The sequence below is a fragment of the Bidens hawaiensis genome, unplaced genomic scaffold (genome assembly GCF_021521415.1).
Source record: "Bidens hawaiensis isolate Kalapana, Puna unplaced genomic scaffold, B.hawaiensis_p1.1 tig00002343_1, whole genome shotgun sequence".
NCBI classification, from domain to species: domain Eukaryota; kingdom Viridiplantae; phylum Streptophyta; class Magnoliopsida; order Asterales; family Asteraceae; genus Bidens; species Bidens hawaiensis.
The window spans coordinates 1,373,494-1,517,672 of NW_027491127.1; the positions used below are offsets into that span (position 1 = coordinate 1,373,494).

A 144,179-nucleotide genomic window follows, 5' to 3' on the forward strand; every position below is an offset into this window, starting at 1 on the left:
ACCGAATTGTTGGTTAATCACATTCATTCAACCATAACCGTCGGTTTTGTTCGGTTGTATTCAGTTTTCAATTATGTTTCGATTTGCTCACCCCAATAACCTAATTCTGAAAAGCCTTACCAATTAACGACCTAATTCCGAAAAGCGCGCCTTAATTACCAATTTAACGCCCATAACCAATGAAATTTAAATAAAAGTATCGATATTTCTTTTCGTATTGGATATACTTTTTATTTTAGACATCATACCCATCACTTTGAAAACCAAACTTTAAAATATATAAGATATTATTCCCTAAGTATGGATAGAGAGTGGAGTGTTCTTAATGCTTGTACAGCTAGGCCTTTTGTCATTTTGCATGGCATGATTGTTTCACAATGCAATGCAAACGTACGTATACAAATTAATTATTTAATGTCATATCCAAATGCTTTTGTAAGTGTGTGTATTTTTCATTTTTTTTAAAATACATTTTATATTAGTAATAGTTGAAGCCCCCACATATATTATTATTGGGAAACCATATATAACCATAGCTTTAGTTTGTCAATATGGAAATCAAAACCTTTTAGATTGAGGGTCACAATAACTTTATAATTTATTTTAACTATTGAATTAACGGCAACTAAAATAATCAAACTAAAAAAACATGACCGACATTATTATTCCTATTATCTTCCTTTTTTTATAATCATCATAATCCTGTTAACTAACAAGATCAGATAAATAATAACTTGCACTGATTCATTAATTCTCAGTAGACGTCGCGTTTAAACGTTGTATATCCCTGTATTTTTATATATAAAAAAAAACTATATTATATTAAAGGGGCATGCATGTCTGCGTTTTTATATAAGCCAAATTAAAAAGGTTTCATTATTGAAGAGAGACAAATGCAAAATAATACAAACAAATCATGAAAAAATAAAAATAGACGTTATCGCTTTGCCTTAAAGTTATTCCATTATGAATTCACACGAAGATGGATGTCCAAACCATCCAGGCAAGACTTTCGAAGATGAAAATGTCATATATTTCGGCCTACATGATATGGTCACAAAATCAATTATGGGGAATATCACATCTTGATAGAAATTATATTGAAAGCATATATAATTTATAATATTTTGTATTTGATATGTTATACAGAATACAAGTATTATAAATTATATAATTTACTATTACACGAGTATTTAAATCATTTTACTCATTTATTAGATGCTACAAGATCATTTATTCTGTTAACATTACTTAAAGTGCCATAACCATTATTGTATTTTTGACAAACACTTGCAAAATTCTCTTAATAATACGCATAATGAAGAAACTCTAAGTGACCCCGGCAGATTACGGATAATCTTAGGGTTAAGTAGATTTTTCCCACGAGGGTTAGGTCCGGCAAAGATGGTTATTCTTCTTGACCTGCAAAATAGACACCGTTAGCTCGTCACTGAGAAGGGGGAGGTTCCTCCTTGTGACCACCCTCCGGCGTGAGAATCAGACTAGATTGCTCTGAATATAAGTGTATATTGAGAGAAATGGCTAGAGAAGATAAGATAAGATAAGATAAGATAAGATGATACCGTTCCAAGGTGTTGGAGTATTTATAGCCGAAGGTAGGTTTCCAAGCAGGTACGACCAGCTGTATAATATTCCTTTTCCACCAACTACGGGCTATGTACGTGCCACGATGGGAGTTGGTGGGTAGGCAGCGGCTGATAGTGACATGGCCGGCTGTATACTATTCATTTTCCACCAACTACGGGCTATGTACGTGCCACGATGGGAGTTGGTGGGTAGGCAGCGGCTGATAGTGACATTTTGTACTAGAGCGTGCTCCTCCTCGTACTATTGTCGGTGAGTTGTCACCCTGTGATTGGTTTATGGGCTGCTTTGGTCAGATCTTGTCTATTTTGTCCATACCTTGGCAGGTATAGTACAAAAGATCTTCCAGAAGCGTACGGACTGGCTCTTTTGGGCGGGAATATTCTCTCCTTGCTCATTCCTTCTTCAGGTGACATTGTTGAAGTATGAGTTAGTGCCTTATGCGTGTAGCCTTACCGTTAGTGCGGGTAGCCTTCCTTCTTGGCTTGTACCCATAGCTGCGGGAACAGGCAGGGTACTGTACCAAGGGAGGCTTTCCTGCGGGAACAGCTGGCTTACTGCGTATAAGGTCTTCATCTCTCTGAGCATGGTGGGTCCTGCGGGACTAGTTAGTCTTTGCGCAGACGTACCTCTTCAAGGTGTGTCTTGCGGGTCCAACTGGGCTTTGCGGGGACCTACCTCTTCAAGTCCCCCCAGTCATTGTTCTTCTCATGAATTGTTAATGAGGTGAACTTTTGGACTTTAAGCAAGGGGTTTTAAAGAGGTTTTTGTTTCTTAAGGTTTTCCGTGGGGATTCTTCCCGCGGTATTCCTAATGTCACTTGCAGAAATTCCCGACTTTTCTGCCTGATCTTTGGTTATGATGCGGGTAGGTGTTTAACCTCTTCGCAAGTCGGGAGCGTTGAATTTCACTTGTATAGACTCTTCACGAGGTTTTGGTAGTTTTGGACATAGTGATCAGTTATGTTAAACTACCAATTCCACCTTGAAGTTTCAAACAATCTAGTTCTCAACGTTCCCGCCATGCGAAGGTGTTTTCCCTTTCCGCAAGCATGGCCCATAAGATCCTTCTTGGCTTCAATTCCCTGCAAGTGCTAAGTATGTGAAGGGTTTCGCCTTGACACTGTACCCGCACTTGTCTTATGGTTTTTTGCTTCCCAAGGTAAGGGGGTATATTCCCTCTTATTTTTGAATCTTTTTGAAATTCGAAGAGTTGGTGAAAGGATAAGAACAGTCCAAACTATTGAAGTGACGTTGGCGTCTCTTGACGGTTTCTTCTGACGGTTTCAGGACGTGCAGGAAGTTATGGCGACGTGACAGTATATGGTCATTCCGGACGCTTTTTCAGGCGCGTGGGCGCGAGTTTTCGGGCGCGTGGGCGCGATTTTTACGGCACGCGTCCCTTCGACAGCTGTTGTCAGCCTGCTTTTTCCACGTGTCGCCGTTTCATTGCACCTGCGCTTTCTCTCTCCTCCGCATTAAATTCATCGCATTCATTGCGATGAGTATATAAAGGGGGGAGAGGGTGCATCTCAATTCACACCTTCACTTCACTCTTCTTCTTCTAAGCGATTTCCGGCGAATACTATAACTTTTCCGTCGTGCATTCTCCTGAAATCGTTCTCTTTCAAACCTAAAAAATGTCTTCTATTCATGATCCTGAGGTTACTGTCGAGGAATCCGATGTATACCCCGAGAACCCGACGTCCATGTTTGACAAGAACGATAAGAGTACTGCTGGTGAGTGCCAGTGTACTCTTTCTGTCGACTTGTATCACTACATCGTCAAGAAGTTCATGCTCGAGCCCTACGAGCCTGAGTTTCTAGAGCCCCACCAGACGGTGTATGATGCCCCCAAGGGTAAGATAGGGGATTATGCCTCATTCTTCATATATGGGAATCTCAGATTCCCATTAACGAAGTTCATATACCGTGTTTTGGAGAAACACGGTGTACACTTGACGGAGGTGCACCCGATGGCGATCGCTAAGGTTCGCCATTTTGAATGGGTGTGCCTCATTCTAGGCGTCGAGCCCCGCGTCGACCGTCTGATGACCTTCTACTCCTGGAGGTGCATCCAGGGTTGGTATACCTTGGTCACTCGGATCAAGGGTTTGAAGATCTGCGCTACCGAGCGTAGTCTTCGGACTTGGAAGCGGGAGTTTTTCTACATCTCCGCTCGCGTCGTCCCCATTGCGATGACGTTCAAGAAAGGGAGGGCGCTCCCTAGCCTTCACGCCTCCAATTACCAAGAGGCGGAATGGTTCGCCAAGATCTCCCAGATCCAGACTCCGGTTTACCGCTTTGCGGAGTCTGGGATGGTGATGCTTGGGATGAGCCGGGTATGAAAGGATGCCGGTTCTGAGACTCCGCAAGTACCCATCATCCTCGAATACGGTTTGAACTCTACTCCTTACGGTATGCTCCGTCTTATGTGCTGATTTAGGGTTTTTCTTCTAACTGTTTTTCTTTTTATTTCAAAGGGGAACAACTTGCAATCGCTCCTGTATCCGCGGGAGACTGGTGGTCCCGCCCAGCTGGGTACTCGCGATCTTGACGAGAACGAGTTGCCCATCTTGGAGCAGACGGCGGATAGATTTGTGAAGGTTTACCCGCCGGGCCACGAGATTTTGAGCGCCACGCGGCCAGGTAAGTGATTTTTTAATCCTCGCCCTCTTCAGGCTCAAACTTCTGCTGGAGTTCCTCTAATTTTATCATCTTCTGATGAGGGATCCGCAGATGGGCCTTTCTTTATGAGGAAGAAGAAAGTTGCCGACGTGAAGGGCAAGGCGAAGGTTACCTCCGTCGTCGACCTGGGAAATCAGTCTGATTCCGAGAATGAAAGCGAGGAGGCGGCGGGGGACCTTGGTGGTGGGGAGACCATTGTCTCGGAGGCTGGGACGGCTGTCACCTCCGACCAGCCAAGCGTTGTGCCGGTGATTGGCGTGAAGAGGCCAGTTCCACCGGGTTCGTCTCCGCCCGTCAAAACTTTCAAGATAAAGAAAACCCGTAAGTATACTGTTTACCTTTTCCGCATTTCTTTCCGCCATTGTTTTTAATATTTTGTTGTCTTCACGCAGGAGTGGATGCATCCGCATTCCAGAGCGGTGCAGGAGGAAGCGGTTTTAGACCCACGACGATAGGTTTGGTCAACCTATCCGAGGCGATGACCTAGGCGACTGCGCCTGTTTCCTGCGACGATAGGTTTGGTCAACCTATACCGTTGAGTCAACTGTTCCAGTAATGACGTTATCTCCGCCGGCCGTCAGTGCTATTTTTACTGCATCCTTCATTGAGCCGGCGGTGATTTTTTCTGCAAGCTCCGCAGCAGCGGCCACGGTTGTGAGTTCATCTCCAATGAGTTCACCTCCATGGTCTTTACCACGGTGGCTTCTACCATGCCTCCTCCGGCGCCAGCGACTACCCCGTCGATGGCCGGTTCTTCAGGTATGTCCAGGGTTGGGACTTCTAGCCAATCTTTGCCTCCTTCCCATCTCCTTGACCTCTTGGATGGATATCCCTTAGGTTCGGGTGATGGGTGTGGCGGCTACCGGCCTGTTATCGACCCTACAGGTGCGTGGGGTTATCTTGGCCTATTAATTATTTTTATCATTTTTTCCTAACTGTTTATTGTTTCTGCAGTCTCGGATTCCAATGAGGTGTATGCTCCGCGGTGGAATATCCGCCGGGGGACTAACCTCCGGACGGCTGCTGATTGCGTTGACTGGGCGCGTCATGCCGCCCCAAGCGGTGCGTTGGGGGAGGCCATGGCTAGCTACCAAGAGGGTAGGCTAACCAATGAGCTCCGTATCCTCCTTGCCCGAATGCAGCCACGCGTCGAGTTACTCTGTTGTGAAAACGACAAGTTAAAGACTGCGCGTGGCCTGGAAGTGGTTCAGGCGCGAGCGATGCGGGAGTAGAATAAGAGGCTTGCTGCCATTGCTGCAGAGAAGGAGAAGGCCTTCAAGGACCTTGAGGTCGAAGTCCAGGCCAGGCATGAGGCCCGTTCCAAGGCTACCCAAGCTGTTAACGAACAACTTAGGTTGGCCAAGGAAACTGCGCGTAATGCGACCGAGAGGGCCACCAAAGCTGAAGCCATTGCTGAGCCTCTGCGCGCCGAGAATGAGGATCTTAAAGCTAAACTAGAGAAGCTTCAGCAGGCTCATGATGCTTTGGCCTTAGAAGACGCCAAGAAGCTCCAAGAGCTCCTGGATCAGAGGGGTATGCTTGATCGCACTGAGCGTAAGCTTAAGGGCGTTGAAGAGGCTGCGGCTAAGGATGTGTTGCTTTCCAACCTCAACAAAAATGAAGCCGAACGCACCCGCGATCAAGCTCAAACTGCCCTTCAGGAGGCTCTGGCAAATAAGGAGTGGCTTCTGAGAGAAGCGTTGCCTCAGGTACGCATAGCTTCACAATTTCTTTACGCTTTTCTTTATACTTAGAAAAAGTTTTGATATATATATATATATATATATATATATATATATATATATTTGTAGGTTGTGCATCGGATCTTCGCGAACACATCTTATGACGATGCCATGAGTGCAGCCCTCAACGCTTCTCATAAGGATGGGGAAAAGGCTGGTTTCCTGCTTGGTCTAAGGTTTGTTGAGAAGGGCATCCCGCCTTCCAACTTCCCTCTACACGACGTGGACACTGAAGCTGCTTACGACCAAGCAGTGAACCAGTATGCTGCCTTCCCGCATCCGGTGGTGGAGAAGGTGAACGAGATTGCTGCTGCTGATGACGGGCTAGCTGTTCTCAAGGCTTTCCTTGAACCGCTGCAGCCAACTGATGGTGCGGGTTCAAGCAGGTTTGGAGGGAGTGGTCCTGAAGCGTGAACCTTGAGATCCCTTCCAACCGTTAGGATAGATTTATATTTTTGTAGGCGGGTAGATACCTAGTCATTCTTGTAATGTTTGAATTTTTATGAAATATAAATGTTTTGTTAACGCCTTGCCTTGTAAACATTATATGTTATGCTCATGCATATTTCAGTTTAAATTAGCAATTTCCTAAGTGTTTTGAATAAGTTAACATTTTGACGCGTGATTGATAATAGGCTAATGTTCAGTTTCCGCTATCATGATTGTGCGGGTAGGACCGTCACTTTCACTTAGCAGGATGACCAAACTTCACCTATATCTGATCGGCGTGAAGGTTTTCCTCATCTTTCCCTTAGAAATTTTCTACCGTTTTTTGTGTTTATGCGGGTTTTGCCGCTTTCCACACGCAATGACTTACTTCCTCCTCACTTATTTATGCGGTGAATACCGGCATATCAGTGTGGTCAGTTCATAAGTATAAAGGTAAGGCTATCAACACAATGTGATAAGGAAAATCATTTCCATTAGAAGTGGCTCTAGGCCTTTTCTTTACAAGTTTGGAATTGATCTACATGTAACATCTGCGTAATTGAGCTCCATTCCATGTTCTTGGGATGGGGGTGCCATCGAGCCTTTCGAGCCGGTATGCGCCCTTTCCCAAAGCTTCTTTAATAAATGTATGGCCCTTCCCAGACCGGGGCCAGCTTTCCTGGGCGCTCTTGGTTCGAAGCCTCGTTGTTACGCAGTATGTAGTCTCTGACATTGAAGTTGCAGAGTTTTACCCGCGTGTTGTAGTACTTTTGCATTTGTCGCTTGTAGTTCTCTTCACGCGCTGCGGCTAAGTCTCTGCGTTCCTCGGTTAGCATAAGGTCTAACCGTCTTTCCGCATCATTGTCTTCTGGTTGAGTTATGACTCTTGGTGAGGGTAGACCAATCTCGACTGGAACCATGGCTTCAGTGCCATAGGTAAGGCTGAACGGGGTTTCACCCGTGCTTGCCTTTTTTAGCGTTCTGTTTTCCCAAAGGACATGTGGAACTTCGTCCACCCAGCCAGATCTATGCTCCAAGAGTCTTTTCTTTATGCCATCGACGATGCTCTTGTTTGCTCTTTCCACCTCACCATTACCCTGCGGGTGTGCCACTGAGGTAAAGGTGTGGGTGATTTGAAGTTCTTTCAGCCACTTTTGTAGCTTCTGGTCAGCAAATTTGGCGCCGTTATCGCTCACCAAATTCTGTGGAAGTCCAAAACGACAAATAATAAATTCCCAAATAAATTTTTTGATATGTTTTGCGGTTGTTTGGGCTAAGGGTTTTGCTTCTATCCACTTGGTGAAGTAGTCGATGGCTACCACTAGGAACTGGACGTTCCCAGCTGCTGTTGGAAATGGGCCTGTCACATCGATGGCCCGCTTCTGAAATGGCCATGAAGAAGTGATTGGAACAAGTTCATTCTTTGGGCGATGCGTGTTGGGTGCGTAGAGCTGGCAAGATCTACATTTTCTGATGTAGGCCAGCGCATCCGTATGCATCCCCGGCCAAAAGTATCCCGCGTTATTTAGCTTAGTTACAACTGCGTGTGGACCTGTGTGTACTCCACAGATGCCTTCGTGTACTTCCCTTAAGAGGTAGTCGGCATCTTGGTCGTCCACGCATCTGAGGAGTGGGCCAAGAAAGTTACGCCTGTAAAGTATGTCATCAACAAGTTGATAGTTCAGTGATTTACAGCGTATCTTTCTTGCATGCGTCTTCGACTCTGGTAATATACCCGCTGCAAGGTAATTTATGATTGGTGTCATCCATGTTTCCGTGCCGGTTTGGATGACACAAATTTCCTTGTGCGGGACTGATGGTGCTCCAAGAAGTTCAACGCGGATGTCCTTTCCCAAGTGGGTGAAGGCTAACGATGCAAGCTTGCTTAACGCATCCGCAGATTTGTTTTCGCTTCGCTTGATGTGCATGACTTTACAATCGTTGAAATTGCGCATAAGGGTTTTTGCTTGTGCGAGGTACAGGGCCATTGTGTCGTTCACAGCCGTGTATGTCCCGTTTATTTGGTTTGCTACTAACATGGAATCCACGTGGGCTTCCAAGTTTTTCACTCCCATCTTACGCGCAATTCTCAACCCGGCCAAGAATTCTTCGTACTCCGCTTCGTTATTCGTACTTGGAAAATCCAGTCGAATAGCGTAAGTGTACTCTTGGCCCGCTAGGTTAGTTAGTTTCAACCCTGCGCCTGAACCCTTGTTGTTGGCTGCTCCATCAGTATAGAGTCGCCAGACATCCTCAATGTCCTGTGCTGGAGAGGGTTGAGCCTCTTCCTGGCACTCTTTTACCCGCGAAGCGGGACTTCTGCAATAAAGTCGGCCAAGACCTGGCCTTTTATGGCTGGTCTTGGCTTGTACTTTATTGCGTATTCTCCCAATTCTATTGCCCATTTGGCTAGGCGTCCTGACAACTCGGGTTTGCCTAGAACGTTTGCAAGTTTGAAGTTGGTGAGAATGGTGATTGGGTGACCCTGGAAATATCGTCTTAGCCTGCGTGAAGCCTGTACAAGCGCCAAGACTAATTTTTCCAGGGTAGAGTACCGGGTTTCTACGTCTGTTAAGACGCGGCTAACATAGTAGATGGGCATCTGGATGCATTTTCGTTCTACTAGTAGGACTGCCCCGGTTGCTCTGTCTGTGGCGGAGAGGTATATGATTAACTCCTCCCCCGCTTCTGGTGCTGTGAGCGTTGGGAGTTCGATCAAGCGTGACCGAATCTCTTGAAAGGTTGCTTCCGCTTCTGGTGTCCAGCGGAAGTGCGTTTTCTTTAAACAATTTCTCAATGTTGACACGAATGGGAACGACCTATCCGCATGGTTCGCCAAAAAGCGGTTAAGTGCGACTAGTCGTCCATTCAGTGTCTGAGCTTGTTTGATGGTAGTAGGTGATTCCATTTTGATAATGGCTTTGACCTTTTCAGAGTTCTCTCTGAAGCCATCTTTGGTAACGATGACTCCTAAGAACTTCCCTTCTTCCATCCTAAAAGAACACTTGCTCGGGTTGAGCTTCATGTTTATCTTTCTGAGCGTGTTGAAAGTTTCCTCGATGTCTTTCAACATTGCTTCTGGCTCAAGGCTTTTGATGACCAAGTCATCCATGTAAACTTCCAAGTTCCTCCCAATTTGGGCATGAAACTCTTTGTCCATCAGGCGTTGGTATGTGGACCCGGCATTCTTAAGTCCGAATGGCATCATTTGATAACAAAACGTGCCATCGGGCGTCCGAAATGCGGTTTTGTCCTGATCGTCAACGGCCATGTGGATTTGACGGTATCCCTTATACGCATCAAGGAAGCATTTAAGGCGAAACGGTGCTAACGAATCTACCTTAAGGTCAATTTCGGGTAACGGGTAACAATCCTTGGGGCATGCTTTGTTTAGGTCTTTAAAATCTATGCACATGCGCCATTGTTTGTTAGATTTTGGTACCATGACGGGATTTGCAACCCATGTTTGATATTTACTAACGCGTACGATGCCTGCGTCAAGGAGTTCCTTGACTTGGGTTCTACACGCGTTAGCCTGTTCCGCACCCATTACTCGACGCTTTTGTATGACCGGCGTAAGAGCCGGGTCACATTTGAGCTTATGCTCCGCCTTACTTCGGGGTACACCAGTCATGTCAGCTGGTGTCCACGCGAAGATGTCAGCGTTTTTTTGCAATAAGCGTTTGAGTAAGGTGCGTGTGGGATCAGTAACTGTCGGGCCAATGGTGACAGCCTGGTCAGGGTATTTGCCATTGAAGGCCCATTCTTCTGGCTCGGTAATGGTTGGTTTAGCCATCTTTGGTTTGGGTTTAGATGAGACAGATGCGATGCATACCTGGGGAATACCCGTGATTATCGCGACACCCTCAGCTGTTGGCCACCCCATCATGCCGTGGACTGAAGACACAACGGCATTAAATCTTGACATCCCATCTCTCCCGAAGAGAATGTCGTATGTGTGGTGTGACTTCCTCATTACGACGAAGTCCGCGTCTTCTGTGCGGGAGTGTTTCCCGTCCGTGAGAGTGACGGGGAAAGATAGGATACCCAAGGGGGTGTTTGTGCTGCCATCGAACCCTTCCATCGAGGCGTAGACCGTTTCCAGGCGTTCTTTGTCTTCGTCGTCTAGCTTGTCGAAGAACTGCCTGTACATGACTGTTGACGAAGCGCCGTTATCAGCAAGAGTGCGGGAAGTGATGTAGTGCCCCAGCTGGCTTTTGATAACTATAGGGCCTTCTTTGTTGGGCCCTCCTGGCACACGCGGGAAGCGCACTTCAGCTTCCTTCCACGCACATAGTTCTGTCGTTCGTTGTTTTCTTCCTCTGACGTTGCCATGAACCATGTGGATGCTGATGTCGACGGGCTTTCGTCCGTTGCCCTTGTACCGATTGTCATTTCTCCCTCCGTTCTTGATTGACGCTACGAGGTGTGTAAGTTTTCCATCTTTGACGAATGTTTCGACAATATCCTTCAAAGACGTACACTCCTCTGTGGTGTGGCCTTTTGTCCCGTGGAAGTCACAGGACTTGCTCTGATCAGCGTTGTGACGCTGCCGGATTATTGGAGCCTTTGGCCACGGGAGTTTCTCGGTGGCAAATATCTCGGTGACGCTTTTGGTGAGTGGCGTCCATCTTGGATTCCGGTTTGACGAGTGCGTGTTGTCCCTTCCGCCTAAGAGAGGGCGAGAATTGGATGAGGTGTCAAAGTTTATCCTTGACTGCCAAATACCAAGCTTCCTCTTCTTATTTTGTCGGGCGGTACGAACGTTATTTTCTCGTGTCCTCTGCGTGTAGAGGTTTGTGCTCTGGGGAAGATTTCTACCCAGTTGCTTCTACGTCTCGGCAAAGCGTTTGGCTGCCGTCATGATGGCATCCCACGTGGGTGGCATGCCATCTTTACCTGTCAAAGTGCGGATAAGCTCTGGGTACTCGGCGCCCTGGATGAAAGCGGCGCGAACAAGATCTTCATTTATGGTGCCCAGACTCAACTTCTTTGAGTTGAAGCGAGTGATGAAGTCTAGCAAAGATTCATCCTCCTCTCTAACGCAGTTGAGGATCGTCCACTGCTCTTCAGTATATTTTCTTTGTTGACTGAAGTGCTGGCTGAACTTGTGCTGGAAGTCAGCCCAATCATAGATGTGGTGGATTGGTAGACGATCAAACCACGCTCTGGCTGCTCCGACGAGCGTCATCTGGAACATGTAACACCACGTGGGTTCCGTCCAGTTGCTGACGGTTGCTCCCGCTATGAACCTGTTCAAGTGACCGTCCGGTTCAGATATGCCATAATAAGTGCCGTTGTTGGACATCTGTTTGGCACTCTTCGGGGCAATTGCTTCCGCAATGTCCCTTGCAAACTTGGACGTTCCAGCATTTGCAACAGTTGGTCTGAAAGTTTTGGAGAAGTCACGTGGGTTTCCCCCCGCGCTCTTTGGCTTGAAAGTTTCCCCAAAATTTCTTTTTGAGCGGAAGTCTACTTCTTTACGCTTCCCTTTCGCCTTATGGCGAGGGTTTGCGTCACTGTCAGATTTTTCCCAATCATCATCCGAATACTCGCAATCATTGCTCATGTTGAGCTGTTGTCGAGTGCTTCCGAATTCGTCATTAGCCTGTTGGAGTGAACGTAAACGTTCATCCAACTCAGCTTGGAATTCTTTCTGACGTGCTTCCGCCCAAGCTTTAACTTGATCCAGTGTTTGGCGGGGAAGCCTCGTCTGTTGCTTCTCTACCTGGGTATCAATGAATCCCAGGGGATTGTTTACTACACTTGCCCCGACTTGGGTAGCCGGAGTAGTGTTCGTAAAAATCGTGTATTCGCCGGTATTCCCCCCAGTAGCTGGGGTTGTGGTTACCAGAGTTTCTTGGTCACTCAGTGGCCTTGGCATCGGAGTAACCTTAACCATCTTTCCAGAAGTTTGAAAAAACTGAGAAAAAGAATTAGTTCTAGCTTAATGCACGGATGGCGCCAATGAAGAAACACTAAGTGACCCCGGCAGATTACGGATAATCTTAGGGTTAAGTAGATGTTTCCCACGAGGGTTAGGTCCGGCAAAGATGGTTATTCTTCTTGACCTGCAAAATAGACACCGTGAGCTCGTCACTGAGAAGGGGGAGGTTCCTCCTTGTGGACACCCTCCGGCGTGAGAATCAGACTAGATTGCTCTGAATATAAGTGTATATTGAGAGAAATGGCTAGAGAAAATAAGATAAGATAAGATGATACCGTTCCAAGGTGTTGGAGTATTTATAGCCGAAGGTAGGTTTCCAAGCAGGTAAGGCCAGCTGTATAATATTCCTTTTCCACCAACTACGGGCTATGTACGTGCCACGATGGGAGTTGGTGGGTAGGCAGCGGCTGATAGTGACATGGCCGGCTGTATACTATTCCTTTTCCACCAACTACGGGCTATGTACGTGCCACGATGGGAGTTGGTGGGTAGGCAGCGGCTGATAGTGACATGGCCGGCTGTATACTATTCCTTTTCCACCAACTACGGGCTATGTACGTGCCACGATGGGAGTTGGTGGGTAGGCAGCGGCTGATAGTGACATTTTGTACTAGAGCGTGCTCCTCCTCGTACTATTGTCGGTGAGCTGTCACCCTGTGATTGGTTCATGGGCTGCTTTGGTCAGATCTTGTCTATTTTGTCCATACCTTGGCAGGTATAGTACAAAAGATCTTCCAGAAGCGTACGGACTGGCTCTTTTGGGCGGGAATATTCCCGCCTTGCTCATTCCTTCTTCAGGTGACATTGTTGAAGTATGAGTTAGTGCCTTATGCGTGTAGCCTTACCGTTAGTGCGGGTAGCCTTCCTTCTTTGCTTGTACCCATAGCTGCGGGAACAGGCAGGGTACTGTACCAAGGGAGGCTTTCCTGCGGGAACAACTGGCTTACTGCATATAAGGTCTTCATCTCTCTGAGCATGGTGGGTCCTGCGGGACCAGTTAGTCTTTGCGCAGACGTACCTCTTCAAGGTGTGTCTTGCGGGTCCAACTGGGCTTTGCGGGGACCTACCTCTTCACATAATATATATACAATTCATATCATACTCATGATCTACATACTATGTTGCATTACATGCTTATTATCCCCTAATACCTTGATATAATTTGTCGATCACATCACAAATCACATGATTGAACATGCATTAGGGTTTTCCGCACTGAATAAGTCGGCATTTGAAGCACTGGGATCGTGAAGAGACATCGGTGATGGAGGAGGCAAAGGTCGACGCGGATATTCCATTACATATCCATGATTAGCATAACCTTCATTTCCATTTCCATACCCGTGATTTGAAAATCCTAAAGCACCATAATCTTGATTATAATAACTCTGATTATACACGGGCATTGTGTATATGTAAGGGTTATGTCTGTAATATTCAAATTTATTTATCACATCCGCATTTTTACCCTCATTGGTACCACCACCACCACCATCAGCACCGTCTGTTTTTGCCTCATCATTTGACTTCTTTTTCTCACTCTCAATAGTTGCGACCTTTGCCTCGTCATTTTTCTTTTTATCTTCTCCTCCATTACTGTCTACGGATTTTTCTATATCATTTTTCTTTTTATCATCATCATTGTTGTCGCCGTCTTTCTTACTTTTACCATCACCTTCGTCAACCTTCTTTGCAACGGTTTTCTCGCCATCCTTAGGTTCTTCTTTTTTACCCTTGTCTTCTTCTTTGGGAGGGACAATGTCGACATTTCGCTTTAGCTTGTCTTTTAAATACGGTATAAGTTCTTTCACATTCATGGTTCCTTTCACCGTGACCAAGTTCTTGTTAGCATCTGGTTTAACGGTTGCCACCCCTGTCCACAATAAACAAAACATACAAGATTAAAGCAATAACCACTAATGCATAAAACTAATCGTCTTTATACTTTGTTGGTTGAAACTTTGAACTATTAGGGCTATTTGACAATCTTGTATTGAATCACTAAAAGATCTGATTGATTAAGAAGTGTCATCTGAATCATCTGGCATATCTCTAAAATATAACCATTAAAAAACTCCATTAACTATTAAGAGTTGTCTTTTTAGTGTACCCAATACATTCTACCTCTCACCGATTCAGCGATAGCCTCTTAATAAAATCATCAAGAAGCTATCAAATAGCTCGACAACCTCTTTTACAAGAAAGAATACCATGCATAAATTGATAAGTATTTTCATATGAATTGGTATGATAAAGATGTTTATACTAGAATTTAAGTATACTACCTAATACATCATGGACTAACTTTTAGTAATTTAGAGTTATATATTTTGATTAAACATAATATATATTAAATTATTAAACAAGAATATATGGAGAGGTTTGAGTGGTTAGTAACATATTGGACGTATGTATCCATCTAAATCAAATTTTTGTACTTTAGCTTTGATAATGTAATTTTAATGTAAATCTTTTTATAATTATATAAAACGATAATTATTTAATAATTTGATGGGAATTTCGTAATCAACTCACCATCAATCTTTGAGATGATTCGTTTAATTTTCTGTGCGCAGCCATCACAATGTAATGGAATCTTCAACACCACAGTAGTCGATTGAGGCTAAATAATCACCATGGAAATAAATAAAATTAAATTAAATAAAAAAAAAACATAAAAATTGTAGTAACAATGAACTAATGCATGGTACCTCTTTGGGTTTATCATTTGATTTTGCCTCCGGTGGCTTCTCATCATCTTTCTTCTTACCTTCATCTTCCTTTTTGGGTTTTGGAGATAAAATTTCGACCTTCTTCTTCGTCTTGAACTCGACCCGCTCCTTGATATGAACCGGATCTACCTTCCCGGTTATTGTCAACTTGTTGTTAACAGAATCGGCTTTTACAGTTTTCACACCTACACATATAGAGATATGATGGTTAGTTGCACCATATATGTATATACATATGGATGGGTGTTTGGGATTGCTTATTTTAGGAAACTTATGACTTATAACTTAATGAAAAAGTTAAAAAGATGTTTTTGATTGTTTTATACGTGAGGGGATAAGTTGATAAGTTACATATTGTAACTTATAACTTATCCCCAAAATAAGTTATAACGAGGTAAAAATAAGGAATCCCAAACACCCAATGTTCAATACTCAATCTGATCCATATTTACTACCTTCAATATATTGTATAGATTTCTTGATCTTTTTGGCACATCCGGCACAATGCAAGTCAAGCTTTAGGACGATAGTGATCGGCCCCTCGTCAACTTTCTTCGTGTTATCAGCATCAACGATCTTCTTTTCGTCGCCTTCTTTTTTTGCGTCGACGTCTTTCTGTAATAAAGTTTGTAGCAAGTAAACATTAAAAAAAACAATAAGACTAAAAACAAAGGGAATGGAGTGGAAGGAACTAACCTCACCCATTTGAGTTGAGTGCTTGATAATAATTTTTGAGGGTAGAGAAAATTGGAACTAAAAACTTTAGGGATTTTAGGCAAATGTAGACATTTATAGGGGAGTTGGATGTGGGTTGTGGGAGTCCTATCCTCACCCAACTTGGCACCTTGTGAAAGTTCTATCCTATACACATAACACATATAATATGATATTAACCACTTAATATAGATTCCCTAAATAATATAAAAGGTATGAAACATGCCTAATGGTTTAAACTTTTGTATATATAGTATGTAAGAAGAATTGCTATATACTTTAACAAATATAGTGTATATTTCTTGGTAAATGTTTATTCAAGAAATAAAAATAAAAAAAACAGTAAGTGTCTAGTGAAGCCAACACATAGAGAATATATATTGGCCCACGGCATCATTTTAAATGTAGTTAGTAATTTTCATGTAACTTGCATATAATTAACATGTTATGTGACCTAATATTGTTCTTTTGTAAAATGTACTAACAAGACACATAGTTCTGAACGAACATGTACAAAGATACAAGACGGGAATCAAACGTATCATTATCTTTTGTGGTACACGTGATAAAGAGTATACCAAAAGATTTAAAACTTTAAATTAGTTGGCTACTGTGAGGTTACATTAGGAACAATTATATACAGAATATGTTTTCATATATGATGATGAGCAATCATGTCAGACTATGTTGAACTAACTCCACTTTGTGAAATGGGTTGAGAGTGTTTTAGGTTAAGATCAACAATTCAGCACGTCAACAAAAAAATGTAGCCTCATAAAAATTAAGACATGATATTAATTTATTAAAAATAATATTAAGATAACATGACATTAGTTTAAGAATATAAAATATAATATTAAAGAAGACAAAACAAGATATAGTATGCAAATACATTATGTGTGCATGTATGTATGTATGAATGATGTTCTTAGTACATGAGATAAAACATGTGGGGATTTTTAATTTCCTCGCACAAAGTTGTAAAGGAGCTTTAACTAATTCAGTCAAACCCAGAATAGGGAGGCAAATTATAATATTTATTTGATTTAATTAATCAAATCTTTTTATAAGAAAATACTTGATTACCTAACAGCTGTCTAGGAGTATTTAAGAAGTTGGTTAAAGCTTTCTATTTTCAAGGGTCGTAGATTTGAATATTGTGATTGTTAATATGAAGTGTGTGATTAGAAGTAACTTAGAAGTGTATGAGTTGTCGTTACAATATAAATCTGTTGCTAACAGTGATGATACCAATATTGATAATTTGGTGTAAAATTTCAACGAAATCTGGTTGCGGGTAAAATTTACCGATGGTTCGCCTACAACTATTCAAGACATTTACTTTATGATTTATTGATGATGATGATGATGATAGTAGTAATAAAATCTAAACTCATAGGCCCGTAGAATGTAGATGTAATAAGGCTTGACTAATTAAATGGATAATTAAATAGATAACTAGAGGAGTTAATTACACGGATATCCCATGTGGTTTGCAAAGTTTTCACGTATCTTCCTTAATATTGAAAAATTATATGTATACTCCTTAACTTTTGCATACTCCCTGTGAGATCCACCTGATTTTTTTATTAATGATTTATGAATTTACTTTTTAATATTAAAGACAAAAAAGGCATTTCAAATGCACTTAAATGGACAAACTACTGGCCATTTATGATAGCGAGCACAACTGTTACCCAATTCAAAGTTTAGGAAGCATGCATACAACTTTTTAAAGTTAGAGAGCATATAGATCAAGACCACCAGATCACCGAATAGTTAAGACATGAGAACTAGTTTATCGAAGATACCGAAGAATACACATGATTGCAGTCCAGTGTATGCTACTAAGGTTTTTCATAAACTGGTAGATATTCAAGGGCAAAAATAGTGTTGCGACATAATAAAGAATCATCCATATGCACACTACAACTGTGTCACAATTATTGACACATACATATAGTTTTCTACAATGCATGCATTAACTTAGACCGTGTGATATATGTAATAGATCAAGCAGATGTTTATGTTGTGATAAACGAAGAATGTTGTCCGCAATGATAGTGGCAAATTAAAGACATATTAAATGGCCATTATATGATATATGCAAAGACATGTAGTTGTCTACGAGAACTGGATCTGTGCCTATTAGTGGCCAAATAAAGACAATTATAATTCAACATGTTCCAAGGCCACCTTGTATACAACAAGCCCAATAAACCGAGCTTGTCCATTACATATGAGGCCCAACAAACACCTAGTAGGCTAGTAGCAAATGTAGACATGTAGTATTATCAAACCCGAGCATTTTAGTAACTTAAATTGTTAAATAACATAGTTTATGATCAATGAATTCAACTTAAATACCCAGACGCCATGTTTATAAAATTATAATAATTAATATTATTTTTTTCTCACACACGTTTTTTCTGAGTTTACATGTAACGAGATTTCAACCTTTCTAGTTATTAGATGCTTCATGTCCGACTCAAAATCCTCTAGATGGAAACCTTAACAACAGGGTAAAACCGTCCCCCCGTCACATGTACTGACGACCTCCCCTAGAATAAGCAGCCAAGCTAGCATGAAGCCATAATGCCCGTGGTTGGTTGGTATGAATTAAATATTAACTTGAAATGTTGAATTAAATGGAAACTGCGTGGCAAAATATTCCTGACACGAGAATTATAAGGAAATTGAGTAGCAAAATTTCCCCGACACGAGAATTAAACTTCTAGAATAATTATGTCGATAACTATAGCAACTAGAAGCATGTAAGATGGATTAAGTGAGAGTTCGTTTTAAGCTTCTGAAAGACAACCATACTTGTAAATTTATCAAATTATTTATCACACATGGTTTTAGAGACTCTTTTTTACTTGTTAAGGCCCTAAAGTTTTAATGGATTTCTGAAGACGGCCATGCTCCTTATAAAATAATAAAAAAAGTATATTTACTTATATCATATAAAAAAAATAAACATTATGTTAATGGGTCGAGCCTGAGTCAAGTCAGGGTGGGTTCAAGCTCAAGCTTGAAATTAAACGAGATAATTCGGTTAAGCTTGAGTTTGATTTTAAAGTTAAACAAGCATAAGATCAAACCAACGAGCCAAGCCTGAGTTTGGTTCGATTACAAAAATGAGCCGACTCGTCTTAAACCGTTACAACTTTCAAATCATGTTTAGCTTTACCGTTAATCATCATAAACCCTAACTCATTTCATTTAGCTTTCTCTACTAAAATCACATACAATGCCTTGTAATAATCGTTAAATACGTGTTCAATCCGTCAATATTATTCATCAATTAGACCACAGGAGCTACAATTTGAATCAATTGATCCATAAACACACCGATTCGTAGAGAAATTGGTAATTATATTCCTTTATATCTCCATTAATATGTTCATACATGTTACGTCCATTGATTAATTGACCTAAATTGTTACTTATTGTTATTCAGAAATTAGCTTGCTTAATTAGCTGCTTGTAGTGATTAACTGATTAATGATTATACTCTTTGATGTTAGTACTTTTTATTTCAAACACTATATGCTCAGTCTTGTAATTTAGCAAATGCAGTTATTTCTAGGGCGCAAACGAACTGTTCGGCGGAAAGTTCATCTATATTTGTTTGTTTAATAAATGAACGAACATGAACAGAGGCTGTGTTCGTTCAATTGTGTTCGTGAACTTTCGATAATGTGTTCGTTTATGTTGGTTAATTTTTGTTTGTTTATGTTTGTTCATTAGAGGTTTTTATTATATTTTTTAATGACTTTTTAATCTTATCATACAGAATTAAGCAAAATATTAATTATAAGAAAAATATATACGAGTATTATGTGATTCGTTTATATATAAAATTAACATATAAATCATCGTTTTATAAATAATTTACTATAAAACGATTACAATAAAGTGGCAGGCAAACGGGCAACAAGCTGCGCCACAACCCCCTTTTGAATAGCAAAGCCAATCTTGCTAAAAACGAAGCTTTGGGACCTAGGAGCTGAAGAGGTTCCGTGTACGACACGCTGAACCCTACTCAAAAAATTCACAGGCTCTTGGGCCAGAAAACTAAAAAATTCACACGCTGAACCCTACTCAACAAGCTTAACATATGAATATGAATGTTAAAAAAACAACCAACAGAAACTTGGTATCCGGACCGAACCATTAACATTGACCATTCTCGGTTAGACAAATCAAATAAAACATTGTTTGTGTTCCTTTGTGTTTGTAAACCGCTCATGAACAAGTTCATTTTCTAATTGAGTGACACAAACAAGAAATTTTATTAGGTTAGGTACTTAGATGTTCTTGAAACCCTTGCTTGTCCGCTGTAAGCTTAACGAACAAACATGAACAAGGCCTTGTTTGGTTTGGTTCGGTTACTGCCATAGCTACTACTATGAATTATAGTTGTTGATTTGTCATTTGAACAATCATTGTGCTAGCATTTGGTAAACTATAACATAAGAAACTTTATGATATATAGAACTGGTAAACTTTAACAGAACAAACTTTGTTACATATATAACAACTTATTACAGATCTGGTAAACTTTAACATAACAAAGTAAGAAACTTTATTACATACAGAACAACTTATTACAGATCTGGTAAACTTTAACATAACAAATCTTATGATATATAGCACAACTTATTACAGTATCTGGTAACTTATTACAGCACAGATAGCACACAGCTTTATTCAGTTTACATACTACTTATATAACTAATTACTCGTCTGTCTGTATCCATGCTCTTGCACTTGCTTATTCTGTGCTCTTTAAGCACTTCCACAGTTCCCTATAACTTTTTATTGAACATATTCACCTTTATTCTGATAGATAGACAGACACAAACTTGCTTCTTTAATTGGGGGCATTTATGCCCACACAGCCAAGTCCCACAACAAAGAATGCAATTGCTTGCAGTAACAGGTAGATATACATGTGATCTTTCCCAAAGAGAAGGTCATAGCAAGCTACATATAGCAGGAACAAGCCCATCACTAACTCTGAGAAAAGAAGCCTGTTTATCATTTCAAACTATTAGCATTAAGCAATTATGCAAATGATAAAATATGTTAATTAGTCAATATAAGCAACATTTGTTGGCTAAATTACCTTTCGAAAACGCGTGATCTTGTTCTCTTTGGTTGCCTGTTATTGTTTCTCTGCTTTGTTGCATTCCCAAGTTTTTCAGTCACGACCCATTCGTTGACTCGGTTTGCTCCCAATAGTCCTATGATTGTTGCTTTGGATCGATGAAAAGACATGACGTTTTCAAACAGGATCCATAGTACAAGAAGGTGCAGTGACCTGTGTGAAAAAAAGATGTAACTTTAAATCGCTAATTATTGAGTTCTTTTATGGTTTAATTCTGTTTATTTTGGGATTTATTACCTTAGGGTGCAATATGAGTTCAAAAGGGTGATTGTTGCGGGGATGTATATTGCTATTGGTTTTGGAAGATGAACTTCTGGGACCATGATGCTTATTGGGATAATTATGCAGTAAAAGAAAAAAGTGACCCAGTGCGCTATTATCTTCCTCACAAAAAAGAATGCGTAGAGGACGTGAAACTTCTTCCAAGCCGACACCCTCTGCATAATAAAGTAAGATAATTTCATTTATAACTGTTATTACTTTTTAATATAAAGAAAACATTCAAGTAATTAGTTATACCTCACAACAAATTATTTCTTTTGTCATCTTTCTGAACAGATTAGCTGGACCGCATGACCACCGATGCTGCTGATATCGATAAGCTTTGAAGGTACTTGGTAGTTCGTTTTTGACCTATGCAATAGAATATTTTAGCAGTTTGTGTTAATAAAATTTAATAGATTTTATTTATAATGTAACTCACATCTAGATCCCCAACAAACACGAACTTCCACCCTTTGAGACTGGCCCGAACCGCAAGATCCATATCTTCCACTGTGGTTCTATCTTTCCAGCCACCCGCATCCTCAATTGCTTTTATACGCCAAACTCCAGCAGTCCCTTATATCACCATAAAAATATTATTATTTTCATATTAAAAATCTATAAAGTTATTTTTTTGTATATGGCTTACCATTGAACCCAAAAAACTGACAGGTTGAAGAACCGACTTCTTGCTCGACAGTGAAATGATAGGCTAGTGACATCTCTTGGAGCCGAGTCATTATGCACTCATTAGCGTTTACTATAAAGAACAAGTATTAGTTATAAATTTATAATAGTAAAATCTGAAAATTAAAGTATTAACAGGAGTAACAAAGTAACTTTACCAAATTTCCATCGAGCTTGAACTAAAGCAAGTTCTGGATTTTCAAGGAGATAAGGTACACTTCTCCAAAGAAAATCTTTTTCTGGTTGGAAATCTGCATCAAATATAACTACAAATTCACAATCCAGCACATAATCTTTAGTTAATCCTTCACGAAGAGCACCAGCTTTGTATCCATTTCTGTTATTTCTCGTTTCATATTTCACATTTACGCCTCTCTCTATCCATTTTTTGCACTCTTGCTCCACCAGTTGCTGTATAAAAGAACCAAGTTAACCACCAAATAGATAATACCTTCCATCATTTAAGATTTTAAAAATCTGAGATAATTTACTCGTAGGATATTGTTTGTGGAATCATCGAGAACTTGAACAATTAAGCGGTCGGATGGCCATGTTAGAGAGCAGACAGCTCCAATCGAGAGCTTGTAGACCTGATAAGAATGTGAGTTAGATTATTTGAACTACTATTTAGCACATATATACATTAAATTAAACATTTAATATTATGTATACCTCTTTCTCGTTGAACATAGGTATTTGAACCAACACCATGGGGTAACTTCTGTTCAGCTCTAGGTCTTCTTTCAATGCTTCCAACTTATACTGGGTATACTTCTTCTTACCAGTGAACTTCACCAAAAGAATCACAACGGTCATGTATACACGCTCAATAAACATCATCACTGACATCATAACACATATACATATTGCAATTGTCAGTGGTGGGATCACCATTGTCACCCGCATTTCTCTCCACATGTCGGTAAAGCTTCCGGTAAAATCATAAGGTGATTTCACCTCTGGTTCACCTTGAAAGAAGTTTCTCATGGTGAGAGTACAGAAATTGTTTAGAGAAGGGTGCTTAGAAAGATTGAAAGTTGTGCTTTAAATAGAAAAAGCTTTGGCTTTGTTGAAGATGCTGACATGGCACTGGCATAGGTGGAAGATGGTGGTGCATCGAGTGTACCGCTAAAATGGCCATCTGGCAAATCGACCGACAATGACGTCAATGGTAGCCATCTCATTCATTTCCTATTAAGGTAATAAATCTATAAATCTGATTATTGTTAATAGATAATGTTGATTAGTTTAATGGAGATAAGGTGGTGAACCTTAGAGTGAGATTATAAATAGAAAGTTTTAAAGCAATTAGTTGGAATATTTTGTCGTAATTGTGAGATTCAATGCATTATTGTAATACTCGTGCAGGATGTGTGTAGAAAAATCTATTTTTGGTTTCGGTGCAACTCATGATTTGTTTTCATTTAAGTTTAATAACGTCATCAAATGCCTAATTTTACATATTGTTTGCCAGCTGTGTGTCTCACCGAGTAATATGATCATCAACATCTAGACCCGTAAGTAGGGGATAAAGATCTTGCATGCATTGTACTCAAACCATAAGTTTATTAAGTTTATTTTAGGTGAATAATGTGTAACTATAAGCTTGGTTTAAAAACGTGCGCATTGGGTGCGCATAATGCACGATGCGGTGTTGGAAACACATCGTTTCAGTTGGTGCGATGCGATTCCATGATGCACATGTGATGCATTCTATGTGGTGCCTTATGCAGGTGACCGGTATTTGAACAAATTAGACCATCAAATGCAATGGGTCTGAGTTTTTCAAATCTTATTGAACAAATCTAACCATCGATTGTGAGTTTTTGAACAAACTTAGACCATCGATTGAACAACTTTGACAAGAGATGATGAGTATCTTATATTTAGTGTTTAAAAGTTAAAATTTTATCTATCAATACTTTTTAGTATTTTCTTATAACAAAAGCCTAGCGTACGTGATGTGCGCGCCTCTTGCATCACGCGTTGGCGATCAAAACGCATCGGAATGCTCTGCGTATTTTAAACTAAGATTATGTGTACGCTTGTTATTGGAAGTGAAGCATTTCTTAAGATACGTACATTAGTGAAATACCATCCCTGACAGGGGTGTGCATTGGTTGGTTTTGGCCCAGTATTGTAACCATAACCAAACTTTGGTTAGCCGGAGAATATTAACCGATCAGTTGTTGGTTATGGTTAATCGGTTTTACATGTAGGTCCGGTTAGCTTATGGGTCGGTTAACCTTGAAGTAGATTTGGTCTTGATATGTTTGGGCCATAGTAGAAGATTGTAAAGGCAAATTATACTTGAATATAGTTATTGAAATTTGAGTTTGACTTCTGTTCTAAAGATGTGAAGAATAAAGAATTTATATCATGTTATTAAAATTTTTGTTTTCAGTCTTGATTTCATTTCTTTGCTTTATACATAATCAGATTAGCTATAACTTTTTTGCACATGTACTCTGTTTTCACTTGCTTTTTAATCATCTTGCCATATGATTATAATTCATGTGAAGCTTCAATCTTCTTGGGTCCATTCATATTTCTGATTTCTTGATACTTTTTTCGCTTTTTTTTTAATATCAGATTTGGTTTCTTTCATTCATACTTCATTCTATAGAAATTATGATGTATGACTTTCCACATGGTCTGATTAAGTACTTTGCTGTAAACTAAATCTCTAAATGACCTTTTGATTAGGTCTAAAAGGTTGATTCTAAGTATGGATTGACATATGTCGGGACAAAAAATCATATAATTGAAAGAGTATCGAATTATTTTTTAGTAAAGAGACGAGGAGGTCTTTCGGATGACTTGCAACCGTTTGACCCATACAATATAACCCAGATCAGTGGGTCTGTCCGTCAGATAGGTTGGTTAACAACCAACAAGTCAAAACGTGTGCGGGTCAAAAAGGTTGATTGTAAGTATGGGTCGAAATATATCAGGTTGGGTCAATCCACAAACACTTTGTTTTTTCATTCATTTTTTGAACAGGTAATTTGTTCTATATGCTGCAAAAACTATATTATTTGACTACTTTGTTTTTTCATTCATTTTATGAACAATTAATGACGTTGACAGTAGCCAACTCACTTATTTCTGATTAAGGTAGTAAATCTGTAAATCTCTTCATTGTTAATAGTCATGGTTTATTTGTGTGTGTCAGTGGCATATACATGTTAATTAGTTTAATGGTAGATAAGGGGGTGAACTTCAAAGTGAGATTATAGATTGAAAGTTTTTAAGTAGAGAACATCTATTTTTTTGGTTTAAATTTCTGTGTCTCTCTCGATTAGTTTGCATTTAAGTTTGATAATTGCCATCAAATGCCTAATTTTATATATTGTTTGCCAGTTGCCTGTCTCAACATTTGATATGATCAACATCTTGGACCGAAGAGGTGATAAGGATCTTGCATGCATCTTTCTCAAACCATAAGTTTAATGGTGGATTAGGTGAGTCACGATTAGTTTGCATTTAAGTTTGATAACGCCATCAAATGCCTTATTTTGCATATTGTTTGCCAGTTGTCTGTCTCACCGATTGATATGATCATCATCTTAGACCCGTTAGTTGTAGGTGATAAGGATCCTGCATGCATCTTTCTCAAACCATAAGTTTATTTGATTTTGAAGTTTATTTTAGAAGATTAACCTGTAATTACAATTTACAGGCTTGGTTAAAAAATGTGCGCATTGGGCATAAATAAGGGATGCGCTTGATGTGGTGATGGAAACACATCATTGCAGTTGATGTGATTCCGTGATGCGCATGTGATCTGGTCTATGCGGCATTTGACCATTATTTGAACAAATTAGACAATCGACTGCAATGAGTTTGAGTATTTGAACAAATAAAACCATCCATTGAACAAATTTGACCCGAGTTAATGATGATATCTTATATTTTAGTGTTAAAAGTTAACAAGTTAAATTATTATGTATAAATACTTTCTTTAGTATTTTTTTTAGTAACGAACGCCTCACATATGCACATGCCTCAAACATCGTGCCTCGTCTTTTGGGATTAAAGTGCATTGGAGCGCCATGCACATTTTAAAGTCAAGGTTATGGGTATGCTTGATATTGGAAGTGAAGCATTTCTTAAGAATATGTACATAAGAGACAATATTCAAAAGTCAAACTCGGGATGGTTCGGGTCTAAAAGGTTGAGTTATAAGTATGGGTCGAAACATGTTGGTTCAGGTTGAGCCAATCCACATAAACTATATTAAAATGGCTATCTAAGTTTTTTTCTAGAGTAAAGTTCTTTAGCTTAACCTGTTAGAGAATAGAGATAAAACGTCACCCCAGATCACCCCATTTGGGGTGGGTCAGATAGGTTGGGTAATTACTAACAAGTCAAAGCGTATTCGCATCAAAAAGGTTGATTTTAAATGTGGGTCGAAACATGTCGGGTCACGCCGGGTTGGGCCAATCTACAAACACTTTGTTTTTTCATTCATTTTTGAACAATTTGTGTTCAATGTGTTACAAAAACTATATTATTGGAATTCTTTGTTTTTTCATTCATTTTATGAATAGTTAATGACGTTGATAGTAGCCAAATCACTTACTTTTGATTAAGGTAACAAATCTATAAATCTCTTTATTGTTCAATGTTAATAGATCATGGTTTATTTGTGCGTGTTAGTGGCATATACATGCTAATTAGTTTAATGGTGGATAAGGGGATGAACTTGAGAGTGAGATTATAAATAGAAAGTTTTAAAGTAGACATCTATTTTTGGTTTGAAATTTAGGTGGCTCACGATTAGTTTGCATTTAAGTTTGATAACGCCATCAAATGCCTAATTTTATATATTGTTTGCCAGTTGTCTGTCTCACCGATTGATATGATTATCATCTTGGACCGAAGAGGTGATAAAGATCCTGTGTGCATTTTTCTCAAACCATAAGTTTATTTGATTTTGAAGTTATTTTGGAAAATTAATATGCAATTACGGGCTTGGTTAAAAAAATACGCGCATTGGGCGTGCATAATACGCGATGCGCTTGATGGAGTGATCGAAACACGTCATTGTAGTTGATGCGATTCCATGATGCGCATGTGATGCGGTCTATGCGTTAGTTGACTAGTATTTGAACAAATTAGACCATCGAATGTAATGGGTCAGAGTTTTTCAAATCTTATTTAACAAATCTGTCCATCGATTGAGCAATGGGTTTGAGTATTTGAACAAATTAAACCACCAATTGGATAAATTTGACATGTGTTAATAGTAATAGTAATATCTTATATTTTAGCGGTTAAAGTTAATAAGTCAAAATATAATGTATAAATAGTTTCTCGAGTAGTTGACCAGTATCTGAACAAATTAGACCATCGAATTGTAGTTGATGCGATTCCATGATGCGCATTGTAGTTGATGGAATCGCATTGTAGTTGATGCGATTCCATGATGTGCATGTGATGCGGTCTATGCGTTAGTTGACCAGTATTTGAACAAATTAGACCATCGAATGTAATGGGTCAGAGTTTTTCAAATCTTATTTAACAAATCTGTCCATCGATTGAGCAATGGGTTTGAGTATTTGAACAAATAAACCACCAATTGGATAAATTTGACATGTGTTAATAGTAATAGTAATATCTTATATTTTAGTGGTTAAAGTTAATAAGTCAAAATATAATGTATAAATAGTTTCTCGAGTAAATTTTTTTATTAACGAACGCTCTGCATAGGCTTTTGGGATTAAAGTGCATCGGAGTGACATGCACATTTTAAAATCAAGATTATGGGTATGCTCAGTGTTGAAGAAATTGCTAGGTGCTAGTCGGGCGGGTAGGGTAGGGATTTAGTGATTAATCAGAGCCTAGGCAGTATTTTTACAACCATGGGTATGCTTGATATTGGAAGTGAAGCATTTCTTCAGAATATGTACATAAGTGAGATATCATTCTTGATTGACTATAGTCGTATTTAGACAGACGACGAATCCTGTTAGAACAGTAGAAAACATTACTATAGAAAACATTACTATAGAGGGAAATAGGGGTAGAGGCCGACCTAGATTAACTTGGGATGAGAGGATTAGGCATGGTTTGCTAGATCTAAACCTCTCCGAGGACATGGTTGAGGATAGGAATTCTTGGAGACGTAGAATTAAAGTTAAGGATTTTTAGGGAGAAAGGAATACCTTAAGGGCTGCTATTTACCTTATTTTAGTCACACACCATTATGCTATTTTCTTGTCATATTATATATTTTATGTATTAGTAGTATTAATTTTACTACGTGCTAGTATTAATTATATTACTGTGAACTTTGATCTCCTCTTATATTCCCGCATACATATGTTCTTTTAGAGTTGAGGGTCTCTCTGGAAGCCACCTCTTTATCCCTTTGGATAGAGGTACGGTGTGCCTACATCCCACCCTCCCCAGACCCTACTTACAGCTTTGCTATTGGCGGGATTCCACTGGGTATGATTGATTGATAGATATAGCAAACAAACATACCGAGTAAAATCCCACTCGAAGCAGGGCAACTGATAGGATTTGGGGATGGTTGGATGAGGGAAAATCATACCCCATCCTGAGGGATAGACTGTAGAGAGGTTGCTCCCACTGAGACCCATATAGGCTACTACTTTGAAGATTGTAAAGCCAAATTATATTTGAATACAGTTATTGATATTTGAGTTTGACATGTGTTCTAAAGATGCAAAGAATAAAGGGTTTTATATCCATATTATAGTAATATATGTTTTCAGTCTAGATTTCATTCCTTCCCTTTTAACATAGTCAGATTAGCTATAATTTCTTGCACATTTACTCTATCTTCACTTACGTTCTAATCTTCTTGCCATATGATTATAAGTTGATAAGTATGTGTCAAAACATGTCTGGCCGGGTAGGGCCAATTTATATACCACTTATTGTTAAAATAGTTATCGAAGTTGTTTTTTAATAAAGCAACTTAGGAGGTTTTTAGATGACTTGCAGCCCGTTCGACCCATTTAACCCGTTTACCTTTTCAATTAGCTCAACCTTTTAGAGATACAACATTACCAAGATCGACCAACTGCGGGTGGGACGGGCGGGTCTAAAAGGTTAGGTAACAACTAACTAGTCCAAACTTTTTCGGGTCAATAAAGTTAATTTTAAATATGGGTCGAAACATGTCTGGTCATGATGGGCCATCTAGCAAATCGACCGACAAGGACTTTGATGGTAGACAACTCACTCATTTCCGATTAAGGTAATAAATCTTATTATTGTTAATAGATCATGTTAATTAGTTTAATGGAGATAAGGTGGTGAACCTTAGAGTGAGATTGTAAATAGAAAGTCAAATTTTGTGTTAATTGAGAGATTCAATGCATTATTGTAATACTCGCGTAGGATGTGTGTAGAAAAATCTATTTTTGGTTTCGGTGCAACTCATGTTTAGTTTTCATTTAAGTTTGATAACGCCATCAAATGCCTAATTTTACATACTGTTTGCCAGCTGTCTGTTTCACCGAGTAGTATGATCATCATCATCTTAGACCCGCAAGTTGTAGGTGATAAGGATCATGCATGCATTTTTTTCAAACCATAAGTTTATTTGATTTTGAAGTTTATTTTAGAAGATTAATATGTAATTACGGGCTTGGTTAAAAAACGCGTGCATAGACTGCATCACGTGCGCATCATGGAATCACATCAACTACAATGATGCATTTCCATTACCGCATTGCGTATTATGCATGCTCAAGTCTTTCAAATCTTTTTGAATAATTAGGACCATCGATTGAGAAATGGGTTTGAGTGTTTGAACATGTAAAAGTATTATTAATGAAATTTAAGTTTAAGTATATTAAATCATTTTCAGATGACTTGCAAGTTGCAACCCGTTCGACCCATTTAACCCGTTTACCTTTTCAGTTAGCTCAACCTTTTAGAGATACAACATTACCCAGGGGTGGGATGGACGGGTCAGAAAGGTTAGGTAACAACTAACAAGTCCAAACTTGTTCGAGTTAAAAAAATTTAATTTTAAGTATGGGTCGAAACATGCCGGGTCATGATGGGCTGCCAATCCACACACTTTGTTTTTTCATTCATCTTATGATCAGTTAATGACGTTTAACTGTCAGTAGCCAAATCACTTACTTCTGATTAAGGTGATACATCTATAAATATCTTTATTGTTAATAGATCATGGTTTATTTGTCCATGTTTGTGGCATATGCATGTTAATTAGTTTAATGGTGGATAAGGGGATGAACTTGATAGTGAGATTATAAATAGAAAGTTTTTACGTAGACAACATCTATATTTGGTTTGCAATTTAGGTGGGACTCACGATTAGTTTGCATTTAAGTTTGATAACGCCATCAAATGCCTAATTTTACATATTGTTTACCAGCTGTCTGTCTCACCGTCACCGATTGATATGATCCTCATCTTGGACCGAATAGGTGATAAGGATCCTGCATGCATCTTTCTCAAACCATAAGTTTATTTGACTTTGAAGTTATTTTAGAAGATTATTATTTAATTACGGACTTGGTTAAAAGATGCACTAATAGACCGCATCACATGCGCATCATGGATTCGCATCAACTACAATGATGCATTTCCATTACCGCATCGTGTATTATGCATACTTAAGTCTTTCAAATCTTTTTGAACAAATATGCCCATCGATTGAGCAATGGGTTTGAGTATTTGATCAAATTAAACCATCAATTGAACAAATTTGATGGGTGTTAGTGATGATATCTCATATTATCGTGTTTAAAAGTTAACAAGTTAAATTATCATGTATAAATTGTTTCTCTAGTATATTTTCTTTTCAATAGCAAACGCCTCGCATACACACACATCTCACACATCGCGCATCGGCTTTTGGGATCTAAGTGCATTGGAATGCCATGCGCATCTTAAAACCACGATTATGCGTATGCTTTATATTGGAAGTGAAGCATTTCTTAAGAATATGTACAGAAGTGCGATACTATCCTTGATTGACTATAGACATACATATAGGCTACTAATTAGCAAGCAAACAAACAAACATACCAAGTAAAATCCCCCCGAAGCAGGGCTATTGGTAGGATTTGGGTAAAATATGCTTCATACCCCACCCTAAGGAATAAAGCGATTGCTCCCACTGAGACCCTTACAGGCTACTACGTAGAAGATTGTAAAGCCAAATTATATTTGAATTCACTTAATTGACTTAAGATGTGAAGAATAAAGGATTTTATGTCATTTACTCGTTTTTATAGTAATTTTTGTTTTCGCGCTGCATTTCATTCCTTTGTTTTCTACATAATCAGATTAGCTATAATTTCTTGCACATTTGCTGTCTTCACTTACTTTCTAGCCTTCTTGCCATATGATTATAGGCTGATTTTTAAGTATGTGCCAAAACATGTCAGGTCGGATAGGGCCATTCACATACACTTATTGTTGAAATAGTTACCTAAGTTGTTTTTTAAATAAAGCGACTTAGGAGGATTTCAGATGACTTGCAACCTGTTCGGTCCATTTAAACTGTTTACCTTTTCAGTTAGTTCAGCCTGTTAGAGATACAACATTACCCTGATCGATCGACTTGGGGTGGGATGGGAGGTCCAAAAGGTTAGGTAACTAACAAGTCCAAACTCGTTCGGGTAAAAAAAAGTTAATTTTAAGTATGGGTCGAAACATGTCGGGTCATTGTTTTTTCATTTATTTTATGAACATTTTTTAGAACGACGACTTTTCTTGTATTTAGGCTACCGCACTCCCCCAATTTGGAGAGCCTCGTTGCCCCACTCTAGCCAGACTATGTTGTCTTAACCGGTCTCATGCTGGCTTCAGAGTTTGGCTTGGGCGTTCCCCCGGGAAACCATACCGCCCGCTGCCACTTGATAGTCATTGTGCCGCCACAAGAGTAGAACTCTCTAGCGTAACACATGGTAGGACGAAAACCCATATAATGTGTTCATTACGATTAAAGAAACTATATTATTGAAAATGTTTGTTTTATATCTTTTGAGTTTGAAACTTCATTTTTAGACAAAGACAAGAGAGTGGTATGGCCATTGCTGCACTTCCTCCCCATGTTGTACTTGTGACATTATTCTGTTTTTCTACAGCTTTGCTTTTGCCTTTGATAAAACACTTGATGTCCACTCACCATTGACATGAATACACATTAAAAATTTGTCCGATTTGTTTTTCGCTTATCATTATTCATCGGTCCAACTCCAAATAGTAACTAAGTTTTCTGGCTTTTCCACTAAAGTTACTCAAAGTTAAAACTTAAAACCCGTAATCATTTTTTGAACTGTCAGGTTATTACAACGTTTATGTAAAGTTGGTAGCATTGAACGGTTTGGAGTTTTGTCTCTGCTCAAGTGAACTGAGTTGTCTTGATTCATTTTAGATACAATTTACAAAAGTATGGTTCGGGTCTAAAAGTATGGGTCGAAACATGTCAGGTCAGGTAGGGCCAAATTCACATACACTTTTATGTAATTCATTTTTATGACAAAAACTATATTGTTAAAGTAGTTATCTAAGTTTTCTTTTGTTTTTTTTTTAAATAAAGCTTCATAGGTTCAATGCATTGAACACATTTAGGATGACTTGCAACCCGTTCAACCCATTTAACCTGTTTACTTTCCAGGAAAAAAAGGTTTTTGGAGCCGAGGGTCTCAGCGAGAGCAGCCTGTACCAATAGCTATGCAGCTCAGCTATGAGTGGGATTATACCGGGTACACTTATTTGTTTGCTTATTTTAACTCAACCTAGGGGTGTGCATGAAACTAGAAATACCGATCAGTAGTCGAAAAAACCGAACCCAAACAAAAACTGGCGGTTTGGTTTTATGCTTTTGTAAAAACCAAACTTTTGGTTTTGTCTGTAATTGCAACCAGAAAAACGAAACCCAACCAAATTTATGAATTTTCATTTTTAATTTAGAATTTTAATTACTTCATAAGATTTTAAGACATAGCATAACCCAAATAGTTTAGCTCAAATTATAATAATCAATTAATTATTAACTAACAAAAATATTTAGGCCCAAAAGTTTTTTAGTCCAAGTTCATTATTTTTGGCCATTTTTCTTTTGGCCCAAAAATTTCAAGCCCAAATGTTTTCAAACTTAAAAAACCAAAAACGAACTATTTTCAAAAATTCAAAAATCAAATTTTCAGTTTGAGCCAAAAACCTACCAATGCACGCCCCCTGCTCAACCTATTAGAGATACACCGCTACCCTATTCGACCAACTGGAGGTAGGATGGAGGGGTCAGATATAGGTTAGGTGACAACTAGCAAGCCAAAATGTGTTCGGGTCAAAAAAGTTTATTTTAAGTATGGGTCGAGACAAGTCGGGTCAGGTTGGGCCAATCCACAAACACTTTGTTTTCTCGTTCATTTTATGAATACCTAACATATTCAATACGATTACAAAAACTGTATTATTGATTTTTTTTTATAAATATTTTGGTAATTTATTTTAAGGTAAAGACAGGAGACAGCAGAATGATATAGTCATTGCTGCAGTTTCTCCACATCTTGTACTTGTAACATTATTCTGTCTTTCTGCAGATTGCTTTTGTCTTTGAAAACACATGATGTCCTCTCACCATTGACATGAACACACATATAAATTTTGTCAGATTTGTTTTTGGTGCATCTTTATTTATCAGGAAACATTCACCCAATAGTAACTAAGTTTCTTGACCGTTCAACTAAAATCACTCAAAGTTTATTTGTTGAACTGTCAAGTTACTACAAAGTTTATGTAAAGTTGGTAGCTTTGAATGGTTTCAAGTTTTCTCTCTGCTAAGACACTCTGTTTATGCATTATTTTGACCGTATTTTCGGTCAAATAGTCGGTTTTTTGTTTCTTCAGTTGACTCTGTAGCTTGATGTTTGTTGGTGTCATATGGATGTAGGGTTGTTCACGAACCGAACGCGGACATGCTCATACTTGGTTTGGTTTGAAAGCGAGCCGAACCGAGCGGATTGAATTTAAAGAAACGAGCGATATCTTTATGCTTGAACTTGGTTCGGTTTGAAACCGAGCGGCTTGGTTCGGCTTGGTTTTGCTTGATTTCGTACAAAGTTTCCAATTTTAAATTTCTTAAACTTCAAAATATCATTAATTCAAGACTTTCAAATCTAAATTGTCTAAAGTTCTACATTTTAAATGTATAAAACTCGAAGTTAACAACAAAACATATATAAAACGAGCGGCTATGGTTTAAATTTGAACTTTGAATTCAACACAAAAGATTGAAATTTTAAAAACTTAAAAAAAAGTAGTATACTTTTATATATATTCATAAAGTTTATATATAAAACTAATAAATAAAAAATAATTCGAGCAAAATGAACCAAACCAAACCGAGCGAGGCTTTGCCCGTGCTTAGATTGTTTCTAAACCGAACCGAGCCGAAATTGAACGAGCAATTTTTGAGTGAACGACGAACGAGCGGCGAGCATTTTGGACAACCCTATATGGATGTTCCATTACTAAAGTTAAGTTTAGGTTCTTAATTATAATCAACATTTGTTTTCTTAGTGATAATGGGTTCATTTGTCCGGGTCACGGATACATGGGATGTTTGGATTTATGTAATGAAGGCGATTAGGTTGTAAATGAGCTCGCCCTTGGCTTGGCTCGTTTATTTGAAAAGCTTAAATATTGGATTTGAGCTCTGCTTGTTAAAAGCTTGTATATACTATAGTGTTAATGTTGGATCATGTATGCATGTTCATTGCTTAAAGTTGTAACAGTAAGTTGTTTCATTGTTTTTAGTTCTGTTTTAACTACGGGTGTAAATGGCTGACTCGAGCCCAAACTTGTTCACGATCGAGCTTGATTCATCTTAACTTACGAGAGCTAGGCCTCATTCAAGCTCAGGTTCTAAATCTCGAGCTCGGATTGGGCTCAACTCATTTATTAATCATTTTATAAATTTATTTATGTTAGACTAGGGATGAGATCGGGACCGTACCCGTACCTATACCCGCACCTGTACCCGAAAGTACCTGTACCTAAAATCAGTAAATCTTGGTACCTATACCTGTACCCGAATTATATGGTACGGGTACGGGTATATGTACAGGTACAGGTACTTTGGGTACGGTACTCGCTTTGGTATCTCTTTGTTCTTTTAAAAAAAAATCTCCACTAAACTAGGTATAAGTAACGGTACGATACTGACAATCAATTATTTATAATACCAGAACCGTAATACCGCAACCAAAACATAATACCAAAACTAAAAATGAATCAAATAAGCCATAATATAAAATTCATTTCCTTTTCCTTTTTTTAGTTTATTGCTTCCTCAATTTCTATATAAAAACAAGAGAGAGTTAATACATGTTATTTAATTATATACATGATTACACATACATGGAATAAAAATATACGAATATACAATATATGAATATACGCATATAAGTTGAGAATGAACTTATTCAACTAATATATATTATGTTTTGAAAATCATGCTTGAAAGTTAAGTCATAAGTGTTGGAACATAATAAAACCTCTACATATTCTAAACGGGTACCAGTACCTGTAATACCCGTACCGTACCTGTACCTGTACCTGTACCTGTACCTATACCCGAAAGTACGTGTACCTAAAATCAGTAAATTTGCGTACACATACCCGTTCCCAATAGACACGTACAGGTATGTGTACAAGTACGGGTACTGAACAGGTACAGGCACAGGCATTTAGGAAAAAAAGCTCATCCCTATATTAGACTATATTGTTTATATATTCATAATTATAATATTATATAATAACATAAAATCATAATTTTATATATAATAATTATCATTACTTAAGTGTATATTTATTATATTATATAAAGTTATGTAAGTGATAGACTTCTCATGATTCTGTTCGGGCTCTTTTATTAAATAGACTTATTTTTGGGCTAATGCTCGTTTAAGTTTGGTGTCTTTTAAACTTTTAACAAATGGATCTCGGGTAACTCATGGTAGAGAGTTTCAAGTAGGATTTTATTTTCAGCATGCAACTTACATGCATTGGTAGTATAATAAGAGAAGCAATTTACATTTTAACTTTTAAAACTTGTTCATAAACACCCTTTATTTGTTTCTTGTTGCCCGTTGTGTATCTTCACGCGTCCATGATTAATCTTAAATAAAAGATGAAATGATATTTTGTGTACAAAGCAGGGCTGACCTAACTGTATACCAAACTCAAGCTAAGGCTTTGGGCCTCAAAAATTTAAGGCCCCATTCTAAATAGAGCTATATAAATAAATATATAATTTTTATTTAGCTATTACAAGCAACTAACTGCTATATCGCGGTGGTAGTTTATCTCCGTTTTTTCTTTGTGATGATAACCAGGGTTCGAGCCTCTTACATGTCAACGGAATTAATTTTCTTTAGAGCCCCAAAAAATAGAACAATTAAAGCCCAAAATGCATACATATAAAAATAATCTTTCTAGGATTTAACGTACCTCTTTTCTATTTCTATTAGTCTGTTTGGTAGGGCTTTTTTTAAGTAATCTTAAATTAAATTATGTATTAATTCAATGACTGAGTATATGTTGTTAAAAAAATGAATTATAATTTACACATATGCAGTAGTTCCTAATTAGCGATCAAAACTTATTTCGAGTTCATAAGGTTAATATTCAACATTATCCTATCTAGCTTATTTTTTATCAAAATTAAAATGGTATACGTGTATCATAATTGTAAACGTCAATGTTTAAAAAGGACCAATTTGTGTGTTGTTTTTCACATGATGTTTTTCAGTATACTACAATCAAGTTGCATCATGACGTGTTTCAACATATTTAAATTATCATTGGTTTTTTTTAATGAAAAAATAATTATGTACTAGGTTATATTATAAAATAGAGTACTAAAGAGGACTGAAACTATTTTAGTTAAAAATTAACCTATTCATTCAATTGAATGTGAATCGGGATGAATTTTTTTTGGAAAGTACAACTCTAAATTTCTTAGAAAAAGGCCCTCGATTATTTGCTTGCTTTAGGCCACCAAAATCGTTAGGCTAGCCCTGGTACAAATGGACATGTTTTGTGAAGGGTGAGAAGGTTAATACAGGATAAATTATGCAACACTATAGGCAGATCAAACATTCAAACATCCATTGTAAACAAAAACGATAATAAGTTCATAAAAAATATCCTGTCTAAAATACTTGTTATTGCTCATTAATTGTGGATAAAAGGAGAGTTTAACATTTAAGTGTGTTCGAGTAGGAGTTATTCAAGGATGTGTGATCGGTCTTATGTAAGTCTCTACTCAAACAAACAAGCACAAAGTCATGGCTCACTTTGACAATTGTTTTTACTCTAAATAATTTAAACCATAAATTCATCTCAACATCATTTTCATAGCCTAACACCAACTTAACATAAAAAAAACCAAGGGATTTATATTGGTCATCCTTTTCCAAGGGCTAGTGGGTTGTCTAACTAGGTCTACCTTTCGGTTGTTTTTATTTATTCATTTTTTTTAAGCATGCATTGATTAAAAAGAAGGGTGTTGAGTACTCTTTACTTGAATTACAAGCATTTATCTTTTTCTTTTTGTTTATATTCTATTTTCAAGAAACAATGTGTGTAACTTTATAATTTAGCACCTACCCCAAAAGAGTGTAGATTTACAAAAACCATCTATATTGTGTAGAGAGGAGAAAACATATATAACCATAAAAGGCAATTGCTCATTATTTTTTATATAAATTGAAGTAATTTTGATGATAGATAACTAAATATATTAGTAGTTATTAATTTAATAAAAATAAGATAAAACATTTAAGCTTTGACAATCTTAAACTTCACAAAAGAAAGTTGGATAACGTTAGGCATTTCCCATACATCCACAAGGACCACATGAGGAATTAAAGGGCTGAAGTTGAAAGAAAAAGACCAACATATCCTTGGTAACAACTTGAGGCTTGTTTGATTAGAATCATGTTAATTATATTACATAGTGCTAATCAAATGTAACAAAAAAAGGTGTATTATATGTTTATATAGCTGTGTGTGTATCATAACTAAAAATATGTAGATGTGTTAATTTAATAGTTGCATTTCTACTTGAAAGGTATTTTGTACTGAATGAAAAAATAATTATGTCTATTTTTGTTACCATTTTAATGATTTTAAGTTTATAGTTTTAGTTTTATCTATTAAATATTTAAAATCGTTCGACTAAAACAAATTATATGTTAAGGTTATCATTTAAAAACTCAATCTACTGAAAATATCTTAGGAAAACATATTTGACTTGCTTTTTACATCGAATCAATCTATCATTATATTAATATTTTATTTATTCAAATGTTTAATAATGGGGTTTTTTAGATACACCATGGGGTGTTTAGGAAACACCCACCCACTAGGCGACGGATCGGCCGATCCGTCGCTTATGGCTTGGGTGTTTTAGAAAGTTGTGTTTTTTTGTCATGTAGCTGTCCTTTTTGTTATTTTATTATGATTTTGTCTTTTTGTTGTCTTTTGTTTTATTTAGTCCTTATTTTTCTTTTGTTTGTTTTTTTTTTGGCTCGGGTGTAACCGTTTCTTGATCTGTTTTGGAAGGTGACAACGAAACAACAATTTTGTATGTCGGGTGAAAAGGAACGAGATTTATATAATAATAACGACTTATGTTTGTTTTCTTTTTTTGTATGTCGGGTGTAACAGAATTTTTGTCGGTTTTAAACTAATAACGAAACAACAATTTTAAAACCAAAAACGAACAAAATAAGCATAACACATGACCAGATTTATAAAATAATAATAATTAATACATTCGAGTTTGAAAAAAAAACCAAACGAGTTCGGGAAAAAGTAACAGCATACAAAAAAACAAATCTAAAATGCGGCACCACCCGCGTCGTCATCGCTCACCTCCTCGTCGAAACGTGGCGCTGGTACCATGTACTGGGCTCCATGTTGCTGGGCAGACGAATAACCAACCATCCAGCTCACCTAAGTCTCTAGTCTCCGTAGCCGGGAGTCAGTGCCCGGATCCAAACGCACCGCGCGATGTGTACGCGGAACGCGTTGCGGGTGCTGATGCGGTGGCTGCTATTAACATGATAAGTTAACGTTAATAAGACGAAGATACAAAAAAGAAAATTAAACGATAAAATATAACGTACCTGATCACCGTCAACCTCGGGGCCCTGAATTTCCACCTCCGGCTCCTCGATTGGGGGAGGCTCAACAAGCGGGACCTCTTCGTACGGGGGAGATTTGAAGTTAGTGACCAGGTGATACTGGCGGTTAATCTTCTTGACGATTTGCATGCCTTGTGCCCGTCTACGGTCCAGCTCCTGCGGCGGAAGCGGCGGCTGAATGGGTAGGTGCTGCAGTCGGTTCCGTAGCCCAAAAAATGGCAATCCGCGTAACGAACATGCCACCAACCAATTTCCCGCGGCCCTGCCTGTGCGAGTAAATGGCGAAGTAGTCGCCGAAACCCCGAGCTAGGTTGCAGTGCCTCCCCGTAAGCAGGCATCGCAAATAAAACAGGTCACGGAGGTTGCAGTGTTCTGAACCCTCGTGACGACCCTGTACGGTGTGTGCTATAAGCCTGTGTAGGTACCTATAAAAAAAACAATAAAATATTATTATAATATAATTTAATATAATATAATAACATATACATATACAAACCTGTGCAACGGGTCCCTGATGGCTGAGGCTTTGTTGTCTGGCTCGAATTCTCCGTCTTTTATAGGCCAAGGTGTATCGCTAATCGCCGTCCAAAAACGTCTCAACACGTCATCTGGTGTTTCGTGTATGCTCTCCGTGTAAACAGGGGCGGTTATATCCTCAATTGTGTACAAGCCTAGCGCTCTGGCAAACTCCTCCATCGACAGTTGACGCCAAATCCCGAAAATACGGAACCGAACCTCCGCCTTACTGGTATCCGCATCCTCAACCAGCATCGGGACCTGCAAATCTCCCTCCGGGCGTGGCCTGAAACAATATTTACATGTTTGTTAAATAATAAAATGTTACTTTATTTATAAGTTAATTGAAAACGAAAAAAAATACCTGAAAACGAACGTTGAGTAAAACTCTAGCGTGAGGACCCGGTAAGCTGGCTCCTCTGCGGTAAACAATCTCTCCCACGGTGTATCATTTCCTACAATTCTTTCCAGCCTGTTTTCCGCCCGAACCAATTTTATAAACTCCCTAGACAAGAACGAGTTAGGTTTTGGCTCCATTCTCCGAAGCTGCGTAAACTTGATTTGATAATCGGAGTCCGGGTCAAACCTCAAATGCGGGTAAATATCAAGTAGTTCGTCCCCTTCAATGTATCTATCCGCCATCTATGTTTAACACATAAATATAAACCGGTTATTGTCAAACCGGTAAGCCAAACCCGTTTCCTTGTCAAACCCGTAACCCAAACCCGTTTCAGGGTCAACCCCGTAACCCAAACCCGTTTCAGGGTCAAACCCGTAACCCAAACCTGTTTCCGGGTCAAACCGTAACCCAAACCCAATTATTATCAAACCCAATTAAGCCAAAACCATTCCTCTGTTTCGGCTAAATCCAAATCCAAATCCAAACCACAATCCACACAAACAGTATCCAATTATCAATTCATATCATAATCAAATTCACTCTAAATTTGATCTGAACTCAAACCGAAACCAAAATTATAAAAATAAACAATAACAGAGTCTCTAATTACGAATCTACTATTTAAATCAAGAGCAATCGAACAAGGTAACCCAAACCCGTTTATCACAAACCCAAACCCGTTAAACATCATACCCGTAACCCAAACCCGTTTTCTATCTAGCCCTTAATCCAAACCCTTAAATCAACCAGTTTGATTAACAAACCCGTAAACCCTTAATATAAATGAACACCTATATCAAAATAGAGTAAAACATAGTTACCTTATTGTTGTCGGGTCGAAGTTGGTGACGAAGTTCGGGACTATTGGGGGACGGCGAATTAGGGTTTTAGTCTCAAAGGTGGTGTTTGTTTGAGATGGAATGTGTAAACTAATGGGGGCGGCGGGTTAGGGTTGTGTTTAACTTCGATCCGTGGCTTATCGCCCAATCCGCCGCTTAGTAGTATATATATATTTATTTTTTTAATTTAACTATCTAAGGTATAAATAAATTTTATATAAAATAATTTTATATATTCATAATATATAAACAGATTTATACTAATAAAAACACAAATTTGATATGGAACCAATACTAAATTACAAATTTGAATATATAAACGAATTGAAACTAATAACAATTAACAACACAAATTTTATATTAAACCAATAATAAATTACAAATTTGAATAAATACATCAAAAGGCACTGGATATTAAATCAAATTTGAATAAATACAAGTTCAAAATAGCATCAACACAGCAGCTCTTTGCCGGCCCACGGCTACAGGTTTGCCCCACTAGAAATGGAGAATAATCAATCATTACTCCCGGGTATCTTGGCCGACAGCAGCTCCCTAGCCACCCGGAAATCCGGAACTAGTACCTAGATACACCGGAACTAGTACCGTATACAGGTACCGTTATGCCCGCATATTTCCTCCATCAGCTGGCCCTTGCGATCTATCATGCAAGGCGACTGTTTGTGGGGACACCGAATTCATCAAAGATCGGTGCCATCTTCCTTATTACATTGGAAACCCACCCCATGGAGGTTGATACAGGACTTTATTATTACAGAGCTACCAGTGCTTCCCGACGCAGTCACCAAAATCCCAAGTAAAGGACACTGTCGGGATATATGAAGGGGGACTACTAAAGTGTTCCGCCTGCTCACAGCAGTTGCACTGGTAGCTCAGAAGTTCAAAATAGCATCTACACAGTCACCACTATTATTTTTAAAATATATGTAAACAACCGAATGCAAAAAAACAAGGTTGAAAATATATATTTTTAAATTATATTTTATATATATTATTAATGTATATGTATTTATATATATATATTTTTAAAATCTATTTTATATATATTATTGTTATTTTGTAATAATAACGGACTCCAAAATAACATCTATGCAGCCACCACTATTTCAGAACGAAATTATTATGGCTGCATAGAAAGCTATTTTTGGACCTTGTCGTCATTATTTTCCGCCAACATATAGTTTTATCTGGGCCTTTATTTTGTAATAATAACGGACTCCAAAATAACATTCACACAGCCACCACTATTTCTAAACGAAATTATTATGGCTGTGTAGATGCTATTTTCGGACCCCGTCGTCATTATTTTCTGGTGGTGGTGGTGGTGGTTTTGGTGGTATAATCTGGGGGATGTTTTGAACGAAAGGTTGAGGGTTTATTTTGATTTTGGCGATTTGAACGGTTAGAACCCGTGGGTATTTAACATCTTCAAAAATTAAAGTCGATAAGCCGCGTATCGACCCTTAAGCCGCTGATCCGATTTACAGCAGAATCCGCCGCGGATCGACCCCTAAGCGGCAGATCCGATCTACTTTTTGAAGATATTCATTAATATTTTAATATTTATGGTTCTATTATATTTTTTTTAATTTACGTTTTTTTTAATGAAAATTTTTAATTTTTCATAAAAGTAATATTTTATAAGTTAGATTTTTTAAAAAATAAATTATTTATAAGTTAGATTTTTTATCATGTTATATATTTTTAAATATCATGTTTTATATTTTGAAATAATTTTTTATTTAAAATTTATTCTCGAAAATATTATTTTAAACAAATATTATTTTAAAAATTAAATTAGTTTAAAGTTATATATTTTATCAAGTTATTTTTATTTAATAACACAAACATTTTAACCCTAATTATTGATAATAATACAAAACATCTCAAACATTTTACAAATCATCCTAAATAAACTGGCTATTCAGTTTGCACTCGCCAAGTTTCCCTTATTTGCATATACTCTTTTATACGATCTTCGTACAAAGACTTCCATTCGTGCGCCGCTTCGTTGGCGTATCCTTCCCATTGACGTGCTGGTAGCGGCATGGGGAAATTCCCTTCTAATTGTATGTTGAGCCAATGATTATCCTTAAGATTTAACACTACTATTACCGGAATCTGAGATAGTGGTTCCGGACTCATTCTCACTGGGAAGTAACTCTTATTGTAGGTCAGATGGAGGTTGATTAAAACACAGTCATACGTCTGAGCAACTACGTGTCCGTGCACAGGTAACTTAAACCACCTACTCTTTTGTTGGAATAAAGCAGACGTTGAGTAGTCCAGCGAATCACGAACCGTGTCATAATTACCGGTTACCTCGTAGTTCAACCTTTCGCTCCACTAGGATTTGTTAGTGACCATCTCATTCCTCATGCTTGCTATGACCTCCTTCCAGTTCTGTTGACGCATGCCTAAGCCGACAGCGATTGCTCTGAAACCGCAATTACCATCTGGCTTTACATCTTTTATTCCTGAAATGAACAGGTATGCCCAGGTGGGAATGAGGTGCCTTTAACTTTCTATGATTGGGACGCCCTTAGGGTCACGCAGTAATGGAAAACGAAGGTCGGCTGGAGTCTCATGCTTTTTAGATGAGCGTTTCGGTGGTTTAGGTATCTTAAACCGGGCATGTGACCGAGACTGTGAACGCGACAACGATTGGGTGGGGGCTTCGGGTGTTGGTTGTCGTGACAGAGAGGGGGCATAGGAGCTGTGTCTATGGGGATCAAATGACGGGGAGGGGGCGTAGGAGCTGTGTCTGTGGGATCAAATGACGAGAAGGGGGCGTAGGAGGTGTGCCTGTGAGGATCAAATGACGGGGAGGTAGCGTAGGAGTTGTGCCTGTGGGGATCAAATGACGGGGAGGGGGCGTAGGAGCTGTGTCTGTGGGGATCAGTTGACGGGGACGGGGAGTACGACCTGTGTCTGTGGGTATCAGTTGACGGGGACAGGGAGTACGAGCTCTGTCTAGGGGTATATCTTTTCTTTGCTTGTTGGTTTAGATTTGGACGCCCCCTAGGGTCGTCTCATTTCTCAGGCTCCTCCTTATTTGATTTCCCACGAAAAACAGATATTATCTTTGAGAATAGACTTTTTTTTTTGCATTCGGTTGTTTAGTCCTAGAACTTGTTTTTTCACATGTTCCAGTTCCGCTTCATAGTCTGGTTCTTCGTGTCCAACAGACACCAGACTGAAATTGAGCTTCCTCCAAAAGGGGTCTATGTCTTTTAATGGAATGTGTATATTGTTAATAGTGTGCCAGTTAAGCTTACAAGCACACGGCAAGCCCCATGATGTTTGTAACCGGTGGTCGCACTCCGCCCCCGTATCTAGCAATGTGTCAAGCAAGGTCAGCTCTTTGTCAAGTTTAACGATAGCAAAAAGTGACACCCTGTTATGTAGCTTTTCAAACAAAGTCAACTTAAGGTACTTCTTGATCCTAACAAGGGAGTCTTCAAGGGTCGCACTGATTTTTTCCATTTGGGAATTCACGACCTCAAGGGCAAACGCCGCAATAGAGTCTAGCGAATTGTTCGGCCCCGAAAGGTGTCTCTTCAAGTTTGCGTGCTGGCCCTCTACTCTGTTTGTTGTATGCTCTCCGAGGTTTAGTCGGTCGTCAATCCAGCACGACACGAACTTCTCTTTGTAGGTTACCAACCAGTTGTCGTGAATATAATACCAAGCCTCTACAAACAAATAATAAAAAAAACAATTTAGGCAATGTACAACTAGAATCTAAAATCATGTTTTCATAAAAGACAAAGACTTACCACGTCTGCCGTGTCCAGCTAACGCGGCTTTCATTTGACCGCAGTTGTAGTCGTACATAAATTTTGTTGGCGACTCATACAGTACTTTCCACCAGTAATTGAATGATTTAGAGATATCATCCTGGAAAATACTCTTATGTTTTCTCTGTATGTTCTGCATGATGTGCCACCTACAAAGGTTTTTGGTAGCATTGGGAAAGACTGTTTCACAGGCATTCATCAAGGCTTGGTCCCTGTCAGTCAGGATGACACGCGGCTCCCTGCAGTCGACGAACATGTCTTTAAGGCGTTCAAGGGCCCATGTGAAGTTACACTCTTGCTCCCTAAAGATAACCGTGTGCGCAATACAGAAAGACTTTAATGTCGACGTCACACCAACAAACTGAACGAACGGCCACTTGTACATGTTGGTGTTGTACGTCGTGTCAATCAGCAACAAATCTGGGAACGCACGCCACATGGTATGCGACTTCTCGTGAGAAAAGAAAACATTCTCCGTCCTATTGGTGGAAGGATTCTCCCATGTGTAAAAGGTAAACCCATGGGTTTGAAGAAAGTTTTCAAGTACCTACGTTGGGTTTAACAAAAAATTAATAAATATTACAAATATTCTTATTAAACATGATTATACTAATAAAATGATATTATTAATAATATTCTTATTAAATCTTACAATATATATATTTTTTATATATGATAAAACAAAACAATATATATTCAAAATAATATATATTAAAAAGACACTTACAAAATAATAATATTCTGACAACAAGTACCTGCATGGGGGTGTCACCAATTTTATCTTGGTCATAAAGAACCTTCATGACGTTGTTTATATCCCTAGTAATACATTTTTTACCGGGAAAGCTTTTCTTTAGGGCTGACTTAATTTTAGCAGGCCACAGACCCTGCCTATGCAACGTCGCAACCATATCAATTTCCTCGTCGGTCAGTTTCCTTAGTGTCGGGTGCCCCTCCTCAAACAAAACGGGATCGTGGTTGTGCATCTCGTTGACAACCTCTACCTTCCAACAACCACCTGGCGTGTTGTACCTCCCGACAAGTTTAAATGGACAACCCCTTTTAATACTCCCGGTATGCCTCACCGTTCCCTTGAGTTTTGGTTCCCCACCTCGATTGCATACAAGTTCAACACTTCTCTCCCTTGAACGTTGGACTGAGATAACACAGCCATGCTCACGTCATGTCTTCTTAACCCAATCCACCAACTCAGCAACAGAATCAAAATACTGATATCAAGCAATGTAAATAAAGTAATATTTAGTAACGTGTTGAAAAAGAATAATAATAATTTTTTTTTAAAAAAATAGGTCATACATTATTACTTACATAAGAAAATGACGTCTCCCGTATGAAACGATCACCATCATCATCATCATCATCATCAACATCGTCATCGCCTTCTTCGCGGTGACCCTCTTGAATGCCATCAACGACGTTGCTCGTGACTGGTCTTGACATGTATGGTTGCTCTCCTAAAGGTAACTGGTACGAATTCTGAGTTCCGTAATACGGACCGTCTACATGTAACTGCTGCGAAGACTGACCATAAGACTCCTCGACTCTGGCCTCATATGTATTAGACGATGTCCTATTATCCTCCGGCCACGAAGGGTGACTTCCGCCATATATGATATACCCCTGATAAAAATATTTTGGCAAGACAACATATAATATTTAAAAAATAACTAACGCATTGTTCTACTATATAAAGTTTATATAAACACACTAAATAACCTGGTCAGGATTTGGTAAGTCGTACTGCTCGATATTTCCATACCCCGGCTTATGGTTCAAGTCGGGAAGTTCATTCAAATCTGGCAAGCCCGACTGCCCGGCTGATCGTTGTATGCGTAGCCCGCCTGCTCGTCGTTCCAGTCACCAAACAAAATATCATATAAATCCATTATAGTTTAACAAACACAAAACACAAATACTTTCTATATCTAATCAACGAAAAATATTGTCTACAACGAAAAATGAGAAATGAGCATGATATATGTAGAGAAAGGGAGACGGATGTGCCAAAATTAAATTATTGACTTGATCAGCGGCGGATCGATCGATCCTCGGCGTATTACGTACGGGTTATGACGGATTTGATCTGCTGATGTTGACGTGTACTCGATCACCGGCGGATCAATCACTAAGCCGCGTATTTGGTACAAACATAATAAGACAAAAGCAGTTGACATAATAAGATAAAAGGGGGTGATCCACGGCGGATCGAGCGATAAGCCGCGTAGTGGGTGGGTGTTTTCATTTTTGGATGGTGTCTCTGACATCACCCATAATAATTCCTATCAAAATATAACACTTCATCCATCCAAAAGTAATATCAGACAGTATTTATGATTGATAACTTTGAATGCTATTTCGTGATAGTGTGTCACTTTTACCCATTTCGACCTTCGTCATGATTTATTGGAGATTTAATAACTATGTTTTGACTTATTGTTAAAAGCACCTCTTGATTAGTATAAATAAATTAACAATGTAAACAAAATTCAAAGTCATCCATACCAACTATTCTAAGTAGTCATCAACATAACAAAAGCCTTGGTTAGTTGTATAAACATATAAAATATCATCACATTTTTGTAATTACATGATACGCATTATATTTGACAAATGTTACAAGAACCACATAAACAATTATATGTCTTGTTTTAGCTTTGATATATATGAGTATATGACTATGTAACCACACATCTCACTCTCTTTCTAACGTTCATCATATATGTTTTACCATACGTACTATTGTAACAACTCTTCTTTTATGCTTATATGTTACACCGTTCTATTCTTATTTTTCAAATAATCAATCACATAAAAAACATATGTAATATATAAGATAGTTATGTAACATTTTACCTTACTATCTTTATCACTCTCATTATGTCAATCAACATATATAAATTTTTACGGAACTTTCATGATATTCTATTTAATATTGGTTATATATTGAGAACACTCGTGTACTTGATACCATATACAATAGAAAATTGGTGTATATTTATCATTTGGGGATCCATACGGCCAGACTTTTTTTCTTAATATATATTTTAACTAAATCACGCTTAATTAATCAATTAACCGAATACGTTATGCCTTTTGGGTTTTTTCTTTCATCTGGTATCCTTCATAACACACATGTTTTGTAGCATGAGTTTTCGGTGTTACTTGATAATAATAAACAACGAAACAAACGCTTTTTAATACCCGTTTTGTTTACATGACTATATTTTTGGATTTTCTCTTTCTTTGCTATAATGAGTACATCGAAATAAAAAACTAGCCCCCCCCCCCCCCCCCCCCGCCCCGCGACATTATTTAAGTGAAATTCAACCAAATGTCTTTTAATAAATTTTCAAATGTTTCTTTCGTTTTCCTTTTTTAAAGCATCATAACGAACCAAATCAATACCAACTTAATTCCCGTCGCATCACCATCACAACACACAGGTTAGACCGCACTACCTCTAGCCTTCATTAGTTCATTCCAGCTCAAGAAACATAAACCCGTCGCAAAACACAAACCAAATTTCCTAGTTAAACACAATTATAGCATCATATAATTTAACTTAATAATAATAATAATAATAAATAAATAAATAAATAAATTCGTACAAACCCTCGTTAGATTTCCCTCCTTCCTCAATTTCCCCATTCTCGAACCAACGCCTCTCATCTCACCTTCTCCACTCTTCTCTTCTAATCAAAACCCACCTGCAAATTCCGTCTCTTTATCACTTCTATACCCTAATTTCACTAAACCTGAATCTTTCTTTCCCAATTTCCCATAAATTTCACTTTAATCTGAAAACCCAGATCCAATTCGGGTCAATTTCATCTGGGTATCTCTCCAATTTCAGTTCTATACCCTAAAAAGACCTCAATTTAACAAACCCAGAATCTTTTTTCCCATCAATTTCACTTTAATCTGAAAACCCATATCTAATTCGGGTCAATTTCATCTGGGTATCTTTCCAATTTCAGTCTAATACCCTAAAAAGATCCCAATTTCAAAAACCCAGAATCTTTTTTCCCCAATTTCTTATCAGTTTCACTTTAATTCGTAAACCCAGATCCAATTCGGGTCAATTTCATCTGGGTATTCGCCCAATTCGATGAATTTTTGATTTTGACGATGGGATCGAATGATAATTTGGAGAATGGGTTTCCGGGTGGTTCGAGAGGAGTCGGGTCGGGTCAATCCGTTTCGACAAGTGGAAGTGCCGGGTCGCCGTCGGGTCGGAGTGTGGAAGCAATGGCGGCAACGCCTGCGAGTGAGAACACGTTTTTGAGGTTGAATCATCTTGAGATTCAAGCTGATAATGCCGGATCTCAAGGGTCTGCTGGGTGAGAATTATTATTATTATTATTGGTTAATTCGTTGACTTTTTGAAAAAAAAAGTAGATTAAAACATTAAAGTATCAATCTTGAAGATGTAGGGTTTGCTTGTTAGAATTTGGGTGATTTAAAAAAAAAAATTTGAATAGATGAGAGAACCCAAAGAACACAAGTTATCCATACATGATTATTATAGGTGGGCCCGGCTATACAAACACCACTGATGTACCATTTGGACACCAGTGACATGTCATATGGCCTGTATGGTATAACATGGTAGGACGAAAAGTGGTTAAACGGGTCATTTTGATAGTTCATATCTGAAAAGGTCATACGAGTCGTATGAGAGACAAATTATACGGGCTGGGTGATTTTTTGATCGACAAAGAAATGCATGATGTGACCACTAATAAAAGTCATACGGGTCGTATGATGTGATAGGCAAGGTGGTGTACTGATAGCGGGACCCATTATATTTACTAGGAAGTGTCAAATAATTTGGGGTTTTTTGGCTTGAATGATCATTGGTTCCATGACGACCGTGCTGTGAATTGTTATGTCTAACAAAAGCAGGTGTCTGTATGTATTAGCCAGTTTTTAGAATCTGCATAAGTTAGTTATAGTTTGTTAATGTTTTCTTTTAATATTTTTAACACAAACGGGTGGGTAATGTGAGAGAGAGATTTTTATTTTTAACTTTTAACTTTGTAGAATAATTTTGTTATTGCTTTAAACAGCAATAAGAAGAAAAAACGAGCTCAACGTGCAACGGGAGGAGATAAAGGCGGCAGAGGACTTCGTCAGTTCAGCATGAAAGGTATTATCTTTGCTTGTTTCCTTTTCTTTAATACTCAAAATAATGATTTCTTTTTATTTCCCTCGTTTGTGTAAATGGGTCGATTTGAGTTATACTTTATATTAAACGGCAAACAGATATCTTATTTGAAAAGTCAACTGGCGCAGAAATTGGTCAAACTGGTTGAAAGTCGCCCAAATTTTATTCGAATTTTCTGAAACTTTCTAAATCTTATTATGAAAAGAGTTAGATTGTTATTGTAACAATATAGCTTTTGTATAGACATTTAACACCATGAATAACTAATGAATTTAGAAAAAGACAAACGTCTTTTCTTATGTGTTGGCCTATGCTAAAGATTACATGGGCCTGAACCTGTTTTGACCTGTTATTTAACTTACCTTTTTTGCTGTCTTTGTGAGCTAATGATTTCTTTGATTTTGTCATGATTAGTGTGCGAGAAAGTTGAAAGCAAGGGAAGAACCACTTATAACGAGGTAAGCGGAGTCATCTTAAGGCCTATTGAAATTACCTATATAACCTTTTTTTTATAAGCTTCTGGTTATTATTAGCTGATTATTTAGTGGTTATATACTCAGTCATGGATAGTTTCATATCAGCTGCAAGAACTGATTATCTAATGTATATTGAAATTACCTATATACCCCTTTTCACTGGCGAAGCTCCACCCCCGGCCCCCCTGTTTTTTTGCACAGTAGTGTAAATTTACCCGTTTTCGACCGAAAATTTTTATACGTAGTGTAAGTTTAGCATTTTTCGTTCGAAAATTTGAGCCCGGCCCCCTCGGTGCCTCGGTCCAAGCTTCGCTACTGCCCCTTTTTAACCTAATCGTCTTCAAAAAACTGAAACAGAAAATTTGATTTCAGGTTGCAGAGGAACTCGTAGCTGAATTTTCAGATCCTATTAATGGTGATCAAGCTCCAGACCAGGTTCATCTCACTTAACAAATTTATATGTAGTTTACAGTTACTGTTTTTTATATATATCTTTTATCTGCAACTTTTTAATATTCATGACAGCAACAATATGATGAGAAGAATATTCGTAGACGTGTATACGATGCACTAAACGTTCTCATGGCGATGGACATTATTTCTAAAGATAAAAAGGAAATACAGTGGCGGGGCCTACCTCGAACTAGCTTGAACGATATTGAAGAACTAAAGGTCTCAGCTTATTCTTTTGGTTATTTATCAATTTATTGTGGTTTGTTTATTTGTTTATTATGTTATGTAAATGTCACAGAGTGAACGTCTTGCTCTCAAGAACAGAATCGAGAAGAAAACTGCTTATTTACGGGAACTGGAAGATCAAGTGAGAATCGAACCTGTTTATATTATTTATATTGTTTAATTTACGCTAAACTGTGTGTGTGTGTGTGTTTTATTTATAAAGCATGTAGGTCTTCAAAATTTAATTAAACGGAACGGGCAGTTATACGGTTCAGGAAACACACCAAGTGGTGGAGTCGCTTTACCGTTTATACTGGTTCAGGTACAGTTAGCTTCTTATCCAAAAAGTGTATTATCATCGTCTTTTTGCAACATTTAACTGTTTTACTGTCTGCTAATTTTAGACCCGCCCTCACGCCACTGTTGAGGTGGAAATATCCGAAGATATGCAGCTTGTTCATTTTGACTTCAACAGGTTAGCTCGTAACACGTGTTTTTGAATTATTTAATTTAATAATAAATTAATAAGTTGATAAGAATTTAATAATTTAGCATAATGATTAATAAGTTTGATTCTTGGTTTAACTGCAGCACACCATTTGAGTTACATGATGACAATTATGTCCTTAAGGCGATGAAGTTAGGTGATGAGTCAAACAATGTTTGTACAGATGGAGGTGTGGGGTCCAGCATGTCTGCCATGTTTGAGCCTCGTGTTCCCTTGCCGCCGCCAAGGGCCACCAGACCGCCGCCATCACCGTCGCCGCCACCACTTCCTGGTATACTAAAGGGGCGTGTTAAGTATGAGAATTAGTCGGATACAACCTTTGCTATATCTTGTATATTGTGTGTGTGCATATTCGGCTTTGCTATTGGCGGATTTGTGCTTCGTATATGGATTATATTTTTTTATTATTTGTATTTGAATTTATGATAGTTTATTTTAGATTCTTTGTTTTTCGACTGGATATTGGAAGCGTGTCGTTTATGTTTAAGATATACCTTTGACTTTGACTATAGGTTCTTGTTTTGAAATAAAAATTAAAGTAGCTTGCTATACTTTTTAAGTAGTGTTTTATTGCTAGTTTGTTTATTTTTTTTCAAAATTACATATATGGTTTTACTGTTAATCTGGTAACATTTTTAGTTAAAATTTATATCAACTTAACGTGCTAGCTCGAACTAAGTTGCGATATATCTAGTTATTTTGTTGTAAATTTTAATATATAATTTACACAATAAGTGTTATTGCATCATTTTAATAGCGGCATTTATTGTGTCATATGTTTCAGGTACTTGAAGACCATTGGGTTACCTTAAATGTAAAGTATTCTTTGCTCACTAGAATGACAGAGTTGTCTATATTTGTTTTCTTTTTCTTTTCCTTGCTAACTAGAATGTTGGAGTTTGTCTACTTTTTTTAATCTAGAAAGCTGCTTATTGTGGGGTCATTAGTTTGCTAAAACGGGTGTTTCTTGTTATGCTAGAAGCACATGTCTTTTGTGGTATTGAGGATTTGGATGAAGTTTAATGTTAAGTGTTTCTTGTAATTGTATCGAACTTGAGTAAGGAGAAGGAGAGGTTGGTAAGTATTATGATCTTTTAGGAAAGACATTATTACCGTCAAGCTAATGTCATCAAAAACAAAAATAGTTTTATGTTCTTTAATATTAAAAAGAAATTATACGAAAAAGTAAAAATAAATATCAAAGTAATTAGGTGATTTACTTTACTAGTTGGATTCTTGATATGAACGGGTTTTATCTCATCGTTTGTTGTGTCACGGGTAAGTTTTCACATATAATTATTTACTTCCTCAATGACGTCACATCTCACTCTTCTTCCGTCATACACCTTCTTCTCCCTAACCGTTCCCGAGCCTCGCTTCTCTCAGTTCCGTCCACGTCACGGCCCCGCAGTTTCCGCTTCGTCACCGAGTAAAACAAGGTTTACTGATTGTGTATTCGACTATTTGTGGTGTTGTTTTATTAGTAGTTAGTTAATTGAGTTTTAATTGAATGTGATATTTTGATTTGATGTGGTAGTGTTGCCAGTAGGAAACAGACGAAGAGCAATGCAGATCTCTGTAACGATTTGCGCGAGTTCGTTTCGGAGTTTGGACTTCCTGATGGACATGTGCCTTCGTTAAAAGAGCTTTCGCAGCATGGCAGGTTAAGTTTGATTAATTGCAAAAATATGTGGATATGAATGTTATAATACCTATCACTGTGTGTTATAGTAGGTCTGGTAATAGGAATTGATTGAAAATTTAGGAACAGTTAGTTAGTTAGTTGGAATGAATTGCTAAAATGAAATTGAACTTTGGGGTGTGTACTAGCAATTGAGGCCTTCTGGCCTTGTGTATCAGTGAATGTTTGGCTTGCATGGAACTCAAGTTTGTATATCAATAGTAACAAGCCTATTATCATATATTAGTTGAGGTAAGCTAAAAATGGAAAACCGAAAACCACAATTTACAATCCGTAGAGAAACCTAGACATCTTTCCGTGTTAGGAAGACTGACTCCCTTTTTCATACTTTAATATGTTAGACATTTCATGAGGTCTTCCGTGTTCGTATTGGTACTCCAACATCTTCATATGGCTTCTATGGTAAAACAAGAATCTAGTATTCGTTCTTAGAGATGATCCAACCATCTAGAATTGGCCTCTATGATGTTATCTTCTTATACCGTTAAACATGAATATTTCCAACCTTACAATTAAAATGTTCATATGTAACATTATAACCAATTGATCATCTATCCGACAAGGCTGCAATTTTAACTTAAAGGTAATATTCCAACATAAGTGATCTTATGCATATGCTGTATTTTGACAATTCAATATTATAACACTAAAGCACAGTAGATTCTGTTGATATTCCTGGATTTTGATTCATGCTGCATTACCATCCATCCTGTGTGCTTTCTCTCAATCTTAACATATAGCAAGAGGATGGATAATGAGACAGTGTATGCTTAGGAATTAATAAAGGATAGGGTTGCACAATCATTCTCACATTGTCCTATTTGCGAAATGACACATAAAGTTTGGTTACTTAAAGACCAAGTTGTCTAGTAGCACATATACGGGCAGTCTAGCCTTATGCAAGCTGTAAAGCTGTCATATTTAAGTAGGCACATTTTGTAGGGTCATTTGCAAGTATGACATACCATGTGGTTGTTTGTGTGCTTCCCTTTCAGCAACTCCTTTCCTTGGTTATCATGGAGATTCATTGGAACTTTTATATAAATAAGAGGATATGTATGTGAAAGACATCTATATATTATATAATTTGAGTTGTATACTCACACTTTACAGAGTCATATTCTTTTTGTAAAAAGATGATATATTTTATGCTAATGGAAATTATTTCCATTTCTAGCAACTCTTTCTGAATTCTCGCCCTTGTTCTTACATCGTTGTATAGGCAAGATCTTGCAAACATTGTGAGACGGAGGGGATATAAAGTTATTAGAGAGCTTCTTGCAGCCTCAGAAGAGATCAAAGTATCTGATTCTGATGTAGAAGGGAGCTTGACTGAGAATGAAGCTACTACAGCAGAAGTTGAACTGACAGGTGAATTTCATTGGTTTCTTCCAATTATTATATTAAAAAATCTTACTAAACGTATTACAATGCTTCTTGCAGCCTCACAAGAGATCATTGTATCTGAGTCTCATGTAGAAGGGAGCTTGACTGAGGATGAAGTTAATACATCAGAAGATGAATTGACAGGTGGATTTTATTGGTTTTTTTTTCATGTTTTTATATTAATCTTACTAAATGTATTACAAAGCTTCTTGCAGCCTCACAAGAGATCATTGTATCTGAGTCTCATGTAGAAGGGAGCTTGACTGAGGAGGAAGCTAATACATCAGAAGATGAATTGACAGGTGAATTTTATTAGTTTTTTCATTTATTTATATTATAAATCTTGCTAAACTTATTATAATGTTACTTGCAGCCTCACAAGAGATTAACATATTTGATTCTCATGTAGAAGGGAGCTTGACTGAGGAGGAAGCTAATACATCAGAAGATGAATTGGCAGGTGGATTTTATTGGTTTTTACATTTATTCATATTATAAATCTTGCTAAACTTATTATAATGTTACTTGCAGCCTCACAAGAGATTAAAATATTTGATTCTCATGTAGAAGGGAGCTTGACTGAGGATGAAGCTAATACATCAGAAGATGAATTGACAGGTGAATTTTATTGGGTTTTTTTTTTATTTTCATTTTTTCGTATTATAAAATCTTACTAAACTTATTAGTTTGCTTCTTGCAGCCTCACAAGAGGTCAAAGTATCTGATTCTCATGTAGAAGGGAGCTTGACTGACGATGAAGCTAGCAAAGCAGAAGATGAATTGACAGGTGGATTTTATTGGTTTTTCATTTATTTATATTATAGAAAATCTTACTGAACAATCACTCTATAAAGGCCTGGATGAGAATAGAAAGGACTTGACTGGGTACATGTTATCACCACATGAAGACATGTTAGGTGAAGGTTCAACCAAAGCATCGTTGCAGGAAAAAGTGGCAAAATTTATTCAGAGTGGAGAACTTGAAGAAATTGAAGGCTTAGGCAAGTAACATTTAATAATACTTACCTTAATTTCATTAGTATTTTGAATATTAATTTACCTCTTGGTGTTTTTGATGTTCAGGATGTGAGGAGCCAAGCAGTCAAGTTCTTTGTGAATCTGACTCGGTGACTTTAGAGAATGGAAGTATATTAACATCCCAGCTTGTAAATTCAACATCTCAACTGAGGTTTGTTTTGTTACTTCTGCTACATTACTTACACATCTGTGTATTTTAAATATTCCCGCGTGCATGTTTAATCATATGGTTTATAATTCTTAAATATTCATCTATATCCTTTGTAGTAATATTACCTTCACTGATCAAGTAGAAAGTGACGAGGCTGCTAACACCGATAAAGACTTGGAAGATGAGGTCGTTACATATCAACTGATTCATTTCACATACAATTTCACACACACACACACACACTCATATGATCTTCTTTCTGTGTAAGACAGAGAATAACAGAAGAGGATCAAGCTGAAATCAATCGTATCAAAGTTATCCTGGTATAATATTCATCTCCCATATCATTCATCAGGAGATTATTATTAAATCTTCACACGTATATAAATTTTCCAACTGTTCTTTATGTGTTTAGCATACCAAGGAGTTGGAATTGTCTCAGCTGAAGGAACAGATTGAGAAGAACAAGGTAGTTATTCTGGTTTCATACTGAATCCTTATGTAATATATTTGTTATAATATAAGATAAGTTCATCGTTTCCATCTTTTGGAAGCAACCATTATACATTATCAATGTGTCTTGCTTCCACAGCAAGCCTTGTCTGAATTACAAGCTAAAGCTGAAACAGAGATAAATAAAGCTCAACAACTTCTCTTGGATAAAGATGCAGAGTTACTTGAGGCTGAAGAAAGCCTTTCTGGACTAAAACAAGTAATTTCTTCTCATTTGCCATTACAAATTTACAATTGCCTATTTTTTTTTACTGTTTATAATATATAAATCGACAATCACAAACGTAGAATTTTAAACGTAAGCTTCCACTTTTCTAGGTTCAAATCGAGTACTGGGGTGAAGGTGAAACTGTACAGGTGGCAGGGAGCTTTAACGGGTGGCATCATGGTGTAACATTGGATCCACAGCCTTCATCAAATATCACAGACCCTGTTGAACGGAGGTAATCATATTTAACACTAATTATTGAACTAGCCACATAGGAATATGGACTGTTTATTTTTCAGTTATATGCTTAAAAGACGACTTTTAACTTCGAAGAATGATATTATTATACCAGGAATACTAGGTTGTGGAGATCTATGTTGTGGCTATATCCTGGGATCTATGAGGTACGTGTTTCACTAATCACTAGCATCAGTTTATTATCTTTGAAATAATGGATTATTATATAAAGCGTGCGAAAAGTGCAGATCAAATTTATAGTCGATGGCAAATGGATGATTGATCCCATGAAAGAAGTGGTAAACCGTGGATCCATACAAAATAATGTTCTTCGAGTCGATAGATGATTGATTATGAATATTGCCACGTGTACATACCATTCAGGTATCATAAGTTTCATTTCCTTCTCTTTTTATCTTTTTTTTTATGTGGGATATTTTAAATAGTTTTGAGACCGCTTGTTTTTCAGTTTTCAGATGTTGATGATTAGGTAGGTGACAGTTAATGGATGTGGTACAATCAACATGTAGAGAAGTGAAGAGGTCTTATAATGATCAATCACTTGTTTTTTTGTATTCATAACGTAGTTAGGATTTTCCTTGTGACTCGAATTGGTGGGATCTTGTGGCTCATGGACTATATAAAGTAATAAAACTATCGTGAGCCGGTCAAATACATGAGGATCGGTTCGGTTCGATCACTTGTGATGATGCTTGTGGACTTTTGATAATTGCAAAAGAAATGCTGAAAAGTGAAAATATCTTGAATAGATGGATATCTTGAAAAGAGAGTTACTATATACTATATAGTGTAAATACATGAGAAGATACACTGGATACATCTCAAGCCAAGACCCCTGACTTGGCGGTGTACCTTGTTCTTTGTTTAGTTTTGTTCACTGTAGTGACTGAGAGGAGTGCATGATGCATGCCATACATTTAATGTTTGGGCTTTTAAATCTCATATATGCAGCTTGTGATACAATGTAGGGTACTAGCGTTTAGTACAATGACTATATGCGTGACGAAAATAATTAAGTCTTTTAAGTTGGATTGGTAGTGGTAAAATGAGATAGGCTAGAAACTAATAATGATGCTAACTTCATGTGAATTTAACATTTCTTTTCAAACGAACTTTTAATTGAAATTGATATTACCTTAAAACTCCAATACTTTAGATTAAACTTAACACTTTAAAACATTCCGTGACTCGACTCGACTTGATCCGATAAAAATATCTTTGCATACAGGTATGCAAATATCTAAAGTACTAATGAATTAACATCTTTTCAATAAAAAAGAAAAGAAAAAGGATAATAGTTACTAGAAAGATGATGATGATGATGATGATGACGATGAAGAAGCAATTGAAATGGTGGTTGATAATGGAAATGAAAGTGTAAGTGTGTTGTACTCGGTATCACCTCTCCCTCTTCTCTTACTTTCTGCACTTCCCGGAGGTAATTCATTATTAGCTAACCCATTCGTGTTTCTTCTGTTAGCTTAATAATAACGGCTCGGTTCGTTAAGTAACAAACAATCTGTGTAACTTATCTAGTTTGACATTTCAAGAATACCCCAACTAAATTTTTTTATTTATTATCTAGATGCATGATTTATTACTTAAATGTTTTATATTTGTTAATTTGTGTTCAAGTGTTTTCATTTCTGGTCGGTCGGTTTTTGTTTGTATTCATTTGCATTTATTCATTTATTTTCTTTTATTAGTTCAGTTATATTCGTTTAGATTTTAAACAAACGAACATAAACAAACACAAATGTTCATTTTTTAAATAAACCAACATGAACGTAAATATTTGTTCGGTTAAGTGTTCGTTGGATTCATTTACAAGCTTTCATTATTCACATTAATGAATACATCGGTCTCAATCTCTAGGCTTTGCCGTTTTTATTATTGTTTGTTTTTTTCGTGAACCGCTCGTGAACACATTCATTTCCTTAATGAACGAACACGAACATAAAGTCCCATTCAGTAAGTGTTCGTGGACACATTATTTCCTTAACAAACGGACATGGACAAGGCCTTGTTCATGTTCGTTCGGTTCGTTTACAGCCTAGTTCGGTTCGTTAAGTAACAAACAATGTATGCAACTTATCTAATTTGACATTTCAAGAACACTATGACAACTAAAACTTTTTATTTTAGAAATAATTTAGTTAAATAATAAAATGCTCACCATCTTGAATAAATTTATGTCGAAATGTAGATAAAAATAATCTCGGAATGCCCCATTTTGTTAAACATGATTATTATTCTTCTGAATACTAATTGTTGTTATTTTATTTATTAATCAAAGTTCGTCAAATTAATTTATTTAAAAGTCAAAGTTAATCAAATTAGTTTATCTAAGAATCAGAGTTAGTCAAATTAATATATTTAAGAATCAAAGTTAGTGTTCAATTTTTTGAGAGAATTAACTAAAAATGATCCCTTATATATAGTTTCTTTTTTTCTTTTCAAAGATGAACAATAATTTCAATAACAATAAACAAAACAAAGTTAAACGAATCGAGAGACCTCTGCGTAGTTCGATAAGGTCAGGATTGAGAATGCTGATTATCCAAGCCGACTATCGAAAATGTGATCCTTCTCAATTTTAAAAACATAAACAGGCCATTTTTGGGCCCTTTAGTTATTAGTCTAGATCAATTAGGTTGTTATTTAGACGAGTGAAACTGAACTATCATTATTATCAGGTTCTATATATTGTTATCATTATTGGCTTAAAAATGATTGTGAGCTTTATTTATTTATTATTGTTTTAAAAGATAATTATGTATATACAAAAGAAAAATAAAAACTTTGGCCCCGTTGATAACGGGCCCTTGACGGCAGCGAAGCCTTGCATGGTCTCCAGGCCAGCTTAGTGAAGATCCTTCTCTATATATAATGGAGCCCTTGTATTCAAATGCTATTAGATACAATTTAACATTCAAATATTCTCTATAAGATGAACTATAATCAAATTACTATATGTTGAAATGTGCAATGTTTGATTATGTAAATCTCAGCTGGAACGATTAGATCGCTGTTTGGACCTTTCGTTGAGCTGGTTAAATCATGGAATCTACCTGATTGGCGCGTCCATTGGGGCCATCCTGGTAACATGGTATACTCTCAACTTTCAGTTTCAAAATTCTAACTTATCTTACAAAATGTAATTTTCAGTTAGTCAGTTACAGTTAGTTGATTAGTTAGTTGTATCAACCACTATATATGGCTAGTTAGTTGTGTTGTATCGATCCGTATTTTATAAGTTTTCACAGTCTCTCTACATTCCAGATTAGATACAGTTAGATATTCGTTTATACAAAGTTCGCATATCTTCTTTTTCATATTGACCTGATTGATCTTATCATCTTGTAGGTGGTCGTGCTCTTTGCCATGGGTGGCTATGGGACTTATTTAGGTTTTCGAATTCGGTTTTCTGATGACGTGGTATGAATCTCTACTTCAACATTTTTTTTTAAATTCAAAACCACAAGATTTGAGCTCGTAACCATGTTTTATGAAATAACACGAAAAAACCAATATGCTTTTTCATCTTGCGTGAAAAAGTTCCTCGGTTATATTAAACTTCCCTAAACTTGTTTTAAATGTCCACATATTTGAATTTAAACGTCTAATACTAGCTGACTCGTTACAATTGTGGAGGTTATGTAGATGGTTTTTTTAATTGGAGGCGAATGTCATGTCACATAGAATCTTTTGCTGACGTGAAACACTGCTCATTAATATTTTTTATCACTTTCATACAAGTTAATACCATCTTTGTATGATAAAGAGTTATCTAATGGACCGTGTCTGCATTTTTGCATATTTAGAATGTCACTTCGTTAAACTTTGACTCGTTTTAAAGTATTTTTATATTTTTTTTACGAGTATCATTTAGGGACTTGGGACTTTTTCGTGCAAAAATGAGAAAGTATGTTGATTTTTCATAATATTAATACAATTAAAAGCTAAAAAAACGAAAATTAGAAAAGCAAATACATGAGTGATTTGACATTGAAAGAATGAATTCAGGAGGAAAAAGCAAAGGCTAAAGATTTGCATCCTAAACTCCTAGCCGGAATGTTCTTCTTCTTTGCCCTTGGAGCCACCGGTGGTGTGACCTCTCTACTTACTTCCGACAGGCCCATCCTAGAAAGGTAACCATTATAGTGTCTGCATATAATGTTGTCAAGTACACGAGTGTTTTATAAAGTTATGCGATAATTGTTTATACATTTGTTTCTTGTAGCCCTCATGCTGTGACGGGCTTGATCGGTCTAACGCTTTTAGCCATACAAACAGCATTGCCAACATTATTCGAGGTAAACTAGACTCTCTTCCGTATTTTCACGTATTTATTTACATTTTTACAATATAATTTGATTAAATAACATAATATGTTGATAGAAATAATGTTTAAGCATTTAAACCTACATTTAGTTAAATTAACTAAAATTATAATTTTTTTTATTGGCATGACATAATTTTGATATCGACTTGCAGGGAAACCCGGGGCTAAGGAATGTTCATGGGATCTTAGGTAGCGGGATTATGACATTGTTTCTCGTACACGCGGCCCTTGGTCTTCAGCTCGGTTTGAGCTACTAATTGGATGATGTCGATTTTGTTATTCGTTTTATTTATGAATAATAACCCATTTTTAATTTCACAGGTAAAGCTGTAAGTGTTTCTGATTTGTTTTTCTTAAAAGTTAAATTGAAACCCTTAATAGATGTCACTTTATAAAAATTTATAAACTCATAAGAATTTATCTATTATTAAGCTTTTATAAATGAAAGTCATTAAGTTAATTTTTAACTTCTATAATATCAAATTTTCTAATGTTAATAATTTGTAAACAAATGAAACCACTATACTTCTTATTATTGTATAACATTTAAATTATTTTCATTATATTAGAAATGTGATATTAAACATTATTAAACTTAATTATACGATATAAAGAAATAGATAGCTTATTGTAATAAATAATTTAATCATCATAATGTGGAAATGAAACAAGAAATAAGTGTGTTTATGAAGGATTGATACAGAAAGAATGGCTTTGTAGAAGTTTATGAGAATCTACGTGATTAACATTAACATCATAGAGCTAAATGTCTTCTTGTCATTCTAAAGCCCAAAAACAAACAAAGAGGGCCCAAGCGCTTGTAACACAACCCAATAGGCCTCAACACTAGAGGTGAAAAAAAAAACCTCAAACACGAAACCGGACCCATAAAAAAAAACCCGAAATCGAGTTGTTTATACCTGGGTTTTTACTACCTGAACCCCTACCCGTAGGGTTCAGAAAGGGTATGCATTTCAATAACAAAGCCCGTACTCGGAAGTCGGAACCGAACCCCATTTGTACCCGGTAATACCTGAAAACCGGAACGGGTTTCATACCAAAATCTGGGTTTTTCTAACACATGAAACCAAGTCTTTTAAATAACCGATTTATATATGAAATTACCTTAATAACACTTAAATAATACCCGAAAAATACCCCAAAATGTGCAGCCCCCCTAAAAAAGTCAATCGATACCCGAAAAATAGCCGGGAAAAGCCCAACAAACCCGAAAATAAGGTTTTTTCAATACCCGAAAAAAGGGTATTCAAATACCCAGTTTTAGAATACCCTGTTCCATCCCCAACCTGGACCCGGAACCAAACCCGACTCGGGTATTGCCAATATCTGATTTTCCAATACTCGGTCATACCCAAACCCAGTTTCGTACCCGAAACCGGGTATTAGAAAAACGGGATTTGTGCACTTCTACTCAAAACTACACGCATAGAACTAGGGCTGTTCAAAGGGTAAGACCCTACCCTTTTACCTAATACTCTACCCGGACCCTTTACCCTTTTAGGAAGAAACGTGGACCCTAGACCCTATCCTCTAAACAATAAAAGGGTCGGGTATAAATAAAGGTTTTAAGGGTCCAACCCTTTACCCTTTAAGGCAGTAATCACATCTCTTTTTTCTGCATTTACTAGTTGCATATCTCATATATGACTTTAATATATAAATAATAGAACAATTATACTTTCATTTAATAACGTAGTAAAGTCTATTTTGAAAGTTAATCATCCATTTAAACTGAAATATTCACATTTACAAATTTTATGTAGAGAACAATTCAGTGATTCCCATATATATGTTTCCAATCTGTAGTATGACCATTTATTTTTATTTTTCTTAGTAATTGGGAAATTTTGGATGAACCTTATATGAAATATATATCTCTCCTAAATTTCAGATAATCACGAATCTCATATATATGTATCTAGAAACTAGTAAACGTGTAAAGGGTTTGAAAAAGGGTCGGACCCTTGAAACCCTTTTACCCTTTAAGGTGAATTTTAAATATCCTTTACCCGACCCATATTATATATTCGGGTCTAATTAAGGGTTTTGCGAGTCGGGTAACCGGGTTTCAAGGGTCCGACCCTTATCTTGCTCACCCTACATATAACCAACCAGATTAAGCTAGTGGATAATTTAAAAATACTATGGTTCATATAGTCAAAAAAAAAAAAACTATGAACTTCGAGTTTAAGCAACAAAATTTACTTTGATAATTTTGTTGGTCAATTTACCAAGGGCTAAAAGTGTTTTAAGTGTTAACACAAGTCGTATATTTGGATTCAGTTTCATTTAAACTCGTTAATCACATATACGTCCTTTGTTCATCTTCAAGCAATATCTAGAGTTCAAATGCACAAGTATTTTGTAGGGGTGTTCAAGATCGAATTATCCGGTTTTCGGATATCCGATTTTTGGATATCCGAAAAGTTCGGATAGTGAATATTGATATCCAAAATCCATCGGTTATCCGAAATTTCGGATACGGATTCGGTTATTGAAATGGATGATCCAAAAACATTGTTTTTGATTCGGTTATTGAAATTGATGATCCAAAAAAAAAATTGTTTATGCATATAATTAAAATTAAACCTATGTTGTTTCCAACATTTAAAAAAAATCAAGAAATTCATGGATAGATTCAAACTTAAACAATTTAAACAGCAAAAAACATCCAAACAAATTCTAAGATAAATTCCAAAACTAATAAGCCAAAATCATAATTTTCATTAATTGTTAACAAAAAAGTTACATGGATAATTCGAAAGCAAAGTGATATAGCAAAGGTAGCGACGGAGAGCAGTGGGGAAGGTGTTTCGGCAAGTGATGGGAGGCTGCGACGTGGAAAATGGAGAATTTATAACGGATGGAAAACCCTAAACTTAAGTTATAACTTATAATATATATTAATTATTTTTAATTTTTTTTTTAGTTTTCGGGTATCGGATAATCCGATTTTCCGAATTTTTTAGAAATCGACATCCGAATCCGAATCCAAAAATTCGGATTATCCGGTTTTCGGGTATCCGAAAATTCGGATATCCGAAATTTCGGATAATTCGGATACGGATATTTCGGGTTCGGTTTCGGATCCGAATTTTTTTGATAGGGCATTTACATATTTCCCCTTCCTAACATCCTTAATTACATATTTCCCAAAACTAAAAAAATAATTACATATTTCCCCTTCCTAACACATATAAAAAGGGGAAATATGTAATTGATTTTTGGGGTTGAGGATATATGTAATTAAGTATATTTACAATGTTTTCAGACCCGGTTCGGACGTTGACCCGGACAACTTACCGGGTCAAAGGTCAGACCGACCCGGGAGGGCACACCGGTTTTTGACCCGGATAATGTTATAAATTATATATATATATATATATATATATATATATAAACAAAACTAATATTTAATATTAATAATAATAATAAGAAACAAATAAATAATAAATTGAAAATGTGATGTTAGGTTAGAGCCGTGATATTGAAACCGTAAGTTAGTTAAATTATAAATAAATAAATAAAAGATTAATATACACCTAAAGACTAAAACTGACAAGTTTGAATTTAACCTAAAAAAACAAATGCCGCCGTAAATTAATGTTATCATCTTCTTCATGAGTCCAGTAACAAATCTCACATATAAGGTAAGTTTTATGATTGAATCTTCTAACCATCTTCATCTCCATCTCCATCTCCTTCACACTCCTATTCCTTTTTCTCTTTCACAAACCTGCTTATTTTTAGAGTTGGCGGATGCACGACGGCCGGAATTATAGCCGGAATATGTTAGATTTTACAATATTGGTTAGAATCTTGGATTTAATTGCATATTGCCGGTTCACCCGCCGGGTCACCGGGTCCCGACCGACCGCCACCCGTGAAACCCGGCCGGGTTTTTAGAAAACGGCCCGAATACCTGACCTGGCCCGGTATAGAGACCGGGTCCCGGTCGGACCGGTCAGGCCGGGCCGGGTTTCAAAACACTGGGTATTTAGCAAGGGGAAATATGTAAAAATTCATTTTTGATATGGTGGGTTATTATTATTTTTCATTTACTTTAAACGTAAATAAATACTACCTTATATAATATAAACTTCATGAACTTCGTTATATAGTAAAACTAGATTGAGTGAATTGTTCCTTGAAAATATTAAAATATATAAGATTATTTATATTATTATCCTTAAATGGCGACTTAACATTTCTTTCTTTAACTGGTCTTATGGATTACTGAAGGCCTACTGACCCACATGATCATCTTTATTATATCCTCACGAGGAAACTCATAGTAGGTGAGAAAAGTCGAACCTAAAACCTCCCTTTTTTTATTACATGTGGAACTTGAACACAATATATTTGATACGGGCCTGTCTGTTAATGTCCAAGTCCATACCAATCAAGAATCGGGCCGGAAATCCAGGAGAATTAAAACGTCCCTAAACGTTTGCTTGATTAAGAAGAAAAGAACTTTTGCTTGCAAGTCAAGAAATTACAGTTTTTTTATATTTAGTTTCCTTATTGTTTTTATATTCGTTTATCTTTTTATTTTCATGCATTTTTTTCCTATAAATTGTAATTGATAGTTTGAGAAATAATATATCAGAAAATTGTCTCAACTAAGTTGTCTTCTTGTTTTTAGAGACTAACTCACTCAATGGGTTTCTATCAACATTCCTATCTTTTAAATGAAGTATTTGGATGCCTTGACGAATTAACTAATTGGTTGTTTGATCAATTATGTAAGTGACTGAAAGCAATCATTTTAGAAAATGATGAGATAAAGAAGATTATCCCAACATTGGTGCTATATGCATTTTAGCCATTTTGTCGAAAGGGGATCCCCCACTAATATCAACGATGCTAAATTGGAAAATCCATTAACATGGACAAGAAGCATATGTGTGTATGGTTGAATAGGATGCAATCCCGTTGTCATCGTCTATAAGAGCATCATCTCCAATAGAGCAATAGTTCATTATTGACACCGTTTGAAATTAAAAACAGAAGCAACAAACTCGTCTCATTAGGCTATGTGTAGTGGAGGGGCTACAAAATGGGGCGTTTTGCGCCATGTGGCACCCAGTCAGCAAATGATAGGTTTTTGTTTTTGGGGTGTAATGGTGTAGGGGCTGCAAATAGTAATATATATATATATATGTGTGTGTGTGTGCGTGTGTGTGTGTGTGTGTAGGGGATGGATCTTGTGAGAAGTGATATTACAGTAAGAAGTGAAGGTATAACTCCATTAATCTCTAATTTCACTCCATTTCATATGATGTTACATACATATATGTAGGTTGATTGTATTTATGTCTTAATTACACATTCAAACCTACCTACAAACATATAAATGTACCGAGTCACATTCAAACCTTTGTACCTACACACATGCAAACATACATACACATATACAAACATACTTACACATATACAAACATACGTGCCTACACACATACATATGCACCTACACAACACACCTACACATAAGAAATATAGTGAAATTAGGGATTAATGGAGTTACACCTTCACTTCTCGCTGTAAAAAAACTTCTGAAATGATCCAATACCTATATATGTATGTATATATATGTATATGTATAACACACACACAACATATTAATATTATTCTCCACAACAATTCGCCGGACAAGAATATGTCCCCCCCCCCATCAAATCGCCCCTTTTGTAGCCCGGGGGGGCGATGTTCACCTCAAATATCGCCCCATTTCTCTTATATTGTCGCCCCACTACATATGGCCTTAGAGTGGTAGTGTTTGACAATAATAGTTTGTGGGCAAAGACTTGAAGAACCAGTGAGAGTGGGCTCATCTGAATTCCAACTCACATTTGTTTTATTCCATAATACACACGTTTAAATCAATATCAATTAAAAGGAAAAGTATGTAATGAGGTGATAGTTTAAACAATGACAAATATAAACCATGCGTGGTGGGCTTGTTGTGAGTCCAAAACGCGCCACCCCCCCCCCCTCTCCCTCCCCTCGTTGTCTAGTTTATTCTGGTCGGGTTCGTTGTGCACGATGGTGGGGCCAGACGCTTGTTGTGTCCGTGTTTACTCGCCCACACTACGCACGGTCTAAGCATTGGATGAGAAATAAAAGTTTTGTAGATTGGTTTGAAATCTTATCTGACATGCTGAGTTGACGGGTTGAAACGAGGACGGGTGTGTTGCTTTGGCTTTAATGTGATTATAACCTCTTATAACATTAAACATTTTATCAGTTTTATATTGTCATAATTTATCGTGACTGTTCAGACTGTAACCTCCGCTATAATGTGGTACCTCGTCACACTATCAAATATCAATGATATTACAATAAGGTGTTTTTCATTTAATAACCTAAATTCCATGTAGTAAATTATGAAAAAAGATGATTTTTTGAAATTCTAACTAGTACTTAAAAAGGTTTAAACATAATTTTTGTGTTGTACAATGATAGATACATGTCTGTGTATTTGTACACTAGCACGCGTAGATTAGTCGTTTAAGATTTATGTGGTTCGATCTTATTTCAGAAATGGGGTTTTAATGATTTGGTCAATTCAATCTTGAAACAACCATTTAGCCTTTATTTCTTTCATTCAGAATACTTAAGTAATTCTATGTTTGTTAGGCGTTAAAAAAATGTTTAATACAACTATCAATAAAAAAACAAAGAAATTGATTTCAACGGTAAAACCAAACAGTTTAACCGGTTTAAACGATGCAACCAACCATGTTGATTATATTTACTCCACAAGTACACTTTTAAGAAATCTTATATCTTATGTACCTGATTGAAAAACCATGTATACCAATTTTATATCATACCACATATTAAAATTCTTGATTTGCTGCCATAAAGAAGTCTTTTAAATATCTTATTATTTGATTTTTTTACAAATATGTTTTTTATAAATATATTCATTTTACGTATCACCGATTTTTGTTGTTATTTTTCATTTTAAATATGTTTATTTTACGAATTTATTTTTAGTTTCGAAAACGTAACGAACTTATCGATACCGACCAAATTCACGTCGACTAGTCAAATTTGTGTCGCTTTGATCATAGGTTGTACGTTTGTTGATATCGTTTTGGGCATTTACATATTTAATTTTTGGATTCCGTGTTGGTTTCGTACTAAACTTAAATGCTTAACCAATTCCGACCAAATTCGCTTCGTTGCATCGTCGCAATACGAAGAGTTTTGTTACATAGTTTAGAGCATTCTCAGCCCATTCCCTACCATATATCCATATATATCATATAATTACCTTAAAAATAACTGTATTTTCTCTTTCCTGTTTAATTAAATGATAATATTTATACCTTTATCATTATTTTTTGTCTTTATTTCACTCACAACCACTTTTAGAAAATATTAAAATATTATGCTGTATGAATAATGAAACCCCAAATTTAACTTTCTCATATAACATTTTTCCTCTCTTCTACTCAAAATCACTCATAACTATACCATATAGTAATTTACAAAACCTCTTCACATAAATATAGGAAATAGGCTGAGAATGCACTTAGATGATTCGCATTTTCTTTGCATAAGTTAAATGAAATAAATGTTGGGCCCACTTGCATTATGATGATATACATGGAGACGACCAAATAAATTTGATCAGTTGATGTACATCTTGGACATGACTCCACATCTACAAGGTCCACAACCATAAACATCACTTACATCATACATAATGGAATGGATGAAGAACAACAAAATGATATTAACGAGTAACATGACATCTTTAACCACTCAAATAGAAATCCAATAGCTCGGGCTCATCTCAAAGTGTAATCTAGCTATTTCTGCTCGCCTTGCGTATAAACCGGTGTGAAATTTTGAGCTTGGCTTGGATCGTTTGTCCTGATTTCAAGTATTAATTAAACTTGTTTGCCCTTTTCAGTTCGGGTACAAATAGTACTTGAGTCACCACTATAAAAGAGTAATGTTTCCTATAAAAATTTCCAATGCATTTCTTACGAACACTATTCCAACGAGAAAAGAAAATCCTGAATGATGATATCCTACGTAATGTGAGACATAGATATATAGGAACAAAAGAAATGAAAGTTTTCTCATTTGGGCGGTGCGAGATGAGTAAATCACAAATAAAACAAAAGGTAGATAAAGTGAGTGAAAAAGAAAGCAGAGTAGCCATGTCTCGAACATGTGACATCACTACTTTCGTGTTTAAATCCTGGATATACTAATTATATTTTTATGTGTAAAATGTGAAAAAAAAAATTTTGAGTCCTCAACATTTTGTGCCTTTTACAGTTGCACCGGCCTTTATGAATATGTATTTGAGAAACTATTTAACAAATATTCTGCACAATATTTTTGTGTGACAACATACATAATGACCATTTTCCTAATATAAAGAGTGGGATTTGCTTAAAATAACAAACATACAATCAAAAAATCTAAATGTATCAATACATATCAAGGTAGTTTTGTAATGATATTTGAATAGTCCCATCAAACTTTATGGATCAATATGCCAAATTTTGTACCCCACTTTCTCAACTTTATTACAAAGGGTAGTGCTTGGTTATGTGTCTCAACTCCAAACACAAGCATATCAATCAAAGTAGATGATGTAAATGCCAAACTAGAGAAGAAAGTTGGGAGATTTGGACTTAAGCATCACCATATCCATTTGTTTGGAGTCATTCCAAGTAGTTCCATTGCACATTCATAAAGTTCACAAACTTCCATATCAATGACTCCATCATCATCATCATCTTGTTTCATCATTTGGGAATGGTAGTAGTTTACCTTTTGTTTAGTTTCCAAAAGCATCTTGTAACATCCTGCTTTTGATAAAAATTAATAAAATAAATTTCGTTCATTTTATAAAGTGTCGTGTGTCAGTTTAAATAAATAAACTAATAGAAGGTGGGCTTGGACTTTAGAAGATGGAAAATAAGGAATGGAATGGGCCTTAGGTCCATGGGCTTAAAGGAGTATAAATACCCCTTAAACCCTAAACCTTTCCATTTTTATCCATTCTCTACACCATAGCCTACACCTTGGAAAACACACACACCATCCTATAACCCGAACCAAGATCCGAAGTCGAAACCCAAGATTGTTGGTGCTAGATCGTTGTGACGAACCAAAACAACATCAAAGACCAGCTCGTGTTCGAATACCAACTCGTCTAAGGTACGTTTATATTTAAAAATCGTTCATATAGGTTCGGTTTGATTAAGGAAATCATAGATCTGTGTTAGCTTGTTATAAACGAATCCAAAACAACAAATCTTATGGAAATTGGTTAACATTTGATGGGTTAATTGTAAACCTAAGTAAACCCGTAACCTATATGCCTAAATCGCACCCCTTAAACATCGATGTTAGGCCGATTTGATGGTTGGGGTTTGTAGGCGCTGGTCAGACGATTCCGTCGATACCAAAATCGTGATATTTGGTTAAGAAACGAAGGTTTAATTGCAGATCTAAGATCTGTTGACTATTTGCTGTTCTTGACGATTTTGACTTTGACCCTTGAGTCAAAGTCTGGATAAGAACTATTGGTGATTCGTTATGGGTGATTCTTTAGCTAGTTCGTTATAGGAGCTTAGCGAATCAGAGGGTGATTCGTTAGCTAATTCGTTATGGGAGCTTAGCGAATCAGATGGCGATTCGTTAGCTAGTTCGTTATGGGAGCTTAGCGAATCAGATGGTGATTCGTTAGCTAGTTCGTTATGGGAGCTTAGCGAATAAGAGGGTGATTCGTTAGCTAGTTCGTTATGAGAGCTTAGCGAATCATAGGGTGATTCGTTAGCTAGTTCGTTATGGGAGCTTAGCGAATCAGAGGGTGATTCTTTACCCAATTCGTTAAGGGAAAAGTAACGAACTAGGAGTTTAATATAAAGACAGAATGGTCCCTGGACTTAGAAAAGAATTATATAATTACATAACAGCCCTTGGAGTTTGGCAATTTATGAAAGATACCTTTAAAGATAAATGAGTAACGATTAACTAACCAGATAATGATTTAATGAAGTAAAACAGCTTAGACGTGTAAGACTAATTAAGTAGCAATGAGATGACTAGAGCGGTACTTAATACTGTAATTATTATACAGTTAGTCGTGCACAGCTCAAGAAGGGAATAACCATAAACGGTGAACGCAACCGCATTGAGGTGAGCTTCTCTAGCCCCACTTCTGTGCTATGTTTTCGGGGCTGTGTGCATACTCGATATGTTTGTTAATACACTTATCCTAAGTGATAAGTGTATGCCTTATATGAATGATGTGAAATGTATGAGTGATTGCTTGTTAGTACATGAACGATCTTCGGATATTGCACGTACTGTCAGGTTGTAGTGTTACGTATAAGGTAAGTATAATGTATTTGCTTATATGTATGAATGCGATAAAGTTAATAAACGAAGGAAAGGCATGGTTGTATGGTAACGAAGAGGGACCAGACCCTAATAATATCTGTGATGTTAGGGACCAGACCCTAATAATATCTGTGATGTTAGGGACCAGACCCTTATAATATCTGTGATGTTAGGGACCAGACCCTTATAATATCTGTGAGGTTATATGGCGAAAGGCTCTTTAAAACGTATGATTATGTATGTAAAGAAAGTATGAAGGTAATAATGAAAGTATATGCACTTATTTGTGTATGAAAGAAAGTTAAGAGGTTAAGTATGAAATGTAAGAAGGCATTGTATGATTATGTGATTAACTAGAACTCACTCAGCGTAGCTGACTTTTAGTATGCACGCAGGTGAGTAGAATGAGGCAGGTAGCTTGAGGAGGACACATGGAAGAGTTGGACGAAGCTGGCATATGAAGATTTTGCTATGATGTTTTATTTTAAAAGACTATGTTTTGTTTTTAAATGACTATGAATGCTCGATAAGACAAGAATTATGGTTATGGAATGTAATGGTTTGAATGTTTTTAATGTTCCGCGAATGTTTTAATTAACTCTGATATTTAGAACTGCGTTTATGAGTAAATCCAACATGAAAGTAGGGCTACTGGTAACGGGGCGTTACATATCTTTTTCTACATTTATAAGTCTTTGTATCTTTACTTGATTGTATGCATGTATGATACAAAAAAGTAATTCTATAGTTAATGCTTAGTGTACAACCATATGAATCTCCCTGTTTTTATGCACAAATATGGGAAACTATGTGTTACCAGAATTGTCGATGAACATTAACATGACCTAAATTCTGACATGTTGTCCGTCGACAAGTCAATACGTACGTTGTCATGTGAATTCTAACGATATTTGGTCGGTTCAAGCATGATGATCACCTAATTAAACACTCTAGTAATTATGTAATATGTTGTCATGTTTGGATTATTTTCTTATAGGTTATAGCAAAGTAGCAAACTAGAAGAGGAGTACTAAGATCGTATGTAATGGAAGAAGCATGTATGAGACGCTTTTCATTATGTAGCACCACGTCATAATATAGGTCTTTTAATAAAAAAAAGGTGTAGTTAATGGAGCCTTGCCAATCATTATTTCATTATTATTTCTTTCATTTTTAATAAAAATAAAATTTCATAAAGTAATAAATAAATAAAATACATTAAAAGTAACACCACATTAAAATTTAAAAGAAAGAAAAAGAAAACTATAATAAACAAAAACCCTTTTTAGTCTAGGGGTGGCAAATGGGGTGGGTTGGGTCGAAATTGGTCATGGGTCGAAACGGGTTAGAGTCGGAATGAGTCAATTAAAAAATGGTTGTTTGGTTCGGGTCGGAACGGGTTATGGTCAACAAGTTCGGATCGGAATGGGTCCAAGTCGGAACGGGTCAAAACGGGTTACGGGGGAGGTTTTTTTAACGAAGACAACGGATGACACGTTTTAGTTTATTTGTTTTTGTTTTATATATTGAGTTATGATTTTTTATTAACTTTTTTGAAAATTTTTTTGAGGGTTTTTATTAACATCAAAACCCCTCAAAAAAATTCAGATAAAACAATAAAAAAAATCATAACTCTAAATATAAATATAAAACGAAAAAAAGTAAAAAACTAAAATGTTTCCTCTGTTATCCTCGTCCATCAAAAAAGAAAAGAAAAAAACGATGCCGAAAAGTCGACGAAAACGAAACAAAAAACCAAAACTGAACCGAATTGATGGAAACTGAAAAAAGATTAAAATGAAACTAAAAAACTGAAACCGAACGTAAATGAAACTGAAAAACCCGACCAAAATGAAACAAGAAAACCGAAAACGAATCCGAAATCGACCTGTCCGGTGTGAAAACTTGAAAGAAACCGAAACCCAACCCATCCAATATGAAAACTCTTGTCGGCACGAAACCTCATCCGACCAAAACCTAAACCGATCTCGTTCTAATCCAAAACCCGTATCAACTCGAACCTGCCACTTTTCCTTAAGACACTAACCCACATCGACCCATATATTTAAATTTGTTGACCAATTTTGACAGGAAAATAAGAATGTGAAATTTCAAGTGACCTATTTTAACATATTTAGTTAAAATCCTATGACCCAAAACCCATATAATTTTTAAAATAACTCAAATTAACCCATTTGAAATGGTTTGGGTCAAGATTGTAACCCCTACTTTTCACGATAAGCCACACCTCCTTCCCCACCCTGGAAACCCTTTACTCGATCAATCGGAGCTCCATCATCATCTCAACTGCATGTAATCTTTTACTCTTTCTAGATCTGAGAATAGTGAAGCCAATCCACCAATCATTGATAAGTTTCTTTCTCTATCCGACGCTATGTGGAAAGCGCGCCCCTTCAAAGCGCTTAAAACACCTTGGGGCGCTTTTTCCGACGCTTTGGGACGCTTTAGAGGGGGAAACGCTCCACTACGGTCTAAGACAATGAACAAATTTAGAGACAATGTTTCAGAATAATTTAGTTGGCTTATGGGCTCATTGACCAATGTTTATGACTCCTAAATAAATGTTACATGTGTACCAATGAAAACAAACCTTGAGACAGAGACATAAAGCTGGATATAAACTTTTGTGTTTTCAATAAATTTACACTAAAATAATAAATAATAGGAAGGTTGCTATTATTTAGTTGGCTTAGTGGTTTCGTACTAGGATAGGCGGTTTTGAAAGCGGAATCTAGGTAGGTTGCTAAGCATGAAGACAGCGTGTTTGGAGAATCAGCACGTGTTCATTCCATTAGTTTTCGACACTTTTGGATCCCTAGCTCCCGAGGCGGTTCGCTTTTTGGAGCGGGTGCAGAAGGTGGTCCACAGTGACTCGCAGAGCCCGAAGAACCAAGGATTTATATTTAGTAGAATAGGCTTTGCGATTCAAAAGAGGATAGCGGCGCAGCTTGTTGCTCGCTTACCCATTATCTAGATGTAGCTCGGTTTGCGTTATATATAAAGGATTATAATGTAATGTTTTTTACAAAAAATAAAATAAAAATAAAAAAATATTATTATTTATGAAAAATAAATAAATAAATAAATAATCTCTTTCTTGAATAGGTATATTATTTTTGTAATTTTGTGTTATACGGAAAATCTTACTAGATTTACACATTACTAGCTTGAGAATTATACAATGTTAATACCAAGACATCGTATAGTACATTTTAAATACTTTAGAAATAAACAATTAGTTGATTAATTGACATTACCTGTTGTAAAGTTTCTTTGAAACTACACGAGTTTTCTAAAAACATAACATATAAACAAAAAAGCGACAGATATAATGTTAATAAAACGAATTTGTTAAAAATTTAAGATAAAGAAACCCAAATCTGTGGGAGTTTCTAAATTTTGTAAGATACCTTGACTTTTAGTTAACAATAATATAGATATAAGCAATTAGTTGATTAATTGGCATTATCTATTGTACAGTTTCTTTTAGATTTTTTTTGAACGGCCAACTAAGTAACGTCGGGTACCCCGTACGCGGCACCCATTGGCTAAAGGTAGCCCGAGCCGGCCACTAGTCTGGACGGACGGAGCCCCTAGCGGTCCACCTGTTGAGGGATTCATCGGATAAAACCCGACCCCCACGCCCGCCAAACGGCACGACATCGAGGAGCCGGTAAAACCGGGTGAGATCAGGACTCGAACCCTGGCAAGCCAGGGTCATCCCTCATATCTCTCATATAAGTTGGTGGTAGTTAGGTTTGATCCCTCTACCTCTCACTTGTAAAGTGAGTGCTTTACCATTGAGCCACAACCAACTTATAAAGTTTCTTTTATAGATTACACGAGTTTTCTAAAAAACATCATATAAACAAAAAAGCGACATATATAATGTTTATAGAACGAATTTTGTAAAAAAGTAGACATAAGGAAACCCAAAGCAGTGGGAGTTTTAAATTTTGTAAGATACATTGACATTTTCAAAATTAATTTAACGTTTTTTATTTCTTTAAAATATCTTTATTTCGGTAGAGTTTTTTAATTAAAAGTTAAAATTAGAATTCATAAAATTAGGTATGTAGTTACTCGCAATAATTAAAAAAAAAAGATGTTAAGTAATATGAAAAAAATATAAGTATATCAATTTTTGTTGTGTTAATAGCGGGTTTTATAACTTGTTTGATTAATTAACAAAAATAAAATCTTAAAATTTTGAAAACTGTTTAGAAAAAAAAAACATATTTTTAGATTAGTTAGCTATAAAAAATGGGAAGTATAATTTGTAGGATGGTTAGCAATTAGTTTCTATTTTAGTGGTTGTTAAATTACGAGTTAATTTACTAAATTAGGAATTAGGTAACAACATAGAAAAATAGATTAAATTAGTAGTTACTAAATTAGTGAAAAGATCCAATACACTAATGTTTAACGTACATTACGTACGCGAATCCATTTTTTCACGAATCGATCTATGAAATCACATCCAAACATCTCGGAATCGTCAATACATATCCAATCAATCATTTGTTACCGAAAAAACAGTTTTGGATGGTTAATTGATCAACTTTTCACTTTTTTCACGAAGAACTTTTGTTGAGCGTTTGCTGAGCGTTTAAGTTTTGTGAGCATTTTTTTAGCGTTGTAGGGTTTTTTCTTTGTTTTTTGCCTACGTTAAGGTATTAACGTACAGTAATTGCACCATACTAAATTATATGTATTTAATAACTTAATAATAATAAATTTCTAAAAATTTATAAGGATTAATGTAGAGTGATAATTGATAAAACATGTGGTTTTCTTTTATTAAAAGTTAAAATACAAATACAAATTCAAAACAATAAACTATGGAAAAGTTTAACATCTTTCAAGATTAACCATCATTACATCCAATATAGAGAAATAACTATATTTTTTTCTATAATAAATCTATAAAGCTTACCAAGTTTTATTAAAAGACTACTAGTTTTCTTAAACCTTAAAAAAATTACACGCAAATGCACAACAGAAATAAATCTCTTTGCTCTTCTGTAGGGCTTTGGATGCTGAACCAATTTTTGTGGGTCCATCACAAGATACCCTAAAGAATAAATAAGTGCCCTTAACTTAAATTTAAAGGGCTCCCCATGTGACCTTAAATGTGTGTTGGGTAAATAGTAAATAAAACAGTCAAAACTGATTATATCCAGCATTCTGGTGTCAAGGAATGGTCCCTTTTGTTGTCTCTACAATAGTTATAGACCATGTACCGGCTTTGCACCCAATTCATGATCATGTACTGCCTCCTGCTAAGGCCACCCGATCGTCCTGGAGACGCACTGACTGGGTGGCAACGCGGTGATGAATAGGCAGTGCAACCCGTTGCTTTAAAATTGGTGAACCTTCCTACAAAGGGTTGGTATTTGTAGTCTGCTTTGTATCTACCGTTTTCAGTTGCCCATCCGTATAACCACATCGGTCTTAGTGGAAACGTTGCATCACTTTTCCTCAGATACCTTCTTATCGGCACATCGTCCACAAAAAATCTAGACAAACAGAACAAGGGTTACACAACATTTTAAAGTTGTATAACATAACTTTCCAACTAAAAAGGTGGCTTTTTTCAATAATAAAACAAGATTCAATGATTAAAGAAAAACTGTTGAAAACTAGCTAGGCTATTTATTAGAAAAAAAATATATTTATTTATTAAATAGTTAAAATACCTAAAATGCACCATTATTAAAAAAACTTACATTATGTCATATGGGCTCCACAAGATTGCATAGTGATGAAAATTTTCTGTGGGGTCAAACCATAAATGAAACTTCATTTCTCTCCCAATAATCTTGCCATCACCACTTCCTCTTATGTACGCATTTGTTTGCAATGTGTATGGCTTCCAAATGTTGTTCCAAGGAATTCTATGTCAACTTCATCATGGAACCCTGGATGTGCTTCATTGTTTGAAAGCTACATTCAAAATATTTTATTAATTTACTCAAATAGTTAATGCCATTTAAAACTTGTAACAAATATTGTAGACAAAGTAGTAAGTACAGAATTTGAATATATATTAAAATATGTTATTTTGGTTATAAAATTATATATATAGTTTTCTTTATTTGAAATGGAGAGATAACTCATTCCGTCTCAATGAATGAAACAAATTAAAGTTTTCAATCCGAACCAAAACCGATCATAAATCGGTTTTGACTTTTGTTGACCAAACCGAACCAGTATCAACCCGAACCGGTCTAGGGTTTGTGTACCTCTATTTTTACACTAAACTTCATCCTTTTATTTTTATTTTTAGAAAGATTCATGCACATTGTTCAAAGGGATGCCATTTGTTTTTCACAAGATTACAAACACCTAGTGACAAAATGTTCTTCACTTTATCTAACCATGCAATCATACCAGGATAAAATACTTAAAATGGTACTTATTAATTAAATCTTTTAATCATTTATTACTATTTTTAAGACTCATTACAATAAAATATCAATATACATGTAATTTTCTTTGCTATCATTCCCACTTTGATGGAATGATAACATGGTATGTGTGAAAAATAAAAGGTCAAGGATTCAATCTTTTTAAAATACGACATTTAGCTGTTAAAAAAATGTAATTTTATTTATTTGATACTTCTAAAACGGGATTCATGATTTTAAAATATAGGAAAGAATATTTCTTTTGGAAGAATTCATGAAAAGGTAAAAAAGTTAATGATGTGACATGAATATTGTCTATAAGTAAGCAAATTATTGGTTGAAGTGTCATTGTGTATTCCAAGTATTGTACTATGAGTTTCAATGCTTGCACTGATACTATAATAATCATTGATATGTTTAGCACTCACATAGAATGCTGTTATCACTCCCGCTGTATAACCCTTTTGAAGGTTGATGGATGCTCCAAAGTAACCGGATCTAAATGGTTTTACCGACTTGAAGCCGCTTCCTGTCATCAAGAAATTATTCAAGATTTAGTTACGGACTTGATAGTCTCTTAATGAGTAAATTTAGAGTCATGCTGACCGATCAACCACATTTAATCGGATTATCGGACAACTCATTTAATGGTTTAGCACAAACTTGCCAAGCAGTCTCAAGTTTTATGTCAAACTAAACCCATTAATATATTTCTTGTACTTTATATTTTAAACCATTTAATAGTACTAGGAAAAGGAAAACTCATGTGACCCGTCATTGTCCTGTTAACCAACTGGATCATCTGATCATGTAAATCGTATCTTACATTTTGCGTTTCAAGGGTTAAAAGTAAAAAAAAAATATTCATTTTTTGCACCGAAGTCACTTTCTAACAACTAATCTTTTTATCCAGAAAAAACTTCACCAATACTGTTTACCAATGGGATCAGGTAAAACGCAGTTTTCACAATAAATTTAGCCTTTAAGAGATAAAAAACTAGAAGTTGGATTAATCAAGTTGATAAATAACATTTGTTTCTTATGAAACCAAAGTAAAATTATTTGAGAAAGGGTGAAGAGTGTGACCTGATGTACGGTCAAGCCATATGTCAACAGCATTGTTGTTAATGCTCTGGTGGCTAGGACCCCAAAGGTTTCTAAACCCTTGGTTAAAGGTCATGGACCTGAACTTTGAGCTTGGGTAGAACCCAGGTGAAGGTGGCCATGAGCCAGCATTGGTGACTGATGATCCAGTGAGAATGAAAACAAGTGAAAAGAAGGTAATAAACCCCATTAAAAGTCTAAAGAAGTAGACAGAAATGGGGAGAGGCTGATGAGAAAGAGTGATGTGAAGGTGTATAAATGGGGTGGGTAGTGTGATGAAGGGTGAAATATTAATATTCAATACTCATTTAACAATTAACATAAACTTAGGATTTAGTGTTAGGACTTAGGGCATTCATTCTTATGACAGGGTAACAATCATAATCCTAAAATACAATAGTTGGATTTAAATATGACTTATAAACAAAATATTAGAGGTAACTTTTGATTGATTGATTATTTAGGGAAAGTAGAAAGAAAAGGGCCGGTCAATGTATTGAAAAAATAGTGAACATATGAAACGTATCTGTAAAATATGTTATAGATTTTAGTAAACTTATGATATATTGGTTTTGCATTCTATTATATAAGAGATTTACAATTATCCAAATTGTGTTTAAAACGAAGTTAAGGTGAATATGATATCGGTCTCAAATTTGTGTGTTTAATATGGAACAAATCAATGGTATCCTCTTCAAAAATTAGGCTTGGATTAAGAAGCCAACCTTTGCAAAGAATAAGTTTGGGTTAAAAGGGTAGCATATTCAGAGACTAAATTATTTGAGTTAACTACCTTGACACCCTATTCAGAGATTAAGTTTGGGTTAAGAACTTAAGAGGCAACATCCTTAAAAAATAAGTCTAGTTTGATATGGTAACCTTTTTAAGAGACTAAGTTTGAGACTTTGAGTTAAGATGACCATATGTACAGAGAATAAGTATGAGTTGCAAAAACAATCTTTTTAGAGACTAAGTCTGAAAAGTGTAACAACTAACAAGTCATTAGGACAACCTTTAAATCAACTTGTCTTCTGAGTATTAGACCTTGCATAATGGGACGTTTCCCCCCTCCAAAGCGCCCCAAGCTTCGGAAGAGGAAAATGGGGTGGAATGTGATTGTGGTTTTTCTATTTGTTTTCTTAAATAAATAATAATAATAATAATAATAAAATAATAATGAGGTAATGATTGGTTGAGTTTCCATTCACTACAAAACACCCCTACTATAATGTGGCGTCACATGGCGTAAAATCCTCTATAGGGGCTTCATCCACTACACATGTTCTTAAAACAATCAAATTGTTATCAAAGATATATAAAATAATTTAACTTTTCATTTAATGACGTTTTGGATTTTTGTGAAAAAGTTAGGATTAATTCATTCAAAGGTCAAATCTTTACTTGTATTAGAGCATTCTCATCCAACCCATTATAATATGTGAGTGGTGTTTTTATAATTTAGAGAGTGATTTAGAGTGTTGTGAGTGAAGAGTTTTTATATTTTAGAAAAAGTAGTGATTTTTCTGTATATTTGAAAAGTTACTGTTCATCCCCTATAATTTTTTAATATATTTTGAAAGTGGTTGTAAGTGAAGGAAAGAGAAAATGTAATAATAAAAGGTATAAAAAGTATTATTTAATTGAAATGGAGAGAAAATAAAGTGAGTTTTAGTGTAATTTTTGGTTTGGAGATAGTGGGTGGGATGTAATGCTCTTATATGATTAAAAGCCACCGATCTAGTCTTTTGGATGTTAAAAAATTAATTTGGACGTTAAAAGTCATGACTTTATGTTGAAATGGGACCGGTTGATGTTGATATTCAATCAGTGACACTTAGTGTGCATCTAGCGCACTTCGCCTCCATACGACGCCACTTGTCAAGGAACGAAGCTAGTTTCAAGGAAAGCCAACGACTGGTGACACTCATGAGTGGCAACACTGTGAATGGTGACACTTAAAAGACCTAATGCAAGCTAGGCGACAATGCTAGAGATAGTTGTCTAGCCGGCAATGCCAGCGGTGATAGTATCGAAGACATTGTCTGGCAACGGTATCAAAATCTGATGAGTTACACATGTTAGCTTTTATACAAATCGTGTAACACTTGTCCTTGTCTAGACGACTTAGCACGAAGTAGCTAACAATAGTCAGGTGAGACGTTTCCAGACCCCCTTTTGCTAAAAGTTAGAATAAAAACTATAACATATATACACACATAACGACAATTCAACAATCAAAAGGTTGATGAAACAGAAAGTTGGTACTACAAAAAGGGACGAAGTGGTGATCAAAATAGATGCAAGGGAAGAGGTTTTGGTAAAGGAGAAAGAGAAGGTGGAAGAAGTATTTGACGAGGAAACAGATACATAAGTGAGTTTAGGTGCTATGAATGTGGTGAACTCGGTCACTTTTCATACAAGTGCACCAAGTGGGAGGACAGTAATGAAGAAGCAAACCTCATTTGAGATGATCTAGGATTGTATTGAAGAATGAATTGGTCGGTTTCAGAATTATAGGAGAATATTGAAATTTCATTCTGAAAGGGTAATTGAGATAGTTGAAGAGGTTAAAGTAAAAGTGTAACAAAATTTTATCCGTGTAACTTGTTCTTCATTTATTTTCTTTGTGATTGAATAAGAATATGGGCCAACAAATTATTCTTTGCGTACTTATACAAATATTGTTATTATTGTGGGGTGGATTATTATAATTATTTAGAATATCTTTACGTGAGGATTGTGACAATTCAAATAGTATAAGATTCGTACGACTGCATTTATTATCATTATAATTATTGGATATATAATGTTTTCTAACCAAGAACCATAGTACTTACACATATGCTCTTTAAGGTGCACCGGTTTAAAACCCGAACGAATATGATCAGTATCTGAGTGGACTAGAAATCGGAAGTGAGGTAAAATACAAACCAAGAACCAGACAACTAGCGTTGTTGGTATCGAGTCATCCTAGTTTCTATAGATCAGTTTTAGTTAAACCAAGGATATTTCTAGCCTAATCATACTTGTGATGGAGGTGAGAATTAATGCGTGTAACAAATATGGCTTAACCTAAGTTTGACCCAATTCGAACTCGACCAGACATATTAGAAGGCCATGGTTATAAAAAACCAGGACTAAATATCGACCATTCATCGCGTGATTGGACTGGCTTCAGTACAATCCCAATTTAAGTTGCCAATTTAGTCTATTTAGACCTAATCGATAAAATTTTGCTGGGTCAAAATGGGTTAGACTAAATTGGCCTATCACAAAAACAACATATAACATGAAGCAGTTACTAGGGCCGTCACTTTTACCCGAAACCCTAAACCCAACCCGAAAAAACCCGTACCCGAACCCGAACTAACTCGACTCGAAGAACCCGAACCCGAGAAAAGACTAACCCAAACCCGAACCGAAGTAATTCGGGTTGGTTCTCGGGTTTGATTTATAAGATTTGGGTCAGCCCGAAAAACCCGATAAACTTTTAGTTTTGAAATTAAATATATTTATATGTATAATAGGCTAAGTCTTAGCCACTAAAGTTATCAGATCTGGCTCTCATCGACTGTTGCCATTCTAATTATTATGGACCGGATGCTTATTATTAATTTATGATTTCCGTTTATTACTAATAGCAACCGTAATCGAACAACCAAACATGCCCGATTGAATATGAATATGGTTCAAGCTAGTTAAACTCTTCTTTTGAGTTGTTTTATCAACTTAGGTTATTTTATTATTTGATTAATTGTGTTATAAGCAAAGAAGAATTTGTTGTTTTCATTTTAGCATTGTAGTTTAAAAAAAAAATTGGTTTTGTGTTTTTTTCAATGATACTCGAAACCTGATCAACTCACCCCGTAAAAACCGAACCCGAATTATCCAAACCCGAAAAACCCATGAGAGATTTGGCTTGGGTTTCGGGTCAAGATTTATAACTTTGAAACCCGAAGAACCCGACCCGAAAAACCCGAAACCCGAAAAACGAACACGAAGAACACCCCTAGTTAGCACGCCTACAAAGAATACACACGATAAAAAATAAATAAAAAGGCTATAACTATTTGAAAAAAAAATGTTGAGGTTATAACTTATTAAATAGTAAATAATCATAATTGATATTTAATAAATGGTGTTAAAATTAATAAATATGTTAGAAAAAAAAATATAATCAAAATAAAGTATGCCTATATAAAAATTTAACTTGGGTAAAGATTTAGATTTAAAAATCTAAAATAGGAACAAATTAAATAACATAAGGAATAATTATTAAGAATATGAAATAGCTTACACATAATAATAATAATAATAATAATAATAATAATAATAATAATAATAATAATAATATTAATAAAGGTTCATTGTTGTGGGCTTACACATCCTAGTGTTTTTCTAATAACAAGAATAGTAAATAGTAGATTTTAACCTTAGTCATGCTCATTGTACATACAAGTGTACGTGTTGATGATATGTTTACCCTCAATGGGAAGTATAATAGTTTTAGAGTATGACGTTTTGAAAAGGAAATGAATATTTATGAAAGAGGATGGGTAGATGAGAATCAATTAAATGTGTCCCCTTGACTCTCTTGGTGTGGGTGTGGGGACATATTTGTGTACAATAACACAATGTAAAAGTCCTTAAAAGTCCACCTCAAGGAAAGAAATGTGCAATATTGGTTTGTCTAGCCCTCAAAGCAACAAAGATTTTGATTGCACACAATATTGTGTTTCTCCTTTTAGCAAGTTTCGTATATGCATTTCAATGATATATAAAAAAAGTGAATCCATTGGAAATTGTAATCTTTTATATATATATATTTAGAAATATGATACATGTTTAGTAATCTATACTATATTACGTACAATGCATAACACAATAGCATCTTGAATTTTAGGTAATGTAACTATTAATTATATTCTACAACACTTAACGTATGTGATTAATAGTTTAAAATGACAAATTTGCTTTTAGGCACAATCATTCACAAATTTTTGTGGTTATTTAAAAAATTGCAATTTGCCTTCTCATCTTTATTTATATATTTCTTTTAATTTTATTTTTAAACAAACTTCCTCAACTATTTTTAAACGATCATAAATTTTTCAAACATTAATATTTAAAAGAAAACTTACATAATAAAAACGAGAATTTTATTCTCTTTACTTTAAGTATGACGTCTTAACATGTTTTTTTTAATTTGGAAAATTTACATATTAGGTGATTTCCGGTGTCTGTATTTCTCATCATAGTGCCGGTGTCTGTATTTCTCATCATAGCGTTTGAACACTTGTCTAGTTTTTTTTCTAGCATTTGTTACATTTTATCATTTCATATTTTTTTATAATAAAATACATTACATTAAATGGGATGATATTACTCAAATTCTTTATGATTGGACATTAATGTTCCATGGGAAATCAATAAAACATGATGTACTGTAAGGTAGTTTATTTTATGTGTCGGCATCTACATCCTTTTGAATATTCAACAAAATCGGCTTTCGTCTTAGGGGGAGAGGCAAATCATGTATATAGTACCCCAAATATAAGCACTGCCGCTCACCTTTTCGTTCAAATCGGGTATCTATTAAGGAGACCACTACCCGATAAAATTAGGAGGAGATAGTTGATATGTGTGTGTGTGGAGAGAGAGAGAGAAGTGTTGTCTGTTGTTTAAATGGTTTTAGGGTAGTATGTGAGGTAAATGATAATGCGTCATTAGATTGGTAAAGAAGGGGTTGAGTGACAAGTTCAAGTTAGTTAAAAGTGAATTGAGTGTTGAGGAGGTTTTATGTCTTTGATGGGATGTTCAAGTTGAATATACTTGTTACCAAAAGAGATTTTAATTAAATGTTTTGGCTTCACCTTTGTAATTGTATTGTACTAAAGTCTTGGGTACATTTATAATTGAAATTCTTTTATGAAAGTATCATTGTCGTTAAGAAGAGTTAATCTAGGAGATCATGTTTTTATGCTTTGTGGTTTGTTCCCGGAATCTACGGTTCACCTCATGGTACAATGTCGAGTAGTGAAATGGATATGGTCTATTATTCATAATTGGGTTAACTTGTCGGCTTTGTCGTATTTTGATTCAGTTAAGGATATACTGGAATATCCAAGTAAACATAAGAATAATAAGGTGGAGAGAGAAGTGACTTAAGCAATCTCGTTAGTAACATGTTGGTTGATTTTGACTTTCGAGAGCACGACATGATTAGATTTTAAAAAACAAACCTTTATCAGTCAACAATTTGTTGAAGGATATAAAAACTACTTCCTTCATATGAGTGAAGAATCGGAACCGCATATTGAATTTTGATTGGGAGGCTTGGTACATGTTTGATTTTGTTAACATTTCCTTTATAAATTGTATGACATTTCTTTTCTTTTTTTCGTTCGTTTTGCCCTTTGTGTATTCTGAGCTTTTGCGACTTGCAATCGTCCGAGTTTTTTCTTCTAATTGTATCTACCTCTCATCAGAAATTCAGAATGACATAGATTTTGCAACAATTGATTATAGTTGTAGTAAAACGCCGACATGTATTTCTAAACTAAAGATGGAAATAAGCAATATCATATTGAATTTTCTAGATGGAGACATGTTACGACACTATTAGTACGATATTATTTATCGTTTCAAGCTCTCTCAAATTGACCAACTATTTCATGAAAATTTTATATTTGTTATAAATATATTAATATTATGGTTATCAATACCTAATATAGAATCGCTTTCTCTTTAAGTTTTCCTATCCTATATATACATCCCATTGTACCTCCTTGTAACATACACCATATTAATGAAATCTCCATCTTTCTTCCTACATCTCTTTCTCACATGTTTGGCTATTAGGCTTGTTTCACAACACGTTATCAGCACGAAGCTGTCCACTAAGCTTTGACGATCAAAGTTGCTATAAGAGATTCGTACATCAAGTAGGATCGTTTTCCAATTCATGGTGACAAAATCAACGTTCATGCTTTAATCATATAATCAGGTATTTATTTAATTTATGCTTAAATCATTGAAGTTTAATTTACAGATTGCTTTCTCATTAATGGTTGTCTTTTAAGGTAATCCATAAAAATCCTTTGTTTATTAAAAAAAAACTAGAGTTTAATAAGATTTTAATTATTAATCGCCGGCTTTGTGATTGGTAATACATTATGATATTGGTATTTAATGTTTGCAATATTAGAGAATTAATATTATTAACAGTTTGCAAACTACAAGTATAAATCAAAGTTTAATTTGTTTAAAACGATGCATTCTTTAATTGATTATTTGTTGATTCCTTTTATGTGTATTAAACTTTCTTTGATTATTTTTTATTATATAAATTATGGCTTAAAGTATTATGTAACTTTATTCTGTAGTTAATTATAGTATTGATATTTTAAAAGATGTATCATAATTATGGTATAAATATGATAGCATGGTATTGTGTATCTTTGGTAATGTATATTGTAAAATAATATTGATATTTTTTTGTAATAATTTTTGTTTTTCTAATAAAAGCAAAGAAAAAAGGAAAAATGTGCTACTTGTTCATTCATATATAATATTGATTGAATTATTGTATCTACCTCATTTGATGTGTGATGATCAGTTATGCTATTAATCTGTCTGTTTAATATAACACTTAAAGAATTAGAAAGTATTTGGGGTATGATGATTTATATTTAAAGAATTAGCAAGTATTTGCATATCTTTTGTGTGAATGCTTAAATAATGAACAAAATATTGATTTGAATAATAAGTAACATGAATATCGCTACCTTGTTACTTTTAAGTAAAGTAAAAGAAATTGAAAACTAGTTAAGAAAATAAACTTAACGAAAATAAAAAAAATGTTTATCCACTTATTTTCCTTTCTATTGAATTACGCGTACGTGCATATAAAATTGTCTATATGGCTATTTGTTTGTTTATTTGGTTTGTTATTATGTGAACCAAGTTATTATGTGAGCCAAATAAAGCTGAGTAGCTATATTCCATTAGTTACACATCAGTAAAATATAAATTTTAGATAATGTATAAATTATTTATTTGCGTGTAATAGATGAATCAAAGAACATCTTTTTTCATACTGTTTTAAAACTTGTTTTATATGAAGACATCTTATAAGATCATGCATTATTTATTTTTAAAGAATGAACTATGTGTATGTTATCAATCTTTTATATATATGCAGTATTTAATGGAACAATTAAACCATCATGTTAGTTGTTATATAAACATACGTGAAACTTGAATGCATACTTTAGTTATCTATAGAAATTATCAATTGTATGCCATAATATTTGTGCATGTTATCATATTCATTTGTATTTTAAACTTCATTAAAAGTCTTATCAATTGCAAAAGATTTAAATTTAAATATTTGAAATACTTTTATGTCAAAAGAATACTTGTAGCATTTAAAGAATATCTTGAAATCAAAATTTGCTTTTATGAATACAGAAAACTATTTAGCCATAAGTTATTTAATGCTATTATTAAATCATTATGCAGAATTGATGTAGATATTTGTTTGTATACAATGATGAAAATAAGTTTTATTATAATTAGTTTTATATGGCGAAAAGTTATATCGTTGTTATTGCTATCATTTTTTTATAAAGATAATTCTGAGTAGAACAACTCAACTAAAGTCTGGATGTATTATCACTTTTACAAAAAAGTACAAATATGTTTAGACAAATTTATAAACGGTCATAAGATTCAAGACCGAGACATCATACGTGACTTGGTCATGTAACCACGTTTCACTTTATATAATGTGCAGAGAAGATTAGTTAAAAGAAAAATATGAATGATGTTTGTCACACTCTAAATATGCTACCGAAGTAGCATATTATTATAAAAAAGAAGTGTACAAGGTGTGAATAATTTAATATCCATATTTCTGTGAAAAGTTTGAAGTGATTTTGTATTCATGCCTCAGAATGGAAATGGTTTGGTTTTATATCATTCCCTGAAGTGAATGTGACTATAATTAATCGTTGTGATCATGGATATAATTTAGTAACTGAAATTATGGTCATGTTAATAATGAGATCGACCATCAGAAGTTTAAAAATATTTACGTAAATAATGAGATCGTCCACCAGAAGTGGCAAAGATATTGATCATATATGAGAACAAATTATGACAATAAATAAGTGAAACTACAAGATCACTTGAGAAGATGATACAATGTTCTCTCATAAATATAGTCATGTATTAAAGAAGCATGATACATATACGATCATAAACCTGAAGTTTATGGATCATGTATATTTTGGCATGATCGGTTTGACCACACCGAGTCAATGATGTAAAATTTATTGAAGAACCAAAAGATTATTCATAATAATTATAAATGTAATATTGCTCTCAATGGAGTTATATATTTACCAAATGAAGGAGGGTGTGAACCCCTAAATGTCATGGAATTGAGAAAATGATACACATGTCCTAACATGATACCATTTAGTGTTTTCAAAATCGATGCATCGTCTAAATGGTTATCAATTTCACAACCTAAAATTTGTGTAATTTGTGGCTTAGCTAATGAGATAGCAAGCACAAAATTCTAGATTTTCATATTTATTTTTGGTTATAATAATGAATTCGATTCCCAAGTTATTAATAATCATTGGGATAATTGTTGAACTCCATATATTTTATGTTCACAAATAAATTGCTTTTGTTGTGAGACAATTATTGAACGTCTACAATTGATTTCAAAGCAAGTGATTATAAGAGCAACAATTCATGTTTACATTTGGGTACATGTATGTTACATACAATATTATAACTCACATCAAGCCAATAATTTATATTAATTACTCCCCATTAAAGTTGGTTTTTGGTCAGGAACCAATTATTTATCATCTAATATTTGGTGTGTGTTATATATTGAAATTAATCCACCATAACACACAAAGATGAGACCACAAAGGAAGTTGAGAATTTATGTTGGGTATTAAATATTATCTTTGATTAAATACTTAGAGCCAATTGTGAGATATTTGTTTATGGCTCATCGATTTTCACTTTAGTGAATCAACTTTCCCAGCATTTGGGGGGAGATAGAAAGCAGTAGTTGGAATGAATTATCATTGATCCTCAAACTAAATTATATGAACTAAAATTTCAAAGGATAATTCATGTATAAAGATTAACGAATCATCTACCAGACGATTCACTGACCAAAAGAGAGTGTCTAACTAAGCCACCTATATAAACTGCTAATGCTCCAATTAATAAATGTCCCAAAAGGACAAACACGTATTGATAATAAGTCTAACGCACGCGTGTAGCGTGGTAGACTGATCGGTTCCAAAGGTAAAATTTCCTTGAAAATTGGAGCAAGTAATGAAGATGGTCAAGTCGAGGTGCAGTAAAAGGTCTCTTGAAAGAGATTAGACATGATGGTTCTTGAGGAATCTTAGGTACCTGAAAACAAAGAGCTCTCAATAAATTATATTGTATCATGTCCACAAATATATATGGAATCGAAATAGGTCGAGTTCGCTATATATAATTAGCGCTTGAAATGATGACGATGAGGATCATGATTTTGAATCTGCCTATAAAATGATTGGCCAAATCGAAAGACGCAAACATGGCAGAGTTTAATTCTCTAAATAGCGGAAAGTGTTGGACCAGCACTCCGTACAACTAAAGTTGTACAATGTGTTAGATACAAACGGGTCCTGTATATGAGTTATAAAAAAATCATCAAGTGATATAAGGCAAAATCGATGACATAAGGATTTTGCAACGACCCATGATTAATTATGAGGAGACACATTCTCCAATGGTGGAATCTATGACTTTTCGATAACAAAACAGTCTAGTAATATAAAGAGAGAATTGATATGCGTCTAATAAATATTGTTATTAAGTTGATACTGAAAGTTTACAAGAAAATCTATGAAGGATTTGAATTATCAAATAATGTAAAGTAAGTTCTCGAGAACATAATGATTATTGTTATGTACAGAGTCATATTTGAAAACGTTTGAAAACGTTACGATTATTGAATATGTTGAACATAAATGGAACTCCTGAAAAGTTTCCTAAGGTTGTTGTATACTTGAAAGGTTACTTGATACATATTAATGATGAAATTCTTATGCATCAATAAACATGCACATAGAAGAGAATGCACATGATGAGTATAATATCTCAATAAACAATGAAATTGTACAAAGGATTTTTGATATGTGACATAAAATTATGTGTTAATGAGCAAGTTTATGTAGCAAAAATCCCAAAAAAGTGAATGTGTGTATAATTTGTCAAGTTGGAAGGAAGTTCATGATAGATTAGAAAATGCATAGAATTATGCTTATTACGTATGTTCTAATATAGTCGGATTGAGCATGGTACAATCAATAATTATTTTGATAAGGAGGGAGATAAGTTGGAATGTTATTAGTCATACTTTTATCAAAATTCTACTCTTAAAAGGTCATTATAATCACAGTTTACAATTATTTCATTGTATATATCACCGAGAGAAACTTAAGAGCTTTTAAAGAGATGTTTCTTTTTGAAAGACATTGACGCAATGTGATTATTGTTCGACTTATAGTTCGAGTATATGTTTATAAATCCATCAAAGTGCATCTAGAAAATGGTGAGACATTTTACCATGGGCAAATTTAATCCTTTTAGCATGTTAAAGGATGTCTAACAATGACTCTATATCATTCTCTATCTGAATATGAAATATTATTAGTTCGGAAGTACCATAATTAAATTCATATGTGCATTATGTCGTACTGTTGGTTATATATGATTATTATTTTCTTTATTTATTTTATCGGCATGTGTCCAGCTAGGAGACATCAGAATGGGTTAAATCATATATTTGTGTTTATATTTTACTAACCCATCAAACAAGTTTTGTTAGTCTTAATTATGCAGATAAACACAACAGGATCATAGTGTCTATCAGATGAAGTAATAGAAGTTTTCACCTGAAGTTCATACAACATTACTCAACTTAAGGATTCGAATGTCAAGAGACGAAGACGTAAATGATTGACTAAAAAAGTTTTGGGCAACTTTCACAGAAGATCCATATTTAGTTTTTTTTAACGGATATATAAATCAGGGGGAGACAATACGCGTTGCACTATTTTTCCCTTAGCTATGGTTTTGTCCCACTGGGTTTTCCTAGCAAGGTTTTTAATGAGGCAGCATCTCCAAACGTATTAAGTTGATAACCAAGGGGGAGTGTTATAAATATATTAATATTATGGTTATCAATACCTAATATAGATTAACTTTCTCTTCAAGTTTTCCTATCCTATATATACATCCCATTGTACCTCCTTGTAACATACACCATATTAATGAAATTTCCATCTTTCTTCTTACATCTATTTCTCACATGTTTGGCTATTAGGCTTGTTTCACAACAATTTTATATTATTCACGAGGCTAATCCACCAAATTATTAGGGTAAATGACTTATTTTGAAAATTGTTAAAATTCTTTTCGTAGGCAAAAAAAATTGAGCTTTAAGTAAAAGTTATTTTTTATCAATAAAGTTTTTAAATGGATTTATTGGGTTGTGAAAAAAGATTATATATAAATGGGCTTAAATGAATTGCGTAATTGAGTTTTAACATTAAGAATACGTATTTTTTTATACACACACATATATATATAATTATTTAAAAAATGTTCGAACCTATTGAGGTGATCGGGCCTGGAACCGTTGCCCTCCCCTTCTCAAAGCCGGCACTGGGTGAGGGACGTATGAATTAATACAAGATATTTGCTAAAAGAATGCTCAACATAGAAGTTAGAAGTACACATTTGACTCTTATATAAGGTCATCTTATGACAAAATTAATCAAGATTTACAATTTATAAACACATGTCACATTATTCTTGTATCTTGAAATTAAAAACAAAATGTGAAACAACAATGTAGATGTGCCTCAAAACACTTATGGCTGAATGGCTGATTATATTTCTATAATAAATTTATGTATTTCAAAAAGTTTGATGTGAGATGTGATAATTATTTTATTTTTGTCATTTTCCAAATAACTCTTATAATAATAGCTATTGATGTCTGATAAAGGATTGGAGATGAAATTGATTAATCACAATATCACATATCATGAGTATCATATTTTGGCATTGAATTTATCACTGTTTACCTTATGTTTTCTTGCACAAAGAAGATGGTTGCTATGATGGTGTTGGACAAGTTGTACTAATTACTAAACATTATATTTTGTAAGGAGTTCTAATTTAAAATGTAAAATTTACAAAAAATCATGTATGATGGTTTCCAACTCGATTGAGGAATCATCGAAGATTTCAATAAAGTCCAACTTGTTTATGTGAAGAATCATTGAACGCTTTCAAAATAATTGTATTTGGTAACGAAATGTCGAAATGTTAAACATGTAAAATACGTTTGAACTTTTTTAGTATAACCTCGAATTTCAATTCTATTTTTGTGGCCAACCAAACACGCTTATAAAAAGGATTAATTTTAATTCCTATTATAAAAATTATATAATCCTATTCCTTTACACGTTTACTTTTTTTACTTATTGATTAATTTTTTGATTTTTTTCTATTTCCTCTACAATTATTGAGTCCTTTTTTTACTTTCTACATTCTTACATAATAATTAAATGCTCTGTGGTATTTAAATTTCTAACAAAAAAAAACTATTTCATATTTATTTAAATAATTGCTTATCATAATCATCTTTTATATATATATATATATATATTTCTTTTGCTTATCAAGAAGTTCAATAGCAAAATTAGTTTGGTTCTCAACGACATCACATGCATAATATATATGAGCATAACTCAAGAAATTTAAAAGTTTTCAGTAGAATTCTTCTATAGTAACGTTACATAGTTACAATTAGCCTTTTAACATTTAGCCGTTAAAAAAAGGTATGTTTAAATTATGACAATACCCATTAATTCCTTTTATGGAATCATTATTTTTAATAACTTTTAATTGAGTTCTCTTCATTTAATATGATTATAGTAAATAAACATGTAATATGTAAAAACAAAGCCCTTTTTATCAAATCATTGTTTTTTAAATGATCGATATTGTCATCTTAAAACTTTTAACTGATTTTTCGTCATTGCGTATGATTGTAGTAAGCATGTGATATATAAACACAATGCTAAGACATGCCTTGAGTTTAAAAATGATCTATTGAATCAATAAATTATATGTATAGATATTATCACTTTACAATAACTTAACATACGATACAACTAAAACTTATAATACACAAGCAAAAGAGACGTGACAAGATTCTTTGAAACTAATGCGTGATTCTTTGAAATTCTTACCCAGTTCTTTATAATTTCATATGTAAAGAACAAACCCAATTAGAAATCGACGATTCAGTTTTGAACCGAAATTGAAACCCCAAAAAAACCAAACTGAAAAAACCAAATCGATTTAGAAACCAACAGTTCAGTTTTAAACTTTAGCAAACACAAAATACTGGTTTTGGTTCGGTTTTGTTTTTTATAGAAGCGAAATAATTAAACGACAAAAAAACTGTAATAAGCGAACCAAACCGTAGCCATTGAAACCATAGCTACCACTGACTATTTGTTGGTTTCAACATATGTTAATAGCTAATATGCTTGGTTCATGTATATGATCAATAACTAATATTACTAGTACTTCTTGTTTTGATTTTGAATGTATCCTTTATTAGCTCTTAATATTAGTTTTGATTTTTGAATGCATTATTTGTTAGCTCTTAATATTTTAGGCAATGTTTTCAGACCCGGCCCGGGCGTTGACCCGGACACCTTGCCGGGTCAAAGGTCAGACCGACTGAGAAGGGCGAACCGGTGTTTGACCCGGATGACATAATAAATAATTTAAATATATTTTTATTGTTTCACTGTTTTAATTTAAAATCTACAAATATGTTGTGAATATGTTTATTGGACTACCAGGTCAAAGCCCCGTGTTTAACTTTATTGTCAGTTTTTCGTTTTTCTTTTCTTTATTGGACGTTTCACTTACATATTCATGGGCCTGAGTGATAATGTTAAAAAAGCCCCATATACATATTTAAAAAATTAGTCCTTACTAACTAGTAACCATAACCATTTTGAGCAGCCACATATTCTTTCTACTTTCTAAACATTAGGTCATCTTCTTCTTTATTTCTTCTACCTATGATTTCTGAGATGGTGACAAATCTATAAACCCGTCGTCTAAGTAAGTTGCCTCGTCGGAGAGTTGAAAGACCCTTCTGTGGTTTTTCCTGGACGGGAATGGAGAGCAGCGATGATAAATGAGTAGGGTTAAAAACGGCTAAAAATGCAATTTACCGGTTCACCCGCCGGGTCCGGGCCAACCGCCACCCGTAAAACCCGGCCGGGTTTTTAGAAAACGGGCTAACTACCCTGACCGGCACGGTATAGGTACCGGGTCCCGGTCGGGCCGGGCCGGGTTTCAAAACATTGATTTTAGGTCTAAATGTTATATTTTATTAATCATTGTTTATTTTTTTTAAATTGGGCCCAAATTTAAATATATTGGGTAAATATTTTTTGGCCCCGAAATAAATTGGCCTGATTAACAAAAACGAAAGAACCAAACCCAAAATAGAATCAAACCTAAAAACCAAAAAATCAAAATCAAACTGTTTTGAAAAATTGAAAACCGAAAATTTAGTTTCCGGTTCGATTTTAGCCCAAAACTGTACTGAACCACATTATGTCAGTTGCTAACAAATATTAACATTTATAATTTTTTTATTAAGCCACTTATAGTATTATTATTATTACTATATATAAATAAGAGCTTTGGTGCCACAACTTGACGTGCGGCACTATATTGGTCAATGAATTTAGTTTGTTAGTTTAATTACCATAATAAATATAATGGAAATCGATCAAACGTCAAATTTTTTTTGTTTCAGTTCCGGTAGCATAACAAGCCTTAAAGAAACCGATCGAGTACGCGCAGACTCACGACTTTATTTAAAGCCCATGACCGACAACGCTCGAGTTTTACCAATGCGTAAGTTTACCCCCCCCCCCCCCCAACCCCCCAAAAATAAATAAATAAATAATTAGTCGCTGTTCCACCTCAATGTTAATATTTTTTTTGTATTCCGATACCATAACATAAATAATCAAAACAGACTGAATTCATGTTAAGTTACCGCCTCAATGCTCGGGACAACAACAATTGAGCTTTAACACCGAACGGGTTTGCCAACCAAATAAGCATCGTCTTAAATATTTTGTTTTCTTATATGTTAATTTGATGATTTTTTTTTTTTGTGTTTAACGCTCAAATTTTACCAATGATGTCTATATCATAACGAACACAGCCGATACTGACCGAATTCTTGCCGACTCATCTTCGTAAAGCTTGAGTTTACCAGCGCCCGTGTTTCAATATTGGGGTTTTACCAGCTGCCCGGTACAACGCGACGGGTAAAAAAACTAGTTTAAAATAAAAGCTAAACATATGATGCGAATTAAAATAAGAAAATATAAATGGATTTAGTTTTCTCGTTGGATCTAGCACGATGTGTTGTTCTTGGAGCACAGTGTATATCACAACATAATATACAATCATGAAAGTTGCTCTTCTCTTTTGCTTTGAGTTAATCTACAAATACTTTTAATATTTTTATCCTTCTTTAAATTATGTTTCATGTATATTTGATGTGTTAAATTGTTAGCTATTCATATAGAAACAATATTATTATAAAATAAAATGGTCTAAACACACTATAGTATGAGCATAATACTATGTCATGTCAATCTAAACCCCACTTTTATGAGACGCAAACACGTAGACACCACTACGGCACTACACCAGTTCCATGATTCTATCCCATAAGTCTTAAGCCCACGAACATCCATATCCTCTTGCATTCAGTGAATCACATTAATAATTTTGGATACAAATTGAAAGACTAATAAGAATATTTCGTATTTTCAATAGACCCATTTTCCTTTTACGATTTGTGTTGTGAGACAACACTAGTTATCGCGTCACTACCATGTAGGTAGTGGAGTTTTAACTTAACTAGCGTGTTGTGGGTTAACTTGGTTTAATTAATATTTAAAATAAAAGAAAAAAAATAAAAAGTAAATAAATGTGTGTTTGTTTGGATATGATTGGTGAGTTTGAAGTAGACACCACCCACTAAGAGAGGATGGCACCGTTACTAGTATGACGTTGGAAGGCAAAAATGGGTTGGGTGTCATTACGGTAATTAGGGCGTTGTGGGATAACAAAGAGGAAAACTTGTATTGTGGCCCAGAGACCAGCGTGGCTCCACACCCGTTTTTTCTGTTTAGTAATGTAAACTTATGCACTTTCCGTTAGAAAACTTTTATACATAGTGTAAATTTACCCGTTTTTGTCCGAAAATTTTGAGCCCAAGCACCCCAATTAATGAAACTTTTTACACATATAGAGTCCGACCACCCTATTGTTTTCGTCAAAGCTTCGTCACTGAATAGCGACGCCATTTGATGCTAAGTAGACCTATAGCACCTTTTTTTCTCTCCACAACAAAGAGCCTTAGCTAAAGATTTCAGTTAGACAAATTTGAGATAAACTACAACCCAAATCAGCCTCAGTATAAATAAATGTATAAAAACACCAACCTCTACATAACATCATATGATAAGATCTTCATGGAAGTTTAATTATTCAGGTGTCAACTCATATATGAACATAAAATGAAGAGGTAACACCCTGCCCTCTTAACTTGGTTAGTTTAATATCTTCACCCTTACTGATTTTGATGCTGCAGACCTGACATTCAGAACTTGATACATAAACAGCTATATGAATTCTTTAGTAATATAAAGGTTACAATGAATAACTGATTTACACAAAAATAATTATACACCCCAACAACCATAACAAACACAAAGAATCATAAACACAACATTAAACCAAACAAACAAAACCTTCTTATAAATTTACTACTCCATCAATTTAGTAACCCGCTATATCGAACATCGATACTCAAGCATTCGGTTTCAAAACCTTCGGTGTCTCCCAGGTAAAATCCGGATCATCCCGACCAAAATGACCGTATGCAGCCGTTTTCTGGTACCTATAATTCCCGCCCCGTTTAAGGTCAAGGTTAATAGCTATCATACCCGGCCTAAAATCAAAATTCTCCTTAATCAGCGCAAGGATATCCTTATCCGGGATCGTTCCTGTCTTATACGTGTCAACAAACACGGATAACGGTTCAGCCACACCGATAGCATAAGAAACCTGAACAATGCACCTACGCGGAGCCCAGACGCCACTACACTCTTAGCCGCCTGCCTAACAATATAAGCCCCACTTTTATCAACTTTAGTCGGGTCTTTACCCGAAAACGCACCTCCACCATGAGCACCCCACCTACCATACGTGTCAATAATAATCTTCCTACCCGTCAGACCCGCGTCCCCGTGGGGCCCACCGATCACAAACCGACCCGACGGGTTCAAATGAAAGATCGTGTTTTCATCGAGATATTGAGACGGGATCACGGGTTTAATCACGTGTTCTTTAAGATCGGCCGCTATTCGCTCGTTAGTCACGGTTTCATCGTGTTGGGTCGAAATGAGAACCGTGTGGACCCGTGTGGGGACCATGGCACCTTTATCCTTATAATACTCAACGGTCACTTGGGTTTTCCCGTCGGGTCTGAGCCACGGGCAGGTCTTGTTTTTTCTAACCTCGGTTAGCTTAGCGCCTAGCTTGGTGGCCAGGACATGGGTTAAGGGCATAAGCTCGGGGGTCTCATCGGTTGCATAACTGAACATGTGACCCTGGTCACCTGACCATGAACGCCCTGGGCTATATCGGGACTCTGTTGCTCGATATAGACCAGGACGTTACAGGTGTCGGCATCCATCTGCAGATGTGAACCCGATGTTTCTGCAGGTGTCACGGACTACTTTTTCGTAGTCTACAACTGCTTTGGTGGTGATTTCACCGAACACCATGACCATGTTGGTCTTGGTGCATGTTTCACAGGCGACTTTGCTTTTGCGTCGAGAATGGCGTCTGAAACTTGGTCGCAGAGTTTGTCTGGGTGGCCCTCGTTGACTGATTCGGATGTGAATAGAAAGGTCTCCATCTCTCAACCAAAATGTGGATTTCAATCTTTCTGTAACAATCTGTTTGTCTATGAAAGTGAAAATTATCTTAATTGAAAGGAATATAGCTATAATTCGGATACCCAGAGTTCCAGTATCCGAAAATTTCAGAATAATGAATTTCGATATCCAAATTTGTATATGAAATTTCTGATTCGGATATCTAAACGGATGTCCGAATTTTGAAAAATAAAATATTTGTTATTTGATAATTGTTAACAAAATATTCAAGAAGTTAAAAATACATATATTTAGGATATCCAGACATTATCTGAAATATCCTAAACTACGTGATTTTTCAGAAAATTTATCCGAAATATCTAAAAAGTATCCAAAATATCTGCAATTTCTAATTAATACTTTTTATTTAATATTATAAAAGATATATTTGGATAATTCAGATATCGAAATGCCGGAAACTTTCTAAAATGTCCATTCGGTGACCGAATATAAGCTATACAAAACAAATTCAGCATTTCTACACTATAAAATAATAGAGTACCTTGCGATGATGGGATCTATAGATTTAGTGTAAAATGAACGAGAGAGATATATGGTGAGTGAGTGAGTGAGTGAGTTTGGGTAAAGAAAGAATGAAGTGGGTATTTATAGGTGCGGGTGGGTTGGTGACTCACTGCCGACAGACACAAATTGTACAGCCAACCAACCAACCAACCAACCACTTGATGTGCCAACTAAACCAACCAACTCTCCTCATGGGTTCCCATTTCCATTTCATTTCCAAGAAAAAGTAGTTCCATACCCTATACATGATTAGTTTTGTATGTTAATAATAAGCATGTCACATCAGACGGGTCGGGTGACTGGTCAAAATGAACACAGGTTAAAACTGTGTCGGCTTTGATGAAGGTGGTTTTGCGTTTATCATTAGGCCTGTTTAGACCGGCCAGCTCAGACACGAGTCATCATTTCATAAAAATTACATTAGACCATCCTTTATGGTGGCCTTCGAAGCCCTTCCACAGTGCCACGTCAGCGACACGTAAGCACCGAGGGGCATCGAAGCCCCAACCAATAATGTCCCACTATGGTTTAATGCCTCAAGAGCGCCCATATACATATACACACACATATGTATGTGTGTGAGAGAGGGGGGCCCACCTCCACACCCTTACCGCGCCGGCCGTTCCAACGATGGGCATCAACGGCGCCCCACCACCAAGAGCGCCCCTTGGTGGTGTTCCACGCCCAAGGGCGCCCGCCATCAACCTCCACCGCACCCCATAGCGGGTGGTCTTAGAGGTGATAAAGAAGCCGATCTCGGACCAGTAACGATATACAAACCGACCTGATAACACCCTAAACCGGTTTGGGCCAAACAATTTTTCCAAATCGAACCAACCCATAGACTTGTGTAGCGGTTCAGACTTTGAAAACGTAAACCAGTTTAGGAACCGAACCGCTATGAAAAACTGGTTAACCGGTTTCAAACCGACCCAAACCAATGTGTATAGGTTTGGCTTTTACTCAACTAAGATCAATTTCTAGCCCGGACCGGTTTGGGCCAAATTGGTTTTGACCAGCCTTTGACTAAACCGGTCCGGTTATAACCCAAACTGATAACTGGTTTGGGCCATTAACCTATCTGTACACGTCTAATAAACGTTCATAAATCACTAACATAGTTTAACTATTAAAAGCATTGCTAACCATGAGCTGTGTTTAGCATTTCTCTTTTTCTGTAACATAGTGTTTCAAAAGATTCATCGAAATGGATATACATGTAAATTAGATTATCCAAACAATGTATAAAATAATTTTTATAAAAATTAACTTTTATATAAAAATAGTGAGTTAAAAGATAACATTTATGTTTTTCTGTTTAGTATGAAAATTAAATCAACCATTTTTTATTCAAAAGGCAAATATTACTAACACAGAACTTACAAGGCAATCACCAACACATACAACTTACAACATAATTAAAGAAAATAAATAATTAAACCAATCTTTTCAACTAATAGATGTATGATCCGATCAATTTTTGAACCGAAGGAACCCGAGGAAAACTGATGTCCGTTTTTTTCCACCTTGGCCTCCTTGTTTGAGAAGATGACCCCGTTTCTAGTCTTCCACTTACACCAGCACGCTAATAAAATCAACCAAATATTTTGTATTAAGTTTGAAAGTTTATCGCAACATACTATCATGATAATAGTTTAGACACCGGTTGTCCACAATTAAGCGTGCATGGATATAAGTGTTACTATAATAAGTGACTCTATGAAAGTGTTTCCACTCTGATAACCAAAAACAAATTCTTGAGCTTCTTATTAACAAAATGGACAATATTGATCGGTACATTAACTAGAAAAAACTTAAAAATAATTATAATAATTGTTACTCCCAATTATATATGGAAAATCAAACTTCACCCTAAGAAGACATTTATCAAACATACAAATATGACTTTAAAAAAGTCAAAATCTTTACACCATACTCAGAAAAACCTTACCCCCCCCCCCCCAACCCAACAACAATGAACCCGATCCTGAAAACATAAACCAACGCCACCATACAACATACTAAACAACCTTGTACTGATGGCGTCAAGGAGAAACCGGCTGCTGAGTCAACCCAGCAAGAACTGTGGCCAGTCGTTGCACAGCTGCTGGGTTGCTGCAAATTTGATCAATTAATTCATCCGACGTTAGTGGACCCGCCTGCAAGATAAACCCATAAATTTCATTAATGCCCACAACAATACAATACTAAAGATAAGTTTCTAACGGGTCGAAAATTAAAGTTTTTGTACCTTTTGTTCAAGATAAGCGCATTTGGCTTCAAGTGAACGTACTCTCTACAAACAGAATATTTATTTTTAATCGGGAAAATAAAATATAATATTATATTGAAGTTTTAAAGCGAATAACTAACTACCTTTTGTAACTCTTCATCCGCAACGCAAAGCCGAGACACATAAAGAACTCTAACATCCTTCAATGTGCATATGTTGTTGCATTGAGGGCACTGCTTATTTCAGAGAAACGTATTATGATATAAGTGACGAGCGAGAAAATCATTCACTTTTTTTTAAAAAAAAATTTTTCTGGTAAATTTATAAATGGCAGCGGGCATACCTTTCCAGAACTCGGGCTTTGTTGAAGCCATTTTTTTATACAAGACAGTCCATAAATATGGCCACAAGGAAGACAACTGCAGTCATCACACAGAAACTGACTGTCGGTCAATCAAAACAGTAAAGATAGAATCTTTCATTTCAAAATCAAAAGATACAATCTTTCGGCTCAAGCTCAAAAGATAGAATCCTTCCTATCATTCTATGTCTTAATTCTCAAAAAAAAAAAAGAACTTAAAGAGCATCAAGAATGTTGTGATTGCATAACTTTGATGTTGACCTACATCAGGTGAAACTTCTGCAGAATCTATTTAGACAGGACTACAAATCTAAGAGAACAATTTGATGAAATTTAATCATTCAACGCCAACTTATCATTTTTTAACTGAAAAGATTAATGCCATAAAAGATCTAACTTTGACAGTACCTAATTCTGGAAAGAAACACCATAATTTACAGAAACAGAACCGCAATACGACTAGATAAGTAAACTTAAGACAACTTTTGTGAAATGTAGTTCTTTCAAGCTTAATAGAACCAGTAATCAAAGTAAACACAGCAAATAATGCTGTAATGAAACATATAGATCATATTGATAACAACCAAATTAAACAACAGAGCTTGAATTGAAGAAAAAATGGGCAGAAACAGCAACAAATATTGAGAATAAACCTCAACAAAAGATTTTGTGCGGTTTCTCAGCTTTTTTAAAAGAGAATCATATGAATAATGCACTGGAGTGAAATGCTGGCATCTCCTCCTCACTTATCAGCGGGCGGTCTTGAACAACATCTCGTGAACATCTACGGCTCTACGGTTCCTTTTGACACAGCCTCGAGCGTCTCAAGCACCATGATTAAAATGTTGTTTCTCCAATAAGCAATTCGCTCATTTTCAACATTGACCACCATGGATCAGACTTGATTTCAAAAAGGGCGAGGCGCACAAAGATGACAGAGTGCTGAGCCAAGGCACAAAGTGCAAAAGCGCATTGATTTTCGTACGCGATGCGCACATATTTTTTAAAAACGTATAAAGTATTTATAGACCACATATAATGCACAAAACACATTGATATATTAACCATATAAAACACCAACACATACATATATCATAAAAATACCACCATAAGTAGTATAAAACAAAAACAAAACAAGTTACTGAGTAGTCGAGTACCACATTACTACAACGTGTTTCCAAAAGAGCATTACTCTAGTAGTCAAGTGTTTCCGAAAGTAAATTACTACACTAGAACTACAAATCCTCTTCACTAGAAATTGCACTAATTTTGACGCTATTTTACTAATTTCGTGAAAATAGCGTTAAAAATGGCGGAAGGTTAATCATGCATCATGTGGTGGAGTTGACAGTCGAAAGACAAGGGTGCATGCATTAATCAGCCGGGTCCCGATGGTTGAGTGTTATGTGCCTTATGTCCAACGCTTAATGCAAAACTACTATCGAGCCGGAAGCAACCTCTTTATTCCTACGCGTAGAGGTAAGGTTGTCTACATCTTACCCTCCTCAAACCCTGCCATAGCTTTGCTATCGGCGGGATTTACTGAGTACGATGATGATGATGATGACGATGACGGTGACGATGAGGATGATGATATCTGTGTCATCAATACCGAGTACCTTAAATATCCATCCAATTGTCATTCAAGCCAATATCCTCTTCTTCAATATTATTATCACCGTCCTGTTCTGACCCGTCGTTCTAACTTAATGGCCCAACCTAACCCGTTATTTTATTTTCTTATTTTCAATTTGCCCATCTAGACTCTTACAAAATAACACTTAAACCAAAAGAGCCAAAACACTTATATTTAGAGTCGAAAAAAAAGTCCCCAACACAAGTGTGTAGACAAAAACTGCCAGGTCTAATAACAATACAGTATTAATATCTATAACTAATAAAACCTAAGAAACACTCGTTGATGGAACACTTCATTTTTATTCAAGAGAAACTAAGGGTACAACAAAGAATTAACCAAAAGCTGAGTTGCATTACATGGCATATATAAGTATGTAATCACAGAAAGAACATCAAGAATACATCAAAGGTAGGTGTTCGTGTGTTTAACAAATAATGTTGAGATGCTCAAACATGATAAATGTTTCCTTCTAAACCAATATTATATAGGCATTCAAGCAAATGTCAAAGTTTCAAGAATATATATTAAAGTTAGCAACGCCTACGCTTATTTAGATGTTTCAAAACCATAACATTATCATTCATAAAATCACCTATATCTTTGCAGGAGAGAAGGTATGTAACTAGACATTAAGCCTCTAAATTCAAATACTAACTTCTTACAACATAATTAAACCTATAAGCCTATAATTCCCGGTTAATCAATCACCAAACTTACGAAAACGGTTAAAGAACATAACAATTAACAATACATTAGCAACAACAATAATCCATACCAAATTTGATGCTCTCCGCCACTAGTCCACGCCTCAAAGCAAATCGGGCAAAACGACCCATGAAACTCCCCTCCACACTTGTTCTCCCCATTCCCAAACTTCCCTTCACACAATTCCGAACCACCACTCGTATCCTCCTCCACCACACCATCACCATTACCATCATCATTAACCACCATCCCCCCTAACACAACTCCAACCGACCTCGTCGCCATATTCACCGCCGGAAACAACTCCTCCAATTCCTCATCCTCCTCCTCTTCATCCTCATAATCCTCCTCATCATCCTCATAATCTTCCTCTTCATAATCCTCATCTTCATCTTCATAATCCTCATCATCTTCTATTCGATTCGGCCCATTCAATCCATTCAACCCATTCGGTACCAACCGTACAACCGGAAACAACCCCTCTTCCTCCTCCTCTTCATCTTCATAATCCTCTTCATATTCTTCATCATCTTCATCATCAAACTCATAATTTTCACCATTATATTGAAAAACACCCAAATTTACAGGGACAAAATTACGACTATCCGGAAGTGGGTTTTGATCATCATCGTCATCCGGGTCGGATTCATCATCTGGGTCTTGCTCTAATTCACCGTGTGGTACGAATTGATGAATGAAGCGGTAGCGGTAATCTTCCATGGTTCGTGCGATGAAGAATTCTAAAGCGGAATAGAGGAAGAAGAAGAACAACAGAGGGATGAAATCGATATTGATTACTGCACTGACCATCAATCAAATTTCAATTTCAGGGTTTCAATCTCATTGATTCAATTTCTTTCGGATCATGACGACTCAAACTTCAATACATTCGTTCTTATGTCTTAAACTTTATTATTTTTATTTTTCTTTACATTTTCGGGAATGTAAATAATTTTATTTTAATTTCATTATTACATGTTCTATCATTTTTTATTTTTTTTTATTAACATGTCTTATCATATTTTAAACATTTACACAATGGTCACCCCCAATATTTTCAATGCATTTATTATCTGTATTTTTGTAATTACGTTAAAAACATAATATTTTCTCTCTCATTTTTAATTAAATATTATATCTCTATCATCACAATTTCTCTACTTCACTCACAACCACTTTCAAAAAACATTAAAAAACTATAGAGGGTGAACCATGTTTCAATTGGTGTGCTCTAGGTTGTTACCAAAATTATTATAAAATCAAAACTTAAGACTTAACCGATATTGGGTGGGTTACTCTCGGTCTTCTTTGATCGGATCGTACTCAGATTGTTCCGGCACAATTCTTCCCTGACCTTAATTACAAAGTAATCAAACAAACCCAATTTCATGTTTATTGATCATTGCATTATTGATGTTTATATTATGATATGGAACCTCATATTGTGTATCAAGATCTCAAGAACCTTATGAAACATAACATTCTCCGCCACCTCCACCTTCGCTACCTTCTGCCGCTACCTCTCTCCTCCATAAAAATGATATAGTCAATGGAATGTATATATTTAGGTGTGTGTGAATGTAGATATATTTTCAACAAAGATTTTTCACGCATTTGTTTTTTAAATTTAAGTACCGAACCACCGTCAACTAGGGTTCCAAAATAGAACTTGACATCCATATTAATCTTTGGAATTTATTTGCGACTTTTTAAACTTGAGCAATCAATTAAAAGAGCATGTATATTTTTTTGAACTGCCAATTTATTGCTACCAAACCAAACCAAACAAAACAGAGACCAGAGCCAAGCCAAAAACCCACTACAATGACCCGTTTGTAGTTTTGTTCACTCGTCACCTAAATTGACTCGTTCGTAGAGGTGCAATACAAAATGGTTTATCAACATTCAACCGAACCAAAATAGAACTGATTTGGTACCGAACCGAAATAACAAATATATGCAATAACCAGTTTAGTAATTTAAACTGGTATGAAACAAGTACTTTAATAAACAAAAGATGACTCACTATTGTTAAAATGCTAAATCTTCTACAGAGTAAATACTAAGTCATTAATATAACAAATACATGCATATAATCCACGGAGATTAACGACACATAGTCCTCTTACTTCAACTGTCAATTCATCACCTCCAAGACACGTTACAACCCAAATCCATTTTGGCTTTTCGACCCGTTCTCAACCCGCATCATGTGCACAATTTTCCACCTCTATTATGATACATGTTCTTAGAATAATTGTCCAGATTGATCCTCTTATGTATTCATTCACGAAACAAGTTATAAAAACACAAATCAGAAACATGAATTAGCACACTCACTAAATATGTTTAGATATATGAGAGAAGAATAGACAAATGAAAGGTTGTCAAACTCAACAAAAATCTTTCACAAATTAGTATACTGGAAATGTTTAAGCAACTATTCACCCATAGTAAAAAACATTGGCCCGTTTATAACTAACTGGAACATTTTTGCCCAATTTTTTAAAATAATTTAGATTACACAATCTATAATAATTTCACTAAGAATCAAAAGTCTTTGAACAAAGCGATTAAGGGTTGTATAAATAAAAATACACCATGTTTGTCCAACGGTGTAAAACAATCTCTATACGGTGGCATGGTGTCACATGTCGCAAAACGCTCCTCATATGGGCTCCATCAGTCAATCCACTATACATGGTCTAATAAACACTATGTGTGCATTGGGAGTTGAAATCCAAAATTGATAGTTTTATAAGTTGATATGTAGAGTTATAGGTACAGGTTGTTCAAGTGACTCTATTGATTTTTCGAATGATGACTCCATTAATCAGTGGTAGAATTGGGAAGAAGATGAATTCTCGACAAGTGTTGTAGTTGCAATGGGGAACGAGGAAGAAGATGATTGTTATCGGGCGAATAGATGAAGGGGTATACATGACATCGAAAAAACTAATCCGAAATCGAAAAACCAAAAATCCAAATAGAAAAAAACTGACGGTTTGGTTTTATGATATTTTAAAAGCGAACTTACAGTTCAGTTTCGTTTTGCATGTTTTAAAATAAAGAAAAAAACAAATCGAATTTTTAGATTTTCATTTTATATTTTAAATGATATAAAAATATTTAATAAATATGTATTTCAAATTTTCTAACCAAAATGTATAATAATTAATTAGTTATTAATTAACAAAATGATTTTGGCCTATAATTTTTTAATTGAGCCAAAAATAGTTCTATTCCAAATTTTCAATCTCAAATGGAAAAAACCAAAAAACCAAAACTGAATAAACTGAAACCGAATGGTTTCAAAATCAAAAAATCGAAGGTTCGGTTTTGCATCTGTTTTAGCCCAAAAACCGACCCAAACCGAACCGGCACAATTGCACACCTAACTCGGGGTGTTCACAGTCTTGTCTTAACGGTTTTTGGTTCAAACCATAACCACATCGTTAGTAACGGTTTTTAATTATTAAAAAACAAAATGAATTGTTAACTTTTAAAATGGAACCCAAACCATTAGTAACGGTTTGGTTCCAGTTCGATTTCCCGGTTTATGCTTTATTTGGGCCTTTATGTAAAATGATTAAAAAGAAGGTTGTCCAAAATGCATATATCAAGTTATCCGACAACAACCACAAGCTTTTTAAAAATGTATAAACAAACTGTCCTTACTCCTTAATACCTTTGGTTTCCTGGAACAAAAATCGAAAAACCTTCAATACATAAAAAGTGAAAAAGATAGTCGAAACACATGTATCCGAAAATACTTCAATAAATGGCATAATTTGTACCAAGTCAAATAACTTGAAGGTCCATTCCACTAATGAATAAGATCGGTATTGTATTCGTACTTGGATTAATACATGTATCCAGAAAATACTCATATCGAAAATTAGTAAATTTGGATAGACATATCGTACCGAATTTTATCGTACTGATACAGGTACGAGCATGAGTACTTTAGGTATATTACTCGCTTTGGTACCACTTTGTTCCTTTTTAAAAAAATCTCTACTAAACTTGGTAACAATACCAGTACCGTACCGACAATCAATTAACAATAATAACAAAACCGTAACACCACAACCAAAACATAATACCAAAACTAAAAAATGAAACAAACCAGCCATAATATAAAGGTGTATTGGTTTTTATTAATCTCAACTATCATCTTTTGGTCGATGTCGGTCCCAACTAATGAATCGGCTGCTGACAGCCTGATAGTCCATCTTTTAACGTACTTGTTCACAACAATCCGCGACTAATGAAATCCCAATGTCGTCACTTGCAAGTCGCCGGAAAAATGCTTTTGGCCGGAAAAGTCACATCTTTTGCTGGTAAACTCAACCTGAACACCACCACCACCAACCAACCACCACCACTTGAGCACCACCAATTAATTCTAACAATGTTGTAGGGTTCCGAGGGTTCCGGAGACCTCAATAATTGGGGATTTTACTATAAAAGAGTTTCTAAAAGTCCGATTTAAGGTTACAAAGATGTCTGGGACAGAAATGTTGAGTTTTCGGTTAAAAAAAATATGAGTATTCCATCCAAAACGTTTTCCCGTCAAGCTACAACTAACGGCGTTAAATCATGTTAATCACGGACCACTAGGAACAAATACGTTAAAACATGAGACCTTCAGCAGCCAATTCATTAGTTGAGATCGGCAACGATCAAAAGATGATACTTTGGACTAATAAAAAACCAATACACCTAATATAAAATCCATTCATAATAGGGTTGTTCATGAACCGAAGCAAACCGAACCGAACGCGAGCATGCTCATACTTGGTTGGTTTGAAAACGAGCTGAATCGAGCAGATTGAATTTAAAGAAACGAGCGATATCTTTATGCTTGAACTTGGTTTGGTTTTGAAACCGAGCGGCTTGGTTCGGTTTGGTTTTGCTTGATTTCGTACAAAGTTTCCAATTTTAAATTTCTAAAACTTCAAAATATCCTTAATTCAAAACTTTCAACTCTAAATTGTCTAAACTTGCACCTTTAAAATGTATAAAACTCATAGTTAACCACAAAACATATATAAAACGAGAGATTATGGTTTAAATTTGAACTTTGAATTCAACACAAAAGAGGGAAATTTTAAAAACTTTAAAAAAATAGTATACGTTTATATAATAAAACTAATAAATAAAAAATAATTCGAGCAAAACAAGCCGAACCAAACCGAGCGAGGCCTTGCTCGTGCTTGGATTGCTTTTAGACCGAACCGAGCCGAACGGCTCACTTTCAAACCGAGCCGAAATCGAACGAGAATTTTTCGAGCAATTTTCGAGCGAACGACGAACGAGCGGCGAGCATTTTGGATAGCCCTAATTCATAATCATGTAATTAATACCGAAACATACAAATTCTCTCATAAAAATTTTATCAAAATGTTTAGAAACAAAATTAACTTATGTAACAGAAACACGGTTAAATTTATGAGTTTTGAAAATCCCAATAAAAACCTCTAAATATTCTAAACGGGTACCGAGTACACGTAATACTCATACTTGTACCCGAAAGTACACGTACCTAAAATCAGTAACCTTTGTACCTGTACCCCCACTGAATAAACATGTACGGTACGGATACAAGTATTCGGAAAAAACCTCATCCCCAATTCCACTCCAATATAAACTAGTGGAAACCCACTTAAGTTGTAGGTTATATATACAATATACTTCAAACAATCAAGTATTATCTAATTACTAGGTTATTAACCCGTGTACGACACGGGTGGAAATATTGATATTTTCAAGCAAACACGTGTCATTTGAAAGAACAACATAAGTTGTTATACGTTATTCGGGACGACAACATACTTAATGTTGTAGATGATATTGGTACGAAAATAAATGATTGTGAAACACAAAGATAAACCCAAATAACATTCAAATTACAATATTTTAAAACATAATCAAATGTTAAAAATGTAAAATTTATAAGCTACAAAAAAGGCATCCTTATAAACCATATTTATTCTATATATATGTAACTTTGTCTTCTTTGTTTAATATAAGAATTTTAACACCACTCTTCGCTCTTGATAAATCTACATAGAGTTGTCTATGTGTAACATCGGGTCTTTGAGATATATGTCAACTTTTGCTAGAGATTGACCTTGACTTTTGTTAATGTTCATTGCAAAACAGACTACAACTGGAAAAAACAACATTCTCTTCAATTTAAACGAAAGTTTTTTATCTGAAGGTGTTAGACCACAACGAATTATGTAAGTGCGATAACAGTATTACTACCTGAAATAACTTTTACTTCAATAAAACGCCTACCCAAATTAATTACTAGCAATTTAGTTTCATTTCACAAACCATTATTCTGATCCATATTGCTTAGTAACATTATTGGCACACCGAGTTTTAGAACCAATCTATGAGTCAAAATAGTTTCGGTCTTTTTGATTTTATTTAGCATAATGTGTTTATGAAAGTTTTAGTTCAAATTAAAATATAAAAAAATAATTGGTATGATCTTACTTAAAAACCAAAAAAACTATTTTTTTTATATAGACCACAACTAAATTTGTGAATTTTATTGCTAAATATGGAAACAATATAAATTGAGTAAACCAAATATAAGTAAAAAATAATGAAGAAATATATCTGCGCCTCTAATTAACATAAACTGATTCGTATACACATCTTAATTAAAACACATATTTTAATTGGTTTTTAAGAAAATAAAATAGTATTGGGTAACTGAAAATTTTGTTTCGTATCATTTCTAAAAAAATAGAAAAAAGAAATGTGTAAACATACATTCAATGTTATTAAAACTTTGTTTATTAAAAAGGTATAACGTAGTTAATAATAAATATATTTAAAATCGTTTATAATTTTCTGTTACAAGTGTCTAATTTTTAGTTAATAACATATTAATTTTTATTTACTATATTTTAGTTAATAAAAAAGTTATATTAATACAATATAGTGTATTAACACGTTTTAAATAAAACGTTACCGTTCAAATGCTAATAAGAAGTTCTCTTGGCGTTGAAGTTGTACGTTTAAAAAAAATGCATTCTTAAAAAATATTTAAAGAGTAACTAAAAAAATATTAAAATGACTAATCGTTTGAATAACTCCTATTATTGGAAGACGTTGATTGACCCTAAAAATTCTGTTTCCTTTAATTTTGAACAAATCTATAATATAATATGATATGGTTAGATATGAAAACGATGAACAACATAAATATAAAAACAAAATTTTATAGAGCATGATGTTTCAATTTTGTTGACTTGATGAATGATTGTAATACATAAAACAGAAAAATAAGAAAACTTGGAAACCAAATACTATTAACTTTAGTGACAGTTATAGGTTATTTATATTTGGTGTTCATTAAGATATTAAAGACATGGAAATAAAAAATATTACATAGGAAACAACAATAACACAACTTACTCTACTGTATTTGTAGACTATCGACTAACTTGAATCGACATAAATAATCAGAAATTCATTTATGTAAAAGTATCTAACCCACCAATATATTTCTAGAATAGTAGCCCATGTTAGACATGGGTTGAAAACATATACACAACTATAAAATTTCATAACTAACATTTTAAACCAACACAAATAGTTAACATAAGTTTGTAACCAAAATTAAAATTAAGCATTTAACTTGTGTGCATAAGAAGTTAATACTTACACAAACTTACTACACACCTAAATTAAAAAACCAAACGAAGACATAAACATGTATAATCATATTAGCCCACCATCAACTTCTTCGACATTTCACAACAAAAAAAGTCATTTTGCTTCACAATCTTAAAAAAAAAACATAGCAACCTCATTAAATATACAATTAAAGTCTTAAGGCATTATAAATAAATAAAGGTATATTTTATTATAAATTATTTTGTAATTAAACCTTTTTTTTATTTCGATTCAAAGACTTTTTAGTTAAATATATTAAGTTAAATCGAAGCAATAAAGTTTTTTCTACTAATTTCACTAATTAAGTATAATTAAAACAATATATATATATATATAATTAAAATTAAACCAGTTAATTTTAATTTTATTACATAGATGTCATTCCCTAATTAAAATTTAATTAAAGTGATTGCAATCTGCAGTAAATTATGTATCAAACTCCTTAACGCCATTACTTTATTTAAAATCAATTTCATTATATAATTCTTTTTTCAATTGTATACATTAATTTTGACATTTATGCGTAATTAAAATTTTGTTAAATATAAATGATGGAAAGTTTGATAACATTGAATACTATTAAGAACTACAAAAGATTGTTGCAAAAGTCGTCAATTTTGGTTTTGTAAAAACAAAAATAAATAAATGTAAATATTATTATAAAAACTTTCCATTTTTCTTGAAAATTCAATAACTAAACAATATACTATTAATTTTTTTAATTATCACGAAATTATTGTCAACACTTTATCATCATTACCTTATTTAACAATAAATTCATTAGATAATTCTTTTTTCAATTTTATACATTAATCTTGACATTTATGCCTAATTAAAAATGGGTCAAATATAAAAGATGGAAAGTTTTTATTTTCTATTTAGTTTATTAGTTTTTTTAATTTGGCTGGAATAATTTATACGAATCGGTAATTATTAACATTTATGCCTAATTAAAAATTGGTCAAATATAAAAGATGTAAAGTTTATTGAGATCGAAAAATATTAAAACTAAAAAAGAGTGATCAAATTCGGTTCTTAAAAGCAAAAATAAATTAATGTATAATGATTGGAATGTATCAGTAAAATTAAAGATGATGAATATTTTTAAATAAATAAGCAATTATAGTAAATATCAAAGATTTTTTAAATGTAAATTTGAAATAAGTAATATAACACATATCAAATTAGTTAAATAAATTAATGAGTTTTAATACAAAACTTATTAACTTTCGAGTATAATCAAAAACAAATTATTTAAAATTTCCAGCTACATTAAATTTGTCATTTATGCTAACTAAAATTTGGTCAAATATAAAAGATGGAAAGTTTGTTGAGGTTGAATACTACTAACAACTACAAAAGATTGTTGTAATAGTAGTCAGCTTTGAATTTTAAAAACAGAAATAAATAATTGTAAATATTATTATAAAAAAACTTTCCATTTTTTTGAAAGTTCAATAACTAATTGTTAAAACTTTCAAGATAAGATTCAAAAATTTTAATACAGAAAATAAATATTGTTGTTCATATAAAAATGAATTAATTTATATGAATTGTCTAAGCTACATAAAATAAAAAATGATAGAAAATTAACAACTAAAATACATTCGCAGTGACCAAAACAAACATAATCAACCTAATCTCCATCAAATACTTTTTTCATGCAATTAGCCAATCTACTAAGTTGGACGACCATAAATTGAAATTACTAAAAGTAAATGAATGTTAGATACACTGAACTATTAAAAAAATTAGTAAGAATTATCAATGGATGTAATCGGAATAATTATCATAATAATTTCGTTAAGAAAATAAATCAACAATATTTTTGCATATCTCAAAACCTTCAACATGTCTATTGAATCTTGGAAGGAGCATGTGGAACTTTAATGACCTAGTTCTACCATGGATAGAGTTAGTCTCCAAATGGTCCTTAAACTGTAAATATGAATAGAGGGAGTTCTCAATATATAAAAATAAAACTGTAAATATGAATTTCAAGAAATTTTACATCAATCAGGACACGCATTTGGTGACCAGGTCATACCATGGCTCGAGCTAGTCTCTGAATGGTCGTCAAACTTCATGATCCGACCTACTTAAGTAGCAGCAATATGTATGCAACATATAAGATGAACTGCAAATAATACCAACAATTCAAATAATTAAGTTTCATTCAAGGTACACCAACAATAAGAACAAAATAGATATATTTAAGTAGAACTGACAATACGAAAATTTTAACATGAATCATTCACCTAACCAGTTTGCATACATCTAATTCCCAAGCTAACTTGCCTGCATAACAACCAAAAGACCAAATAAGGACAACATAATTAAATTAATATGTGAATTTCACTTACAAACAATAACAAACGATAGAAATTTGAATACAAAGTCGTAGTTATAAGTTATAACAGCTTCAGAAGAGTGAAAAGGATGATATAAACAAATGAATATAGAATACTGAATTTATAGAAATGATTATTGAAATGGTTTTTGAAGTATAAGATGAGGTCAAATAAATAGTGGAAATTTGAAATTTTAAAAATTGGACATCTAATACTTGAGGGTTTGACAATACTTATTACACGGTTTTTATTTTTAGATGATTTAGATTTAAAGTAAATACATTTAGTAAGATATGAATTAATTATATTGTTAGTTTTGGTCTAAATTTGAATATTAAAATTGAACATTCATTGTGTTAGTTTCGGTTTAAGTTTGAAATTTAAATTTGAATATTAAAATTGTCGGTTTAGCTAAAAATTAGTTTATAGATGATTTAAATATCTTAGTATGTGAATTAATTGTGGGTTATTGATTAATTTAATTAATTTTTGAATTATTTAATTGTTAAGAAAATCATAGAAGTGATTGTTATATATGGAAACAATAGAGTGTGTTCAAAAAACTCAATTGTTTTAATATATATATATATATATATATACTAGACAAGTGCCCGCGCGATGCAGCGGGTCTTTGAACGCGGACTCTATTAATCACGTAATAATTATGAGTGTTCATGGTTCGGTGTAAAACCTTGAAACTGTTTAAACTGGTCATCGGCTTGGTTTCACGGCTGGGTTGTTTACTTTCAGTCATTTTTTTTACTTCCTTTATCCTTTCAAGTATCGTATTTTAACTTAGTTGGAATTGATGATACGGTTATATTAATAATCATTTTAAACAAATTTTATTATCAAAGCTTAAACTCTTAAACCAAACCAGAACCAAACCGTTAATAATAGTTTGGTTTCAATTTTTAATGGTTTAGTTTTCGTTTAAAAACAATCAAAACCGGCATTGAACACCCCTACGTAACATATTAACTTTTTTCAATTGAAAAAATTATGATAATATTATATACAAATTAAAGAGAATAAAATACTCGTTTTTATGGTGCAATATTTTTACAAAAATATTAACGTATGAAAAACTTATTGTCGTTTAAAAATCGTAGGTGAGAAGTTGGTTTAAAGTTGAAACTAAAAACATGATATGGTTAAAGATGAGGGGGCAAACTTGTAAGTTGAGTGAATTATGTTTAAAAGACAAGTTTACCCTTAATTACACATGTACTTCATGCTTTAAGTGTTGTAAATTACTTAAAAATGGGTGTCTTAATTTACCCTTGTTTGGTGTATTATATATAGTATAGATATATATATATAATAGGGTGTTTCTTCCCCCCTCACATTTTTACTATTCAATCTACTATTCCTCTTTTTTTTTCTACTTTAAAAATAAAATTTATTTAACAAACCTTAAACGTAGGCAGGTGTTGGCTTTAAATGTTTTGTTTGCTGGTTAAAATTTTCTTAAACTTTCGTATTTTTATTGTTGGTCTTTAAAATGACTTGAACTTTTTTTATGATTTAAAATTATCCTATTATCACATGTTTTTATATCCACGTTTCGATGCTTGGTACCACGCCTTTAAAATTTGATTTTCTGGCTTACTAATTCATGTTTACCAATTTGTGTTGGTACTGCCAATACTAACCGAATTTGTATCTATTCGCAACTGTAACGTGATGGTTTTCTTGTTCCACATATGATAGTTTGATGTATTTGTCATTGACAAGTTTATTCTTTTGTTTACTTTCGATGTCTTAACCCGATACAGGCTGATTTCGCATCGACTCACAACACGTTCGTGGTTAAACTTTTTACGTATGTTTTTTTGTTCGATTTAATTGTCTCGTCGTGAAGCGCGGGGTCCTAAATCCTAGTATATATAAAAGATGAGTTTGGCGCTGCTAAGTCGTCATTGAGCCACTTGGCGGCATCTTACTTGTCCATAACATTTTGTTATTTATTTTTTTGTTTTTTCGTTCCGATATCGTAACGAATATAACGGAAGCCGATCGAACAACAATTTTCTTGTTAATTTCCGATATCGTAATGTAAGGCCCCGAACCCGGTGACCCTACTTTAGCGTCGGATTTACTCATAAACACCGTTCTTCAAATCAGAGTTTATTAAAACTTTTCGCGGAATATAAAACATCAATCATTTGTTACAAAACATTAAATCTTTTCTTTGATACCATAACACAAAACTTTATTTTTAAAACATCTTTACTTATTTCTTCAGATGCCAGCCGTTCAATCCATGCCGTGTGTCATCCTCATGCTAACTCTGTAATCAGCTCACCTGCGTGCATACTAAAAGTCAGCTACACTGAGTGAGTTCTAGTTAATCAAGCAACTTATCATACAACCACTTCATACAAAATATACGTATCCGAAGACACATAGTCCACTGTCTAACATGCCACTGTTTAACCACTTAATTACCCCTATAGCTTAGCCTCTTAATTACCCCTACAGCTTAGCCACTTATGCCACTTTATGCCACTTGATGCCACCTTAATAACGAAGTCACGTATAGGCTTACCCTACCACGTACTATCGTCATGCCACTAACACTCTTACTAGACTCTGCCACTTCTATCACACTCTACCTCTACTTGTCTACAGCACTCTTTATACCAATACAATATTTACATAATAAGCAAGTCGCATCATAGAATACATACTCACTAACAACCACTTGACAATCACTCTCCTTGACGATACGTGCAATATCCGAAGATCGTTCACGTACCGACAAGCATTACATAATAGCTACTTGTATAACATTTATACACTTACCACTTAAGGTAAGTGTATTCACACTTTCGCATCTAACCTGCTTAACTTACCACTTAGCCTCTTATCTACACCTACCACCTTGCCACTTTGCCACTTTAATAACGTAAAACGTTATGCCACTTTGCCACTTTGCCACTTTAATAACGAAGGCACGTATAGGCTTACCCTACCACGTACTATCGTTATGCCACTTTGCCACTTTAATAACGTAAAACGTTATGCCACTTTGCCACTTTAATAACGAAGGCACGTATAGGCTTACCCTACCACGTACTATCGTTATGCCACTTTGCCACTTTGCCACTTTAATAACGTAGGCACGTATAGGCTTACCCTACCACGTACTATCGTTATGCCACTTTGCCACTTTAATAACGTAAAACGTTATGCCACTTTGCCACTTTAATAACGTAAAACGTTATGCCACTTTGCCACTTTAATAACGAAGGCACGTATAGGCTTACCCTACCACGTACTATCGTTATGCCACCGACACTCTTACTAGACTCTTGCCACTATTAACACGCTCTACCTCTACCTGCCTATATCACACTTCATATCATTTCGGTATTTACGTAATAAACAAGTTACATCATAACATTCATACATCTTCGATATATAATATTCGTACCTTTATTTTTAACCTGACAGTACGCGCAATATCCGAAGATCGTTCGCGTACCGACAAGAAATCATTCATATCTATCACACATATCACATATGACATACACTTATCACTTAGGATAAATGTATTAACAACACATCGAGTATGCACACAGCCCCGAAAACATAACAAGGAATGGGGCTAGAAACTCACCTGAATTCTGCTTCTTTTTCTGATAGCTGTAAATCCTTTCTTTAACTGAGCTCGGCTAACTGTACAAGTTACACGTATCAATACTCGCCTGACCTAATCTGGTGGCCTAGTATTAGCTTACTTTAACTTATCGCTTTATAATTTATTTTCTAATCAAACTTGGCTTTAGGCGAAGTTAACCCTCGGGCGAACTTAGCTTCAGGCGAAGTTAAACCTTAGGCGAACTTGGCTTCAGGCGAAGTTAAACCTTAGGCGAACTTGGCTTCAGGCGAAGTTAAACCTTAGGCGAACTTGGCTTCCGGCGAAGTTAAACCTTAGGCGAACTTGGCTTCAGGCGAAGTTATCCTTAGGCGAACTTGGCCGTAGGCGAAGTTATCCTTAGGCGAACTTGGCTTCAAGCGAAGTTATCCTTAGGCGAACTTGGCCGTAGGCGAAGTTATCCTTAGGCGAAGTTACGCTTGAAGGCGAAGTTCATCAGGCGAACTTAATCTTGCAGGCGAAGTTATCGCGCTGCAGATCTGTTTGCCCTTAACTCCTTCGTTTCTTAGCCAAATAACTCGATTTTGGTACCCACGGAATCGTATGATCGGCGCCTACAAATCCCAACCATCAAATCGGCCTAAAATCGACGTTTTAGGGGTCCGATTTGGGCAGTTTGGGTTTCGGGTCCGGTTAACCCATCCAATCCTAACCATTTTCAGTAATATTAGCTTTGTTGGATTTGTTCTTACCTTACCAACTCAGATCTATCAACAAAATCTCTGGTCTCGGCTTCGAATCTTGATCGGTTAGAATGTGTGTGTTTTGAGTGTGTGAAGAAATAGATGTAAAATGAAGATATTTTTGGGGTTTTGGGGGTATTTATATCCCTGAAATCCCATTCTCATTTAACCCATCTCAATTAATCCAAATCCATAACCAACGTCCATTACCCGACACTAGCCCGACCCATACCAACTCCTATTCTTTTATTTATTTCCCGAACCCGAGTCAACTTTCCCTCTATTATTAAGTAATATAATTTATATTATTTTGAAATTTCGGGATGTTACAGATATCGTAACGAACGTGACAGGAACCGATAGACTTCGCATAGACTTACCGCCTCAGCTTCTGGGACCTACAACGTTTGGGTTTTACCAACACTCGTGTTAACCGACCGACACTATGACAAACTGAAAATTTTTCTTTCTTTTTCAGACACTCACCGCGACTTGACTCAAATTTTCGGGACGAAAATTCTTTAACATGGGAATGATGTGACACTCGTCAATTTCAGGTTAACTCCGTTAACTCAAACTCCGTCAATTCAAACTTAAGATCTCTTGATCTATAACGCACATCTCATTACATTTAAAATAGAGTTTTAAATGACGCTTGACAATTACTACATGTGTAGTCTTTCGGGATTGCACCGAAACGCAAACGAGTTGACGCAAACCATTGGTGAATAAACGAAAGATAACCAAACAATAATTATGTGATAATTATGTGTTAGGCTTATGTGTTACTTGATAATATCATTTAGAACACTAACTCATGATGCAAACAAGTTAGTTTAAGCTAGAAAAGTAATATTTAGAAGTTAAGGGGGCCTTGATGTAACATATTATTATTAATAATAAACAAAACCCTAACTCTCTTTCTCCCTCCCTCACACCGATCGGCCCCCCTCCCCCCTTGGCTCCCTTGGCTGCCGTCAATCATACACACACATACACACAAGATTTTTCAAGTTTGGTTGAAGATTAAGGTGCTAGGAAGGTATAAACAACTATCCTATGTATTTTACATGTTTAATTTTGATCTTGAATGGGTTAATTTAAAACCCTAGGTCACGAAAATTGATGAATAAGATGAACTGGGGTTGATTTATGCTAGATGATGATTGATTATGTGTTGGTTATTGATTGTGATGATCATATGTGATTTTGAACGGTGAAAGAATGTTAAATCATTGATTACTTGTAAACCCTAGAGAGTTACTACTGATTTTTATGATTAATGATGTTTATTGCATGTTGGAGTTATGTCGTATGCTTAGGATGCATGTTCGACGATTGTTTGTGCTTGCTGAGTTTTGACAGCAGAGATTGTTAAACTTGAACGACATGTAACTTGTTAAATATAAAAGCAAACTGAGATATTTATGAGTCTAAAAGGTAGTACTCTGAGTCTAGTTTCCAGAAAACCCAACCACACCTAATTTGGAGGTGTCTTGGTTGTTCAAACGATTTAAATGTGATTAAAGGTCAAAACCGGTACTGGACAGATTGTAAGTTATGTTTAGACAACTGTAACTAAATGTTAATGTGGAAATTGGTTGAGGTTGTTAGCACTACAGGGTACTATGTTGAGTCTAGTTTCTATAAAGTCCAAAATTGTAATTTTTGGACGAGTAAGAGTTAACTTTTATTATTTTACAAAACTGAAGTGCAAATCTGAATTTGTGAGACTTGCTGTTAAGTTGTTTTGTAATTAGCATATCTAATGAATTACAAGACCAAATGGGTTGGTTCCACTTCTGGAAGTTAACATGTTGAGTTAAGAACCTAACCAAATTGGTCTTGTATTATTTGGATTTTTCATTTAACGGTAATAACAAATAACATTCTGTTGCGCATGATTTTGACTGCTGTGAGTTTGCTGTAATGTTTTGATCATTGTGAGAAATCTATGAGGAATAAAAATGCAATAAAATATGTTCTGGAAACCTAACTCATGTATGCTTTTGTGACTATTTTTGGTGAATTAATTGAGATGTTATGATCTGTTGAATAGAGTAATCTTTCAAGTAGAATTCTGTCTTGATGAAACTAGTTGCTGAACTTTGTGAAAATACATGAAACGTGCTAATTGCCAGATAATTGTTATGTTTTGACCAAATTGCCATTGCGGGGAATAGTTGCTAGAAATGTACACTATTAATACTTGACACGTAAATAGTGTTCACACATGTAACGTATCACAAATGTGTTTGTTGAGACACACACAAATCACAAACGAAACACGAAACGTATCTTGTGCATAGGTATTATGTGCCGAGTCTAGAGACTCGGTAATAGTTCCAACACTTAGAAAATCTCCTTGTTGTTTTAGAACGCTAGTGAGGGTTTTCTGTGACGCGCATCACTTGGGTGACTTGTTTTTGGAATTCTTCGCAAACAGTGAGTTTCACGTTCCCCTTTTAACTATTTTAAAACGCTTTTCACTTGGGGGAGAATACATACTCCGAAACGCTTTTAGATTTTGTTATTATTATATATCACTTGTAAAGACTAAGTGGCAAACGAAACAATTAAAGTCCTTCACACATCGAACCGTTTAGTATTGGATAATAGCGAGTCACTGTTGAGTAGTACTACTGGGTTTGACAAACCCCACCCAACGCTAAGCTCGACTGGAGGTCGAGTGGGTGTAATTTTGGCTAACACATTACCATGGTCGGGATAGACCTGGTGGCAAGGCACATGATAAACAGTCAGCTTCGGTGTCGAACACTTAGTAATACTTGCTTTATAGGCTAGCTACATATAGATATATAATTGATTTAACATTATCTGGTAACGCAAAACGCTAAACGCAAAACGCTAAACGCAAACGTAAACGCAGACGCTTTATTGTATATACACTTGTGAACTCACCAACCTCGTGTTGACACTTTTAGTATGTTATTCTCGGGTAGCCGAGGCGGGCACGCGGTATAGGATCATGCATTACTTTGAACGTTATTGCTTATGTAAACTTGTTTTAAACTATTATAATTTGGGTTCTTAAGTCGTCCTGCGTGACGCAACTTTTGGTTAAAGGTTTTACGCTTCCGCATTTATTTACACTTAAATGTTTTCATGGATTGAAAACTTTATTTATGGTTTGATTATAACTAACGATTCCGATCCTGTTAGTTCACACCCTCTGACGGTAAAACTCCGTTAGTGGATTTGAGGGTGTGACAAACGCCCTCATTGGTCCACTCAGTTTTTATATTGCCCTTTTTTAGCTTCGGTACTGTAACGAACATAGCCGAAACCGACCGAATTCGTCGCTAGTTAACGCCTCAATGCCCGGGACCGACAACGCTTGGGGTTTACCACCGCCCGGGTTTACCCACCAAACAAACGTCATTGTAAATAATTTATTTTTTTATATGCTAATTTGATGAATATGTTTTTTGGGTTAAACGCTAAGGTTTTATCAATGGTGTCTATATCATAACGAGCGTAAACGATACTGACCAAATGCTCATCAACTCACTGACATAATGCTCGGGTGTTGGTAGCGTTGAGGTTTACCAACTGCCCCGGCGCAATGCGTCGGAATGAGTTTATAAATAAAATACTTTTAAAAAATATATAAAATAAAATCTCATGTTCCAGTCCAGTTTTATACGGTTTGAAAATTCTGAAACCGTAAACCAAACCGATTGTTACAATTTAAAATTTTTGATGCCAAGCAACTAAAAGTTAGTAAAAAAACCAACCACAAAACCAAACCAATGGTTGGTTTGAACAGTTTTATATTTTAAAACCGAACTTAAAATCCCTACTCTAACTATGTGTAATGGGCGAATAGTTTGGGCAAAATGGGGTGAATTGGGACGCGAACACCGCCCCCTGGGCGATTTTGAGGGCGAAATGTGGGGGGCTACAAATATTTGTCGCATGCAATGTGTTGATGTTTAATATTATCATATATAGGTGTGCGTGAGATATATATATATATATGGTAAGGATCCTAAGAGAACTCTTTATAAATTGAGAACTTTGAGAACCATTTTGCACCACTAAAAACACCTTTAAAAAATCATAAAACAAAAAATAACAAAAATATTAAAAAAGTAAAAAAACCAAAATTCTTATATTTCATTCCGGTTTCATTAAAAAAATAAAAAAAAATTAAAAAAAACGTCGTATTATACGCATATGTATAATTTTATTTAATCTCTAGTTACGTAATATACACATATGTACAGTATCATTTATCTTAAATTATACACATTTGTATAAAAAAATCATGTAAATGTACATATATATAGTATAAATATGTGTATATAATTTGGCTAAACCAATGTTTTTTTTATGAAACCGGGATGTTAAAATAAGAATTTTGGTTTTTTTACTTTTTTCATTTTTGTGTTTTTTTTTTATTTTATGATTTTTTTTATTTTTGAGTTTTTTGTTGTCCAAAATGGTTCTCATGGTTCTCAATTTTCAAAAAGGTTCTCTCATGATCCTGATCCTACATATATATATATATACTAGGTTATTAACCCGTGTACGACACGGGTGGAAATATTGTAATTTTCAAACTAACACGTGTCATTTGAAAGGACAACATAAGTTGTTATATGTTATTCAGGACGACAACCTACTTTAAGTTGTAAATAATATTTGTACGAAAACAAATGATTGTGAAATACAAAGATAAACCAAAATAAAATTCAAATTACAGTGAAAATACAATCAAAAGTTAAAAATGTAAAATACATAAGCTATTAAAAAGACTTCCTTAAAAATAATATTGATTCTTTATTTGTAACTTTGTCTTCCATTTTTAATATAAGAATTTTGACACCACTCTTCGCTCTTGATAAATCTACATAGAGTTGTCCATATGTAAACACCGGGTCTCTGATATATATATGTCAACTTTTGCTAGAGATTGACCTTGACTTTTATTAAAGGTCATTGCAAAACAGACTACAACTGGAAAAAAAAAACTACATTCTCTTCAATTTAAACGAAAGTTTCTTATATGAAGGTGTTACACCATAACGAATTACATAAGTGCGATAACCAGCATTAGTACCTAAATAACTTTTACTTCAACAAAACACCTACCCAAATTAATTACTCGCAATCTATTTCCATTACACAAACCGTTCTTCTAATCCATATTCTTTAGTAACATTATTGGCACATCGACTTTTAGAACCAATCTATGAGTCAAAATAATTTTGGTTTTTCTGATTTTTTAGCATAATGTGTTTTTGAAAATTTTAGTTCAAATTAAAATATAAAAATATAATTGTTATGGTCTTAATTAAAAACCAAAAAATTGATTTTTTTTATATGGAGCACAACTAAATTTGTTAATTTTGTTGCTAAGTATGGAAACAATATAAATTGAGTAAACCAGATATAAGTAAAAAAAATAATGGTGAAATATCTTAGCGCCTCTAATTAACATAAATTTATTCGTATACACATCTTAATTAAAACATATATTTTAATTGGTTTTAAGAAAATAAAATAGTATGGATAACTAGAAATTATGTTTCCTATCAATTCTAAAAAAGAAAATAGAAAAAAGAAATATGTAAACATACATTAAACGTTATTAAAAATTCGTTTATGAAAAAGGGATAATTTAGTTAATAATAAAAATATCAAAAATCGTTTATAAATTTCTGTTACAAATGCCAAATTTTTAGGTAATAACATATTAATTTTTATTTACTATATTTTAGTTAATAAAGAAATTATACTTTAGTGTATTAACGCGTTTAAAATAAAATGTTACCGTTCAAAATGTTAATAAGTAGTTCTTTTGGCATTGAAGCTGCACGCTTACAAAAAATATGCATACTTAAAAAAATTTAAAGGGTAACTAAAAATATTAAACCGACTAACCGTTTGAAATCTTCTTATTGGAAGGCGTTGATTGACAAAAAATTACGTTTTCTTTAATTTTGAATACATCTGTAATAGAATATAATATGGTTAGCATATGAAAAAGATGAACATAAACATAAAAACAGGATTTTATAGAGCATGATGTTTCAATTTTATTGATTTAATGAATTATTTTAATACACAAAACAGATAAATTAGAAAACCAGGAAACCAATTAGGTTATTTATATTTGATGTTCATAAATATATTAAAGACATGATAATTAGAAATATTACACATGAAACAACAATAACACAACTTACTCTACTGGATGTGAAGACTATCGGCTAACTTGAATCCACATAGATGATCAGAAATTCATTCATATAAAAGTATCTAATCCACCATTATATTTCTAGAATAGTAGCACATGTTACAAATGGGTTGAAAGCATATCAACAACCATATATATATAGACAACCATAAAATTCATAACTAACATATTAACCAACAAAAATATTTAACATAAGTTTGTAACCAAAATATTAAACATTTAGATTGTATAAATAAAAAGATAATACTTACACAAACTTACTATACACCTAAACTAAAAAACAAAATGAAGATATGAACATCTTATAATCATATTTGCCCACCATTAACTTCTTCGACATTACACAAACTAAAAACGTAATTTTCTTCACAATCTAAAAAAACAAAATAAACCATAGCAGCCTGATTAATATACAACTAAAGTTTTTAAGGTATTATGAGTTTCATTTCAACATTAATAAATAAATAAAGATATATTTTATTAAAAGTTATTTTGTAGTTAAACTTTTGTTTTATTTCGATTCAAACACCTTTTACTTAAATGTATTAAGTTAAATCTAAGTAATAAAGATTTATTATACTAATTTCACTAATTAAATCTAACTAAACTAATATATAGATAATTAAAATTAAACCGGTTAATTTTAATTTTATTACATAGAATGTATTCCCTAATTAAAGTTCTATTAAAGTGACTGCAATCTAAAGTAAATTATGTTTCAAACTCTTTAACATCAATACATTATTTAAAATCAATTTCATTATATAACTATTCTTTCAATTGTACACATTAATCTGGACATTTATACGCAACTAAAAGTTGTTCAAATATAAAAGATGGAAACTTTGTTGAGATTGGAGACTATTAAAAAGTATAAAAGAGTTGTTAAATTTGGTTATTAAAAACATAAATAAATAAATGTGTAAATGATTAGAATGTATCATTAAAATTAAAGATGATGATTATTTAGCATTAATAAGCAATTATAGTGAATATCTAAGATTTTTAAAAATAAATTTGAAATAAGTAATTAACAACATATTAAATTAGTCAAATAGATTAATGGATATTTAATATAAAACATATTAACTTTTTAGTATAATCAAAAGTAAATTATTTAAATTTTCAGTATACATTAAATTTGTCTTTTATGCTAATTAAAATTTGGTCAAATATAAAAGATGTACATTAAATTTGTCATTTAATACAAAACATATTAACTTTTTTAGTTTAATGACATTGAATACTATTAAAAATTACAAAAGATTGTTGCAAAAGTCGTCAATTTTGGTTTTGTAAAAACATAAATAAATAAATGTGAATATTATTATAAAAAAATTTCCATTTTTCTTGGAAATTCATTAACTAAACAATATACTGTTAATTTTTTTAATTATCATGAAATTATTGTCAGCACTTTAGCATCATTGCCTTATTTAACAATAAATTTCATTAGATAATTTTTTTTTTCAATTTTATACATTAATTTTGATATTTATACCTAATTAAAAATTGGTCAACTATAAAAGATGGAAAGTTTTATTTTCTGTTTACTTTATTAGTTTATTTTTTAATTTAGCTGACAAATTGGTAATTCTTGACATTTATGCCTAATTAAAAATTGTTCAAATATAAAATATGGAAAGTTTATTGAGATTGGAGACTAATAAAAACTACAAAAGAGTATTCAAAATTCGGTTCTTAAAAACAGAAATAAATAAATGTATAAATGATCGGAATGTATCATTAAAATTAAAGATGATGAATATTTATCATAAATAAGCAATCATAGTAAATATCTAAGATTTTTTAAATATAAATTTGAAATAAGTAATAAACAGCATATTATATTTGTCAAATAAATTAATGTGTATTTAATATAAAACTTATTAACTTTCAAGTATATTCAAAAGTAAAGTATTTAAACTTTTAATATACATTAAATTTGCCATTTATACTAATAAAAAATTTGGTCAAATATAAAAGATGGAAAGTTTGTTTACATTGAAAACTATTAAAAACATCAAAAGATTGTTGCAAGAGTGGTCAATTTTGGTTTTTAAAAACAAAAATAAATAAATGTATTTATTATAAAAAAGTTTTTTTTAGAAATTTACTAACTAAACAATATACTATTAATTTTTTTAATTATTACGAAATTATTGTCAAGACTTTTTCATCATTAACTTATTTAACAATAAATTCATTAGATAATTCTTTTTTCAATTTTATACATTAATCTTGACATTTATGCCTGATGAAAAATTGGTCAAATATAAAATACGGAAAGTTTTTATTTTCTATTCAGTTTATTAGTTTAATTTTTAATTTGAACGAAATAATTTAGACGAATCGGTAATTCTTGGCATTTATGCCTAATCAAAAATTGGTCAAATATTAAAGATTTAAAGTTTATTGAAATTGGAGAATATTAAAACTAAAAAAGAGTGGTCAAATTCGGTTCTTAAAAATATAAATGTATAAATGTATAAATGATTAGAATGTATCATTAAAATTAAAGATGATGAATATTTTAAAATAAATAAGCAATTATAGTAAATATCTAAGATTTTTTAAATATAAATTTGAAATAAGTAATACACCATATATTAACTTGGTCAAATAAATTAATGCGTTTTTAATACAAAACTTATTAACTTTCAAGTATACTCAAAAGTAAATTATTTAAAATTTCTCATATATATTAAATATGTCATTTATGCTAATTAAAATTTGGTAAAATATAAAAGATGAAAAGTTTGTTGAGATTGAATACTACTAAAACTAAAAAAAGATTGTTGTAATAATGGCCAATTTTGAGTTTTAAAACAGAAAAAAATAAGTGTAAATATTATTATAAAAAAACATTCCATTATTTGAAATTTCAATAAATAATTGTTAAAACTTTCAATATAAAATTCAAAAATTTTAATGGCCAATTTTTGTTGTAAAACTAAAAAAGATTGCTGTAATAATGGCCAATTTTGAGTTTTAAAACAGAAAAAAGTAATTGTAAATATTATTATAAAAAAACATTCCATGATTTTAAATTTCAATAAATAATTGTTAAAACTTTCAATATAAAATTCAAAAATTTTAACACAGAAAAAATAAAGATTGTTATTCATATAAAAATGAATTAATTTATATGAATTATCTAAGCTACATAAAATAAAAAATGATAGAAATTAATAACTAAAATACATTAGTAATGACCAAAACAAACACAGCCAACTTACTCTACATCAAATACTTTTTTCATGCAATTAGCCAATCTACCCATTTGTGCCGTCATAAACTAAAATTATTAAAAATAAAGTAATGTTAGATATACTGAACTATTAAAAAGCAAATTAGTAAGAATTATCAATGAATGTTATCGGAATAATTAGCATGATAATTTCGATAAGGAAATAAATCAACAATATTTTCGTATATCTCAAAACCTTCAACATGTCTATTGAATCTTGGAAGGAGTAGGTGGAACTTTTGGTGACCCAGTCCTACCATGGCTAGAGCTAGTCTCCAAATCGTCCTTAAACTGTAAATATGAATAGAGGGAGCTCTCAACATATAAAAATAAAACTGTAAATATGAATTTCAATAAATCTTTCAACAGTAAGAACACACATTTGGTGACCAGGTCCTACAATGGCTCGAGCTATACTCTGAATGGTCCTCAATCTTCATGTTACTTGCCGTATATCTCATAAAATTTTAGATCTAATAAAAAAAGACGGTCATAAAATATTAACATTTTAACTCAATTGATGGTTTATAAAAAAATTATTATCGTTGGATATGATACGCAATGGTTGTGTATACGATAACACTGCACGTTTTGCAAACAAAATTATTATTATTATAACATAGTATTTAGAGAGTAACCTTAAATTATTAAACTCACTAACCATTTGTATTATTCCTTTTATTCGAAGATGATGATTTAGAATTAGTGCGTCTTTTGAATCTTGAAGACATCTAAAATATAAAATAAAAAAAATACGATTAACAAGTGAAAAATTTAGAAATCTTATATCATGCAGAGAACAATAAGTTACATAGACTGACGTATAATTATATCGATTATACAAAGTAGCGTATTTTACAAACAAATCGTACATACCTTCAAACTTATAATATCATTCAACTTAAAATGTTATCAACACTTCCAAATTATTGAATCTCCGAGTTAATAACCCACCAAGTATTAGGAGTGACAATTTAAGAGTGACATATTTTATAAGCTCAAGTATTCAATATATAGGCTTGAAGTTTATGTGTGAAAGTTTATGGTAAAAGTATTTTAAGGGAAGATCAAGTTTCTATGGTTAGCATAAATTATGTTTTTTCTATATAAATAATAATTCAATAAGTTATAAAAAGTTTGTTTGGATTTTATTTTGCATAAATTAAGTTTCCTCTTTTGAAAGAATCATTATGATTGTTTAATTTGTTTGACCAAATCAATATACTGTAGTATATAGTGTATTTTATATAATATTGAGTAGGTTGAAAAATTAATTTTCAACTATATTTATTACGAATTAAAAAGAATGACCGAGATTTTTGTTAATAATGACATATGTAAAACAAAATTATTGTTCATAATAAATAAATAAAATCTAATTACCATAAACTTTGATGATAATTTGAACGAAAAACTTAAATGAAATTACATTTATTGATGAATTTGGTTCAATTTTAACTAATTAGATGTGAACACTAAAATAAAAAGATAACAATCTACATTTATTGATGAATTTGTTTATATTTTAAGTGATTTTTAGTTACAAATTATATGCAACTCTCAAAATAATAAAGTAGTTAAAATCTAAAATTAGAAACCGGTATATTGACTTAAATGAATATATTAAGTATTTTAATTATTAGGAATAAAATTTATTTTTGATTTATTTAATTGGTAAGAAAAATAGAGAAGTAAAAGATAATTTTGAAATGAAAGACAATCGTCCAATAGACAAGGGGCATGTAGTACCAAACTAATTTGTTTTAATAGTATAGTAGGATATATATATAGGGCTACAACACAATTACACCCAAAAATAAAACTCTACTCTTTGTTGACGGGGGGCTACATGACGCAAAACGCCCCATTTTAGAGTATCATCAATAAGGGATTCTTGGGGTGTTTTTAAGGAGAGAGAGTATGATGTGGAGGAGAGAGGGTGTGGTTAGATTTTTGATAAAGAATGTACTAAGAATAAGAATGTGTTTGTGACATGAGTAAGAGGAGAGATGAGAGAGAATAGAGAAGAGATGGGGTATTATTGTGGGCCCAAATGCCATGTAGGCATCCAAAAACACCCACATAAACACCTTTTATTGGTATTATGGTCTTATAGTCACTCCACTGTGCATAGCCTAACTGATGGGACTTGGTAGCAGTAATATAATATTATTTAAATCTTTTTGACTTTTTGTTAGTTTAGGCCCAAACTTGTTTTTATAATATATAGGCCCATTCAAAAGTTTAACATGCTAGTTGCTTTGTTTGTTGTTTTTTTTTTCTTCTTACCGACTTTGTTTATTTGTTTCATTTACTAATTTGAATCGTGTTATTAAACATTTGTAAGTTTGTTATCGAAAAGCATTCACATCCTATTCTTCGTCTATATCTCTTTAATTCTACTAAAAACATATTTTATTATTTTTTGTAAATTTTGTTTATTTCTATAAAACTACTACTTCCTAACATCTCATTCTCCATCTTACTCACTTACTCACGTTCATTTTTTGTATTATTTTTTCTCTTTCTTAGAGCATTCATATCCTAACCATTAAATAGTGTGAGTGGTGTTTTTATAATTTAGAGAGTGATTTAGGGTGTTTTGTATACACGAGAGAGAAAATGCATTGATTTTCTGTATATTCGAAAAGTTATTGTTCACCCCCCATAATTTTTTAATATTTGTTGAAAGTGGTTGTGAGTGAAAGAGAAGGAAAAGAGTAATGATAGAAATATAAAAAAATATTATTTAATTTGATGTGAATGCTAGCTGCAGCTAGCATGCTATATATATTTTTTATATAGTTTAACATGCTATATTATATTTATATTAAAATTATTACGTATTTAATATTGATAAGAAGTTATTTAAATGATGAGCTTTTACTTATTTACTTATTTTAAAATCATTAATTTATTTGTTGATCTCTCCACGCTGACTTGACCCGAATGGTTGAAGCGACCCAAAATCATCAAACTCACCCAGAACCAGACCCAAGCTGTTTAACCGACTAGGAAATTTTTATGTCCGACTTTATGAGAAATATGAGTATATAAATTAGCGACACCATTGTAATAAATTATTGGATTCTAAAGGGGTTGCGGCACAGTTTGTTGTCCGTTTGCCTGTCACTTTATTATAATCATTTTATAGTAAATTATATGTCACTTTCAAGTTAAAAAAAAATAATTTCTAAACCGATCTTGTACACTTATTATTCCAACTAATGGTGTTGTATTACCTTAGGTAAAGTTGATATATGAGTTGACGGATGGTGAATTGGTGATCAAGTGTTTAGGATAATACGACCCACATATCTTGTAATTGGTTTCATGAATTGTAAACGAGTCAATTGTCTTCTTTGTTAAGTGATGTCTTTGTGATTATAAATTCACTAAATTCTAATCTATGATGATACCATGTTGATGAACCTAAACTTGTGGCTCATGTTTTTCCGCTTTTTAAACGTGATATTGAGTTTTCGAATTTAGGTTGTTACAAAGACTTGGACGCTTACTAACATATAAAACTTTAGTAGTTAAGCAATGGTGATATTAGGTGTATAATAACAAAAGATTTTATTTAAAAATTTACTAAAAATAAGTTATTAAAAAGAGTGCAGAGTCAAAAAGATTCACCTAATGCGCAGGCAAGTGCTTTACTTACATACTGGTTATTTAAAAAACTATTATAAATATTTTTAATAACAGTTGTTATTATCGTATTTAATAATGTAACATGAACGTAAAAATGTTAGTGATCAATCCAAGTCGATCCATCTAATGTTTTACCAAATTTTTAAGCCGATTAGTAACAATATAATATATGCCATGAGTTTAAACCTTTACTTTAGTATTCTCCATGAATGAAAAGTTATAAATATGCAATACACTGATTTCGATGTCTTTATAAAGACGTGAGACGAATGTTATTTAGAGGATATAAAATGTAAATGTATATAGATGTACAGAACTTTATAAAAACAATATGTGACAATATCAAACTATGTATTTCTTTTGACTTATAAAGTAAAATGTAACTTTTTCTATGTTATTAGCTTCATATTTTTACTCTTTTGCTCAATATCATGTCCATGAACATCACCAGATCGTCATTATATTTTATTTGTGTTTAATTCTGAGAACATGTCAATAAGCATTATTATATTTGGCTACATCACACCATCATCATGACCTTCGTATATTCCTCAAACATCATTTCATCACCTCCCTTAGGACCCTTACTCATCTAGTATTCATATATCGTTATAGGCCGTCTCCATATATCACAGTCACAAACATATATCTCGCCACCATCCCAACAATCACCGATCATTTCTTTCCAACGTATCCCTGTACATCGACCTAACCATCTATGCCCATTATCATTTCTATAAGACTATAACTTCCCATCGCCTCCTAATCTCAGGCCACCACCTCTCATGCGTTCTATCATCGCCTCCAGATAGTGCCAATATTTACCATTGTCCTAATCTAGCGTTGTGTCTAAAGTGTGGGTGAATTTAGACATGGTGGGTTTTAATCAAAAGTGGGCCTAAATCAAAACTTATATAGGGCTCAAAATTGTATTACCCATGTTGGGTTTCAGTGTTTCACTATAAGTTCATAAATCGTGGAGGTAGACTTGGTAGCGTGGTCCAGTGACTTTTGTGGTGATAAAGCGTCACAAGCATGTTTTAAGGATACAATAAAGAGTAAAGTTAAAATACAAATAGAGAAAAAAACAAGAATTATGAGAAAGATTTTTGATCATGCAAACAATCATTTAAAAATAAATTTATAAAAAATAATAAAATAATATATTAACTCAAAATAAATAAAAAACGAAAAAATTTTAAAAACTGAAATGTGTCTGCCAAAATTCCCTTTCAAAAAAAATAAGTAAAAGTAAAAAAAATTGACGAAAATTAAAAAAAAACACAATTTAATTTAAAAAAAAACAATAGATCGCAAAATATAACACAATGGCGAACAAAATATAATACAATATTAAGTAATATAACACAATATAAAGAAAAAAATACACATTATCAAGGAAAAAATGCAGTCAATAACTAAAATAAACACAAAATACAATGATAAATAAAAAGACACAATGATCTTTTTCACTCACAATTTTGTATTATTTATTTATTTTTCTTAGAACAAGAAAGACAGTGGAAACATTTTTATGTTTTTACATTTACTGTTTTTTTTATTAAATTATGAGTTATGATTTTTTTATTAATCTTTTTTATTTATTTTAAGGGTTTTTATGTGACTACAAATCTTTCTCAACATTCTTATTTTTGTTCTCATTTGTAAAATAACTTAACCCTATAATAAAATATGTGTTTGGGATGTATTTCGTATGTATATATATATATATATATATATATATATATATATATATATAGGGGTGGGATCTAAAGAGAACTCATCTTAAAGAGAGAACTATATAACTAATAAAGAATTATTTTTAGCTTTAAAAAAAATATTTTTTGTAATTTTTTTTCTTTCATCCTTATAATAAGCTGATATTGTTCCTTAAAATATTTTTTCGATATAGTGCATATGTGCAATAGTGTGCATTTTATATATATACAATAATTTTTTAATACATATAATATAACACAATTGCATTATACAATACATACAATTGAATATATGCAAACAACACTATTGCTTGTATGCAATACACACTATTGCGTATATATAATACAACACTAATACACATATGTACTATATCGATTTTTTTATTTTTTATTTTTTGCATATAAAATAACATTATTGCACATATACAATACAAACAATTGCATATATGATATTTAACACTATTGCACAAATAAAAAACACACTAGTGCACATATGCAATTAAAGAAAGTCGATGTGTTGCATATGTGCATTACAACGAGTTTTTTATATTATTATTATTGTTAGGGCATGAATTTTATGATGAGGATCTATTATCCTTAACTATCTTGTGGATAGATTATCCTTAAGATATGTATTAGGTTTTGAAGAATCAACGATCCTTGGTATTATTTATTTACTAATGATTGCATTTTTAATGGTGATGTGTTAGCCATGTATAACAACTTTATGATCTAGTCTATCATATATTTCGCTACAAGACACCTGCGGCACATGGTCGAGACTGAAGACTAAGCTAGCGGGAGAAGTGGCAGAATGACAGGACTAATTACTGAGTACTAAGGACAAGATATGTTATTCTTGAAGACGTGCTTGGATCAATTATCCTTCTAAAGAATTGTCTAGCTAAAGTCTAGATCCAATATCCTTATTCAACATTGCTATTAATGGATGATTTTCGTATGAACACTGATGTTTAAATACCAGCAACGGCTCCTAAACTTAGTCTACCACTTATTTCGTCATTAAGCTTCTATAAGCACGTGGTTAAAGAGCACGTTGGATAAGAGTGGAAGACTAGCGAGTTTATAGGGCCTATTTGTTAGTTAGTTATATTTTCTTTTTCTTTATATACATTGAGTTGTGATCGACATTAGACACATTCACATATACTCTAGCTGCTAAGTTATCTGTAATCACACACACATAACATTCATTGTATCCGTTGATCAACAACTCCACCCATTGTAACCCATTTTTTGATTAATAAATTGGTGATCGACGAGTTGTCTTCACCCGGGGTTTTTTTCTTTTGATCTGAACAAGATCAAAGGGGGTTTTTCCTCACAACAAATCACGGTGTTCATTCTAATTTCGTTCATATATTCATTGTTACCGTGGTAGCACTAAACCTCACTTTTACGGATTTGGACACATTATCCTTTGCAGATTTTAATCCAAAACAATTATTATTTATTTTTATATTTTTTTATGATAAATAGTAATAGTATATAAGAAGGATGAAAGAAAAAAATTAACAAATAATGTTTAATTAAATTAAAAATATTTCTTTACTAGTTCATTAGTTCTATATTTAAGAAAGAGTTCTCTTTTGTTCCTCTCCATATATCTATATGCATATGTATTATATGTGTAGTGTAGCATAATATTGAAATAAAAGGGATGTACCTTATTAATAAAAGGTTTATAATATTAGATTTAACCAGCATAAGTGCCCGCGTGTTGCCGCGGGGCCGCACAAATTAACCCCTCGTATTAGTATGTAGTGTTTTGTGCGATGTATAGCGGGTTATCAATGCGAGTAGGCATGCCGCATGTGCATATGATTTGTTGGATGTTTTTTTGTATGTGGGTTACATCGTGTTTGGTGAAAACATAGGTGTCTGTGCGTGCGTAACGACATTGAACGCATAATAAGTGTCGATACATGCGCCACTTAATGACGATGCACATAACCCGAAACTGGACGTGTGACTCGTGCAAAGCCAGTACGCTTGTAACTGAAGATTAAACACGTACATATAACATGCTTAACCAACACCGCGCCTGACGCCGAGTTGAGTGTATACCAAAATTAGGTTGCGCGCATTATGTGGTGTTGGGCACGCGTTTATCGGCCATGATGCATGTAAAAAATGGCATCTACGTGATCAATGGTAATAATCAAGAAACAAACTGAAATATACAGTAATTTCACGTAAATCATTTTTCAAACCAACCTGTTTTGACACGAATCCCGTTATAAACCGACACCGTAACCTGAAACGTGTTCTAACTTGACTCCTTTCGAATCAAACCCATACCAACCTGACTTAAAATTAAATTAATCCATTTTTTTACTCATTCTGACCCTAACATAGCTTTACACATGACCACGAGTTTGCCCAACTTGACATGTTACCAATTTTTCTAAATGGTAATTAGGTAACATGTTAATTTTGTTAAACTAAAAAGTATAGTAGTACGATACTCAAATTAAAGTGAAATTGAAGGACAAATGCTCTATCTATTTTTTGTAAATGAAAGTTTATGGTGAACATTGGTGCATTAAAGAACATTTTACCCCTAAATTTTCAAAATCATATGCAATATGTCTTGTATCTAAAACGATAAATTTGTACCTCTTTAATTTTAAGAGATCCTAGATATTTAGTTTATATATAGCATAAATCTGGATATTAAGTTGTGTGTAGTTAAGATATTTAGGAGTGTCATTAGCCTGCCACCTCAGCTTCCACCAATAACAAGCATGCATATTGAATTTTTTTTATTAAATTTAATTTATTAGTTTAAACCACTACAACATTGTGAAATGGTGGTTTTGGTAAAGGCCCAACGCCTACGTGGCACTTTAACATTGCTGAATTGTTAAAACCACTACACAATAATGTAAATCTTGACATTATCTGAATCGCTCTTCTTCAGCAATAAAAATATGCTTTGCAAATTGCAATAACGTACCTTCCACAAATTTTCAATAATACGGAATCCACAACATACAAAAACACACTTAAAATTCCAATAACTACTAAACATATTTGTAACTGGAATGACACTTTAACAATTTTTATTTTGATATGAAATCAACAACTAATAGTCAACAGCCCCGCACATAAACCATGAGAAAATACAACACTACAGATACACAGAAAAGAGAACTTGCACATTACATCAAACATCTCATCTACTAACTTCTTTAAGTTATCATCAAATATAACAACAAGATGGTTATTTGCCCTCAATGTGGGATCTGGTTACATCACAATTTTGAGGGGAGCTTCAAATTGCATATCATCCACTGAAATGACAATGATAGTCGTAATGAATTTATACATGATCTGATAATAATATAAATAGACCTGTAAATGAACTGAATGTTCATGAACTATTCAGCATGAAGTTCGTTAATTTAATTAAGTGAACGAGCATGCACAAAATTTTTGTTTCATTTAACAAAACGAACAAACATGGACACGCTTTTTGTTCTTTCATTTATGTTCGTAAACATCCATTATGTTTATTTGTTTATGTTCGTTTAATTTTAATAAATAAATAAATAAATAGTTATATTTATATACATATAAACTGAAAAGGGGATCGTTTTGCTGTAATTTTGTAGACTCGTGATGAAATTATGAACAAATCATGTAAATTTAAACCACTAATATAAATGTGTTTTTAGATGAATTGTGATGTATTAGAACTTTTCATTTGTGTTCATTAATACTAACTTATGCTCGTTTGTGCTAGTTTATATTTGTCTAAATTATGTTAGTTTAGGTTTTGAATGAACAAACATTAACGAACACGAACATGTTCATTTTCTTAATGAACGAACATGAGCCGAAATGAACATGCCCTTATTTGATTTCATTCGGTTCATTTACAAACCTAATATATGTTGTATTGCATTAATTCAAGTGTTTCACCCAAAATTTCTAATCACTTAGCTAAAATGAATTATTATCAAAATTATAAGTATACTTTAACAGCAAATTAACAAATAATTGCGAAAATAAATAAGAGAAAACTTATGTGAAGCTGCTTCCTCTTCATTTTTTAATAATAATTCTTATTAAATATAATAACATACTATACCGAATACCGTTGGTGAAATAACAAGGATGACCACTATAAAGGTCAACACCATTCATGCACAAGAGGTATGTTAAAGGTTGAAATTATACAACTAACAAAAGTTAAAAGTCTTATCAAACTCAATGAAAAAGCATGAACTACTTGTATGGTGATTTTTGCCGCTTGAAGGGAACTCATTGACATATACATATAACATACTCACGTTCACATGTGAGGTTGCGACCAAGAAAATGTTTCATAAACAAAAAGTCTAATATCCAAAGGCTTAGAAAATAAAATAATTAAATAAACTCCCAAAAAAATTAGTCTAACATCCAAAGGTATATAAAACACATCAGTTATATAAAAAAAGGTAATTTTCGATGAGAAAGGATTAGATCAAAGGCATAAGCATGATGCTTGATTATACGCGCTACTTGCGGTGCACACATATAATTTAAAAACGTGTGGCCCTCGGGTAGGCAAAAGTTAACATAAACGAACTTTCACAAACTTAAATGAACGAACAAAACAATGTTCATCCATTCAACTACATGAATGAAAATTTGTGTTCGTTTGTTAAACCAACCAACATAAACAAACTTCTCACCGAATGGTTTGCAGAACATTCGGTTCGTTACTTCTTTTACAAGCCAATAATTTATTTTCTTAATGAACGAACATGAACCAAAATGAACATGCCCTTATATGTTTTCATTCGGTTCATTTACAAGCCTAATATATGATGTATTGCATTAATTCAAGTGTTCCCCCCAAAATTTCTAATCACTTAGCTAAAATGAATTATTATCGAAATTATAAGTATACTTTAATAGCAAATTAACAAATAATTGCGAGAATAAATAAGGGAAAACTTATGTGAAGCTGCTTTCTCTTCATTTTTTAATAATATACTTATTAAATATAGTAACATACTATACCGGATACCGCTTGCGGAATAAGAAGGATGACTGCTATCATGGTCAACAACATTCATGCACAAGAGGTATGTTAAAGGTTGGAATTATACAACTAACAAAAGTTAAAAGTCTTATCAAGATCTTGGATCGTAAACGTTTCTATATCATGGGTTTTACCAGATATATTGCATCCATGTAAGTTTGCAGCTCGGTAATAAGTAATACCCGTGAAACCCGCCTACCCTTCATGCCGTACTCGCGTAAAAGCTGGACCAACGTATGTGTTATACTATTTTGCTGCAAACTGAATCACCCAATATGGTTTTGATATATTTCATATTTCAATTCTGCCAATTTGCAGTTTTATCCCCAAAATGCCCCTAATATAAGTTCAGCGATTAATGAACTATGACCCGTTGGATGGCTGTAATCAGCAGCAGCTGACCTATAAATCGATTGCTGCCAAAATTTGATTTCCAAGAATGAAACGTTAGATTGCAAAAGAATCGTATATAGACTATAGAAAGTCCGAAAAAGACACCATAAACTATAACACAAGTTTTAGTGCAAAGAAAAATAATTAAGCATCCACACAAACCATATTTGATTTATAAAAATGAAAATGCACAAAAATTGAACAAAAAAAAAACTAACTGCAATCATCCATATTCCCATCAAACCAACGTTACACGATAATTTAGTTACATGTATAAAAACTTGATAACAAAAATCAAGCCACGGACATTTGGTTCAGGATTTCATTGAAGAGATCTCATTAAAGCATCAAATTTAAATTCAGCCGTCAAACACAACCAACCTAAAGGAGATCGGTAACCAATACCGATTATAACGGCGGATGGTCTACTTCTAAGTTATCACATCTAAATTATTACAAAATTCATAGTTTATATGGCATGACGACTCTCATTTCTCCTCGACATCAGAGTTTACATGGTTATTAGCTATTCCAATGGTGTTTGTTTTTTCAAGAAAGGTCTTCTTGACCTCTTTTGTCTACGCCACACATACCACTCGCAAACGTTTATGTCTGTAGTGTGTTTGTTTTTCGAAAGATATTTTATTAAAATTAGGTATGTGCGCCCTCTACCTGATACAAACTTAAACCATGAGCTTCTAAGGTCTTCTAACCTCTTCCCCATATCATATCATATTATGAAATGGGTTTTCATTATGTTCGGGTTTTCATTTAGATGCCTCATTTGTCCTTTATTTAAAATTATTAAATTGTTTGTTCGATTCGTTTACATGCTTAAAAATAATTATACAAAAATGAAAATTTTAAACAAAAACCACCCTACTATCTTTTTCAAATAATTTTGAATGGACTAAATTAAATATAGAGTATATAGATATATACACTTTAAATACTTAGTAGATTTGGTAGAAAAATATCACATACATCAAATTATTAAAGATTGATATTGACAATTTGTTTGATGTTGATGTCTTTGGTAGGGCTGTCACTTTTACCCGAACCCAACTAACCCGACCCGAAAAACCCGAACCCGAGAAAAGACTAACCCGAACCCGAACCGAAGTAATTCGGGTTGGTTACCGGGTTTGATTTATAAGTTTCGGGTCAACCCGAATAAACTTTTAGTTTTGAAATTAAATATATATTTATGTATAATAGGCTTAGTCTTGACCACTAAAGTTATCAAAATCTAGTCATAATCGATTGTTGTCATTAAAACTATTATAGATCGATTGTTTATTGTTACTTTATGTGTTCCATTTATTACTAATAGCAACCGTAATCTAACAACCAAATCACGCTCGATTGAAATCGATTTATGGTTCGAGTTAGTTTTATTCTTCTTTTGGATTGCTTTATCAAGTTATGTTGATTTATTATTTGATTATTTGCTTACGGGCAAAGAATAATATGTTATTTTAATTTTAGCATTGTAGTTTTTAAAATTTTTTGTTTTTTATTTTGTTTTCTAGGATACTCGAAACCCGATTAACCCAACCCGAAAAAACCCAAACCCGAATTACCCGAACCCGAAAAACCCGTGAGAGATTCGGGTTGGGTTTTGGGTCAAGATTTAAAACTTTGAAATCCGAAGAACCCGACCCGAAAAACCCGAAACCCGAAAAACGAACCCGAAGAACACCCCTAGTCTTTGGTAACTCCATATCAACCTAAATCCTATAGAAATTTCTACTTTAGTCAACATTCAATACATTATTTTGACTTTTTAGAGTCGGTTTCAATTTAAAATTAAAAAAATATGCAAAGTTGGAATAAGTTATTAACTCATGGAATGTCTCTTTAACAACAAGAACCTATATATAGTGTAGTCCTTCAGATTTATTACCCATATCTGCTAATGACTAAAATAAGATTAGACTTGAGAAGCTCATTTGACTTGCTTATTTTGAGAAGTAAATCATCTAACCTCGATTAGCTCACCACTGCACTTGATTGCTTATGAATATAATATTTGATTTGTTTATTCTAATCTATCTTTTATGAATCTTGTTTTCATTGCTAATTACCAAATTTTGTTTCTTCTAACAATTATGAAGTAAAAAGTTATCAAGTCAAACTGATCAGAATGGGTGAAGCAACTACAAACACTTAACCATGGTTTTCTAATAAATATAAGTATGTTAGTTGTGATTAAAAACGATTTCTAAGGATAATAATCTGAATATGAAAATGATTTAAGACATCGAATACGTTAAAGAAACATTTAAAACGTCAAGTGTTGTTTACTCGGTTTTGGGTGGGTAGGTTTGATAATCGAGTTCGGTTCAAGTGGATTCGGTTAAAATTCTGTAACTGATTAAGGTTAAAGTCGACACCGAGTTAAAATGAAAAAGAAAAAAAAAAGAAACAACTCTTGCGAGTTTCAGTTCGGGTTATGTTGTTCAGGTTTCAGTTGCCAATACTTATGATGAACAACATTGTTTCTTTAAACAAACATAGATAAACGTCAATAAACGAATATAAACAAACGCAGATGAACAAACGCAAAAATAACAAACCAAACAGTGTTCGTTCATTTAACTAAATTAACAGAAAGGAAACAAACCAACATAAGCGAGCGTTCACAAACGTAAATGAACGAACGAAACAATGCTCATTCATTCAACTACATGAATGAAAATTTGTGTTCGTTTATTAAACAAACCAACATAAACAAACTTCTCACTGAACGATTTATGAACACTATGCAGAACGTTCGGTTCGTTACTTCATTTTCAAGCCTAATCATTAAGTCAAATATGGTTTTTTTGACATGTTTCTTTTTAGTCAAATGCTCTATTTGTTACTTTGTTTACAAGCCTAACCATTATAGAATCAAATGTGATAGAAATTTTTAGCATGTTTCGTTTTAGTCAAACGTTCGGTTCGTTACTTCGTTTGTAAGCCTAACCATTGTTAAGTCAAATGTGACATAAATTTTTGGCATGTTTCTTTTTAGTCAAACATTTTCCATGTTTATTTCTAGTCAAATGTAATCGAAATTTCCAGGCGGAAAGAAGTGCACCTTCTATAGAATATCTCGAGTTTCATTGAATCATAAACATATGTAACCTAACGAAGAGTTAACGGTAACCTAACTATTTAACCCGTTTCACGGCGGGGACGCAACAGAAGTTTGGTTAGGTAGCGACCTGGTTTTTTATGATACAAAAGTTTACTACCTATACATTTTCTAAAGTACAAGAAATCAAAATACGTGTATCCAATACAATCTATATAATTGACATCTAGCTTATAAATATTTAATATAGATAATAAAAGCACCTGAATATCATTATAATAATATATCAATACTTATCTAACCCTATGTTATAAAGTATGAATGAGGGGCATGTTAAAAACATATATTTCTTTTAAGAGTTTTATAATTTATGCATGTTTTTTAACACTTGATGCAATGGTGCCTAAGGTAAACATGTCTTTTGTTTAATTAAATGTGATAGAATGAAGGGTTTCATCTATGTATTCATGGCATGCATTGATGCCTTTTAAATTGATGACATTCATTGAAGGGTTTATAAGCTGGAGAAGGTGGATGGTCACCTTCTTTGCAATCTTTGCTATTATTAACGTCAGTTACCTCATAATTGAAGATGGTTTTGAATCAATCGCTGACTATTTAAAGAAGCGATTACCTACCATTCAAACACGCTGTTAATTCCTAACGTCAGTTACCTCATAATTGAAGAGGGTTTTGAATCAATCACTGACTATTTAAAGAAGCAATTACCTACCATTCAAACACGCTGTTAATTCCCTTGTAGGGTTTCTCTCTTCTTTACCATGCGAATAAAGAAAGGATAACGAGGGCGATGTGCAATATAAGGATTTGGAAAACACTTTTGAGGGTTTCTCCTAGAAAGCTAGGTGCTACTCTTTGCGAACTTCAGCACTACAACCTGCATTTTGCTAAAAATGCACTACGGTGGTGTAACCAACGGTTAACCGGTTTATAACCGGTTTTGAAATCAATAATACAAACCGGTTACTAACCGGCGGTTAGAATATGTTAGTGACCGGTTAGGATTGGACCGGTTAATAAATGGTTAGAAAATCAGGTTCAAACCGGTTTCTATGTGCGCCTCTAGGTTGATCCATCATCACTCTGTTCGTGACACACAATACATTACATGCTTTACTTTTAGATTGGTTTGTTTTTATAGATGACATATTTCTCTTATAATTTTTTTCTATAATTTTTAATGATATATAGACTAAAAGTTGGGCCTATCTATCAAACATGGAATAAATAAATTACAAAGTATGCATCATTGTGCATGTTAGTGGAAAAGTTTTAATTTAAAAAAAAATACATAATTCCAAATAAATATTCGAAGATGATTCTTCCCATTTTATACTTATAAGCATTCTAGTAATTGTTAATATTAAAATTTTCCAGTATTGAACCACTTCACAATAAATAATACACGAGAATTAATATTAGAAACTATTTTTTCACACACATCACACACACAGGTTGGCATATAGAATTTTGTTTGGAGAGAAGAAAATGTTATTACAAAGTCCTTTATTTCAACCGTTCTTGATTACTCACATTATACACATTTAAGTAAATTAGAACTTGCATGATCAATGACATTACAGGTTTCTAGTTTGATTTAGCTTGAATACATATACATTTAATGTCGCCAATTGATGTAAAACAAGACAATGAATTTTACAAATTTCCAACACTACTAAAAGTGTGCCTAGTTTAGCCGAGCTTTCACAATATTCAGGCATTATATAACATCTTCTTCCTTAGCCCAAATCTCCTCAACATTTCCTAATTATTACATCCTTCGAACCTAGAGAAATAGTGTATAGAGAGCATGATAAGTAGTATATCTAATACAAGCACAAGAAGCCACTATATATAGGCTAACAAAGTTAATAGAAACATAATGAAACATGAGAGTTAAGAATGTGAATAGTCACCATAATAATAACATATTTAAACCACAACCTTTTGTTTTCTAAAAGATTGAAGAGTAATCTCATCAAAAGTGAAGCTTCATAATGTTGTACTAAAAGCTTTAAGAATTCATGGATACATTGACAAATTACTTTTCTTGCCCAATTATGAAATGTCGGTTTTGTCCTTCGTATGCAATTATGAAAATATGCTTGTGCCCATCACTCTTCCTTTATATATAATATAGGTATAGATATAGATAATCCATATTGAACAATATTGACTGATAATACTCCCTCCGTCCCATTATAAGTGTCCTAGTTTGAATTTTCAAGTCTTTCTTTTGCAACCTTGACCGTAAATATTTTTGTTCGTGTCATATAATACTTGATGAAAATTATATCAATGTAAAATACGTTTAAAACCCAATCCATTCATATATGTTACATCAAGTATTATATAACACAAACAAAAATATTGTCGGTCAGAGTTAAAAAAGAAAGACTAGAAAAATCAAACTAGGACACTTATAATGGAACGGAGGGAGTAATTCATATTCATTTTATTGCCACTAACAATCTCATTTAATAGGGATTATTAAAATCTAATATACCTAAAAATATATATGAAGAGATCTAGCATTGATGAAGTAAGTTTAATGATTTAATACAATGACAATGTAATCAGTATCATAGCTGATTCAGTAGCATGGGCTGCAATAAGGGCTCGGTG

The 144,179-nt window shown here is 34.1% G+C and overlaps 6 protein-coding genes and 3 pseudogenes across 8 annotated transcripts; 3 read left to right on the forward strand and 6 right to left on the reverse strand.

Annotated features, from left to right (window-relative positions):
• Positions 1 to 13,490: 13,490 nt before the first annotated feature.
• Positions 13,491 to 15,989, reverse strand: LOC143618861 (uncharacterized). Its single transcript, XM_077090934.1, has 5 exons — positions 15,839 to 15,989; positions 15,598 to 15,757; positions 15,122 to 15,327; positions 14,946 to 15,033; positions 13,491 to 14,283 (listed from the first exon to the last, which is right to left on the reverse strand). Exons 1-5 carry the CDS (start codon positions 15,845 to 15,847, stop codon positions 13,592 to 13,594), a joined length of 1,155 nt encoding a protein of 384 aa, XP_076947049.1. The 5' UTR covers positions 15,848 to 15,989; the 3' UTR covers positions 13,491 to 13,591.
• A 4,449-nt stretch (positions 15,990 to 20,438) lies between these two features.
• Positions 20,439 to 22,992, reverse strand: LOC143618935 (glucomannan 4-beta-mannosyltransferase 1-like). The gene is made up of 9 exons (XM_077090986.1): positions 22,656 to 22,992; positions 22,475 to 22,573; positions 22,142 to 22,394; positions 21,946 to 22,056; positions 21,736 to 21,872; positions 21,552 to 21,665; positions 21,270 to 21,469; positions 20,991 to 21,185; positions 20,439 to 20,895 (listed from the first exon to the last, which is right to left on the reverse strand). The coding sequence occupies exons 1-9, from the start codon at positions 22,968 to 22,970 to the stop codon at positions 20,736 to 20,738; spliced, it is 1,584 nt and encodes a 527-aa protein (XP_076947101.1). The 5' UTR covers positions 22,971 to 22,992; the 3' UTR covers positions 20,439 to 20,735.
• A 20,998-nt stretch (positions 22,993 to 43,990) lies between these two features.
• On the reverse strand, positions 43,991 to 45,722 carry LOC143619011 (protein FAR1-RELATED SEQUENCE 11-like). Its single transcript, XM_077091052.1, has 3 exons — positions 45,492 to 45,722; positions 44,716 to 45,283; positions 43,991 to 44,631 (listed from the first exon to the last, which is right to left on the reverse strand). Exons 1-3 carry the CDS (start codon positions 45,720 to 45,722, stop codon positions 43,991 to 43,993), a joined length of 1,440 nt encoding a protein of 479 aa, XP_076947167.1.
• A 2,805-nt stretch (positions 45,723 to 48,527) lies between these two features.
• Positions 48,528 to 52,081, forward strand: LOC143618936 (transcription factor-like protein DPB). Its single transcript, XM_077090987.1, has 9 exons — positions 48,528 to 49,097; positions 49,827 to 49,906; positions 50,339 to 50,382; positions 50,773 to 50,835; positions 50,926 to 51,072; positions 51,152 to 51,220; positions 51,302 to 51,400; positions 51,483 to 51,553; positions 51,670 to 52,081. Exons 1-9 carry the CDS (start codon positions 48,886 to 48,888, stop codon positions 51,890 to 51,892), a joined length of 1,008 nt encoding a protein of 335 aa, XP_076947102.1. The 5' UTR covers positions 48,528 to 48,885; the 3' UTR covers positions 51,893 to 52,081.
• Positions 52,082 to 52,897: 816 nt separating this feature from the next.
• Positions 52,898 to 57,496, forward strand: LOC143619012 (protein PTST homolog 3, chloroplastic-like; annotated as a pseudogene). The gene is made up of 17 exons (XR_013151128.1): positions 52,898 to 53,025; positions 53,124 to 53,249; positions 54,511 to 54,659; positions 54,732 to 54,818; positions 54,890 to 54,976; positions 55,048 to 55,134; positions 55,206 to 55,292; positions 55,375 to 55,461; positions 55,529 to 55,863; positions 55,980 to 56,049; positions 56,136 to 56,186; positions 56,279 to 56,332; positions 56,456 to 56,575; positions 56,695 to 56,819; positions 56,937 to 56,988; positions 57,070 to 57,205; positions 57,298 to 57,496. The product of XR_013151128.1 is annotated as a protein PTST homolog 3, chloroplastic-like (transcript).
• A 666-nt stretch (positions 57,497 to 58,162) lies between these two features.
• On the forward strand, positions 58,163 to 61,567 carry LOC143618862 (uncharacterized). Its single transcript, XM_077090935.1, has 6 exons — positions 58,163 to 58,280; positions 59,854 to 59,951; positions 60,209 to 60,280; positions 60,869 to 60,993; positions 61,086 to 61,158; positions 61,340 to 61,567. The coding sequence occupies exons 1-6, from the start codon at positions 58,193 to 58,195 to the stop codon at positions 61,442 to 61,444; spliced, it is 561 nt and encodes a 186-aa protein (XP_076947050.1). The 5' UTR covers positions 58,163 to 58,192; the 3' UTR covers positions 61,445 to 61,567.
• Positions 61,568 to 76,479: 14,912 nt separating this feature from the next.
• Positions 76,480 to 79,364, reverse strand: LOC143618863 (putative xyloglucan endotransglucosylase/hydrolase protein 32; annotated as a pseudogene). Its single transcript, XR_013151092.1, has 4 exons — positions 79,106 to 79,364; positions 78,448 to 78,548; positions 77,339 to 77,555; positions 76,480 to 77,128 (listed from the first exon to the last, which is right to left on the reverse strand). The product of XR_013151092.1 is annotated as a putative xyloglucan endotransglucosylase/hydrolase protein 32 (transcript).
• Positions 79,365 to 97,039: 17,675 nt separating this feature from the next.
• On the reverse strand, positions 97,040 to 98,267 carry LOC143618865 (S-adenosylmethionine synthase 3-like; annotated as a pseudogene).
• Positions 98,268 to 100,448: 2,181 nt separating this feature from the next.
• On the reverse strand, positions 100,449 to 104,628 carry LOC143618866 (uncharacterized). The gene is made up of 5 exons (XM_077090936.1): positions 103,820 to 104,628; positions 101,388 to 101,463; positions 101,188 to 101,277; positions 101,063 to 101,107; positions 100,449 to 100,970 (listed from the first exon to the last, which is right to left on the reverse strand). Exons 1-5 carry the CDS (start codon positions 104,557 to 104,559, stop codon positions 100,857 to 100,859), a joined length of 1,065 nt encoding a protein of 354 aa, XP_076947051.1. The 5' UTR covers positions 104,560 to 104,628; the 3' UTR covers positions 100,449 to 100,856.
• Between the last annotated feature and the right edge of the window lie 39,551 nt (positions 104,629 to 144,179).

Bases quoted from the DNA above. Each gene is read 5' to 3' on its own strand.
- LOC143618861 (XM_077090934.1), bottom strand. The intron at 15,034-15,121 runs GTACCATGCATT...GTGATTATTTAG, and splicing joins CAAATGATAAACCCAAAGAG to CCTCAATCGACTACTGTGGT. The intron at 14,284-14,945 runs GTGAGTTGATTA...TATTGTGGACAG, and splicing joins AATCATCTCAAAGATTGATG to GGGTGGCAACCGTTAAACCA.
- LOC143618935 (XM_077090986.1), bottom strand. From the start codon at position 22,970: ATGAGAAACTTCTTTCAAGGTGAACCAGAGGTGAAATCACCTTATGAT. The intron at 22,057-22,141 runs GTAAAGTTACTT...TGTTCTTTATAG, and splicing joins TCAAGCTCGATGGAAATTTG to TAAACGCTAATGAGTGCATA. The intron at 21,470-21,551 runs GTATAACTAATT...TTTATTATGCAG, and splicing joins AAGAAATAATTTGTTGTGAG to AGGGTGTCGGCTTGGAAGAA.
- LOC143619011 (XM_077091052.1), bottom strand. From the start codon at position 45,722: ATGCACAACCACGATCCCGTTTTGTTTGAGGAGGGGCACCCGACACTA. The intron at 45,284-45,491 runs GTACTTGTTGTC...AACCCAACGTAG, and splicing joins TTGGTGACACCCCCATGCAG to GTACTTGAAAACTTTCTTCA. The intron at 44,632-44,715 runs GTAAGTCTTTGT...ATTTGTTTGTAG, and splicing joins AGCTGGACACGGCAGACGTG to AGGCTTGGTATTATATTCAC.
- LOC143618936 (XM_077090987.1), top strand. From the start codon at position 48,886: ATGGGATCGAATGATAATTTGGAGAATGGGTTTCCGGGTGGTTCGAGA. The intron at 49,098-49,826 runs GTGAGAATTATT...TGCTTTAAACAG, and splicing joins GGATCTCAAGGGTCTGCTGG to CAATAAGAAGAAAAAACGAG. The intron at 51,401-51,482 runs GTACAGTTAGCT...TGCTAATTTTAG, and splicing joins TACCGTTTATACTGGTTCAG to ACCCGCCCTCACGCCACTGT.
- LOC143618862 (XM_077090935.1), top strand. From the start codon at position 58,193: ATGGTGGTTGATAATGGAAATGAAAGTGTAAGTGTGTTGTACTCGGTA. The intron at 58,281-59,853 runs GTAATTCATTAT...TGTAAATCTCAG, and splicing joins ACTTTCTGCACTTCCCGGAG to CTGGAACGATTAGATCGCTG. The intron at 60,281-60,868 runs GTATGAATCTCT...GAATGAATTCAG, and splicing joins TTCGGTTTTCTGATGACGTG to GAGGAAAAAGCAAAGGCTAA.
- LOC143618866 (XM_077090936.1), bottom strand. From the start codon at position 104,559: ATGGTCAGTGCAGTAATCAATATCGATTTCATCCCTCTGTTGTTCTTC. The intron at 101,464-103,819 runs GTATGGATTATT...TGATGACTGCAG, and splicing joins GGCGGAGAGCATCAAATTTG to TTGTCTTCCTTGTGGCCATA. The intron at 100,971-101,062 runs GTACAAAAACTT...TTTATCTTGCAG, and splicing joins GCGCTTATCTTGAACAAAAG to GCGGGTCCACTAACGTCGGA.